The sequence below is a fragment of the Artemia sp. Qi Xiang Cuo genome, chromosome 6, assembly GCF_049724085.1.
Source record: "Artemia sp. Qi Xiang Cuo chromosome 6, ASM4972408v1, whole genome shotgun sequence".
Lineage (NCBI taxonomy): Eukaryota > Metazoa > Arthropoda > Branchiopoda > Anostraca > Artemiidae > Artemia > Artemia sp. Qi Xiang Cuo.
Window position 1 is genome coordinate 45,457,854 of NC_142799.1, and position 144,179 is coordinate 45,602,032.

Here is a 144,179-nt window from a genome sequence, read left to right on the forward strand (position 1 = left end):
CAATCGTTTCGATTGTCCTTTGTATAAATACTCAAAGCATTGGAAAATATTTTGTGCCTATTTTCTATTTTTCCATTAGCTTGGGGATGGTAGGGGGAGGTTAATAATTTTTCTATTTTAAGGAAACCGATCAGATCTTTTGTTACTTTAGAGACGAAGTTAGTTCCGTTGTCACTAATAACTTGGTGAGGAACACCAAATTTTAAAAATATTTTTGCTAACGCTTTACTTGTGGCATATGCGCCTTGATTTTTTAATGATTTGGTAAAAGTGAAGCCGGTAAAATGGTCTATTATTGAAAGAACGCAAGTATGACCTCTATTAGAAACAGGTAATCCTCCACTCGTTCCATATAAATCAAATGAAACGATATCGAAAGGGAACCTTGCTACTGGCACTCTTCCCATCGGGGGATTAGGGTACGTTTGGGGATTTTTCCTTAAATTACACGCTTCACATGTATTTATAAAATCCTTAAGTTTTGTTAACGCTGACGGTACATAAAAATATTGTTTTAACTTGTGAAATGTTTTAGCTATTCCTAAATGTCCGCCTGTATCAGAATGGAAGTACTCAAAGGCAGATATTATTAAGCTTTGGGGTAGTACAGGGATAATTAAAGTTTGATTTCTATTTGTTTTGCCTGGGACTATTCTGCAAAGGATTTCCTCGTCCAAATCGTAATAAAAATTGTCTATTTCCCGTCTCAGGGCTTTGTACTTATCAGGGAGATTATCAGAATTCACAAAATAACTAATGAGAGTCAAACACATTTCATCCTTAACTTGGTTTCTTTTAATGTTAGCTAGGGATAAGGGGCTACGAGTAATTTCGTTTTCTTCTGTTAGGATTTTAGGTTTATTCTTCTTGTGTTTTCGTTTACTGGGATTCATGGCATTTATTTGTTTAGTTTCATTTTCTGAGGAGTTATTCTCAGGGTATCTACTCAGGAAATCGCAAGGGGCATTTTATTTACCGGTCACATGTTCAAATTCGTAATCCAGATCTTAAATTTTCATTATCCATCTAGGTAAGATTCCGGTTGGAATTTTGAATGTTCTTAGGTACTGTAAGCTTTTATTGTCTGAGAACAACTTAAATTTTCAGTCTATTAAATCATGTGTGAACTTTTATAAATGGTAGATTATAGATAGTAATTCCAAGTTTGTTGCTGAATAACTTCTTTTACCTTTGGTTAAAGTTCTGCTTGAATAGCATATGACCTTCTCTATATACCGAGGGGGTTCATGTAGGGGTTCGGGGTTGTTTTCCACGGGGATTAATTGGGAAAGGATTGCACCGATGCCTAGACCTGAAGCATCGGTAGTAACCACAAATTGTCCCTTTTCAAAGTCTGGCAAAGACAAAATTGGTTCAGAAGTAAGAGCTTTCTTGAGAGTGTCCAAGGAAGTTTGAGCTTCCTGCGACCAGGTCATATTTTGGGAGGTCCCTTTAGTTAGATCTGTCAGGGGTTTTGCGATTTGTGCGTAGTGGCATATAAATTTCCTAAAGTAACTGGTTAAACCAATAATTGCTGGCAATTGCTTTTATAGTTTTCGGAGGTTTGAGATTTTCTACACATTTTATTTTCTCAGGGTTCGGCGATATTTGGCCTTGGGCCACTATCATTCCCAAGAATTTTAATTCGTATTGAAATAGATTTACCTTTTCAGGTCTACATTTTAGATTATCCTCTCTGAATTTTTCAAAAAATTTGGAAAATATGTTTATATGGTCCTCTGGGGTTTCTCCCACGCAGATTAAGTCATCCACAAAATGGATAATGTTTTGGATACCTCGTAGTAAGTGTAATAGAGGCCTACACAGTGCACTTGGGCTAGTTTTGAGTCCGAAGGGTACTCTTAAATATTCATAAGAACCACATTCCATCGGCGAAAAGGCCGTTTTATAGACGTAATTGTCTGCTATCTTAATCTGATGATAACCTTGCGTAAGGTAAAGAGATGTAAAAATTTTATTTTTGGTTGAAATGGAGTCTAGAATTTCATCAATTCGGGGCAGGGGAAATTTGTCACTAACTACCTGCTTATTTAAGGTTCTATAGTCTACTACAAGCCTTAGGTCCTTGTTCTTTTTTGGCACTAGTATAACGGGGGCTGAATATGGGCTTATACTTGGCCGTATAATATTGCTTCTTTCTAATTCGCGGATTTTATATTTTAACCAATCTTTGTAGGGATGAGGGATGCAATAGGAATGTTTAGCTACAGGCAACCCTGTGGTTTGGATAGAATGTTCATAGAACGGTATCAATCCAATATCTTCCTCACATGTGGAAAAAATATCTCTAAAATTCCAGAGCAATTCAAATAATTTCTCTTTTAATTGTGTATCTTGAATATGGTCTAATTTGAATTTTTCCAAAAATTGGGATCTTCTTAGTGGGTACGTATTCTTTGGATTACTGACACCAATACTATTAACTAATTTATTCTTGGAGTTTTTCCCCTTGTTTAGCTCGTGCTCAGAAATCACTTGTATTTCAATGAGATATGTTCCCTTTTTTAATGTAACCGTATCGTTTTCATGTGTGTTAGTCAACCAAATAAAACCTTCTCCTTTCTCATATGAAATGATCTGTTCTTCACAAAACAGATTTTCTGGGATTTCTTTACACGGGGATGCAAACCAAATTTCGGAATTGTCATTTACAGGGGTGACCATTTGTGAGATTTGAACTCTGCATCGTTTTTGGGGGGATTTTTGTCTTACGCACCGCGAATCCATAGTATTTTTCTTCCGGGTTATTTTCTATTAAGTTAAGATTGGCGCTTAGTTGCGTCAAGTCTTCCGCTTTTGGCGTTGATTGTAAGGGGGACAGTACTTGGATTTATTATTTCGTTCCATAGTTCAGCTATTTTCTTTATTTCTGTTTGTCTATACTCCTGCATTTTCCCTATCTTTTCTTTTATTGACTCAATCCATTTGCAGCTTGTTTTTCTCCCACAGGACGAGAGATGGTGCACAAAAGACTTTATTATATTGTCCTCTGTACCCCATCTCTCCACGCGCTGGAGAATAGGACTGTATGGATACACGAGTCTGTTATTTGCTATATCTAATAACACTTTATTAGATTTTAAAAAATTTGCACCGATTATAGCCTCATATGGGAAATTCTTGCATATTATGAAGTTCGTAGGGAAGATTCTATTATCTTTTGTCATATCTAGACGTATGGAGCCCATCGCTTCCAGTCAATGTCCCGTGACACTAGTTAAATTGGGAATATTAAAATTTTTCCGTCGCTTAATATATGCTGGTAGTCTATTAAATACATTCGAGTTTATTATGTTATCTGACGCACCGGAATCTATTAACGCTTTGAAACTAATACTCGCAACACTAAAATAATTTAGTATAGGTAATATGTCATTACCGTCACTCAAAGAAGGTACAATTACTGGGAGGAACTTATAAAAAATACTGGCCTTGAAGGTCCCAGTTAATTTTCTTGGGGGCCTGTTTTGTTTCCCTGTGCGCTTATCTGATAAGTTGGTATTTGACATTGGGGTTCGGTGGGAATTTCACTTGTTAGGGATGTTCCAAGTTGATTGACATTTGATTGTCTTGGTTGCCACGTATAGTTGCCTGGGTTAGGATTTCTTGTGCCGAAGGTTCGCGGCATTTGTTCATTTTGTATTGACGAAAAATTTCTTTCGTTTCCCGAAAAATTTCTTTCATTTCCTGTCGGGAAAAAATATCTTCTGTTGTCGCTTGTATTCCTGTTGAACCTAGTTGGATACACCGTCCGTGAACTAAATTGGTACATGTTTTGTCGCGTATTTGAGTTGGGGAACCGATAATTATTTTGTCGGTCGGGGGAAGGATTTGTATACGCAAATCCTTGTTGGTAGGGATTGCGGAACGATGGGAAACGCGGGGGGTTACTTCTATAACTTCCTGACCCATTGGCATTTGAGTTTGTTCTCCCGAACAAACGGTAATTAAAACTGGGGGTTGCTGGTGTATATTTGTTTCTAGTACGGCGTTCCCTGGCGATATGTCCTTGTTTATTACATGCATAGCATATAATTGGTGGGTTTTGTACGCATTTTGTCGTATGTGTGGGTACGAAACGTACAATTCTTTGTCTGGTAGGGATTGGAGATCTACTGCTGTTCGTTTTGGGTGAGTTATCTCTCGAGAGAAATGCCGGGAAACTTCCTCGTGATAATCCCGGAGTTGTACTTTCTACATTATGTATTCTTGACTTATTATGATTTGCCACAATCGAGTCAATTTAAATCATTCTCTCTACCTCCTGAATTTCTTGCTCTAATGTTTAGATATGTTTTGATATTATCATTCGATACAGTTTTGGGCTCAGTCCTTGCATGAAAGCATTTAGTACAATTTTATCGTATAAAGGACCTGATTCTTTTCCGTACTTAGCTTCAATAGATACCATTACTTTGTGCAGATATTTTCTAACATTTTGAGTTTCATCGAAACATACAGTTCCGTGCTTTAATTTGTGTGTTGAACTAGTTTCAACAAATCTTTCTTGGAACGCTTTTAGCAATTTTTCTATTCAGTTTATTGGGAGGTTGTTGTCTTCCCCTATTGTATTTTCTATTTGTTTTAAGAATGTTAGTGCTTGCCCCTTAAGTCTCATTAATAACATTCCTACTAATGATTTTAAGTCCGTTAGAGTTAATTCTACAAATTGGTTCAATTGGATAATAAATTCATCTATATCTGAATCACCATTATATGAAGGAAGGGATTTTGAAATTTCCACTGTTTTGGCAATGAGTTTTCGTTTTAACAATTGTTCGTTTTGATCTAAAGACATTTTGGTTGTTTTTCAAAATAAATTAAAATTCGGCACTGGTTTTTCTTTTTGATATAACACAAATTTGACACTTCCAAATTATATTTTTTTGTTACTATTTAAGGGGACTTAGGCGTAACAAAATATTGCACTTCAAAGCATGCACAAAATATTGCACTTCAAAGCATGCACAAAAATATTGCACTTTCTCTATGCCTAATATTTCTCAATAATCTTTTTTTGTAGAAGATTTTGTCCTTGTGTTTTGCTCCTTTAAACCGGCCGCGCCAATTCTAATGGGGGGGGGGGATTAATAAAAAAGTTGTTTGTTCTTATATTTTCTGGTGTTTCCTCATATGAGAAATTTCAAATAATTAATTCAATGGAGAAATTCAGTTAAACTCTTAGTTGACGGTTCTTAGTTGACGGTTCGCGAGTGGCATACCTGAGTGGTGGCGGAACTTCGTGTGCGGGGAGCTTAAATTAGCGGTTCAAATGGGGAGCTTGCATTAATGGCCATACTGAGTCGAAATCAGATTGAAAGGTTTCTGGTTCCCTTGAGAGCGAGTGGAGCCACAAGGACTAACTATTTTGAGAATTACTAACATAGAGAGAATAAAATAAGAAAGTAATGCATTTATTAGTACTCACATAATCGTTACAGAGTTTGGTGGTAATATCAAAGACACGTTGCAGTACAATACACTAATACAAAACTGATGTTTGTGGTGATACAACTCAAAAGTTAATTCACCGATAATAAGTTTTCTCAAAAGTTTATTCAAAATAGACTGCAAATAAATTCACTTAATACGCTTCACAAGAAATTCATAGTAGTCTCTCCTAGGCTAGACTCCTGTAAGACTTCTGCGAAAATTGCTAAGTTCTAGCTATCTACTCTTCCAATTTCGCCAGAGGTTACGTTCGGGCGTTACTAACAAGTATATCTTACAGATTCTATTGGTTCCACTATTTGTCCTATATTACTATTGGGTTGTGATATGCCAATGGGCTACTTGGGTTTAATTAAAGTTTATGACTTTTAAGATATCACTTTGGAATCTTTCTAACAAAACAAAGTTTTACATTGTAACTTTAATTACAATTTATAACTTTTAAGATATCACTTTGGAATTTTTCATAACAAAACAAAGTTTTACACTGTAGCTTTTTGCTAGCGAGGTGTCACTCAGTTTCCAGAAGGCTTATAATTTATTTCTGTGAAAGTTGTTAAAGGACAATACGATTTAATTACATTGAGATACATAGTTCTAAACTTAGCTTTCAGAACAATGCAATTAGATTATACAAAGATATTTTGTATCTCGAGTGACTATTTTTTTGTATAATAAATTCTACCATCTCTTGATGGTTTGGTATTTCAAGCTCTTAAGATTTAAATTACATTGTTAGTTACCTGTCATGTAAGATTTGGTCAAATTGATATTTATTGCATACATTGGTGACACAAAGGCGGATTTATTTATTAGATTTTCTGTGGGAAAGATCCTTACAATGTATGTTTGAATTAGCTACATTTGTTTCACTATGTCAAATTGAATGCTTAAGTCTTGCTCGATCTGTAGGTTACTTGAATTTTTCAGGTTCATATTTTGGGTACATATTTTGGGTGGTTTTATTTTTACTTGGGTAACTTTAATTGGAAAATTTTGAGGTTTTTGAAAACTGAGCCCATTACAGATGAGCCCATAGTCAATATGGGGTCTTATATGTGATTTATAAAACTGGAGTAAGGTTTTCTGCTTACAGTCCCAGGGTGAGGAAAGAAGTCTTTTTAGTATATTTGTTTTTCTATAGCATTTTTTTATTGTTCTTGAAATGTGGAGGTGGAAATTAAGTTTTTGGCCAAGCATGAGACCTAGGTAATTAATATGATTATCTTCTGAAATAGTTGTTTTATTTAGAGTTAGTTGGGCATTAACATGGTTTCGCTTCCGGTGAAATTAGATTATTTTGGACTTGGTGGGTGCAATGGGTAAATCTGAATGTTGAGAGAATTTTTCAAACTATAAAAGAGACTTTTGAAGATTTGACTGTGCTACCTGAAAGGTGTTGCCACATGACCATAGCACCAGATCATCAGCATATTGTAGATTCGTGTGGGGTAGGTTCATGTCCCAGAGATATAGGGCAAATAGGAGGCAACTGAGGACTGCTCCCTGAGGTAGGCCTTTGGTTATTGTCTTTTGGGGCTGAAGAGGCTGAACCAACACAAACGATGAAACTTCGCACTTCTATGAAGGATTTAATAAAAGATACTAGCTTAGGGTGTACTCAAGGGTTTGCAAGTTTGTTTAAAATGATTTGGTGGTTCACATTGTCATATGCCCCTTCAAAATCTAGGAAAGCTGCAACTAGGACATTATTTTTTTTAGAGAGATTCATTTATTGCATTTGTTAGCAAAATGAAAGCATCTGTTGAGGAGTGGTGTTTCCTGAATCCAGTTTGAGTGTGAGGGATCATATTATTTTTTCCAACAAACCAGAGGAGTCTGTGATAGATCATTTTCTCCATTATTTTCACCATCACAGGAGTAATCATTATGGGCCTATAATACTCAGGGTTATCTTTGGGTTTATTTTTCTTTAGGATTGGTAGGAGGGACGAACATTTCCATATATTGGGGAACATAGAAGATGCCCAAGCGTGATTATAACAATTTAGCAGTTCTTGTTTGTATGAACGTGTGAGATTCTTTATCCATGTAGGGAGTATAGTGTCATAGCTGCTGCTATTTTTGGTTCTAATATGATGTATTGCTTTATTCAATTCCTGGATTGAAAATGGATTAGTTATGTACTCGGATCCTGGGCGTGGTTGGTAACTTGGGTTCATAGGAAATGGGGACAGTTTGCTTTGATTATTTGATGTTAGCTTATTAACAAAAAGAGTTGCAAATAGGTTAGCTTTTTCATTATCATTGTCATAATGGGTTTTATTATGTATAAGCTCATACAGGAGTGGGTTGGGGGAAGTCTTTTTCCCACAGATGTGGCTTATGACTTTATGTATAATTGGCTCATGTGTTTCTCTGAAGAGATGATTTGCAAAATTATTCCAGTATTTATATTTTGCATCTATTATAGTCCTTTTTAGATTCGATTTTGCTTTTATTTTTTTTAAATATGTAGTAGGTGATGTTTTTTTTATGAATTATTTCCTAGCTGCCTTTTTCTATCATCCATTTCTTTAGGCACTCCTTTGTCCACCATGCTTTAGGAATTTGTTTAGGGAATGTTTTCTTAGGTGTTGTCCTAGGGATAGCATGATTAGCTGTATTTATTAGTAAAGATGTCAAGGCTTCAGCATGTTTGTCAACTGTTGTGTTAGAAATGCATGAAATTTGGGTGAAACTTGTAATTTCATCATTTAGCTTATTTTCGAACATAGACCAATTTGCTTTAGTGTTGATATATTTGGAGGTATGAGATAAAGTTTCAGCAGGTTCATTTAGGGAGCAAACTATAGCAAAGTGGTCAGTACATAGACTATCTGTTTTATTTATGTAAATTTTATTCAAAAAATTTAATGACACAATTTGTAGGTCAATTGTGGAGAATCTGCCACTTTTGGGGTTGAAATATGTATTCAGGTTTGGAGGGGTAGCAACAGCTAATTCATTATTATTTGAAGTCATGTGCTCAATGAATTTACCAGCTTTACTTGCTGGTTTGTTCCCCCACAAAAGGCTGTGGGCATTGAAATCTCTACAAATAATGATATTTTTTAACATATTAGAATTATTTATATAATTAAAGAAATCCTTGGCATCTGTAGTTTGGCCATTAGGGTTATAAAAACCTATTATGTAGTTTTTTAAATTATTCAGCCAAACGCGGATACCAATTGCATCAAAATCATTTGCAAAATATGTAAAGTTGATGCAATAAAATTTTATATTATTTTTAACTAATAAAGCTACCCCACCTCCTTTTCTCTCTGAAGATCTATCCTTTCTGAGGATAGTATATCCCAGAGACTTAATTTGTTGATTTTGGGTTAAATGAGTTTCCTGGAATCAAGCAATATTAATGGCATTGTTATTCATAAAAGATATTAGTTCATTTAGCTTATTTTCTGTGAGTGATCTTACAGTCCACTGGAGTATTGATATATGCTGTGTTGTTGATTTATTCTTCATATAGCTGTGTATTAATGTCCAGCTATATTAAAATTAAACCAAAATCTTTTTTTCCTTGAATGAGCTTATCATCAGGGATGTAGATTTTTGCCAATTCTGCAATGATTTTTGTTTTCTGTAGTTGATGTATGTTCATGGCCTGAACTGCATTACAGTTTAGAATGAATAATCATATATTTGGGGATTGCATTTTTGGTTGTGCATCCTGTTTGTCGGTTAAGGGATTAATTCCTGGTAGTGTTTCTGGTTTGTTTCTTCTTGGGAGGGGGGGCCAGGCTGAACTTATCTCATCGGACAAGCAGGCTTGTTGGTTTGGTGATTCCTTCTGATAGGGATTTGAGCTAGGGGGCTTCGAAGATGGTGTTTTATATGGGGTGCTTGATGCATTGGGGGCTTTTACTTGGGGGTTTTGGTTGGTTTCATTACAGGCTTTATTTGGTATTGTTGGGCAGCATTTGCTTCCATTGATGCAAAGGGGTATGGGATGGCCTTCTCTGTTGATATTTGGCGTGTTAGAGCTCTTTTCTTGTATGCAGGGCATAATGATTTATTTGTAGATTCATGTGGGCCTTTGCAATTGATGCATGTAGGCTGAGTGTTGTTGCAAGTTGTCAACTCTTTAGGATGGAAAGCTTTACAATTACTACACTCTCGGAGAATTTCATTGCATTTGTTTGTTGTGTGTCCCAGTTTGAGACACTTCTGACACTGGATAGGCTTAGGTTTGTATTCCTTGTGTGGTTTGATTTGCCCAAATAGGAATAATTTTTCTGGGATATTAATTTTTTCCTTCAGTGTGAATAAGAAGGATCTACTAGTTTTTAGGCCATTAGAGTTAGGTTTGCCAAGTTGGGTAACATCCTCAACTGGGATTGTGTTTCCAGCCCTATCTGAGAGCCCTTCTTTTAACTCCTGAGTGGATATCTCTGGGGGAACATTATAAACTACTATTTTTGTTGGTGATTATTTTGGGTTCCAATTAGATGCAATAATTGGGGTATTCAGAAGGGATTTTAGGTTAATTATTGTATCTGCTGATTTCTGATTTTCTACAGCTATTAGCAGAGATCCATCACGGTTAATATTAAGAGAGAACATTGATTTTAGCAATTTAAAAATTGGAACTCTTATTGCAGTGATCATTTTTATTTCAAAGGGGGTAGTAGGAGTAATTTTAAGGTAAATTCCTAAGTTTTTGGAGGGAGGATCTTGGGCAGGGAGAGGGGAACTGCTTTTGATTGGGGAGATTGTTTTCCTTTTTTTAGAGCTTCTAGAGTGGACCTCTTGAAACCCATTATCATCATTTATGGTTACATTAGCCCCTACACTTATCCTTGTCCTATTCTCCGAATCGGAGCTATCATTTGAACTTTGAGATAGTGTGATTGACCAGCCAAGATGGGTATCTTTCACTATGGCACTTTCACTGGGATTTGATTTGGGATCTGGTGGGACTTTTTTTGGAGGACTTCTAAACATTGCCTATTGGAAAAAGCTGTAAACAAAAAAACAACAAAAAAACAAAACTAAAACAAGAAGGGAAAATAGAATGATATCAAACCGTCTGCACTATACTATGGGGAGGAGAAACACCACAGCATAGCCCTGAGGATCAGTTGAGCAGGATTGGTTTGGTACAACTGCTGATTAGAAGCAATAATAATTCACAAGAAAATTTATTTTAATTTTCTTATAGAGTTGCTGCTGTTGTTTTGAGTTGCTGCTGTTGTTTACTACTAAAATATTTTTGGGAAGAATAGACCATTTGAATATCGTGGGAACATTGCCCCTTGCACAGCGTGGTTTATTCTCCTCTCCCCCTTTAGTTTTCACTCCAATTTAAACTGCAGCTTCTATTTAATTTGATTTTGCATCGAGTCTATACTTTGCTTGCTATTGTGATTTGTCTGTTTTGTGGAATTCTGAACTTTAGACATGGGTCAACGAGTCAGCCTCCTACTCAGATTTAGGCCGTTTTAAACCAACTCAAGTCTTAACTCATTTTTACTCCAAGTTTCCGCGATCTACAAATCACCCTTCAGTCAGATAGATTGAAAATCTTTGCAAAATTCCGGTGTGAACAATGTGTAAAATGCTTATCTTCATGCTAAAAGGTCATGGGTAGAAGGGCGGTGGGTCGATGGGGCCATTGGCTAGATTTTCAACTCGAATCATAGTGCCTTAAATCTCCTTCATGATTTTAGTCTTAGCAAGCTGCAGCACACTCACCTTTTTACAACTAAAATATTTTTGGGAAGAATAGACCATTTGAATATCGTGGGAAGATTGCCCCTTGCACAGCGTGGTTTATTCTCCTCTTCCCCTTGAAGACACATTTTTCTAATCTTTGGACCATTTTAGGTAAAATTGAAATTTCAAAGTTTTAATTCGTTCCCTTACGAGGCTACAGGGTTTCTCGGGACAAGTCGGACAGAGTTGAACCCTGAAATAAATAGTCCATTTTGTTTATTTAAAATTTATATGGGATTTTGATAGACTGGGCAGCAAATATTATTTGACGAACCACAGGGCACAGCGGACGAATTTCAAGAAAAAAAAAGGAAAAAAAAAAACGTTCAATCTCTTTTTAGCATCGAAAACTAATTGATTCTGATTATATAATGTATAAATACTCTGTTCAGGTACCCTTTGTACAGTGTCACTGGTATGCCTCCCACTGGTGACTGGCCGGAAGTTATGAACACTTACCAACTATATACGATGAGATTCACCTTAATAAGCTGCAGAGTGGTATCGTTTGTTTAGGCATATTAGTGTTTGACGTTTGAAACTATACAGAATCGAACGCTTGCTCATAATCTATAAAACTGAGGACCAAAGGTGTTTGAAAACTCAGGCACTTCTCAATTATTAGCTTAAGAGTGAAAATTGGGTCAACACATTCTCTACCTTTTCTAAAACCGCACTGTTCTTTTCTTAAAACTTTGTCTACGGCATCTCGCAGTCTAAAAAGTATCATATTACTAAGTAATTTACTACCTACAGAGACCAAACTAATGCTTCGATAATTACCACACTCACTTTTATCACCTTTCTTATAAAGTGGCTTAACTAAGGTTTTCCTAAAATCGTTAAGTACTTCCCCTTTTTCAAAAATCATATTCATAATATTCAGTAACTTATTTCTAACCTCAGAGCCACCATATCTAAGAAACTCATTTACCACCCTATCAGCACCTGGAGTCTTATTATTTTTTAATGCTTTTAGTACTGTCGCTAATTCCTTCTCACAAAACAAATCTTCCTTCACATCCATGGTATCACAAACTTTTTCATTTTCCTCTATATCTTTTGCTGCAACTCTATCTCGGTTAAGCAAATTCTCAAAATGTTCGGCCCATCTCTCTGTAATTTTTTCCTTATCGCTAATTGCGGCCCCATTCCTATCTTTAACTGGGCCAAGTCCGGATTGACTACTCCCTCTCAATTTGTTAACAAGCCAGTACAATATTTTACTATTATGCCGTCTAGCTGCATCTTCCAGATCCTCGGCAATTTTATCCATGGCCTCCACTTCACACTTCCTTAGTTCATATTTTAATGCTTTCTCCACTTTCTTTACATTCCTTTTGTTTTCATATGATCTATCACTCAGATAACTCTTGTACAAGTCCTTTCTCCTTTCTATTAAACATAAAGCTTTTTCACTAATATTCTTAGCTGCAGTTCTAGCTTTCTTCCCTAAGACACCTTCAGTAACTTCACAATTTTTTTCTAAAATTATTCCAACCATCTTCCACATTGTCAAATTTTAAACTCTCAAGTTTAGTATTTACCTGTCCCTGGGAAGATTATCTAGTATTCTTATCCTGGAGTCTACTAGAATCACAATTTTACAGAAGGTAGTTACCCCTCCGAAATTTCAGCTTTATATTAAACCTAGACACTACTAGATGGTGATCTTTACTTTTAACATCAATAACGGGACTCCTATATACCCTAGTACCTTGTATTGATCCTGCCAGTATTCGGTTTACTATAACATAATCAATAAGGTTTGCTGTCTTACCATCACGTGAATACCATGTTAAGCTATGAGCCATTTTATTGTAAATGTTTCATTAGATAGCCGAAAATTGTTAATTGTATGTAAAACAAAAGCCAATACTAGTATATATGTTGTATTTTGATTAAACTGGGAATAGTTTGTATGATTAATTTGGTTACGGATGGCAACGGTCATGGGACTAAACCTTTATTGAGCTATGTGAAAACAGACAAACGAATAACTTGGATTATATAGGTAAAATAATGGAATAAAATTAAAAAAAACTATTCTAGTCTTAATTTTCAAAAAAAAGATCAGTTGTCAATAAAATACATTTTCTTGATTACATACTCCTGCAGAAATTGAAATCAGCGCAAATTTTATCTATTTCTCTCCTCTGTTTTGCCCATGGAGGGCTAATTGTACTTGGGCCATCAATGCCCTCCAATTTACTAGTTCAAATGTTATAACCTTGGCAATCAAAGATTTGCCAATCTGAAAATTGCTGCTGAAAAATGGTCTTTGAAAAGTAACAAAGTTTTGTAATCTTTAGGATTGATGTTGTATCTACGCTTACAAACAATAATGCCACCAATCAACAAGGACAGGTCCCTGCCCTTGATTTTTTGTACAAAAAAAAATCAAAAATGTTTCATTAGATAGCCAAAAATTGTTAATTGTATGTAATTTTTCTCATTCCTGCTGAGGCAGGGGGTTATATTGTTAGTGGGGCTGTCTGTCTTTCTCTATTAGGATATTTTGCCCTTATTAATTGTTGTTTTGAAATTTTTTTTTTATGTTTTCCTTATTCATGTTTTATTTATTCACTTTGAATCATTTCCATTTATGTTGTTATTATTACTCCTGTATTTATTTTCTTTTGCCTGTTTTTAGATTGACGCCATAGAAGAAATAAGGAGTTCGTATACTTATCGTATCATGCCAAATGTTACACGAAAGTTCCTTTGGATTGACTTGCTTGACTTACTTGACTTATGTCCCATCCGTCCTTGAAAGTCGTTTTGGGGCCTCTTCTTTAACCAGTTCATTGATATGCCTCCTGTAGGTGCTTCTGTTGGCGGCCAGGCGGCAAAGCTGTGGCAGGTTGTAGGGTGAGAAGTTTTCTTTCCATCTCTTCGGAGGGCGACCTCTGGGGCGAGAACCGTGTACTCGTGTACTCGTCCATCGAAGGTTATCTTCGGGAGATGAGTGCTAGCCATGCGTTGGGTATGTCCAAGCCATTTGAGTTGTTGTAGTTTTATTTTGTCCAGTATTGTAAATTTGACTTTCAGATTATGGAGAAACTTGGAGTTGGACATTCTGTCGTGGTAAGTGATACCAGAGATGCTTCATAGGGATTTGAATTCAAAGGCAGCTAAGCAGCGTTGATCGTCTATTTTAAGCGTCTAGGATTCACATGCGTAGATGGCGATCGGGATAATGAGGGAGTAGAAGAGTCTCGTTTTGAGAGTTGTTGTTAGGCTCTTATTCCTCCAGATGGGCATCAGAGCTTTAAAACTGGAGTTCGCAAGTGTCAGGCGTCTCTTGATGTCTTTGAGTTGGTTGTTATCAGAAGTAAGTAAGCTCCCAAGGTAGGCGAAGCCTTCCACCCACTCAATGGTATCTCCACCAAGCTGAAGGCTGAAATTTACCCGTGAATCGAACTTGCGTGAGCAGCGCATGGCTTTCCTTTTTGAGGTGTTGATGGCCATCCCGAAGAGGTTGGTGGACGAGTGAACGCTGTTAGCCTGAAATTGTAGATCTTGAAGGGACTCGGCTATTAGGTCTGTGTCATCAGCATATGCTAGTTTATCTATCACCACTCATCCGACAAGGGCGCCGGGTGGGTTGTCTGTGAGTGAAAGGGCTGCAGTTAGGAGGAGATTGATCAGCTCCGGTGATATTAGGCAACCTTGAAGTGCTCCGGTAGAGGTTTTGAAGCTCTCGGTAAGTCCTTCTCCAGTCATGACGCGGCTACAGAACTTCTTATACATGTCTTTGATCAGCGAGATAAGGTTGGATGGGATGCCAAAGTGAAGAAGGATGTGCCATAGACCTTTTCTCCATATCCGATCGAAAGCTTGTTTAAAGTCTATGAAAAGGTGGTAGATGCTGCGGCTAAGATCGCTATACATTTCCATGATCTCTCGAACAGTTAATATCTGATCAATTGTTGATCTATTAGGTCGGAAGCCGGCTTGGTATTCCGGAATGACCATTGAGGAAATGGCTCGTATACGCCTGAGCATGACTCTTGTGAGGATTTTTTCGGCGTGAATGGTAAGACTTATTGGGCGGTAGCTGTCGCAGACAGCTTTAGAGCCTTTCTTTTGCAGGGGGATTATCGTAGCTTCGCACCAGGGTGAGGGGAAGTGACATTTTTCCTAAGCAGCTGTGGCAATTTTTTGGTAAAGGTCAAGGAGTGGTTTGCAGTTTACTTTCAGTAGTTCGGGCTGGATTCTCTTGGGGCCGGCAGCTTTGTTTGTTCTCAAGTCTCTGATAGCTGCTTCTATTTCAGAGTGAATAGGGGGAGGTATTGGATCTGTAGAGGTTATGGGGAAAGTGTCGAGAATTGTTGGGTCTGGGTGGATGTCCAGATTCAGTTTATTTTTAAAATGGTTTTTCCATCGAGAGCGGATTCCGTCTGTGGATTGTATTTGGTTTCCATGTTCGTCGAGAAGGGAAGACACTTTGATGTCCTTCTTTTTGGCCAATTCCCGCACTGTTCTATACATGTAGTGGGGGTCTCCTTTCTTGAACGCCGATTCACATTGATCACACATTTCTTTAATAAAAGCACGATGAGGACGTCTGATGGTTTTCTCAACAGCTCGTTTGAGTTGCTTGTATCGGTCCCTACTTTCTTTATCTTGTGTGTTCGTGAGTTGGCGCTTTTCGTCGCAGAGGGAAATGATCTCGTCTGTTATCCAAGGTTTTTGATTGTTTTTTTGGGTACCCAGTGTAGACAGAGTGACGTCATATATGATATTTGTGCTGCTAGTCACCAGTTTGTCGATATCTTCCTTAGACAGGATAGACGGAGATCCTGACGTGAGCTCTCAAGTTTTTCCAGATAGAGTGGTGATGTAGATCATATGTAGATTTTCGTCTTTCAGGAGTTCTACTCGAAATTTGGGGGTTTTCTTAGACAACTTTGATGCTGTTTTAAGTCTTGTTTTGAACCTAGACATGACAAGCGAGTGGTCGCTGTCAAAGTCGCCACCAGCTAGCGTAACCGTGTTTAGGACAGACGTTTTCCAACGTCTAGACACGAGAATGTAGTCTATTAAGTTCTTAGCTTTTCCATCCGGTGAGGTCCAGGATTTCTTACGGCGAGGTCTGTGCTTGAACAGTGTGTTTGTAATGACTAAATCGCTGTCTCTGCAGAATTTGATAAGGCGTTCTCCTCTTCTGTTCATTTTTCCATGTCCATATTTGCCCATTACATCTTCGTGTTCTTTGTGGTTTTTTCCTTAGAACGCTAATTTTCAGGTTGAATGATCTGTTTATTTATTAATTTTATTGGAGTTGCTGAGTGTCGTATGACAAAAATGCTATAGAATCAGTTAATTGGTATAAATATATAAGAATTTAAAAGGCAAATTTATTTGAAATGAATAATTTGAAACCAAAAATATATGAAATAGTTGCAATAGAATATTAAAATTAAATAAATGTATTTGTCATGCCGCTGGAAACTCGTTCAGCAAGACTTGAGTCAGTATGTAACCACTGTATTCATTGGGACGACTCATATTGTCTAGGCAGAATTATTCTAACCTCCCCATTACAGCCTGATACAGCTCGAAATTAGGGAAACTTTTTCAACCAGGGAACAAATGTGCGAAGAAAAAGCGAACATTTGGAAGAGGCTTCTGCTCTGCCATCTTTAGTGCGGGAAAAAAAACTTGAGCAAAATTAGAAAAAAGTAGAAAGAAAGACCAAACTATAAGAAAAAAGGGAAAAAATCTAAGACAGAAACGTAAAGCTCAAAATGTGTAAGGGCCAGTCCATATTAACAAAGCTGGACCCTCCTTGTTCGACCATCTCAGGTCCTTTTCAAATTTAGGGGGGTATAAGATGGATGAGATTGTAGCTATTCGTTCAAAATAATTTCAAAGGTCGAATAACAATGCCTGGGGGATAACAACACCCCTATAGCCCCGGGGGCAAGGGCTGTGAGCTATGCAAGTTGCCCGTTGTTAAAATACAAGGTTTTTTTTGGGAAAAGAAGTTATATTTGATCTTGGGTCTCAGAAGGATATTAAGGTGAAACTTTAAGAAAGGTTGAGAAGATGCCAAACGCAACCAAAACACTCTAGCCATTTAGATCAAAATAGTTGAAAAGTCAAACAACTATGTTTCTGGGTATGATGACCCCTCCTCTCCAACCCAGGGGGCAAGTGTTGCCAGTTATGTAAGTTACCAATTGTTCATATTTAATGCTGTTTTAGTGACTCAAACTCTTAATCTTAAACAGTCAGGCATAAAACGTGTTCAAAATAGGCATCAATTGAGATTTTTTTTTTTATTTGAAAGCTTTTAACTTCAGTTTTTATTGTTGAATAAATACGGCTAATTTTAATCTGAAATACGATATATCCAGCTCTTATATCGGCAAAAATATTTTGCACAACTTTTCTTTTAATAGTGTCAGTATCTCTTGTGTTTTTGATTTTAGTGTGTTGAGTATATAATTTTCTTTTTCTAAATTTGCAGTGCTAGGTATTGTTAGATATCTGATTTGTCACTAGTCTTTTATCAAGGTTTTAGGTGAACCATCTTTTGAAAGAGCCAACAGAAAAACTTTTAGGGATAAATTCCCCAGGAAGATCATTCTAGATCAAAGTGCAACGTCGAATAAACTAATTTTTTTTTTTTAAGAAATTATTTGTTTCTTCTTTTTCTTTATTTTTTTTTAAATTATCTAACTTAAACTTTCAGATAATGCAGCAAGTGAGCTCTTATGCCCCAATGCAGTCTCCAGGGCCTTCGCAACTAACTCCTGCCTCTGTTACTTTGAGCGTAGGAACTTCATAGCGAAGTCCAATTTCACAAACTCCCATTCATCCATCTCAGACTCAACGCTCCCAGCACAAATGCATGAGCAGATTTCACACAAATATCCTCCAATTGTGTATACAAGTAGTGCTGGCTCACTAGAGCAGGTTGTACAAAACAATGTGAAAATGCGAAATGCCAAATGTCAGAACGTAAATGTCAATAAAATGGGTGGTCATGTACCTCAGTCACAGACTTTGACAACAGTAAATGAACCTACTTTTGAGCAGGTGCTCCCTTAAGCTCCTTCAGCTGAATGTAGTTCTAAAATATCTGTAAGTGGTGAAGGGAATAAGGAAAACAAAGTTGAAGAAGTTCAAAAACCTGTTGTGAACAGTGCTAGGGAGCAAATCCCAATTTTAAATGACACAAAAACACGTGATAAAGGGCCTCAAGCTAAAGACCCAAAAAACAAACTTCAAAAGGACAAAGGAAAACCTCACAAAAATAATGTAGGCGGTGTTAGTGGGGCTTCTATTGTGATTGGAGAAAACCTGATAGAGTATATGTCCCGAATGATGCAACGTGAAACTAACTACATCAAGCAACAACATAACAGATTTTAGTTGTGTAACAAACTTAACTAAGAGATTAAAAAAGATTAACATGGATAGAAGATTTGCGCAAACGGGAAGTGATGGGGTTACTTTCGAGAGAGCTATGTTGCGTGAAATGGCAGCAAGAAAGAGAAGGGAAATTGTATACACTATGACGGAGGTCAAACCAGTGGTAACTAAAGAGTGGGAACAATTTTTTGGGGAAAATAAAAGGCCTTTATTAATTGAGGTTGAACTTGAAAAACGGAGCCAGGCCAGTTAATAGAAGAACACCAGTTGGAAAAACAGACAGAGTCTATGAGACACGCCCCAAAGCCAATCTCAGTGTGTACGAGACCAAGAATTGTAGCAAAGAAGCTACCAGTATTTATCAGACCAAAAATAGCTAGGATCAAAGACACCGAATCATGCAACGCATGTATTTGAAAAAAGATAAGACACATGAATTTACCAAAAGTATTTCAAAAGTTTGTTTTATTATGATTTTATATTAGTACATTTTTTTATATATATATTATATATTTTTTTTAGTTTTATGAGTAGTTTTTACTTTGTTTATTTATCTTTAGTTATTTTATCACTTTTTTATTTAATCTTTTATGTTAATTTATTATGTATACATATATTTATATATATATATATATATATATATATATATATATATATATATATATATATATATATAATACTGTAAATATTCTTTATATTATTTTCCTTGTTATTTTGCTATGCTACATATTACTTTATTTATTTATTTCCACCAAAAACAGTAAGTATCCGATGCTTAATCATTGCTTAAAACTTATACAATGTAGTAAACTATAGGCCTTGTCGCAAACAAACAAAGTCAAGGAAATTAGGTTTGTCTAGGTTAAACTGTAATACTTTAAAATTTGCTTTTATCAGGATATACCCAGACTTTTTATCCTTTCCCATTGGTCTTTGAACCTGGTTAATCTAAATAATCTTCCTCCCAAAATCAACACAGACGTTTTGAGACAAATTTATTTCTGAGATTCACTTACCAAGGAGCGGGAGTATTCTTTCAAATTTCCTCATACTTTTCAGAAAACTCAGGTTTTTTTTCCTTTTTTTGACAAATTGGATTCCCCTAAAATCAAATGGGAGTGCTATTCCTAAATTATTGAAAATCGCAATTCAAAGTATCTTGTTCGTGGTTTTATCTCAGATACACTCCCCCACCCCTCTCTGCACTCCTCAAGATGGATTTGTGTTAGACACATAAATTGGAAGGGGGGGGGGGAGAGTGGCAAGGACAATCGAAAAAACAACAAAATTACCCCCTAGATTTTGAGAAACATATCTAGTCCCCCCTCCTTATAGTTTCGTGAATGGACGTTCCTGGTTTGTGTTCACTTAGATAAGATTTAGTTCCAATAAAATGACTTATCCTAAGTCAAGATAGGCCAATTCAGAATTCAGTTAAAACAAACAGCAAAAAAAGAGAAATATGATAATACTGATCAAGAAAAAAAGACAGATTCATAAGTTGATATGTCAGAAACATAAGAAACATATGAAAAACTAGTAGAATTTAAAAAGAAATTAAACTATTTAATAATAACACAAAGAGGGGTTGGATTAGGTAAATGGTATAAATAACAAGGAAGTGGGTTTTTGGCAATGTAGGAGGCAAAAGCATTTGAAGAATTTAATCAGAAATAGACTGTACGAACTTATCTAGTGAAAGTCTATTAAATATAACTATGGATCTATGCAGTAAAATGGAGAGAGAGACTATCTTAATATACTGTCTTCCAAAATACTCTGTTCTAGCTTATTTAATCCCCCCTGCATGTTGGAAGCTAAAAGCTTACAATATAAGTAACAAAAATTGACTTTATTCTTTAACAAAATCTATAAGAGACCCAGTGATCATAACCAAAGATTTAGTGTTGTAATACAATTGTTGACCCAATCCAACAAGACTACAATTGGATTTAATGTTTAAAATAGTGATACCGTGATTAATGATCATTAGTTGTTTTAATTACTTAATTAATTGTTTTAGTTCCAATTCTAATTGCAGTGTCTCAATTCTCATTTAAGAGAAAGATGTGTATAACATTGTTTTATCATATTAGGATTTCTCTGGAATCAGCCGAGATGGTTTTCCCCCCTCCTCCGATAGGGGGTGCAGGGTAAATCATCAGTGTTGGCTTGCCCCTCTTTGTTTTTATTAACCTTTTTAATTTTCTCATATTTTTTTTAAATTGGGGGGGTGGGCATAAAACCTAAGGGGAGATGAACCATTTACTTCCTCTATGTTCTTTTACTAGCTTTCTAATTTCCTTATAAATTCTTTTTTTTACGACTGTGATTGAATCCAAGTATAAACTAATTGCATTGGAAATTATAAATTAAAATACAAGAGGAGACAGGTTCAATTCAACCCAAAACCTCAATTCTAATATGATTCCTGATTTCAAAAATATTTATATTTTTCATAACTTTTATAAAAATTATGAGACTTCTTTAAAGAAAGGAGCAACATTAAAACTCAAAACTAACATAAAATATTCCACATATGAAGGGGTTGCCCCCCTGCTCAATACCTTGATCTTTACGCTAAAGTTTTCAGCACAGAAGAAACTTGTTTTTTTTTTTTATTATAATGACTAAAATGGCACAAGTAAATTGGATATATATGCTAACAAACGACAAGTTGAAAGGCTGACAAGATAAATAAAAAAAATTTGGTTATCTTAACTTATATTATTGACAAAACAAGAAGCATTGCAACTTGTTCAGCTCCCGTGCTGTGAACATCTAACCGAATAAATAGTATTCGTTATCGGATTATATTTGAAGTGTCAAAAAGGATAATTTATTGCACAACCCAAGTATATTTCATAAGGAATGTAAGTGATTGTAATTCCTGACCTAGATTCAGTGTGAGATTATCTTTTTAGATTTTGAAATCTCATTAATTCAGTGACCTTGAAAACAATTCCTCGGACTACATAACTATAACTCCACTGTGACGTCACTGCCTGCTTGATTGGATTGAGTTTTCATTTGGATAATTAGAAGTTGTTTATTGGAAAGTGGGGGGACTTAAAAAAGCCCCCCTTGCGGGTAAGTCATTATTTTGTGACTTTACATTGAGATTTAATTACGCTTGGAACTACGATGGCTGAAAGTGAAAAAATTATTTTGAATCCGTTACTGAATTGGGTAACGAGAGCACTTACAGATGGAATAAAATTGGAGTGTATCGTAAAAGCATGTGTTGCTTTCTATACACATGAAGATTTTATAAAGGCAAAGCGAATCCTTTATACTGAGTTGAATATCACGAATCGTCTTGTGACCTACTCTAAAGATGAAGACAATATCATTGAAATATGCAAAATTCTAGTTTCAGCTGCAAAAAATAATGTGAGTATGCCAAAATTTGTCATCTTTAACCCCTGCTCGGTTCCGGTCATCGGAGATGCGGTAAATGCAACAGTTACTGCCAAAGTAAATGAACTCTCTCGGAAGCTTGATAATTTTTTGGCTACCCAGTCCGCTCCAGCCACCCGTATTTTCACAAGCAGTCGTAGTGCACCTGAAACGTCCAAGCCCAGAAACAATACCTATTCTGTTGTCTTGAAAAACCCCCCCAAGGAGCTCAATGGTCCAAATGACCGGAAAGCTTTCATAGACAGTTTTTGTGAAAATACAAATGACATTAGTGAACTTCGCAAATCTGCAAACGAATGGAAGCTTGTGGTCAGGTTGAAAGCTGCAGCAGCGAAAATCGTTGAGAAAGCGAAATCTTCCAAGCCCGATCTCCAAATTACTGTTCGAGGACCCCTGCACATAGCTGTGTTCTAAATGTCCCTGAGGATATAAACCGTGAAGGACTAAAAAATCTAATCCCGAATAGTACGAAGACTGAACAGTGCGGAAAATCCCGTTCTTTCAAAGTGTATTTTGACACTTTCAGAGAGCTCCAACAATTTCTGAGTGTTTCGGTGATTATCAGCTACGAGCGTCTACCTGCTGATCCGTTTAAGTTCTTGCCAAGACGATGCTATAACTGTCACAAAACCGGTCATCTCGCTTCCCAGTGTACGGCTCAACCTTTAAGCTCTAGATGCATAGTGAACGTCGTTCTACGCGAGATGAACCATGCAGAGTGCCGAAATTCTGCGTTGAATGCAAAATCGGCAGTCACACGTGTTACAGTGTAAAATGTCCCTCAAACAGTAATCCACAAAAGAAATGACATATGAAGCTTCTGCAATTAAATTTTTATCGTGGAACATTAATGGCTCTTTCGCGAATAAAATTCCGATCTTAGATCTTGTACGTAACTGAAATTAAGTTTTCTGTTTTCAAGAACAATTTGTCACAAGCCACAGTAAAAGCCTTTTTATCTTTAGTAGTGCTGTGTCGGACTATTCTGTTCTAACGAAACATCTATGTGGAAAAGGGTAATTGTCCAGGGCTCTTGCCACTTTTGTTCGTTCGACTCTAAGATCTAGTGCATTTGAAGTCAATGATAATTTTCTGGCGATTCATGTTGAGGGCTGTGTTTTTATTAATGTATATTTGCCTACAAATTACCATGATGAGCGTTCGGAACGTGCTTTTACTTATTCTAGTGATAAACTCGGCCAGTGTATTAACTGTATTAGATCCTTAAGCCTTCAATGCATATTAGTTGGTGACTTTAGTTGCGACTTGAATGAACCGCTCTTATCTAGGTCTTTACGTTCTACGTTGTTGCTTAGTATTTTTGGAGACCAGTTTGACCTCAAGTGCAAAGATTTAAATTTTACACATGTACACACCTCAATGTCAACATCAGATCTTGATCACGTCGTTGCGTCCGCAAATCTCGGGACTTCGCCTGTCAAGGTTGTGCTTGATTTTCAGCTGTCTTATCACTTACCAATACAGTTTTCAGTCGAGATTCCTTGCCACAGCTCGGATACACAAACGCAAACAACTTCGAAAACACCTCCTAGGTCTCGCCGTGATTGGCGTAAAATTAACCCTTTTTTATTTCAAGAAGAAGCCGCCAGAGTCCTTAGTAAGATCCGTGTCCCTTTCCATCTTCTCTCTGGATTAACTGCTCTTTCAAGGGAGGAAACACAACTATCAGTTGACTTTTATTGCGCAGAAATTGACCATGCCCCTCGCTGTTCTGAAAAAGCTGCCGTCCCTCTAAGTAGGCCCCGTCATCCTACCCTTCCTGGCTGGTCCGAAAATCCAGAGTTAGTGGATACCCATTCTAAGTCTAAATTCTGGCTTCAACTTTGGATTTCTTGTGGACGACCCCGTTCGGGGGTAGTCAATTCAATCCGCCTGCTCACAAAAAGAAAATTCGCAAAGGAGCTAAAAGCTCACAGAAAAAAGATGATTGATATCGAATCTACACGGGCCAAAATTAATCCTTCTCTCCTTTGGCGTTTTCTGTCCTCTAAAAGCGAGGAGTCTTTATCCGCATCTGCTATCCCTGATTCTGAATTGTACGCATATTATGGGTCAGAATTTTCGCCTCCTGACCCATCCCTCAACGAAAGATACGAAGCTGAGTTGGACGACTTCTTAGATAGTTGTCCTCGGAGTGATTATCTTGTAACGGAGGGAGCTGTATGCAAGGCCATCTCTCACTTAAAACCTAAACAATCTTTTGGGATTGACGAGATCAGTGCACTCCATCTAAAAAGTGGTGGGCCCGCTCTCATTAGTCATGTAACCCTCCTGATGCAGATTATCCTCATTCAGGGTATTGTCCCAACCACTTTCTCAATTGGGGATCTTACGCCAGTTCCTAAAAAAGGAAAAGTTACCATGCAATACTCCTCTTTCCGTCCAATCACGGTTGCTACCTCTCTCTGCAAGTTATTTGAACTTTTATTCGTAGATGAGTTTGAAAAACTGTGTTGCAGTCCACCAAGACAATTCGGTTTCCAACGCGGCATTGGTTGTGCGGAAGCGCTCTATGTCGTTGCATATGCACTCCTGGATGAACACAAATCAGGAGAAAGTCTAGCGATCGGGGGCTTAGACCTGCAGAGAGCGTTTGATTCATTGATTCATGCGCTTATGTTGCTAAACTCAGCTAAAAGAGGAGTGAACTCAAATATCATCCGGGCTTTCCGTGATCTTTATTAACGCCTTCGCGTGTGACTCAAGCTCCCTCCCGATAAAGGCCTTCCACCAGCCCCCCGGTCAGCTTTGATACCAGTCCGTAAAGGTGCCCGTCAGGGAGCAGTTTTATCCCCCAATTTCTTCAACAACTACATTATTGAACCTCAAGACAGCTGGCGTTCATCAAGCAGTCTCAGGTCAATTGATATCTCCCTATTATGCTATGCTGATGACGCGCTGAATCTCAGCCGGACGCTTAACCGCCTTTCAGAAACATTGTCATGTCTGCAGTCCAACTACGAGAAAGTCGGTCTGAGATTTAACTCCCAAAAGTCGGAAGTCTTGCTTTATAATTGGAAGAATGACCCTCCTACTATTATCACACTAGGTGATTGCTCAGTAAAACCAGTTGATAAAATAGTATATCTGGGGCTGCCAATAGGTTCCTCATTACAGCATACCCGTTCCCTCCTGATCTCACATCTTGAACGGCGAATATCCAGCTCCTATGCTTTGATCGTAAAATCCTCTCTGAGATTTAACCGTCCACTACTGGCAAGTATTTACAACGCTACCGCTCTGCCACATATATTATATGTAACCCCTTTCTGGAATTTATTGGCAAACCCTGAAAAGTCTAAAATCCGCTCTTTATTTTTCCGTTTTGCAAAGTACCTGCTAAAATTGCCACCTTGGACAAAAAATAGTTTTCTGATTTGGCGCTACAACCTAGCGGACCCAAATCTAGCTGTTGAGACACTTATTAGCCGGCAAAAAACAAAACCAGCAATTCTAAAGCAATTTCCCACGAGTGGGAAAGTTTGCTTGTTTAATTTTCCCTCTTGTTTCCCTTTTTATTTTATTTTTCTCCTTTCAAAAGTTGTTGTCTTTGTTGCTATTTTCGAAGAAGTTGTTTTTTCTGTTGTAATCTTTGAGTATGTTATCTTTCAGTTTCCAGTTTTTGTACTATTTTGTATACTATTTAAGAAGTTGTTGCTTTTGTTGTTATTATTTTTTTTCTTTAGTATATTATCGTTTTGTTTCCTCTTTTCGCATTTTTGTATACTCTGTCATTTTTACATTTATTGTATACGACGGGTTTTCAATATATATTATTATTATTATATATTATTATTAATGTATCTTTACTGAAAATAATTTGGGCTTTACTGAAAAAAACAAATAACCGTGGATTGAAAGTTTAATATACCTATACTGATATTTATTCCTTAAAGTTTTAAATTTGTTGTATTTCTTTAAGCAAAAAAAGAAAACATTTAAACGTGTTTTGTTTGCAGTAAAGCGCAAAATATATTCTGATCTTGAGAAGGCAGGGGGGTTGTCAGCCCTACCAATGTTATTTTTTGCTCGTTTCGAGTTCGACTCGGCTTTTTATTCTAATATATGTTCGTTTTGAGTTTCATTTATTTATTGATAGTGATTTGGGGTATTTTTACGCTTGGACGATTACTTTACTTCATTTCTGCCCATTTTGGCTTAATGGAGCTCTTTGCTTTTCTTTGAAAAACTTGTTTTGTGGATAATTTTTTTTTTAATTAATATCTGTTCGTTTTTTATTGACATAGTAATTTTCATGAAAAAAAATCCATATCTTTTCGGGTTTTCCTATAAGAATCCGTAGTTTGGCTTGCTATTTGTATGTTGGGAGAAACTTTTTCAACAATTTTTAATCCTGACACTAATATTATTTTTAATTTAATTTTATATATCCTCAAGTTAACCAGAAAAAATAAAACTTAATATCATTCCCAAAATATTCTATCTATGCTCTTTGACATCCTGGATACACTTGCACTCTATTTATTTATTTAAATTGTAAGAGCAGAAGTAGTAACAGAAGGAGCCCCGAAAGCTTCAACTTAATACCCCCAGTCGTGCTCGATATATTGCTGAAGTGTCTTATTTACAACCACAAACACAATACTTATTGATTTAGTTTTAAAGCAGCATTTAGTTATGGAGCATAATGGGCCAATGGCATAATTGTTGGGTGTCGACATGCCCAATATCCCTAAAGACATAGTTTCTGGACTGTTCTACTATGCTGAGCAAAATAGTTTCTCAAAATTTTGACTGAATGTGTTTGGAAAATAAATCGGCTTGAGAGACGGGCTGATTGCCCTCCAATCTCTTTTTACTCTTAGAAAGGACACTAGAACTTTTAACTTTGAATCGAATTAACTTCTTTAAATGTTTCAATGATATTTCTAGATACTATAGAGTGGTGCTGACTATGATATTGCTTATATGCCTTTTTGAAAACTTGCATGCATACAGTTTTTTTCGTTTAATTGGAACTCCCCCTAAACACTTTCTAAAAGTTTCACTCTTAATACTCTTAGTGTCATTAGTTACGGTAACTGTAGTGGTATTATTAAAAGTATACACATAGTGCCCTCTGGCTAGATCAAAATCCCCACAACTTACTCATAAAGGTCTAACTTAATAATATAAGTTGTTTATGAGATATTGCTTTGTCACCTTTTTGAAAGTCCACGTGCTCATAGTTTGTTTTGATTTAGTTCAAAGTCCGCCTAAATATTTCTTATATTTGGTTAATGAAGACATTGTTACATTCTCTTTGGACTATTGGTTACAAAATGGCTGTGTCACAATTTCGATCGACTTTGTTTGGGGAAAAGAGGATATCGGGGGGAGGGAGGCTATTTTCTCTCCGTCACGCTTGACTCTTAAAATGGAACTACATTCCCCCGGGGCATAACTTACAACCTTGACCCCCATACTAGGAGGGGTTGTGTCAACCCCAAAGGCCATGTTATGTGATCTTTAGACTATTTTTGAACATGGTTATCTCAAAATTTCTATCGGATGCATTTGGGGGAAATATGACGTGGGCGTTGGGGTTTTTAGCTGCCCTCCCATAAATTTGACTCTTAAAATGGGTACTTAAACTTCCGATTTCCAATCCAATGAGCCCCCTCCGAAGTTTATGTAACCATCTTTTCCATAAAAACTTATATCCCCTCGTCGCATAGCTTACAATCCTCTTCCTGAGGACTGTGGAGGGGGGGGTCTCATCCTCGAAGACAATAGCTGGACTTTTAAACTACGTCAAACAATATGACTATCTCAAAATTTTGATTTGAAGTGTTCGGGGAAGTGATTGACGTGGGGGAGGGGTGGGGTTGCCCTCCATGAGCTCTTTTTGAAGTTTCTTTGACATTACTTTCTATAAGAAGTGCCCTGGTCTAAAAAAAATAAAAGTAAATAATAAATTGTGCCCACATCGCTCTTTACTTAGGCAGCGCTGTCGCACTGCCTATGATATTTTGTCTTGAGATTTCTATTATACAGCATTAAAAGTGCCGACTAGACCAGGTAAGCCCCCTCCTAAAATTCAGCCTCTGGGCGCCCATGCAGAAAGGGACCTCGTTTCCGCCATATTCAATAGATAATACACTAAAATCAAGGAGCTGTTTGAAAAATAACAGAAAAAACAAGAGCTAATTCAAAAACCATCTACTTCGACTAATCAAACAGTTCGTGTAAGTAAGGAACGAACTGTAAGTAAGGAGCGACCCGGCTCAATAGTAACCGAAACTCTAAAAAACGGATACCAATAGATACATCAAAAGAATTAGATTTTTACGCTGATTTTAAATATATAAGTTTCATCAAGTTTAGTCTTACCCATCAAAAGTTACGCACCTGAGAAAATTTGCCTGATTTTTGAAGAAAGACAGAAACACCTCCTAAAAGTCCTATAACCTTGATGAAAATCACACCACCAGATTCAGCGTATCAGAGAACCCTACTGTAGAGGTTTCAAGCTCCTATCTACAAAAATCTGGAATTTTACATTTTTTTTCCAGAAGAAAGATCACGTATGTGTGTTCATTTGTTTTTTTGTTTGTTTATTTGTTTGTTTGTTTTTTTCTCCAGGGGTGATCGTATCGACCCAGTCGTCCTAGAATATCGTGGGAGGGCTCATTGGAACGGAAATTAAAAGTTCTAGGTCCCTTTTTAAGTGACCAAAAAAATGGAGGGCACCTAGGCCCCCTCCCACGCTTATTTTTTTCCCAAAGTCACCCGATCAAAATTTTGAAATAGCCATTTTGTTCAGCATGGTCGAAAATATGACAACTATGTCCTTTAGGATGACTTAATCCCCCAAAGTCCCTGGGATGAGGGTTGAAAGTTATGAACTTTACCCAATGTTAACATATAGTATTCGTTATTGGGAAGTATACAGACTTTTCAGGGGGATTTTTTCTGGTAGTGGGGGGGGATGGTCGGGGGTTATGTGGGAGGATCTTTACAGGGAGGAAGTTTTCATGTGGGAAGGGACATTACTATGAAGGAGGGGGCCAGATTTTCCAGCATTATTTAAAAAAAAGACCAGAAATTAAATATAAAAAAACAAGTTTTTCAACTGAAAGTAAGGAGCAACATCAAAAATTAAAACGAACAGAAAATATTACGTATATGATTGGGTTCGCCTATTATCTTTGGTTGTTTACAGGATAAAACACAGTAAAAATGCTCACATACCCTGAATTGAAATTTTAACTATATATACTTGTGCTTGTTCTTTACTTTTTGTTTATATTGCATCCTAGCTAATAGAGCACCTTTACACCAAAAATAAATAAGAGAATACATATTTTTGTTTTGTGACCATATGCTCTTAATATCTATTTCACTAATGATATCCAAGTTAAATAACTAACAACTTAAGAATAAAAAACAAAAAAGATGTCTAATCTATGAAATTTAAAGTAGCTCATGTGTTTTTCATACTTGCAGCATCATGCTTTATACCCCTTTCCAGATGCCTAAAACTTTAACCCATTCCCCATTAGTATTTTACCTTTCAGCAATTGCTACTTAATAAATATCTTTTTTTTATCCTTAAGTGTAAATATTCCTATTCCCCTTCCCCTGCAAAAAAAGAAACAAAACCAGATGCCAGGCTGCAAAACATTTAATTGTTTGTTTAAATCATAAGAAATTAACTAATTTCCTAATGTAAAAGCATAGAACAATGCCAAACTTTGATTCGGACAGGAACTAAAGTACTCACAATCCAAATTCAAAAGAAATCTAAAGACTAGAAAATTTGCTTGGTTAATAAATCTGACTTTTTGGCGTGTGTATGGTAAAACTGACTGCATACAAAATGATTTTCTCTTGAAAATCGAGAAAGCAATTCAAAGGAGAGTAAATAATTTAAGATTTAAATGTGTCGGACTGAACGTGTCAGACAGTTAGCCTTTAGCAATATCCTTTTTTTATCCAGGTTCAAATCTTGAAGTATGGAAATTTTCATCCGAAGGTCCCCTTGGCACTTATTTAGAACTTTACTGTTAAGAAATTAGCAGAATGAAATTATTATTCTGCATCTTAGCAAACTATTTCATTTTAAGCTAAATCCCAAGCCTTAACTTGCTACATTTCTTTGAAGTAAAATAAGACGGATTTCCAAATAGGCGAGACTTCAGCATTCTGGGTTTCTAAGGAACTTACTTTTGATAATAACAGGAGCTGGGATAGTCTTATAATGCTGGATAATACTCAATAAAGTGCTGTATATAGTAGCCTTCTTAAACCTCCATGTCCAGCCTTCTTATACCTTATTGTCTTCGTGAAAATGATCAGACTTTAATTAGAACAAAATGAGCAGGTAGCGGCGCGGTGGTATTGATCTCTTAATTAATCAGTTGATTGATAATCTATGCACAGTTAAAATAAACGTTTGCTTTAGCTTAGGTTTAATATTCCATATCTCTCTTTTTCAGTTTTGTTTCTTTTTTTTTTTTTTTGAGTGAACATGGAGGAAGAAACTTCAATTTCCCGTAAGTAATTTACAAATTATTTAAAGAAAAAACAATTGTGCTTTAGCTTATGACTAATATTTGCTGTTTCTCTTTCAGGTTCTCTTTAAAGTAAACACGAAGGAAGAAAATTTGATTCCAAGCAAGTAATTCCTTAGATATTTAAAGAAAAAAAAAAATAGTGCTTGAGTTTGCGACTAAGATTTGATATTTCTCTTTTTCAGGTTCTCTTTTGAGTCAATATCGAGGAAGAAAAATTAATTTCAAGTAAGTAATTTATAAAGTCAAAATTTCGTGTGATAGTGAAAATTAATTTGCTGGAAAAACTAATTGGAGTTTAAAATCAATTATCATGCAACATAATGATTCAAAAGATATTAGCGCAATGGCGCTGCCTAATTAAAGAACGATGCTGGTTTTTTTTTTTTTTTTTGGGGGGGGTATTGGTCTTAGACCAGGGCACTTCATGTCGAAGGAGTTGTCGTAGAAACTTTGAAAAGGGCTCATTCGATTGGAAATTGGAGTGGCTCATGCCCTTTTTAATAGCCGAAAGTGATTGGAAGGCAATTAACACCCTTTCGACGCCCTCATTTCCCTCATTTCATCATTTCCCCAAACACATCCAATCAAAATTTTAAGGTAGCCATTTTGTTCAGCGTAATTGATTTCCCGATAGAAATTATGTTTTTGAGGAGGACACTCCCCCACAGCCCTCAGGGCAAGGGTTGTAAGTTATGCCCTGGGGGCTATAAGGTTTTTATAGAAAGCGTTGTCCTAGAAACTTCAAAAAAGGCTTGTTCGATTGGAAATTCAAAGGGCTAGTGCCCTTTTTAATAGTCGAAAGTGATTGGAAGAAAACTAACCCCCCTCTCACGCCCTCTTCCCCCAAACACATCCAATCAAAATTTTGAGATAGCCATTTTGTTCAACGTATTTGAAAGTTCTAGAAGTTAGGTATTTAAGGATGACACCACCACCCCCCCCCCCCACGGCCCTCAGGGCAAAGGTTGTAAGTTATGCCCTGGGGGCATATAAGATTTTTTATAGAAAGTGTTGTCGTAGAAACTTCAAAAAGGGCTCATTTCATTGGAAGTTGAAATGGCTAGTGCCCTTTTTAATAGTCGAAAGTGATTGGAAGGGAACTAACAGCCCTTTCACGCCCACAATTTATCCAAACACATCCAATCAAAATTTTTGAGATAGCCATTTTTTTCAAAGTAGTTGAAAGGTCCGGAAATTATATCTAAGAGGATAACACTTCCCCCACAGCCCTCAGGGTAAGGGTTGTGAGTTATGCCCTGGGGGAATATAAGGTTTTTATTGAAAGTTTAGTCGTAGAAACTTGAAAAAGGGCTCCTTCGATTGGAAATTCAAAGGGCTAGTGCCCTTTTTAATAGTCGAAAGTGATTGGAAGGCAACTAACACCCCTCTCACGCCGATCTTTCCCCCAAACACATCCAATCAAAACTTTTAGATAGCCCTGTTGTTCAACGTAGTTAAAAGCTTGAGAAATTATGTCTTTTAGGATGATGACTCCCTCAGAGCCCTCAGGGCAAAGATCGTAAGTTATGCCCTGGGAGCATATACGGTTTTTTATAGATAGCCATGTTGTAGAAACTTCAAAAAGGGCTCATTCTATTGGAAATTAGAAGGGCTTGTGCCCTTTATAATAGTTGAAAGTGATTGGTGGATATCTAACACCCCTCTCACACCCACCATCTCCCCAAACACATCCAATCCAAGTTTTGAGATAGCCATATTGTTCGGCATAGTTGAAAAGTCTAGATAATAAGTTTTTGAGGATGCCGATACCTCCAGAGCTCTCAGGGAAATGTTTGTATTCTATGCAGTGGGGGCACCCAAGGTTTTTTTTATAGAAAGCGTTGACGTAGAAACTTCAAAAAGGAATCATTCGATTGGAAATTGAAAGGGCTAGTGCCCTTTTTAATAGTCGAAGGTGATTGGAGGGCAACTAACCCACCTCCCACGCCCACCACTTCCCAAAACACATCCAATCAAAATTTGGAGATAACTATTTTGTTCACCTAACTTAAAAGGTCTAGAAATTATGTCTTTGAGTATAGCAACCCCCTCACAGCCCTCAGGTTAAGGTTCGTAAGTTATGTTCTAAGGCATATAAGGTTTTTATTAAAAAAAAAAAAAAGGGCTAATTTGATTGGAAATTGAAAAGGCTAGTGCCTTTTTCAATAGTTGAAATTGATTGGAGACCAACTAACGCCCCTCTCACGCCCACCATTTCCACAAACACATCCAATCAAAATTTTGGGACAGCCCTTGTTCAACGTAGTTGAAAGTTCTGGAAATTATGTCTTTGAGGAAGACACCGCCTCCACAGCCCTCAGGGCAAGGGTTGCAATTTATGCCCTGGGGGCATATAAGGTGCTTATAGAAAGCATTGTCGCTTCCTACTTACAAATGAATAAGCATTGTCTGTTTAATATACATATGCTGATATTTAGTAATCAAAATGTTAATATTATTTGATTTATTAAAGTCATAAAAGTAAAAACATTTTATTTTTTCAGTAAAGTGCAAATTATGTTCTGGCCTTGAGAAGGCATAGGGGTTTTGAGCCCTAACTCATATTAATTTCTGCTCGTTTTTAGTTTGACTCGGTTATTTATTGTAATTTCTGTTCGTTTTGGGTTTCATTTATTTATTGATTCTGATTTGTGGTAGTTTCACGCTTGGTAGATTATTTGATTTTATTTTCGCACATTTTTGCTTTAACGGAATTCTTTACTTTTCTTTGAAAAACTTATTTTGTGGAAAAAGTTTTTTTTAATTAATAACTATGATAAACCTGTGTAATTCAAGCGTCTAGAGAAACAAGTGAGTTTTTTCAGTATATCCTTGCCCTTAAAGTATTATATGGCTCATTTTTGCTTTTTCACTGTCATTTTCACTTGATTTGGAAAATTGGCTCCAACTTTGTCCCCCTCCCCCAGCATTTTGATAAAATTAAGCCACTGATGTTTAAGATCTGATGAAAAACTGGGATTTCATTTATCGGCCTCCTCATATTCACTTATTTTATTCTTCATGTTTTTATTTCTTTTTCTAGAAATAGAAAAAAAGGATATTATATACATTGCCCAGAACAGCTTTTTCTTTTTGTCTTCGAATCAATCGGTTTTAATATTCTGCGGCCAGTGTCTAGCGGCATAGTGCAGTTTCGAAGAACCTATTTTGAATTGTAAATGTTAGTTTGATAATTTCATCATTTTGTAGGTATTTTTTCTACCGTTGGAAAAAGGTCAACGCTGACCTCAAGCCATATTTTCTATTCCTAATGGGATTTATTTCGATGTCTTGTTCCAGTGTCAGTAGTAAAAAAAAACTGACTTAAAAAAGAAAAAAAAGTTGTTTTCACATTACATGCGGTCATAATATTTCGTTATTTTTGTAATTAACGTGAAATTAAACCAGGCTACTTTTAGATACTAGATATTTGGGGGTTGTGAGAAACCAGTCTACTTTGTACCTTGAAGTTCATATCCATCCTGTTGATGTTAGCATACTCAACAGGTCTAATAAACCCAAGCATGCAAAAGCATAGTGTAGAACTAATTAGCTGTCGAACTTCCAGTTGCACAACGGATTGTCTTTGATAATTTACTTCGTCCAATTCACTCAACAGCCAATTGACAAGCATTAGATCTAAAATGATGATTAATATGAATCAAATTTTTAACAGTTTATGCATATTGCCAAATGATTAAAATTTTTCAATTTTTTTTGAATTTTTTCAAAGTTTTTTGTTTCAGAAAAACTGAATTGGATGATAGCATTTAAACTTGTAATTTTGAACAGGCTGTGCGTAGAGCGGGAGGCCAATAATTTGTAATTTCAGATCCTATTTAAATGAACAGCCAATTTTACGTTTTATTTTCTGAGCCCCATTTACTTAGCTATTACATACCACGTAAAATACACACAGGATAAGTTTTCTTGACTAATAAAACCCCGAAAAATAAAAGTATTTTGGGGTTTCCTACAATTTTATAGCGTACGAAAAAGGAAAAGTCGTTGGGAGGAGTACTGGACCAAGAATTATCACTTAGGTAGAAGCGTTCCTCCGCAATCCGCAGCAGTTTTCCGCAGATCCATGCTCTGTGTGAACAGTAGTGTACTTGGAATGTGCTTAAGTACATGTATTTAAGTACCGACCCAACACTGGTTATAGGGTCTTTCAGCTACTATGATGAATATGGCTATCACAAAATTCTGATCAGATGCCCTTAGGGGAGGGAAGATAAAAAGGACGTGGGAGGGACTGGATGCCCTCTTATCCCTTACCACTCTTTACAGGACACTAGAACTGTCAATTCTCTATCAAATGAGCATCCTCCGAAGTTTCTTCAATAATTCTTTCCATACGAAGTGGCCTTGTAAAAAAATGCTCTCCCAAAAGCTATAGCAGTGTAAACAGACCTTTTCCGCGCGAATTATTCAAATATCAGACATGGCAACTAATTTGGAACTTGAGAAGGTGGTTGTAGTAACAGGTGGAACTGGACTCATTGGATCAGCTTTAAGAGAAGTCGTTGTTGAAGAGGCATCTGATAGAGAAAAGTGGATATTCTTGGGCTCTCAGGATGGAGATCTTCGGTGAGTTAAAATGCATAACTTAAATTACTATGCTGGGCTAGGCTAATACTGTTACTAATTCAAATTACCAGTTGCCTTGAGCGTATATAGCCTAACAGTTACTGACACCTTCTTCTTCTTGGAATGCTAAGCATTCTGGAGTCTAATCTGGTTCCTTTTGGCTTCACATTGATTTGTAATCTGCAGCTGATGATGGGTTAGTAATAAGTCTTGCTACCATATGTCTTATCTACTTGTAGATATTATTGTGTCACAGGAAATCAAATATATTTTTGTATAGATGTTTTTCAGTGTTATCTGGTAGGCTTGGGAGCAGCAACACATTGATGTCAGGCTGGAGGTTTGCCTCACTGAAGATTTTTCTTACATTGATTAGGCTAGGCTACTTCCTGCTGGATGTATTGACATTCAAAAATGAAGTGGTTCAGAGATTCTGGAATAGAGTTGCAAACTTTGCAGTATAGATTGGCTTGTTTACACCAAGTTAATTCCTCTTTCCTTAGGATTAAAGAGTTGCTTTTAATTCTATAGTAGGCTAAAGAATAATATCTGCCCTTGATAGAAATAAGGATAGAAAGCCACTTTTATTTTTGAAGAAACTCTTCTTCTGAGTATGTCTCCAAAAGTCTTGGCCTTCAAATTATGATTGATTAGATTACACAAGGAGCTACTGGCTAGCTGGTCTGCTACCTCATTATATTTGATGCCTTGGTGGCTTGGGATGTTCTAGAACTTGATTTTAAATAGTTTTATTTTGGTAACTGATTAATTTATCTCTAATTATCCTCAGGTCTGTATTCATGGCACTTCAATAGATATTATCAATGAGCTAAAGGGTGCCTTTGGAGTCTGAGAGCAGTACTACTCTTTTAAAAGCTGGTAAATTGATATTGACAACCTTTAAAGCCTCTTTTATGGCTAACAGCTCTGCAGTGATGACAGAAGTATTATCAGGAAGTCTGTTTTTTATAGCCAGTGAATAACTAGGATAACAAATGCACAGCCACATTTGCTGCCTTTTACTAAGCCATCAGTGTAAATTTGGAGTGTCTGGATACAGAGTGGTCATTCTCTCATGTAAAAGTGGCTGAATTTGGATTAGCAGGTAATTTGTCTTTTGCATGGTATTAACTCTAGTAAAACACATAGAGATGACATTTGCCATCCTGGAGAGATATGAAAATAACTGAAACAGGGCAAGTCAAGTTTCCAATATGGGACAAGCTTGTTAAATGTTTTCCATGACCTTATAGATAGAAAACCATGCAAGATACAATCTTTGGCAAAAGTGAGCTTAAAAATATCATGCTCATGACCTTATTGCTTGTATCTTGCTGTTAGATGACCAGCATATTCATTTGTTCCAAAATAGAGCACAGACCAATTAAGTGCTTGACTTTATTAGAGGCACACTGATCATGAAGCCCTGGGGCAATTTTGCCTGCCATATTTTGAATTGTTTCTAATTTGGTAAGGTTAGCCTTACTACATTCTCCATATGATTCAATGGCATACTGAATCTTTGAATGAATAAATATATTGTAAAAATCAAAGAGCATTTCTTGGGAATTGGCCCACTTTGACCCTGCCAGGCACTTGAGGATAAGTAGTCTTCACATACCTGAATTTCTTACACAGTTGATTTGATTTTGCCAAGTTAGTCTTGGATCCAGGCATGCTTCTAGAAATTGAGGTGCTACAATGTATTCAATTTCCACATTGTTGAAGAATAATTTTGGTGGTATGATGGACTTCTTGTCCTGGAACATGATTACATTTGTCTTAGACTTGGAGATAGGTAGGGAAAATGCAGCAAAGAAGGTTGCTAAATCTTCTCATGCTAAGTTAATATTATTGGCAATAAAATTTACACCTAAAAATACAGTATTATTTTTTTTAATTTTATAGTTTTAGTCTCATAAAATACAATCATTTTCATTCTAAAGTGCATGTACTAGAGGCTTTGAAAACTCATAATCTCCATATGCCAAACCTATTAATATACAAAGTATTAATATTTTTTTGATTTCTCTAAATCAACTAGAATGGTTGCACTAGTGACTGACCATTTCCAAAGGAAACATTTTAATAAAATAAGAGTAGGCATAGCCTAGTAGGCCTATCATTAGATCTCTCATTTTATGCTCTATCCAAATTTTTAATGTCACTTGTGTAAAAATGCCCCCCCCCCCCCTTGATGGTCTTGGAATTTATAGAAAACACTAAGAATAAGGTTATTACTTTACAATACTGTATGTAGTAGCCTATATTTCTATTAATCAGTTAATCATGTTTCCCTCAATTGCTGTCCACATTTTAAAATCATTTCAGATGATATTGTTATCCTCAATTCTGTTGTAGTCACTCAGTCAAAACAAGATTTAGGCTTATTGGGTTAATATTGCAGCAATATTGAATCTCTCTACATCTGTTTACAGGAGAAATAGAGGGGATGTCATTTTAGTCTAGAAGTTATTGAGGGCTAATACTCTCCCAAGCATTATTCCCTACTGTTGGTACCAACTCAAGAACTAGAGGTCATCACCTGAAACTTGTCAATCAGTCTACAATATCTAGAGTCTGTAGTCAATTCTTTTCATCATGCATTGTCAATAGTTGGAAGAAACTATCTAATGAAACAGTTACTGCTGAATCTATTGATGTTTTCAAACAAAGGCTAAATGCTGAGTGGTCCTCCAGAGAGTGTAAACTCAAGTGGGATGCTACTGAACATGGAATAGCACCTGGTCAATAATGAACTGTGTATACAACTCATTCTGAAGTTCTCATCATTCTGAGAATCATCATTCTGGAGCTCTACAAGGACAAATCCTTAAATTGCTTGTAGTTGCAATTTAAGGTAAACTAGCTTTAACAAAGAAGAATGATGTATTTGCAAGATTTAAAGCAACTGAGAAACATACTGTAAAGGCTAGGCTATATATGGGATCACCAGGAGAGTATGGGTGCACTGTCAGAAAAACAACCACAATATTTAGGAAGAGCATAAAGAAGATATCTAATAGAAGGCTATTACATTTTTATTAATATATTTCCTTTAGAAGTGATCAACCACTAAAGGGATACTGCTACCATTATTTAATTACCTCAAAACTGCCAAGAATTTATTATTAACTAACAATAGAAATATAAATAACATAGCCCCAGTTAAATTGTAGTGTTCTGTTAAAAGCTATGGCCTATTTATTAATTAGATTTTTGAAAACCAACAAAGTACAAGCTTGACAGATTAGGTTTTTGAGTAGTAGTTAAGCATTGTCAAGTAAATATGTCAAATCAAACTGACAGTAGGTATACTGTTGTTATAGTTAGAGGTAGGCTAAGTTAAAAGACTAATTACCATAAATCACACTGTCTAGCAACTAAGGTAAATCCTGTGATGGCACTGGTGAGCAATGGCAATGACTCAAATTGGATGCATCTCACTTTTTCTTCCATAGTTTTATCTGCCAGTCACAATCAACTCTAGATTTCAATGCATTGGGGGTAGGGGCTGTTACTGTTTCATCAGTCACTGAATTCTACTAGGTCATAATTTTATTAGAGAAAAAGGGGTTGCTCTACATATCCAAACTCTCTTTCAAAACTGTTTCAATGAGTGGCCTATAGTCTTCTGTTGGGCATCAAGTTAGAGGTAAGATTGAGGGCTGTTGCTGTTTAATAACTTCTTGTTATGATCATGTCTTCCCTTTGTCTTCTATATAGTAGTGAAGGTAGCTTCAGTTTTCTTAATCTTGCAGGATAGTCAAGACTTTTGCACCCTTCTATACATTTTGTGGTCTTTCTTTGAATGGATTTAAGGGTAGTTACATCATCCATATTAATAGGGGAAGCAGCAGTCATTCCATACTCTTTGACAGGCTGGGCTAGGGCTTTGCACAGATTTAGCATGGTCTGTGGAGCTCTGGAGGAGATTGTCATTTTAATTAACCCTAGTCTTTGTGATGCTTTACCAACAATTGTTCTTGTATAGGGTCTGAATTTCAACTTGTTATCTATAATAACCTTACCTTAATCACCTTAATCCATTTGAGAGCTTTAAAGTCCTCCAGACCTATAGTGCTCTTGATTCAATGACTCCCAGTCAAACCTCCACTGCTTCTTATCCCACTCCTTGTCAAGTTGATGTTTGAAAGACTGGATGGAAGGATTACTGACAGTAGAATCCTTCAATTTATTCCACTGGTTAGTTACTCTTCTTGAAAAATAAATTTGATAGATTTGTGATCTGGAGCTTAATTTTGGTAGCCTCCTTGTATGTCCTGTGAGATGATGACTGGCACTGTGGTTGCCCTTGAAGATGGTGGAGTTTTGCTTTTGCAGTTTATAAGTCAGCATTATATCACTATGCATGTGCATCTTTAGACAAGGGTAGGTAGCTTTAGCTGCTTGAGATATTCCTCATATGAAGCCAACTTCCACACACTTTGTTGCTTGCCTCTGGACATTTTGGATGAGCCTAACATCTTGCTGGTAAGAAGAACCAGCCAGGCATATGCCAAAATCAATATGGGGTCTAACAAGAGCCTTAAAAAGTTTTATGAATGTTGTTTCCTCTTGGCTACTGATGGTTCTTTTTAGTAGGCCACAGATGGAGTTTGCTTGGGAGACAACATATTGGACGTGTATGTGGAACCTCAACCCCTCATCATCACACCAAGGTCCCTTTCTTCTTCTCTTTTCACTAGATGGTCCTTTATATTAGTGATTGGATTTAAAATTGAATAGACCCCAAGATATCTTTCTTCAGTTGTAGCAGAAACAGGCTAAGGTTGTGTGTTATTTGAATCTATATTTTATGCATGACCAGGGTTAGTTCTGCACTTTTTGTTTCCACTTCAAAGTGCCAATTCTCTGCCCATCTAGAAAAAGAGTTAATATCAGCCTGTAAGATAGTGTCTGCATTTATCTGGCCAATAATTTTAAAATTTTGAGTATAAATACTTAGTTTATTAATGATTTCGTGTGGGGCATCATTAATATAGAAGGTTGTCCCAAACACAGTACCTTGTGGAACTTCACTTATGACTGTTGCAATTTCAGAAAAGAAAAATTGGCCACCACTTGCTTCCTATTTTTCAAGAAGGCCATTATCCAGCAGGTTGCAACTGCATTAATACCAATAGCATATAGCTTTATTTTCAGTCTTCTGTGACACACCTTATGAAAGACCTTGGCAAAGTTGAGAATCGCAACATCTACATCAACTACTTTGTTGATAAGTTTGATTCCATATTCATAAGCATTTTGGAAGTTAGTTTCAGTTGATTTTCTTTGTCTAAAGCTATGCTGATCTGGGGTGAGGGACTCATTAGAATCAAGGTGCTTAATTGCACCTGAATTCTAAAGACTTTCCAATGCTTTACCCACAGCTGATGCTATACTAATTGGTATGTAGTTCTCAGCCACATCCTTATTACCCCCTTTTGGGAATAGGTGTATTATGGGGCAATCTCCTATCATCTGGTACTACTGTGGTGTCCAGTGAACTTTGGAATAGCTTAGTTAGTGACCTAGCTAACACTGGACATGCTTCCTTCAAAATTCTAGGGGTAATGGCATCAGGACCAGTTGACTTATCATGATCCAGCCTTTTCAACTGTTTATACACTAACTTAGAATCAAGACTAAGGGTTATCAATTTTGTTATCCAGTTGTAAAGTTTGGTTCTTCTGATAGAGTTGTATAATCTGGGGGTGTTAATACTGACTCAAAATGTTCACTTGATATTGTATGAGTGTCTACCTGCTTTTTTTTTTTTTTTTTTGCAATGCCCATTTCCCTTTCTTTTTTTTTTTTTTTTTGATTATATTTTGTCTCTGTTGCCAAAATTCTTCATATTCCATTTTTGATCTGAGGTGATTTTTAGCGTGTTTGAACTTTTTTTTTAATAGTTTTTTATACCTAGAGCAGGCATTCAGAGCTGGGTATCCAGAGCAGGCATCATCATAAACATCTTCTTGACTTTCTGTGAAGAACTTTTACCCTTTATAAACAGTTTTCTGGTTCAAAGTTGACTTGAAAAATGCCACAGCCAGCATTCAAAATACAGTACAGCCCTTGTTTCATTTTTAACACAAGATTTAGTTCAGATTCCTTAATCCATTTATTGAAAGCAAAAAATTTGCTAAGCACTTTAAAACAGGTCTGGATTTTATAACTCTCAAAGACAAACAGAAAATGTGAAATGGCTCATCATGCCAAAACATGTTGGGACCTGGAACAAAAAATTGACAGTTGATTCTTGCTGAGTCTGCAAAATTTAATAATACTGTATATCTTTTACTAAGAACATACCTTATAATTTTGCCACTGTATTAGGTCTTTTTACTTTTATTAATTAAAAACACTTTTTCCACAAAATAAGTTTTTCAGAGAAAAGTAACGAACTCCATTAAACCAAAAATGAGCAAAAATAAAATCAAATAATCTACCAAGCGTGAAACTGCCACAAATCAGCATCAATAAATAAATGAAACCCAAAACGAACAGAAATTATAATAAATCAAGTCAAACTCAAAACAAGCAGAAATTAACATGAGTAGGGCTCAAAACCTCTATACCTTCCCAAGGCCAGAACATAATTTGCACTTTACTGAGAAAATATAATTTTTTTTACTTTTATAACTTTAATAAATCAAATAACATTAACATTTTGATTACTAAATATCCGTATATGTATATTAAACTGACAATGTACATTCATTTGTATTTTTTTGGTGAAGTGCAAATTCTGTTCTGGCCTTGGGAAGGCATAGGGGTTTTGAGCCCTACTCATGTTAATGTCATGTAAATGTCAAGCCTTCCATTCACTTTCAAATATTAAAAAAGGGAATAGCCCTTTCAATTTCCAATTGAATGAGCCCTTTTTGAGTTTCTGTGACAATGTTTTCTATAAACACCTTATTTGCCCCCAGGGCATAAATTACAACCTTTTCCCTGAGGGCTGTGAGGGGGTTGTCATCCTCAAAGACCTAGTTTCCAGAACTTTCAACTACGTTGAACAAAACGGCTATCTCAAAATTTTGATTGGATGTGTTTCGGGAAATGGTGGGCGTGAGAGGGGTGTTAGTTGTTCTCCAATCAATTTCAACTATTACAAAAGGCACTAGCCCTTTAAATTTCTAATCGAATGAGCCCTTTTGAAGTTTGTATGACAACGCTTTTAATAAAAACCTTATATGCCCCCACGGCATAACTTACAACCCTTGCCCTGATGGCTGGGGGGTTCTCATCCTCAAAGACCTAATTTCCAGAACTTTCAACTACGTTGAAGAACATTGCTATCTCAAAATTTTGATTGGATGTGTTTGGGGAAATGGCGGCCGTGAGAGGAGGGTTAGTTGCCCTCTTAATCACTTCCGACTATTAAAAAGGGCACTCGCCCTTTCAATTTCCAATTGAATTAGCCCTTTTTGGAGTTTCTATGACAACGCTTTCTATAAAAACCTTATATGCCCCCAGGGCATAACTTAAATCCTTGCCCTGAGGGCTCTGGGGGAGTTGCCTCCTCAAAAACATAATGTCTATCTGGAAATCAACTACGCTGAACGAAATGGCTATCTCAAAATTTTGATGGGATGTGTTTGGGGAAATGGTGGGCGTGGAAGGGGTGTTAGTTGCCTTCCCATCACTTTCAACTATCAAAAAGGGCACAAGCCACTCCAATTTCCAATCGAATGCGCCCTTTTCGAAGTTTCTACGACAACTCCTTCGAAACGAAGTGCTCTGGTCTAAAGAAGAAAAAAATAATACATTGTGCCAACATCGTTCTTTACTTAGGCAGCGCTGCTACGCTGCCTATGATCTGACACTTTTCGTATTTAATATTAAACACTATTGCGCTTCTTAGTGCTTCATTTGTTTGTTTGAGTGGGTTGATAAGCTGCTACAAGTCACATTTAAACCTCAATCCTTTTGAGGAAACTAATAAAGACGTTGACAAGATTAATTTTTCTAAATGCTTTATGGTTTCCTATTTTCAGAGGTACTTCCAAGAGATTTGGTTTTGGAGGCTGCAAAAAAAAAAATATTGTCTGAATATATACTATTATTGGTTGTTATTTTCTCTCTCTCTCTCTCTCTCTCTCTCTCTCTCTCTCTCTCTCTCTCTCTCTCTCTCTCTCTCTCTCTCTCTCTCTCTCTCTCTCTCTCTCTCTCTCTCTCTCTCTCTCTCTCTCTCTCTCTCTCTCTCTCTCTCTCTCTCTCTCTCTCTCTCTCTCTCTCTCTCTCTCTCTCTCTCTCTCTCTCTCTCTCTCTCTCTCTCTCTCTCTCTCTCTCTCTCTCTCTCTCTCTCTCTCTCTCTCTCTCTCTCTCTCTCTCTCTCTCTCTCTCTCTCTCTCTCTCTCTCTCTCTCTCTCTCTCTCTCTCTCTCTCTCTCTCTCTCTCTCTCTCTCTCTCTCTCTCTCTCTCTCTCTCTCTCTCTCTCTCTCTCTCTCTCTCTCTCTCTCTCTCTCTCTCTCTCTCTCTCTCTCTCTCTCTCTCTCTCTCTCTCTCTCTCTCTCTCTCTCTCTCTCTCTCTCTCTCTCTCTCTCTCTCTCTCTCTCTCTCTCTCTCTCTCTCTCTCTCTCTCTCTCTCTCTCTCTCTCTAATGTTTGTGCTTAATTAGCATACAGTTGATTAAAGAGACAGCTGCATAGGCCATCAGGCTTACTGAGGGCTTATTTTGTGGTGTTTTTGTATTTCGAGTAGTGATTTCTCTCTCCCTTTACCTCACTCTCTCTTTCTTCCTATTCCCAACTCTCTCTTTCTCCCTTTTCCCCACTCTCTCTTTGTCTAACTAAACGTATGCCAGACAAATAAATGACACATATTTGTGGATCAAATTATAAAAAAGGTTAGCAATGCTGTCTAATCGCTAATATTCTTAGTTATCAGACAACAGACACACGCCTGTACACAGTTGGACATATACAAATATTCTCTTTTTGGGCTAAATGATTAGTATATCAGCATCCATAGTCTCAAAACAGTGAATATGTCATGGTTGCAGCAGGAGCTGCAACCTAGTAAAGAGCAAACCACAGCCAATAGTAACCAATAGTTAAAAACGTGTTTAGAAAAAAACTACCGAGTGAAAAACAATTGCCATCTGACACTGATTCGGGAATGGTAACTATTATTTTGGTTTCTCTTAAAAGTAAAAGTTTGCAAAAAAAATTATAGGAAGTACGTAGAAAGGAGCGTAACTTGTTGTGGGACAGGGGGGGGGGGCAACTGGCCCCTCCCGACCCAAGTTTTCCCCCTCAGACCTCATTCCCCCCCCCCCCAGCTGAAATTTAGTCTCTGCAAAAACGCTTGCCAAAACTAAGATAAGCCTGCATAATTCAAGTATCCAGAGAAACAGGTCAGTTTTCTTAAGTACATCTTTGTCTTTTTGGTAATATATGGCTCATTTTTCAGTTTTCACTATCATTTCACTGGATTTGGGAAAATGGGCTCCAACTTTGCAAGGGGTTTCAGACTATTCAAGGGGTTTCAGACTTTTCTTTGAAAACACCATACATTTTTTTTGCATCATTGTCAGTCAAAAAGCCAGAATATAGTTTGTACTTTACTGAAAAAAATTCAAATGAATTTACTAAAACAAACTTGCATTGTTAGTTTAATAGACATATGCTGATATTTATTCCTTGAAATCTTAATTAATTTTTGATTTCTTAAAGTTATAAAACTGAAAACATTTAAAATATTTTTTTTCAGTAAAGTGAAAATTATATTCTGGCTTTTAGAAAGCAGAGGGATTTAGAACTCTACTCATATTAATTTCTGCTCTTTTTGAGTTTGACTCTATTATTTATTTTATTTTCTGTTTTGTTTTGGGTTCCTTTATTCTGTTTGTTTTGGGTTTGTTTTAGGTTTCTTTATTGTTGGGGGGGGGGGGTTCTTCATTTATATATTGATACTGGTTTGTAGTAGTTGTATGCTTGGTAGATTATTTGTTTCTATTTTTGTTCATTTTTGGTTTAATAGAGTTCTTTACTTTTTTGAAAAGCTTATTTTGTGGAACAAAGTTTTATTTTAAATAATTTCTGTTCGTTTTATATTGACACAGTCTTTTTTAGGGAAAAAGACTGAGCCTCTTCTAAAGTTAAACCACCATTCCTTCTATAAAAACCATTCCTTCCATTCCTTAAATACCCCCTGAGAATAACTTACAACCCTTGCCCCTAATTTCTGGGATTTGTGTCAACCCCAAAAGCCTTGTTATATGATATTTAGACTATTTTCAATAGAATGGCTACCTCAATATTTCTGTTATATTCATTTCAGGACAATACGATGTGACTGTATGTTGAGGGGGGATAGCTGCCCTCCGATCAATTTGACTATTAAAAAGAGCACTAGAGCGTCTGATTACCAATCCAATGAGCCTCATCCAAAGTTTATATGACCATGCTTTCTATAAATACCTTATATGCCCCCAGGGCATAACTTACAACCCTTGCCCTGAGGGCTGGGGGATTTGGTATCCTCAAAGACATAATTTCCATACCTTTCAAATACGTTGAACAAAACAGATATATCAAATTTTGATTGGAAGTGACTGGGGAAATGATGGGTGGGGGGGGCAATTGCCCTCTGATCACTTTTGACTAATAAAAAAGGCACTAGTGCTCTCAATTTCCAATCGATCAGCCCTTTTTGAAGCTTCGACGACAATACTTCCTATAAGAACCTTATATGCCCCAAGGGCATAACTTACAGGGGAGGGTTGTCATCATCAAACACACAATTTTCAGACCTTTCAACTACGTTGAACAAAATGGCCATGTCAAACTGTTGATCGTTAATGTTTGGGGAAATGATGGGTGGGGGGGGGAGGGGTGATTCTCCCTCCGACTACTTTCGACTATTAAAAAGGGCAATATCCCTCTCAATTTCCAATCGAATGAGCCCTTTTTGAAGTTTTAACGATAACGCTTTCCATAGAAACCTTTTATGCCCCCATGGCATAACTTACCACCTTAGCCCTGAGGGCTGTAGGGGGGTTGTCATACTCAAAGACATACTTTCCAAACCCTTCAATTACTTTCAACAAAATGGCTATACTAAACTGTTGATCGGAAGTGTCTGGGTAAATGATGGGCTTGGGGGGGGGGATTCGCCCTCCGATTGCTTTTGACAAAATTTTCAAAATTTTGATTGAATGTGTTTGGGGAAATGGTGGGCGTGAGAGGGGGGTTAGTTGGCCTTCAATCACTGTCGACTATTAAAAAGAGCACCAGCCCTTTCAATTTCCAATCAAATGAGCCCTTTTGAAGTTCCTACGACAATACTTTCTATAAAAAACCTTATACAACCCTTGCTCTGAGGGCTGTGGGGGGGGGGGGTTGTCAATGACACTCTCATTGCCACTGGCTCTCGCACGACAGGGCTTAAGTTTGTCCACTCGGCGAAGTGCATCTTGAAGTAAAAGTAGTTTTTTATCATCTTCAATATTCTCATTGTCAAAGAATTTACGCAGATTGTCCTCAAAGTGTTCCTTTCTTTTTACAAGCCAAAGCACGTACAATGGAACGATGCTGCTTTGCCTGTTGCTTAACTGGTTCTGGCAGTTGAACATTGCCCTCGGTTAAATTTAAACCAAGTTCAGATATTAGATTAATGAAATCGTTGTCAATACCATGTTTGAGTATGGCTTTCCTAAGTGGGAGCTTGGAAGTACTTAAAACGGAAAAAAAAGATATTTTCTCATGTAGTTTCTTCAGTGTCATGCTGACCACTAATAGCCTTTTGTACTGTTCACTGGGAGATATATTGTAATTTCATTGTCAAAAATATCTGTGACTACACGTAAATCCTCGGGCGTATTTTGATTAATATCCAATAGGATGTAGCCGTAAGGTTAATTAGTTGCCTGATTGTACGCTGAAAATAGAAATTTGGGGGCGCCGGGGTATATTTGTTTTTTGAGAGTTATTAGCGAGAGTAGAGATGGGGGTACCAGCGCGGACAGGACATAATTTATGCATGTTTTATGGTTTTTGTCAGTGAGAATTTGAAAAACAGGAATTTTGTCACATTTATGGATGGTTTTATGGATTTTGTCAGTGAGAATTTGAAAAAACAGGAACATTGACACATTTGTGTCTGTTTTCATGGATGGTTATGTGTGTTGGTCGAGTTATTTGATGTTTTCATGGATTTTGTCAGTGGGAAATTGAAAAAAAAGGAAATTTGTCACATTTGTGTCTGTTTTTATGGATGGTTATGTGTGTTGGTCGATTTATTTGATTTTTTTATGGATTTTGTCATTGAGAATTTGAAAAAACAGGAACTTTGTCACATTTTTGTCTGTTTTTATTGTTTTTGTCATTGATAATGAAAAAAAAGGAAATTTGTCACATTTATGTCTGTTTTCATGGATTGTTATGTGTGTTGGTCAATTTATTTGATGGTTTTATGGTCTTTGTCAGTGAGAATGGAAAAACAGGAACTTTGTCACTCCCTTCTTGTTGTTATTCGAGCCAGATGTCATAGTCAATGTTATTGTTTGGCCACGTGTAATGACATGAGGGTGATTTACATAATCGCTCGGGGAATTATTGATTTATGACACGGGGGGTGATTTACATAATCACTAAATGGATGGATGGATGGATGGATGAATGGATGAATAGATGGATGAATGGATGGATGGATGGATGAATGGATGAATGGATGAATGGATGGATGGATGGATGGATGGATGAATGGATGGATGGATGGATGAATGGTTATGTGTGTTGGTCAATTTATTTGATGTTTTTATGGTCTTGGTCAGTGAGAATGGAAAAACAGGAACTTTGTCACTTTCATGGATTATTGAGTCATTAATCAAATTGTCTCCGGGGAATATCTGACAGATGACACTTAGTTAATTAATGTCTTTGGAGTTCGAACAGAAATGTCTCCGGGGCAAAATTTAGATTACACATGACAGATGATGTCATGATTGATTGATTGACATGAAAGGGGAATTAATTTGTTGTTCTAAAGAGAATATATTTGACGCGAAAGGGAATTAATTTGGAGTTCCACCAAGATAAAGTTTTCCGAGGCAAAGTTTAGATCACACATGACAGATGATGTCATGATTGATTGATTGGTATGAAAGGGGAATTAATTTGTTTTTTCTACGGGGAATTATTGATTTACGAAAGGGAATTAATTTGTTGCTTCTAAAGAGAACTGTCTCTGAGCGAATATTTAGATTTTAGCGCGGGAATCAGGTTTCCAAATAATTGAAATGCGCCAGCACAGAGATGCCAAACAAAGGGAACATGCTGAAATTCCGTTTAGGGATTATTTGGGTGAAACCGTTTTAGCTATTTTATGGAATTATTTCGGCGAAACAGTTAGAGACATTTTAAAATATGATTTTTGAAGAGATTTTAGAAGAGGATTTGAGGGTGAAAATCTATGCTCGTTATAATACACAAGTTCCATTTGAACAGTGTTGTGAGCTCCTCTACCACAACCCCAAAGGCTTCCGATCCCCCTACCCCAACCCCAAAGGGTTCCGATCCCCCTACCCCAACCCCAAAGGGTTCCAATCCCCCTACCTCAACCCCGAAGGAAGCCTCCAGTCCTCAAGGGCCCCCCAAGCTCCCAAAGAACTCCCAGACCCCAAAGACTCCCCGGGCTCCCAAAGGCCCACCCCCGGCTCCCAAAGGTCCACCGGGCCCCCCAACGACCAATCGGCGCTCAAGGGCCCCCCAGACTCCCAACGCCCCTACACCAGCCCCCCAAGGCCCTCCCCCGTCCTCCAGGGTCCTCCCAAGCTCCAACAGGGCCCGAGACCCCCACAAGCGCTCCCCAGGCCCCCCAAGGGCCACCCCCCGTCCCCAAAGGTCCACAGGGCTCCCAAAAGACCACCCAATCCACAAGGGCCCCGGATCCCCAAATGCGTTCTCTGGGCCCCAAAGGCCCTCCCCCGGTCCCCATACATGCATACAAAAACTTACACACACACAAAAACTTACACACATGCACAAAAACTTACACACACACACAGAAACTTACACACACACACGAAAACTCACACACACACACAAACTTACACACACACAAACAAAACTTACACCCACACACAAAAGCTTAGACACACAAAAACTTACACACACACACAAAAACTTACACCCACACGCAAAAACTTACATGCACACAAAAACTTACATTCACACAAAAACTTACACACACACAAAAACTTACACACACTCACAAAAACTTACACACACACAAAAAAACTTACACACACACACGAAAACTTACACACACACGCCAAAACTTACACACACACAAAAACTTACACACACACACACACACACACACACACAAAAACTAACACAAGCACACGAAAACTAACAAGCACACAAAAACTTACACACACACACACACAAAAAAACTAACACACACACTACAAAACTTACACACACAAAATCTTATACACACAAAAACTTACTCACACACACACACAAAAACTTACACACACACACACACAAAAACTTACACACACACGCAAAAACTTACATCCACACGCAAAAACTTACACACACGAAAACATACGCACACACAAAAACTTACACACACTCACAAAAACTTACACACACACACAAAAACTTACACACACACACAAAAACTTACTCACACACACGAAAACTTACACACACACACGCCAAAACATACACACACACACACACACACAAACACTTACACAGTCACACTAAAACTTACATTCACAAAAACACTAAAATTCAAAAACAAAATTACACACACGCACAAAAACTTACACACACACACAAAAACTAACACACACATACTAAAACAAACACACACACTCCAAAACTAACACACACACAAAAACTTACACACACACACACACACACACACACACACACACAGACACATACACACACACACACACACACACACACACAGACACACACACACACACACACATAAAAACACAAACTTACACATGTACATGAAAACTTACATGCAAACAAAAACTTACACGCACAATTAGACAAAAAATTACGATGTTTATGCACAGTTATATTTAAGCACTAAATCCTTCTGCCAATCAACCCATCACCCCCAAAACACTTTTCAGCCATTTCTTGTTAATATTTTTTATTTCAACTCATCCACACGGGTTTTTCACTAGCAACTCGGCCTCCACTATAACTATCCTAATAGATCCTTCTACCAATCAACCCATCTCCCCCCAAAACACTTTTCATTAATTTCTTTTTAAAAAAATATTTAGTCATTAATAAATTTCAACGACCATCATGCTGCAGAATTCCTATAAGTCAAACAATAAAGCAAAAACGAAAACACCTAAAAAAAACCCTAATTTAAACAGTTTTTGGGAAACAAGGTGAAAGTAAAGTGCAATTGCTCCGAAAGTAACCATAACTCTAAAAAACAGAATTTTAGTAATTATAGATACACGAAAATGATTGGCTTTATACGCTGATTCCAAATACATAAATTTCCTTAGGTTTAATGTTATCCGTCAAAAGCTAAAACCTTGAGAATGTTAAGCCTCGACATGTGATTGGTTGCAATTCCTTTTTTCTTGCCAAGCCTTGTCCTCCCTAATTAAAGGATATGAATTAGAACCATGGGAACGTAATTTCGTCGTATTTTGCTTATTTTCGTCGGAAAAAACACTGAAAAGCAATATTAAGAGCTATATTTGTGAGTTTTTCACTGAAAATTCCTTTTTTCTTGCCAAGCCTTGACCTCCCTAATTGAAGGATATGAATTAGAACCATGGGAACATAATTTCATCGTATTTTGCTTGTTTTCGTTGGAAAAAACACTGAAAAGCCATATTAAGCGCTATATTTGTGAGTTTATCACTGACTATACCATTTTTTTAGCCAAGCCTTGACCTCCCTAATTGAAGGATATGAATTAGAACCATGGGAATGTATTTTCATCGTATTTTGCGTAATTTCGTTGGAAAGAACACTGAAAAGCCATATTAAGAGCTATATTTTTGAGTTTTTCACTGACAATTCATTTTTTTTGCCAAGCCTTGACCTCCATAATTGAAGGATATGAATTAGAACCATGGGAACGTAATTTCATCGTATTTTGCGTATTTTCGTAGGAAAAAACACTGAAAAGCCATATTAAGAGCTATATCTTTGAGTTTTTCACTGAAAATTCCTTTTTTCTTGCCAAGCCTTGACCTCCCTAATTGAAGGAGATGAATTAGAACCATGGGAACGTAATTTCGTCGTATTTTGCGTATTGCCTTCGGAAAAAACACAGATAAGACGTCTTTAATGCGATTTGTGTGAATGTTTAACTGTCAATTCCATTTTTCTTGCCAAGACTTGACCTCCATAATCGTCAGATAGATAGTAGAACCATGGGACCATATTTTAATCGGAGTTTTCGTATTTTCGTTGGAAAAAACACAGAAAATACATATTAAGAGTTATATTTTTGAGTTTTTAACTGAAAATTCCTTTTTTTGCCAAGCCATGACCTCCCTAATTAAAGGATATGAATATTGTTGGTTCAAAAAAGATTTATGGAACCTTAATTTACTCGTCCGGCAATCTCGTAATGGCTATAAACTACTAAAAATCTCTATATTGTAATAGCTCCCTAAATTGAAATATCTGAACCTTGTTTGACAATTTACTTCATTTTAGGATTTTATTTAGTTTCAAAATGTTATTGATTTTTTGTTAACCTTTGGATAGTTATTAGTTATAATTAAAAAGGAAGTATATAAAAAGCATTAAGACCTTTAAAATACTTTTCTGTAAGAAGCAAATAAACGGAAAGCATAGAGACATCACTTACAGCGTGCAAATTGGCCGTTCCCCAGTGATCAAAAGGTCTCTTCCTAATTGAAGCATGACGGTTAGCATACCTGTCCCATGACCCATGTAAATTATAGGTCATGTACTAGCTACAATAGACCCAGAAGGGTTTTATTAAAATTTTAGACAAAAAGCACACACAAAAACCAAATACAATAGAACTTTAAAATCTCCCTTCCCCCCAACATCAAATTTCTGGGGGGGGGAGTGGGGGGGGGACATATTTTCATTGTGTTTTGAATATTTTCTTTTGAAAACACACCGAAAAGCCATATTAAGGGCTAAATTTGGGGGCTTTTTAACTGACAATTCCTTTTTAGCCAAACCTTTATAATCAATGGAGCATAGTTCATTGTATTTTACATATTTTTGGTTGGAAAACACACCGAAAGGTCATATTATTTGAACTTACATCAAACATTGGAGGACTTACATTTGAAGAACTATCCATTATTTGTATATATTGTCCCATATTTAAGACTATACTGACTTTTAAACATCTCAAAGCCCCCAAATATACTAACCTAACGGTTATTTATTTACGAAATCGTGCAAACTGATGATTTTTAGAACAATAATTACCTTTCTATCCATCACTTATTACTCGCGGGAATTACCACATCACTCACGAGGAACAGATTCAAAACAATACTTCTCATATCATATAGTCTATTTACAACAAACATGGCATGTTCAAGGCAAATTAAAACCAGAAAATCATACTAGGTCACGTTCTGAGAACAATAATTACCTTTCCAGCAACTAATACCCGAAACCTCGTTTACTCTTGTCATGCAACATTTGGAAAAATGCTTCCTAATTACTATAGTAAATTAACGTTGAATCAACTTAACCAATATTCCAAACAGCATTCGGATATTAAAATCTTGATATTAATGTTAGGATTTTAATGTTTGAATGCTAATGTTAATTTTAATATTTGTGCTAGTTTTAATTTTGAACTAAAATAATTTTTAATATTAAAGAAATTTTATGAAGGATTTTTTAAAGGGATGCAGCCATGTGTTATATTTGTTTAATTATGCTTGCGAAAATGAAAATTATATAGAAAACACAAAAAGACCTATATATTGAAACAACTATACATACAGGTGAATGGAGCAGGACGTCCCCTTCCATTTCATTGAAAAACCGAAAATATGTCATATGTTAAAATACAAAAATTAGCGATAAGTCTGATACTTTTCTGCTTAAAGGATCCTTTCTCACAAACATTCGCATCCCTCACCCAGAGGAACTTCTGTAAGTTCAACTTCCTGGAAAACCGTCCGTGACCACCTTTGGACTCACATTATGATCCCAATTTGCATACGACCGTTTTTTTATTTCACATGATTTATCACACCAAGTCCAACTGGGGGGGGGGGGGTAAACTATTTAAGAAATGAAGGATAATTTATTAGTTTGGGTGGCTCATTTTAGTTTCAACAAAAAGCAAATAATTGCTGGAAGTAAGTGCAAGGTCATTGACCATTCCTTATTTTATGAAGCATTACTGTCTCTATAGGATTGTTGCCTATCATATGGGCTCTCAATATTAGAGGACAATAATAAAGGTCAATTGGGTGTTCTTTAACGTGACATGATCTTTCCTCTTATGATAGTGGAGGATTTCAGTAATTGAAACTAGTCTAGTTTATAAATAGCCTAATAGTTTTATCAATTGCTAAGACTCTTTCGTTAATGATATATACTAATATACTTCTAGTCCTTCTGATAAGACAAAGCAAGCATCAACTAATATCTTAAATTCGTTAAAATTAATTTTATTGAAAATTATTCGGGTTCGGGACCAATTCACAGGAGGGGGGGGGGTTAAACATATGGTTTTTACACATACACGAAGAGAAACAAACTTCCATTGGAGTGGGATTGCCCATAACCTCAACCCCCGCTCGTTAAATCCCCCCCCTAAAGTTGAAGTCTAGTCTAAACTAGCATAACCAAAAAATTACATGATATTGCATAGAAATACCAAAACCATAGGTTAGGCTATGTCAGGTTAGGTTAGAAGTTAGGTTTCTCCACGTGTAAGTTAGGTTAGATTAGGTTAGCTTATCATGAGCACTCATGATAAGCTAACCTAATCTAACCTAACTTACACGTGGAGAAACACGCTGTAAGTGATGTCTCTATGCTTTCCGTTCATTTGCTTCTTACAGAAAAGTATTTTAAAGGGCTTAATGCTTTTTATATGCTTCCTTTTTAATTATAACTAATAACTATACAAAGGTTAACATACAATCAATAACATTTTTAAACTAAAGAAAATCTTAAAATGAAGTATATTGTCAAACAAGGTTCAGATATTTCAATATAAGAAGCTATTGCAATATAGAGATTTTTAGTAATTTATAGCCAATACGAGATTGCCGGAAGCGTAAATTAAGGTTCCATAAATCTTTTTTGAACCAACAATATTCATATCCTTTAATTAAGGAGGTCATGGCTTGGCAAAAAAAGGAATTTTCAGTGAAAAACTCAAAAATATAGATCTTAATATGGCTTTTCAGTGTTTTTTCTAACGAAAATAAGCAAAATATGATGAAATTACGTTCCCATGGTTCTAATTCCTATCTGTTAATTAGGGAGGTCAAGGCTTGGCAAGAAAAAGGTAATTGTCAGTGAAACAATCAAAAATATATCTATTAATCTTTCTTTTGAGTGTTTTTTTCTAACTAAAATAAGCAAAATAAGCTCAAAATCATTTCCCTTTGTTCTAATTAATTTTCTTTATTAAGTGAGATGAAGGCTTGGCAAGAAAAAAGGATATTACAGTGAAAATCTAACAGATTAAGCAATGATGAGGGATTTTAAGTGTTTTTTCCGACAGATACCAGCAATAGTTGCCTAAAATTAAGGCCTCGGGCTACACTTCATTTACTTTCATTCTAGACGTCGAAGCTGAGCTAGAAAAATGAATTTTTAGTTAAAAACTCAAATATATTGCTCTTAATATGGCTATTCGTTGTTCTTTACAACGAAAATACGCAAAATACGATGAAATTATATTTCCATGGTTCTAATTCATATACTTTAATTTTGGAGGTCCAGGCTTGGCAAAAAAAAAGGAATTGTAAGTGAAAAACTCACGAATATAGATATTAATATGGATTTTAGGTGTTCTTTTCGACAAAAATACGAAAAATACGACGAAAATACGTTCCCATGGTTCTTATTCATATCCTTTAATTAGTAAGGACAAGGCTTGGCAAGAAAAAAGTAATTTTCAGTGAAAAACTCACAAATATAGCTCTTAATATAGCTTTTCAGTGTTTTTTCCAACGAAAATAAGCAAAATACGATGAAATTACATTCCCATGGTTCTAATTCATATCCTTTAATTAGGGAGGTCAAGGCTTGGCAAGAAAAAAGGAATTTTCAGTGAAAAACTCACAAATATAGCTCTTAATATTGCTTTTCAATGTTTTTTCCGACGAAAATAAGCAAAATACGACGAAATTACGTTCCCATGGTTCTAATTCATATCCTTTAATTAGGGAGGACAAGGCTTGGCAAGAAAAAAGGAATTGCAACCAATCACATGTCGAGGCTTCACATTCTCAAGGTTTTAGCTTTTGACGGATAACATTAAACCTAAGGAAATTTATGTATTTGGAATCAGCGTATAAAAGCCAATCATTTTGGTGTATCTATAATTACTAAAATTCAGTTTTTTAGAGTTATGGTTACTTTCGGACCAATTGCACTTTACTTCCACCTTGTTTCCCAAAAACTGTTTAAAATTAGGGTTTTTTTAGGTGTTTTCGTTTTTGCTTTATTGTTTGACTTGATAGGAATTCTGCAATAGGATTGTCGTTGAAATTTCTTAATGACTAAAGATTTTTTAACAAGAAATGACTGAAAAGTGTTTTGGGGGGAGATGGGTTGATTGGTAGAAGGATCTATTAGGATAGTTATAGTGGAGGCCGAGGTGCTAGTGAAAAACCAATCTGGATGAGTTGAAATAAAAATATTAATATTAAATTGCTGAAAAGTGAGTTGGGGGTGATGGGTTGATTGACAGAAGGATTTATTGCTTAAACATAACTGTACATAAACATCGTAATTTTTTGTCTAACTGTGTGTGTAAGTTTTTGTTTGCATGTAAGTTTTCGTGTGCATGTGTAAGTTTGTGTGTGTATGTGTGTGTGAGTGTGTGAGAGTGTGTTTTAGTGAGTTGGGGAGTATTATATATTTTTAGATTTTTAGAGGGAGAGTTTTTTATATATATAGAGTGTGTTTTGTAGGGTGGGTGAGTGTGTGTGTGTGGGTGTGTGTGTGTGTGTGTGTGTGTGTGTGTGTGTGTGTGTGTGTGTGTGTGTGTGTGTGTGTGTGTGTGTGTGTGTGTGTGTGTGTGTGTGTGTGTGTGTGTGTGTGTGTGTGTGTGTGTGTGTGTGTGTGTGTGTGTGTGTGTGTGTGTGTGTGTGTGTGTGTGTGTGTGTGTGTGTGTGTGTGTGTGTGTGTGTGTGTGTGTGTGTGTGTGTGTGTGTGTGTGTGTGTGTGTGTGTGTGTGTGTGTGTGTGTGTGTGTGTGTGTGTGTGTGTGTGTGTGTGTGTGTGTGTGTGTGTGTGTGTGTGTGTGTGTGTGTGTGTGTGTGTGTGTGTGTGTGTGTGTGTGTGTGTGTGTGTGTGTGTGTGTGTGTGTGTGTGTGTGTGTGTGTGTGTGTGTGTGTGTGTGTGTGTGTGTGTGTGTGTGTATGTGTGTGTGTTTTTTTTTGTTTTGGTGTGGGGTTGTGGGTGTGAGTTTGTGGGCGTGTGGTTGTGTGGGATATAGCTTGTGTGTGGGTGTGTGTGTGTGTTTTTTTGGTTGTGTGTGTGTTTGTGTGTGTGTGTTTGGGTCTTTGTGAGGGTGTGTTTTTGTTTGTGTGTTTATGTATGTGTTTTTATGTGTCTGTGTGTGTGTGTGTGTGTGTGTGTGTGAGTCTGTCTCTGTGGGTGTGTGTTTCTGCGTTTGTCTGTTTGTGTGTTTCTGTGTGTGTGTGTGTGTGTTTGTGTGTGTCTGTGTGTCTGTGTGTCTGTGTGTCTGTGTGTCTGTGTGTCTGTGTGTCTTTGTGTCTGTGTGTCTGTGTGTCTGTGTGTCTGTGTGACTGTGTGTCTGTGTCTCTGTGTGTCTGTGTGTCTGTGTGTGTGTGTGTCTCTGTTTGTGTGTCTGTGTGTGGGGGGGTGTGGGTGTGTGTGTGTCTGTGTGTCTGTGTGTCTGTGTGTCTGTGTGTCTGTGTGTCTGTGTGTGTGTGTGTGTGTGTGTCTGTGTGTCTGAGTGTCTGTGTGTCTGTGTGTCTGTGTGTCTGTGGGTCTGTGTGTGTGTGAGTTTTTGTGTCTGTTTGTTTGTTTTTGTTTGTTTGTATGTGTGTGTGTTTGTTATTTTTTGAGTGTGTGTTAGTGTTGGAGTGTGTGTGTAAGTTTTCGTGTGTGTGTGTAAGTTTGTGTGTGTGTGTGTGTAAGTTTTTGTGCGTGTGTGTAAGTTTTTGTGTGCATGTAAGTTTTTGTGTGTGTGTGTAAGTTTTTGTGTCTAAGCTTTTGTGTGTGGGTGTAAGTTTTTTATGTGTGTGTGTAAGTTTGTGTGTGTGTGTGTGTGTGTAAGTTTTTGTGTGTGTGTGTAAGTTTGTGTGTGTGTGTGTAAGTTCTTGTGCATGTGTGTAAGTTTTTGTGTGTGTGTAAGTTTTTGTGTGCATGTATGGGGACCGGGGGAGGGCCTTTGGGGCCCAGGGAGGGCGTTTGGGGATCCGGGGCCCTTGAGGATTGGGTGGTCTTTTGGGAGCCCAGTTGACCTTTGGGGACCGGGTGAGGACCTTTGGGGGCCTGAGGAGAGCCTTTGGGGGTCTGTGGCCCTTTGGGAGCTTGGGGGGACCCTTGAGGACCGGGGAGGGCCTTTGGGGGCTCGGGTAGGGGCTTTTGGGTTCTGGGGGGCCCTTGAGCGCCGATTGGTCCTTTGGGAGCCCGGTGGACCTTTGGGAGCCTGGGGAGGGCCTTTGGGAGCCCGGGGAGTCTTTGGGGTCTGGGGGCTCTTTGGGAGCTTGGGGGGGACCCTTGAGGACTGGGGACTTCCTTCGGGGTTGAGGTAGGGGGATTGGAACCCTTTGGGGTTGGGGTAGGGGGATCGGAACCCTTTGGGGTTGGGGTAGGGGGATCGGAACCCTTTGGGGTTGGGGTAGAGGACCTCACAACATTGTTCAAATGGAACTTGTGTATTATAACGAGCACAGATTTTCACCCTCAAATCCTCTTCTAAAATCTCTTCAAAAATCATATTTTAAAATGTCTCTAACTGTTTCGCCGAAATAATTCCATAAAATAGCTAAAACGGTTTCACCCAAATAATCCCTAAACGGAATTTCAGCATGTTCCCTTTGTTTGGCATCTCTGTGCTGGCGCATTTCAATTATTTGGAAACCTGATTCCCGCGCTAAGATCTAAATATTCGCTCAGAGACAGTTCTCTTTAGAAGCAACAAATTAATTCCCTTTCGTAAATCAATAATTCCCCTTAGAAAAAACAAATTAATTCCCCTTTCATACCAATCAATCAATCATGACATCATCTGTCATGTGTGATCTAAACTTTGCCTCGGAAAACTTTATCTTGGTGGAACTCCAAATTAATTCCCTTTCGCGTCAAATATATTCTCTTTAGAACAACAAATTAATTCCCCTTTCATGTCAATCAATCAATCATGACATCATCTGTCATGTGTAATCTAAATTTTGCCCCGGAGACATTTCTGTTCGAACTCCAAAGACATTAATTAACTAAGTGTCATCTGTCATATATTCCCCGGAGACAATTTGATTAATGACTCAATAATCCATGAAAGTGACAAAGTTCCTGTTTTTCCATTCTCACTGACAAAGACCATAAAAACATCAAATAAATTGACCGACACACATAACCATTCATCCATCCATCCATCCATCCATCCATCCATCCATTCATCCATCCATCCATCCATCCATTCATCCATTCATCCATCCATCCATCCATCCATCCATTCATCCATCTATTCATCCATTCATCCATCCATCCATCCATCCATCCATTTAGTGATTATGTAAATCACCCCCCGTGTCATAAATCAATAATTCCCCGAGCGATTATGTAAATCACCCTCATGTCATTACACGTAGCCAAACAATAACATTGACTATGACATCTGGCTCGAACAACAACAAGAAGGGAGTGACAAAGTTCCTGTTTTTCCATTCTCACTGACAAAGTCCATAAAACCATCAAATAAATCGACCAACACACATAACCATCCATGAAAACATACATAAATGTGACAAAGTTCCTGTTTTTTCATTATCACTGACAAAATCCATAAAAACAGACATAAATGTGACAAAGTTCCTGTTTTTTCAAATTCCCACTGAAAAAATCCATAAAACAATCAAATAAATCGACCAACACACATAACCATCCATGAAAACAGACACAAATGTGACAATGTTCCTGTTTTTTCAAATTCTCACTGACAAAATCCATAAAACCATCAAATAAATCGACCAACACACATAACCATCCATGAAAACAGACATAAATGTGACAAAGTTCCTGTTTTTTCAAATTCTCACTGACAAAATCCATAAAACCATCCATAAATGTGACAAAATTCCTGTTTTTCAAATTCTCACTGACAAAAACCATAAAACATGCATAAATTATGTCCTGTCCGCGCTAGTACCCCCATCTCTACTAGCGAGCTAGAATCACGAACAACTCTGTAGATGATATAGTAGGTACAGTTCAAAGCAAGTGTTGGCATACATTTTCTCTGATGAAAGAGATTGTGTAGAACTAGAGTAACGGTAATCTGTTCATGATGAGAGCGAATAGTAAACAATTGTAGCATTTCCTGGGACCATTGTTCAATAGATTCAGATAAATTGTCAATAATCAGCCAAGAGTTTGGTTCAATATTGTCCAAAATATCAAGTCCCTATATGGATTGTATCTGCACCAACCCCGATATAGAAATAGGTTTTATTTTATCGTATGACTCCTGCCAAATACTGTAGCAATAGTAAATAATTTCTTAGACCACAGTGGCTAATCATGATAAACATAAAATTGCAAAGAAAGGAAGAAAACAAGGACAATTAACAGCCAGTGAAAAAATTGAAAAATTATGCAAATATTTCGGTCAAGAGCTCTGCTTGACCATCCTCAGTGCAGAATAAAACTGATAAAAATATAAAAACCAAACCTTAAAATAAAAACACAAAACTAAAATTGGACGACCTTTTCCTAGTAACGGTGAAAGGGTAACCCTTTCACCGTTACTAGGAAAGGGTCGTCCAATTTTAGTTTGGTGTTTTTATTTTAAGGTTTGGTTTTTATCTTTTTATCAGTTTATTCTGCACTGAGGACGGTCAAGCGGAGGTCTTGACCGAAATATTTGCATAGTTTTTCAATTTTTTCACTGGCTGTTAATCGTCCTCGTTTTCTTCCTTTCTTGGCGATTTCTTGTGTAACAATAGTAGATTTTTTTCGGCTTTTCCATTAACATTTTATCACAATTTTTGTTTATTTTAGTTAAGAGTGTCGTTTTGCCTGACATTGATGGACCACACAGAAACGATATGAATGGTGTTTTAAATTGACACATATTGTTGTTCCCTTCAACAGCTCACCTACAACTAACTGTAAACTATAGATGTCTAATGACTAAATAATTTCCGTATTGCTGCTCCGTTTAAGAATAATAAGAAGAACAAAATCAATAAAGAATCATATTTTCTTTTATTATTAACATAAAAGTAGCAGCAATTTACAAATTATGCAATTAGAAAAAGGCACTTTAAACAATTTTTTTTCAATTTATTTATTTATAAGAAAAATATAAACAACATTTATTAGAAATATGCACTAGGAAAATACACTTAAAATAATATCACACACTTTGTATTTAACAAATACATCTTTTTTTATTTATAATAAGAAATCACAACATTTATTAAGCAATACACATAAAATAATATCACATTTTTTATTTACAAAAACATTTTTAATTTGAAATAGGGTTCCCCCTGCCCCTCCGGGGGGGGGGTGGCTGCTGCGGCGGCCGCTGCGGCGGTCGGAAAGGGGGGGCGGGTCCGCTGCGGTGGACCGGGGGCTTGGCCGGGAACATTAAATAACTATATAGTGGAAATTATGATGAAATAACTGCTCTACTTTGCACACATATTGAAAATTTATTAATTTTTATAAGAAAAATTCCCAAAAACATCAACCACCCACCCACCTTGTACTAGGAGAAAATTGAAGGTTATTTTTCTAGTCAAAGGTGTTTTCTATACTCTAGACAATCGAGTCCGTCTGAAATTAAATAGTGACCGTTTGGTGGTACCTGCACACCATCCTCAAGTGCATAAAATTTGTCTTATATTGCCGACATGGCGTTTTTCTCAACTCTAACTGTATAGTTTTTAAAGTGTAAAGAGCGAATCTCCATGACTTTCCCTCTTGAGACTAAACTACGTTCCACACAATTTCTATAGACATTCATATCGTAATTATTTTTCAAAGTGTATAGACACCCCCTTGCAAACTTGTTTGATATTCTTGTTGTGCATTTCCACACAGAATACCTCCTGCCCAGGAAACACACCACTGGATATCAAATCGATTCCTGTTTCAGATTTTAACATTGACAATTGATTTGGGGCCTGGCGTTTCACTAGCTCTGGATAGAGGGATTCATTCCAGTTGGTGTAGTCCATTCCAGTTGGTTTAACTTTTAACAGGAGTGAATCAGTGTCCCCATAATATACTTAAACTTGTCCCTCAATCAGCCATTGTACCTTGAATACATAATAATAAAATGACAGCATGAGTTTTCTGATATTTTCGTTATTGCACTCCCGCCTGCAATATTTTATTTAAAATGATATTTCTTTTCTTACGACGTATTAGCACCATATCAGAGTCTATGATAGTGAACGATGTGAAGTTTGGATCCGCAATGATTCGAGCGCAATCTTTGGGATTGGTTACAATGTCTCATCGAGTTCTGTTTCGTAGGATTTCGTACACTCTACCAAAGGTTGAATTTAAAATGAGTTTACAGACTTCTTTTTCCACCTTTGTTTTCGCTTCTAAATGATTACTTACAGAATTGTCCATGAAATCCTTCGTAAGAGGTATTTGATCAAAATTGAGGGTTTTATATTTATTTATGACTTTGAAGCAATTGAACACCATCCATATCAATAGCACGTGATGTACAACGATCTTCTGTTTCGGATTGAGGTAAGCAATAAGTTTTCGCTTTGAAGGTACCCAGTGCATACTCCAATCCTCTACTAAAGGTAAATTGTAGGGGCTCAAAGAGAAAACAAAGTCCCTACCCACCGGCCTATTTATGACCGGGAAAACAGTATTTGACTGATTCTTGTATTTTCATGAGTCCTTCCCTGTCGATTAAAATGACCCATCCTCGCGTTTCTATTTCTTAGTAAACATAGCTGCGGGAGAAACTTGTAGCACAATAATCGTTCAACAATTCGTTTTTCCAACATTGTCAACAGTAGTGAGACATTACCGACGGGCAAAGGGAATTCATATCCAAAAAAACTGCGTCTGACTTCATCGGTGTGCTGTCCGGTCGGCTCAGTTTTCATGATACGGTCCCGATGAAAAATATACCCCCCCCTCATTGATCTCTCTACAAACAGGTGCTGATCCACGTCGGCGATCAGACCGCTTTCTTCTTTGCTGATTTTAAGAATCAAGTCCATCACCAGCTGAGGAGTGGAAAAATAATACCCTAAATCAATCCCGAATTCCCCATAGATTTTATCCGTATTTTTACACACTATGTCCAGAAGAGTCAGTACATCACTGGCCAAGTATAGTTTACAGTAATCCCACCCATTTTTACACCCACCCATTTCACAAACCCACTTTGCAAAATTATAGTAGTCAGTGGTGCAGAGATGGTCCGTAAGGGAATTGTAAAATGCTTCACTAGGCGGTAATGGCATAACATCTACCATCGAGGTAGAGGGGTAGCAATCATATGCATATATGCCCTTACACGTTCATAAATCATACATTTCATCATCGGAGAAGCGCTGTTTAAGGAGGGGGAGGCTTTCAAAATTGTTGCTTCTCTGTACCTGAGTCAATTGACTTAAGGACTTGGGGAAGAAACTGAAAGAGTCTAAAAAACGGATTTTATTCAGGCATGTGTTACCCTTGTCAACTTTTTGCCACATGAATTCTAGCAATACCAGCTGCTACGATGATTTTGGTATTATATTATAAGAAAAAGAACCATATATCAATGTTTGATCCACAACTCCTCCCTCGGGAATTTAGCCCCCAACTAGTAAAATAAATTTTAAATTATACTTGGTATTGTGCATAAAAACCAGCACGAAATATTGTTGTCTAGCGTTTAAGTTGCGCGACTGATGTGCAACCCCTCTAAAGTTACTTTCTCCCGACGTAATTTCCTGCCATAAATGATCATGGTCGATCACCTTCCTCTTTCCCTCATTCCCAATACCATCATCAAATTCTCCCTTGCAAACCCAACATATTTTACGATTTTTAATGACCAATTTGTCATCTGGTGATAGGAGCATAGGGTGGTTTGTTTAGCGTAGGTGAGAAATTGCACCATTCGCTGTTTTAATCAGACTGGTCAATGCTGTGCGCATGCAGTCTTCATCCCCCAACGACTCAACTACATCCAACACTTATATGGTATGTTGTTGTTGTTTAGTTGGCGTTTGAGCGAATCAACCGCTCGTATACGTGCGATCCTCTATTAAATCTTGGGTCCTAAATGGAGCCACGTCACATTGAATCACACAAATATATGTTTGGAACAGGCCACGTCAACACTTAACTATCATAGGGTTGTACTAAGACGTTGTACAGAGTGTTCTTATTTAAAACACTGACACCTTTTTTCACATCACATTCTGCTATGGTCAAATAACATATCTAATAAAAAAAAAAAATTGAAATACAAATATTATAGAACATTATGCAGATTACAATTTTTTATGTACTTAGTCAATAAGGATATAGCCTTTCTATGGGCCCACTTAGGGGACTTCGCATGACCAAGGATTGCTCTCATTGTAAATGCACTGAAATACTTTAAAATTAAACTTCTAAATACATTTCTTTGTACATCATATTTCCTACACTTCATTAGGATATGTGTAACATCATCATACTCATTACAGATATCACAATACGGAGAGTCAGCTCTGCCCCACTTATGCAAAACTGAACAGGTTTTGGCATGACCTGTCCTCAATCGGAAAATAGTAGCAGCAACAAATCTAATATCATGTACTAGTCCATCACGCAGTGGCCTATAATAATATAGCTCTAAAATTGGGTTTACACAATTTCTTATGTACTCATTTCTCTCCCTATCACATAATACATTATTAATACAGGTTATGTAATCACTTTGTGTAGGTTTTACAATTACACTCTGGCCATTTCAAATACCCCACATAGCCATATTATCAGCAGATTCATTTCCAGCAATTCCAACATGTGCTGGGACCCATACCAAAAGTATATTATTCCCCATAAAATCTAATGATCTAACAACTTGATGAATACTATAAACTCTCTCATGACTAGGGTCATGTTCATTCATCAGCTAGGCTACTTAAGGGCTGATGCAGATTCAGAACAAATCATCCAACTTTGCGCATGTCCATCTGACTTTATAAAATCTAATGCCTTATATAATGCTATCATCTCAGTTGAGAAAATAGATAGGCTACTTGGTAACTAGAAACTACATGAAATTGACATACTGGGAATAACTACTGCACAGCCGGCACCCTTATCTGACTTAGAACCATCAGTCTAAATTTGTATATGGTCTCTTAAATGGTCAGTCTGTCTAAACCAGTCCTGTTTTAAAGTCACATTATCCTCATTACCACGGTCAGACATAGGGAAATACACATTATCCTTTATTTCACATGGTTTATTTAATACACTATCCTCAAAGGCAATCTCATTTATTGGTGTTATATTTGGGCACTCACTAGAAAGTAAATTAATACATCTATAAAAAGCAGGAATATTCCTGGTCTTAAATCTAATATCTCTATTGTAATTTCTTATTATTTCTATGTTAATAAGATCATCATCTAGACTAGCCTTCTTAGCAAAATACTTCACAAGTAACTTATCACGTCGTAATGTAAGGGTATTCACCCCCCAACTCAATCATCATTGCAGGAACAGGGGTACTATTAAGGCAGCCTAAGAATCGCCTAAGAGCACTATGATAAGCTACATCTAACTTTTTAAAATTCTTCTTACTAGTATCACCATATATAAAGCTGCCATAATCAAACTTACTATCAATAACAGCCTTTATAATTTTACTAAGCCACTTATAAGAAGCGCCCCTTTTTCCTAGGCACATTACATTTATAAGGTTTAACCTACTCTTTATATTACCAAGTAAATACTCTATATGTCTCAACCAAGTCATTTTACTATCCAAAATTAGTCCTAGGTAACAAAAAGAATCATCCACCCTAATGACCTGATTTTGAAGATTCACCTGTGGTATTAGAGTATTATTACTTTTTGAGAAAAGCATAACAACTGTTTTCTCAGGTGATAATACCATATTATTCTCTCTACACCATTGTTGTACGTTATTCAATGCTTTTTGCATCACTGACTGTAGATGATGGGGTGTTTTTCCAGTTGCAACTAGTGCAATATCATCTGCATATATATATATGTTTTGCAGCCAAGGACAGTTGAGAGGTCCAAGTCACAGCAATAAATAATAAACAATATGGGGCTTAACACACCTCCCTGAGGTAATCCCATGTCAGTTTTAATCTGAAAATCTGTACTATATCCTCCAGCAGATACTCCAACCTCACGATTCCTCAAAAAGCTAAAGATCCGATTGATATACTCTATAGGAACACCAATCTCCACTACTTTTTTCAACAGCTTGTCCACATCTACTCGGTCAAATGCAGACTTTATGTCTAAGAAGACAGCAAATGTATTCTTCTTGCATCTGAAGCCCTGTTTTATTTGGTTCTCAAGTCTAACTAGGCAGTCAGTTGTGCTCCGGTTTGGAAGAAAACCAAACTGCTCTTTCTGAGCAGATTTTATTACAAGCTCAAGAATTCTATTTTTTATCAAGTGTTCTAGTAATTTAAAGAGGCAGGATGTTAGAGAAATGGGTCTATATGAATCTGGGCTAGAGGGTTCCTTTCCTGTTTTAGGTATTGGGATAATGGATGTCTTTCTCCACTCCTTGGGAGTATACCCCTCTTTAACAGACTTGTTAAAAAGAATCAGAAGTGTGTTTTTGGCTTCCTCTGGTAAATTTTTTAGCATTTAGTTATGTATTTGATCAGGACCAGTTGCTCCTGGTTTGATTTTCTTTAAAGCATTTTCAAGTTCTTCCAGGGGGCTCTTAAAAAGGTAACTAAAATGTTCAATTTCCAATCAAAGGAGTCCTTTGAATTTTATACGAGCATCCCTTTCATACAAACCATATACGCCCCCAGGACATAACTTACAACGCCTGTCCCCCGGGCCCTGGTGGCTTGTGTCGACACCGGAGTTTTTGTTATCTAATTTTTGAACAGTTTTTTTTAATGGCTATCTTAAAATTTGTATCTGATGGGTTTGGGGAAAAAAGTGTTCTGTGTGGGAGGGGGGGGGCAGTTTCCCTCCGATCTCTTTTGACTCTTAAAAAGTGAATAAGAACTTTCAATGTCCAATCAAATGAGCCCTCTATTAAGTTTATACAAAAATTCCATATATACCCCCAGGGCATAACCTAGAACGCCTGCCCAGGGACGTACGCAGGGGGGGGGGCGCCGGGCCCCCCCCCCCGAAATATCGTTGTTTTTCTCATTTTCCCATAATTTTCTGATTTTGCTCACAGAATAATGGGTTTAAAAGATTTGCCCCCCCCCCCGAAACAAATTCCTGCGTACGTGCCTGTGCCTGCCCCCGGGCCCTGGGGATTATATCGACACCGGAGTTTTTCTTATTTGACCTTTCAACTATTTTCACAAAATGGTTGTTTCAAAATTTTTATCGGATGGATTTGGGGGAAAAGGGCTTGGGGAGGAGGCTAGTTACCCTCGGATCTCTTTTGACTCTTAAAAAGTGAAGTAGGACTTTCAATTTCCAATCAAATGAGCCCTCTATGAAGTTTATGCGAGTATTCCTATCATAAGAACCATATATGCCCCCAGGTTATAACTTACAACGCCTGCCTCCGGGCCCCTGGGGGGTTGCGTCGACAACTAAGTTTTGGTAATCTGACCTTTGAATTATTTTTAACAAAATTGCTATCTCAAAATTTTTTGTCGAATGCATTTAGAGAAAAAGGGGCGTGGGGGAGGCTAGTTGCCTTCCAATCTCTTTTGACTCTCAAAAACTGAACTAAAACTTTCAATTTCCAATCAAATGAGTCCTCTCTGAAGTTTATACAAGCATCACTTCCATAAGAACCGTTTATGCCCCAAGGGCATGACTTACAACGCCTGTTCCTAGGTCCTGGGGGTTGTGCCGACCCCAGATTCGTTATATGATCTTTGAACTATCTAAAAAAAATGGTTATCTCAAAGTTCTTATCGGAAGGGTTTGAGGAAAAACGAGCGTTGCGGGGGGGGGGGCTATTTGCCCACTGATCCTTTTGACTCTTAAAAATAGAACTATAACTTTCAATTTCCAATGAAATGAGCCCTCTCTGAAGTTTACACGATCATCCCCTCCATAAGAACCATATATATCCCAAGGGCATAACTTACAACGCCTGCCCCCGTGTCCTGGGGGGGTTGTGTCGACCCCAGAGTTTTCGTTATATGATCTTTGAATTATTTTTAAAAAATGGCTATCTCAAAGTTCTTATCGGATGGGTTTGCGGAAAAAAGGGCGTGGAGGGGGGGGGAATCTCTTTTGACTCTTAAAAAATGAACTATAACGTTCAAGTTTCAATAAAATGAGCCCTCTCTGAAGTGTATACGAGCATCCCTTTCATAAGAACCATTTATTCCCCTAAGACATAACTTACAACGCCTGCCCCCGGGCCCTGGGGGGTTTTGTCGACACCCGAGTTTTTGTTATATGGTCTTTGAACTATTTTTAAAAAAAAATGGCTATCTTAAAATTTTTATTGGATACATTTGGGAAAAAAGGGCGTGGGGGGGCAGCTGCCCTCCGATCCCTTTTGACTCTTAAAAAGGGCACTAGAACTTTCGATTTCCAATCGAGTGAGCCCCCTTCCGAAACTTATGTGACGACTCCTTCCATATGAAGTGCCTCTGGAAAAAAAAAATTAATAATAATAAAACATTGGAGCTTTTCTAAAGACAACGCTATAGCGTTGCCTCTGAAATCAATCCATTGTTTTATATGCTGTGTAATGACTTTTAAACTTATTTTTTATGCCTAATTTTTTAAGATAATTCTAATTGTATACTGAAAGTTACTGATATCACAGCTCCTGTAGTTGACTCCTAAATCAATTTTCTTGTTTTTTATACTTGGCTTTTGTGTTTTCAGTAGCTAGTTTTCTGTAGTCCTACAAGCATAGGGAAATATCACCAGTTCTTTTATTTGCATTATCTTTACTGATATATGTTAGATAAGCTGTGAAGTAGCTTAATAATTTTTGTTGGTTTTAAGTTTCAATTTTGCTCTTTACTGCCCTCGGAAAAACTTTGTTTTTTGAATTATTCTAGTCATAAATTGTTTTTAGGCAATGTCTTATTGATACCTCCCAACAATTGGGGGATACGTAAAAATCTTCCCTACTCCACTCCCCCTCTTTTTTAAGTATATTTAAGTGGTTATAGTACAAACCATGAATTATTGTAGCCATAATATGCATATGCTTCAGAGAAATGGAACCGTTGACGACGAAATCAATATCCAGTGATTTTGGAATAGGAGCCTCAAGAAAACCAAATGAAACATAAATAAACAAAAATTTCCAGTCAATTGGCTTAGATTATACTTTGGTGTACTTACAGAAGCATTAGTAATGCTATATAATACATATGTTACATGAGTTTACGCAATTACTAATGTTACACATCATGTATATTAACATACTTGAATAGAGATAGGTGCATACAGGTCCGACCCTTAGGGAGGGGGGGGGTCAAACTTTTTCTCGTATGTGTCTTCATTTTCTCCAATTAGACGGTGATGATCCTGCGGTCCTCACAACTAGTCTATCTTGTGCCTGGTCATTCTACTTACTATCTTTGTAATTCTGGTCCCTCTACTTATTATCTTTGTAATTCTGGTAATACTCTACTTCCTTTCAGTCCATCAGTCATATCAGATTTTATTCCCTGACTGCTTGTCATGCTGCTGGGAATACTGTGGCTGAGTCGGCTAAAAAGTGTCACTCGTTTGGTGTCTTCAAAAGGATTTGAAATGATTTGATATGTAGAAAACAGTTTTTTCTCAAAATTTCCATGCGTTTGGTGGCTCTGGGCCAGGTTGGAATTATGTGTTTTGTTGTTTGTATTGTTCCGGCTTGGTTTTCAGTGGATAGCCAGTGGAGAGTGGCTGCCCGTCATTTTCGTTTTTAGGGTGTGGGTGTGAGTTTTTTTTCGTTTTGCTTAATTGTTTTTGTTTTTCTGTCCCCCTGCAACCCGGCCATAGAGAGCCCCATATTTTTAATGCACGTATCGTCAGTGCACTATCCAGGATTCAAGTGCCTGTTAAACATGTTTGTCTGGTGTATCATATTTAGGTTATACAGTAGATTTACTTCTCGTTATGAAGTTGTCCTGTCGCGTAATGTCCAGTTAGTGACCTCTTCTTTTCGAAGTATAAAGTTATTTCTCATTGTGTGGATAAATGTGAATATTTTGTAATTAATGGTGTTGTAGGATCTGGTCCCTTGGATTGCAATCTTTCTCCTATTCCACAAGTAGATTCTTTTTGTTGGCTACGTCTCACTCTGGTTTCAGGTTCTTATGGATGTTAAGATGAAAAGATTCGAAAATTGTTGGAAGCCGAAGTTGTTATAGAAGACGAAGTTTATCTAGAGCAGTGGTTCTCAACCTGTGGTCGGCGTACTTGCAGGGGTACGTAGAAGCCTGTGTGGGTTGTGGGGGGGGGCGGGGTATGCGAAAAAATATCTTAATGGTGGAATCAATATCTTGGCAGGTTTGCCACGGAGGCTACCTTCGCAATATTCTTGTTGCGTTTTAAACAAAAGGTTACTTCTTATGTCTCGGTCCTAAAAACGTTCCATTTATAGTACGTTTTTGGACAATCTACAGATTCCTAATTTTGTTTTTTAGCTATCTTTTTTTCCTTTTGTGACGCTATCGCAACCCACTTAGTGCAGTTTGTAACTAAAAAAAAAGATATTGCTGAAGTAGTATACTCAATTTATCTAAGAATGGGATGTGGGATTATGAATTCGAATTGGGATCGTATCAACATGAGAAATATGTTAGAATAGTCGCATAACTAGCAATTTGTTTACTCTCTGGTAGAAAGAGTCAACATTGTTTGTCTCTCTTGTTGAGCAATATGTCATAACCTTGATCCAAGTTCATTTCTATTTTACTTCTTTGTTTTAGAAAAATATAAATTAGAAAAAAAGAAAGGAAATTGTTAATGTAGAACAAATAGGCTACTTTAATTTTCGTTTTTTTGTATTGTTATTTTGTTTGTAATCTTTTTTATTTTCAGTGATGCGGAATCTACCCGGAAAATTTTCGAGAAGTATAAGCCAACTCATATTATACATTTGGCTGCTAAAGTTGGTGGACTGTTCAACAACATGAAACACAATGCAGACTTTTTAGTAGGTTTCAATTTCCTTTTAATGTTACTATGCTCGCTACAAAATCTTGAAATGTAAGTGCTCGGCTGGCTTTCGTGTTCGCTTGACATACCATCATAGTCTAGTATAATTATTCCGGATGACACCTATGCAGGTGGTTATACGTTCAAGTTCCACTCATGATGAATTCTCATTAGACCTTAGAAAATTATATTAGTGCTGTCTATAAAAGAAAAAAAAATCTAATGGCTATACAACACTATATTCTCAAAGTCACCAAAAAATTGGAACCCCTGCAAGCGCAGTACGTTTGGATTACCTATGAGGGAAGACACCCATTGGCGTAGGGAGGGGGGCAGCCGCCCCCCTAGACCTTCAAATTTACATTAGATATGACTGAAAAAGCAGATGGTTTGGAAAAAGCAGTTGATAAAACTAAATCACACTATCGACTGCCCCCCCCCCCTAGATAATATGCTGCCTAATGCTGCCTACGCCCATGAAGACACCCCGCACTGAGCACTTGCAGAACAGCTTTGTAATAGCGTGTTCTTTGGTTTGTAATGATTCGGTAAGAGAGGTTATCCCTAAAAACCCGTCTGTTGGTTCGTTCAAAATGAAGTTAAGTAAGCAGAGTTTTTGGGAGAACAGTTGGGTAAATGGTTGACTTTTGGAATATCAAGCCTACCATACGGCCTGGTGCGATAAAGATTGTCGAAAAAGAAAAGAAGCAAATACAGATGCTTGTTTTGTTGATGTGCGTAAAGTGTTTAACCGTGTAAATGTGACCGTGTAAATTAATTCGTTTGTTTTCAGTTTACAAGACATCGTTCTATAATTCGTTAAGGTTCTGAGTTGAGTACATTGTTTTCTCCATCAAGTGCTGTCTGCCAGTGTTGTGCAATGTCTACTGCTATTTTATTTTCTTTTTACTTTTGTACAACTAAAGAAAACTTTTTCAAAGATAAACAAAGAACAACATTAAAACTTAAATGAGTTGAAAAAATATCGCTTAATAAGTTAAACTTGAAGTGGAAAAAAATGTTATGAAGGAATAAGTGACCTAAAACGAACAAAAATTTAGTGAATGATCAAGTTAAACTTCAAAGTTACCAATAATACTAAGAATGAATAAATGAAACTTAAAACGAACAGAAATCAAAATTAATAGTAAAATCAAACTTCTAACTAACTGGAATTACCAAAAATAATTGTAGGGTAAATGTCTTTTTTTCTTTTCTTTTTTGTCGCTGTATTAAAAGAAATAATGCCAATAAAAATCAATTTTATAGGAAAGAAAAGACAATATTTTTTAGAATAAATACATTTTGTGACTTCCAGTTTACCGCTGTTATTATAAAAATATTTTTTTGTCAATAATTTTCCTTTGGGTTATATTCACTCGAAACTGTAGACAATTAATGCCTAAAAAAATGTCTAACATCAGTTGGCAATTTTTGCAGAAGTCTGTTTAGTTTGTAGAAATTTTAAAATATTTCGAATTCCTGGATCTATCAATGATTTGCCAAATGATTTTTTTATGCGTTTGAAGGTAGCGTTGTTATAAACAGGTGTACCCCTTCTCAGAATCAGAAATATAGACTCACTTGATATGCATTTTATTCAGGTGTCTTCGGTTTGATACAACAGCATAACAGGAATAAAAGAAAACCCCCAAAAATAACTACTCTCAACATTCCCCAACCCAATGCTACTCGTTCCCCCCTCATTAACATGTTATACATTTAACACCATTACTCAATATATTGCGAAAATTATACCTTTAAATGTGTCATATTTGCTTTCAAAATTAGTAATACTATTCCAATCTTTGGACACTTGATTTAGTAAAACACTACCGTACTCAACTTGAATAAAATTTCAGATCTGAAATTTTACTAAAAACTACTTCAGTATACCATGTTTCAGGTAAAAATTATTGTTCTGTTTTCGAGAAATATATATATATATATATATATATATATATATATATATATATATATATATATATATATATATATATATATATATATATATATATATATATGATATTGCTAAGCTGAAACGTAAAGCATAACAAAGCAAAACAGCTTTCCTTATGCACTTGAACTATCAGTACTTAATTTTTTTTCTGCCACTCTGTACCACCTATTATGATTTGTATGTTATTTACAGAGAGAAAATATATTGATGAACGACAATGTCATTCATGCAAGCTTTGAATTTGGAGTGAAGAAGGTTGTCTCTTGCCTTTCAACGTGCATTTTTCCCAATAACACGACTTATCCAATTGACGAAACTATGGTAGGATTTCTATTCTATTCTAAACTGTGCTTATTTTGATTAATTTTAAAAAGCGCTTCCTCCAAAAATGATCGTATGAGTAAAATGAATCTTCACAGCAAACAAAGATAACAGGTACTGCTATCAAATAGAAGAATGCTAAACGAACTAATAACTAATTCAAACACTAAAACGAAGAGAAATTAACCTAAACAAGAGCAGGTCTATCACCCCTTAAACCTTAAAAAGGTCTGAATGCGCTCTGAATACGATTTGTATTCTCAGCTGTTTGTTCTGTAATGTCGTAACATCAACAGCATCACAAAAAAATATCGCAAGGCAAAAGTGATTACAAATAAAAGTGGTGCTTCTTCCAAACCTCTTCCTCTCGAACTCTTTAAACAGTTCGAGCATTATTTGTGTTTTATTGAAAACAAAAAATATTTTGAACAGTAAGGTTTTTAATTTGTCGAAACTTTGACAAAAAGAAAGAAAAAAAGGAAACTACCATATTAATCAAGTTTTCAGGAAAGACCTAACGAAAGTAGACTGATTATTTAAAATATAATAACATTAGTTCCTGGAAGCCTTAGCAGTATTTTTTCTTTTTTGTCAGCGAAGTGCAAATGATGCTATGGCCTTTAGGCTTATTGGGCAGTAGCCCTACTCTTGTTAGCGGTACTTTCTCTTCGTTTTAGGTTCTTGATTAATTATTTTAAATTTTGTTCGTTTCAGGATTCGTCTATTCATCTGGAGCAACATCTGTTATCTTTTTTTTTTACGTCATTTTAATTTCTTTTCCTTTTGAGTTGAGGAACAAAATTCTTTTCTGGACAACGAATTTGAAATTAACACGTGTTTGCTATTAATTGACGAAGTCTTATTATAGGATAATATTGGGAATATTTTTAATTTTCTTTTGGTTTTCTCTTTTAAAATTAGAATGTTGGATTATGATTTAAGTTTTGGACAAAATTTGGATATTTACTCAAAATGTTTGATCAGCAATAGCTTTGTGCAATCGTTTTTTAATAAAATTCTTACTAAAGAGTTTAAAATGACTGGAAAGGGCTATTATTCATACCAATTGGAATTTTTTTCCCTAAAGAATTTTGGAATGGCTGGAAAGGGCTATTACCCATACGAATTGGAAATCTCCACTATTTTTCGTCTTCCATTGGACTGAAGCCATCCCGACCCTAATCCAGTAGTCACGCTTGAATATATACATATCTTAATTCCCATTTTATTGAAAGAATCTTTGTAATTAAAATTTTGTTTCAACTGAGTATTTGCTTGTTCTAATAAACGCATGTCAAGGTCATTTACAAGAAAAATTTTGGTCTGTTTTCTTAAAAAACAAAATTGATTTTTCCGAGCCAGTACAACAAGATTAGCCTCTATATTTTGTGTCTGAATTCAGGTGTTTTAGTCCCTGAAATTCTAGTTGATATGTGCATATGGTACGAAATTCTAAAGCAGATCAGCGTAAAAAATAAAAAAAACTCATATTTCCTGTGCTAAGAATCGACACAACTACATTTTTCGTTCCAAATGTATCCCTTAATCTCTCCTTGTTCCAGTCTAATTAGACAGAAAGGTTATATTCAATTGAAGGAAATCAATGTTTGATCCATTTTTGAATTTCATGACTCCATGCAACCCTTTTTTCCCCCGCTTGGGTTCATTTGGCCCAGTATATATGCCCAGTAAGTTGCAAGCTGGTGGTAGAACAAATAAATTTGAGCCTATTTTGGGTGTTAAGAATCAATACAGCAATCGTTTCCATAACTTTTTTTTTCATAACAGTTCGCTGTAACTTTAAGCAAATCTGAGAAAACAAAATTTGAAGACCCAGTCTTAGGCGTCACATATTGAGACTCCCAGACTTTATAACTTTGAGCCCTTTTACTGGAGACTGCACGAGTCGCACTGTCTTCGGAGACGTTCTTTTTTTGTGTTTTTGGATTAAAATTTCCACCTTGAAATTTTTACGCGACGCCATTTTTGGTTGCGATGGACTGCAGGAGTGACAATTAGCTTGGAAGGGTTATAGTAGTCCTCTGATTACTTTTATCTCTTAAAAAGAGTGCTGGAACTCGCAATTTCTATACAAATGAGCCTTCTTCGAAAATCTTACGGCTGCTGATTCGATACGATCACTTTTGGTAAAAGAAAAAGAAAGTAAACTCGCACCATAGAGATAAAAAATACCAAATCTCATATCTTCGTAGTTTTGAGCCAAAATATTTTGCTAGAAGTTCTTGAATATTAAGAATTAGTTTTCAAAATTTTTTTATTAAGATTAAATTAACTTTTACAAGTGCTTTCACTTGTTTTGTGAAATTATGCAAATTTATTGATGCTAGTACTTGGTATCTTTGGCTGGTACTTGTAGGCTCTACTTAATACATCTTACTTATTTAGGATTAGCGAAAAATGGAGAACTATTTCATAGTTTAGTTTTCAGAGTTTCTATTAGTATTGAGATGAGTTATTCTTAACTTTCAGTTCGTTAACACAGACTGTTTAATTTTTAGAGGTACTATACCCTCCCCCTTCCCATATTCCATGTGCAGCTTCAGCCTAAAGTTTATATTAAACTAAATATACATATATATATATATATATATATATATATATATATATATATATATATATATATATATATATATATATATATATATATATATATAATATATATATATATATATAGTAAATACGTGTATAAAAGCAAAGTCGTATTATTTTTGTTGTTTGTTTCTTTTGAAATGGCGTTTTATTTTTTGTTAAAGTGACTTGGCGTTTTACTAGGCATTTTTGCCTATCCTAAATTTTGTCAGTAATAATGGAATAAAGTGTAATACTTTTTTTATGTTAAGCAGATTTGAATTGTGTGTGAAACCTTTTTAATACAAGTTATTGTGGTTTTCAGGTGCATAATGGACCGCCTCACCCCTCTAATTTTGGATATAGTTATGCAAAGCGGCTGATTGATGTTCAGAATAGAGCTTATCATGAGCAATATGGTTGCATGTTTACTTCTGTGGTTCCGACCAACGTTTTCGGCTCACATGACAATTACAACTTGAATGATGGACACGTAATTCCTGGTACAATTAAAATAGGAATATCTTGCCATTTGCTGTTATTCCCCTTTATTTATACCATTTAATTTTCGTAGCTCAATCCTAATTTCTAATATTTAACTCTCCTTGTAAGACAGGGGTGTTAAAAAAAAGGTTCTGTTTCAATGCTCTTGTATTCTTTTTTTTCTCTTTCTCACTTTAAGAATTGTAGGCTATCCAACGGTGTCTATTTTCACTCATTTTGCTCTTTTGTTGAATGTCAGTTTCTTGCATTTGAAAAAATACCCCACCACCACCCCGCTCCTTACAAGAAATAAAGTGGAAGGGGCGACGTGGTGTATACTGATAAAGCATATGATTAAGTTTTCTTTTTTTGTTATTATTTTTTCTTTGTATCCTTAAGATCTTTAACACTAGGTCATCTGCTCCACCCCCTCCCCCTCTCTTGTTCCAATAAATATGGAAAGCTAATATAAAACTAAAACTCAGGTTGGAAACATACTGCTTTCGGTGCTGGTCCTATAGGCCGATTTTTTTTTTTTTTTTTTTTTGTTCAACTTATTTAGGGTATAGTGTATGTGGTGCTAGGAATTTGTTACCCCTGTAAGAACCAAGTTTAAGTGCCAAACGTTCGATTGTCCTTGGTTTCCTACTATTTTTGCCCTTCCTCCCTTTTCTTTTTCAGCTTAAATTGTTATTTTTATTCGTGAAACTGGCTTAAATATTAAGCTTGATCAGTTTTTGGCTGTTTTAATATTACCCGCGCCATTTTTCTGCTCCTTAGTTCTGTCACTGAATTTGCGATGATCCTTTAAGTCTTATCAATACTTATCATTGAAGTTTTAGTTTTTTCTTAGCTGAGAAAGAAAAGAAAAACCGGTGTTTAGATGAGGTGCTCGCTGGTGGGTAGACGACGATAATTAAACTTAACGGTGTGAAGGGTTAATCTTTCAGTAGCACCTGGGTCTCATTGAGCTAACTTTGTTCAGATACTAAGCGTTTCTGCGCATAGACAGTGTAGAACCAAAGGCCTTATATCATAGTAATAGTATATTTAAAGTACACAAGCTACTTTGGCCATGGCATACACTGTGTGCGTCATAGACATTAACAGTCGCACATAGAGCCTTCAAACAAAAGACAATACTCAAACAAAAATAAATTGAAAATCGTTTTGGCTGTTATAAAAAAAGATATAATAAAATACGTTATGAGACAAGAAAGATAAGTTTGCATATTAGTTAAGAAGTATTCTCTATGTTGCCTACCTATCTAGCTATACATACCAACAATACTCATGTTAAGTGACAGTTACTCTTTAGGATTTTTATCCATTCCTATCACCTATATCAATCCAAATAATTCCTTTCCTATGTACCACACAACGAATGGAAACATTCATACATGAATTTCATATCCTAAGAATATATCCAGGTATTTTTTTTTCCTTGCCTCAAGCGGCATGAAATTCCACAAGAATAGAGATGCGCCACCTTAAACTTCTTTACTTAGACTTTGCTTTAAGAGAATATTCCTCACCCGATGTCTCCTTTATTTCTGTGTAAATCTCAAGTGGTTCTGATTGCATCCATCCCTCTTGCTACTGATGCAGCTCCTGCTCATTTAAAATTGTCTCTTTTTTCCTCGCCAACCTGCTATTCTTATTGGCCTGGCCAACCAACTATTTCCAATCAACCAACGTTTCAGCATTTTTTTCTCTGTTATTCCGTATGTATGGATTACTAGACACAAATTGTGCTATTTTAAGCCATGTCAAAGCACCTTTTCTTCATGCTGAATTTGCTATGTTTTCTTTGTCGTACTCCTGTCCATGGCAAATATAACTCAGATTTTTTAGTATTGCCTTTATTTTACTCGCCATCCATGGGAAATCCATCTTATCTCAGTTTTCCTAATGTAATGTCATCGACATATGAAGCTTAGTATAACAGGGTCTACTGTAGACGACTTTCGAACATTCACTGGTGAGTAGTGGGGGGTCATCCATCCCAAACCTGTTCTTGGGGATTGGCTCTGGCCTCATAGCACTCCCACGTAGCTTGCCCCTAATATTAGGCTCTTCTCAGGGAATTATAAAGTTCCTTATTCTTAAGCACAGTGCATTTAATACGAACAAAAACAAATAATAATGTGTAGTTTAAGTCTTTCTCCAGAAACTTTCATTGGATTTAGGTTTGAGTGGCTCTTTCTTTATGGTAAGTGTAATTCGCAGAAGACTGTTGTGTATACTTGATTTTTGGTATGCTTCATGAGGCAAACTCTGGCGTTCGGCTGTTTGTTTGTCAATTTTGCTGTATGCTTTCCTGTTGTGTAAATGCAAGATTTTAAGTGTAATTTTCAAAATTTTTAGGGTTTTAGAACTAATAAATCAAAGATCTGGAATCCATAGACAAGAAGTGACACATTAAATCCACCGTAATTATGGAATTAAATTGAAAGCGAAAAATCGGTTAATGCAGACTCATTTTGCCATGTAAGATATCTACTGTTTGATTTTCAATGTTTCTCGCATTGAACAGAAATAATATGATTTTTTTTTCCTTCACCTGACCGTAATTTTAGACTCGAATGTATGTCTACGCGTCGGAAGTTTGGACTCTTTTATATTTTTTTGCAAGTAAACAAAGCTGATTGGATAAGATTGTGGTCCTCTTTTGTGGCTAAACCTTCATTTCTAGGGGTTTGAGGGGAGGATATAAATGCTTACAAAAGCCATATGTCGCTTAAAAATAATTTTGAAGGGATTCAAATTAAAAAACTGGTGAAGAACATAGGATTTATATGAGAATTACTACTGCTAATAACAACTCACCGCAGCACCAAACCTCCTTAGACCAATACAGCTACGCGCGCCCCTCCTTCATCCTAATCTATGAAAAACCTCCTTCTTTGCATCCTCTCAGGAAGTTCCCACTTCCTTTATATCTTTCTTTGCGACATCCTCCCACCCCAACCGCAGACAACCTACTTTCCGTTTAGCCCTAGACGGTTGGCCAAAAAAGGACAATCTTCGGCAATCTATTATCCTTTATCCGCAAAACGTGCCCTAGCCATCTAATTTTTTTTTCTCATTATAGTCCTAGAAAAGCGGGATTTAACCACAATTTTCGTACAGTCTATTGTTTGAAACGCGGTCAGTCAGTTGGGTACCCAAAACAATTCATAGGCAATTTCTCTGGAAAACATCTAGCAAATCTTCCTCTGTTTTTCGGAGCACCCATGCTTCAGAGTCATATTTGACTACTGTCATTATTGTAGCGTCCAATATTCTAGTATTAGTCCGCAGACTTATCTTCTTATTCTTCCCAACTTTCTTTAACTGTGATAAAACACCCGGGGCCTTGGCTATTCTACTTTTAACATCTTCATTGCTCCCCGGTTTTATTAATAATATTACCAAGGTAAGTAAAGCTGATCACTTAATCAATCTTTTCGTGTCCGAACGTCACCTTTTCGCAATCTATTATTACTAGCCTTAGGAACTTACTCTACTTAACATTAATTTTCAAACTACATTCTAGCACCATGAATTCGTAAAACCTCTAAAAGTTCATTCATTTTGCTGACACTTTCAACTAGGATGCTTAAATCAATAGGACAATCTAAGTCCAGGAAAGTTTTTCTTCTCCATTTGATTCCGTGTTCTCCCATTGTCTTTCCTGCGCTCCTTGAGACAAAGTCTATCAAAATGATCCATATAAAGGGGATAGAGTACAACCCTACATCACTCCTGACTTAATGCGAAACCAGCAACTAACTTCATTCCCTACCTTAATCACAGCAGTGTTATTCTTGTGCATAGCAAAATTTCGTACAAAGGAAACTTCAATACTTTTATAGCTGGGGTTCTCTAGCCCCTTTTCCTTCCATCGCTTTTTTTTACCGGTCTCAGGCTATTACTAAATGTTTTTTTGAGCACGGACAGTCAGAGAAAACTTTTCTTGTATTATCTTTGAACCAAAGAATATTTCCGCAGTTAACTTGTGAATAGTAATTCGCATTCATTTCCACCAGAACTCAAATAATAAAAATTAAGAACATCCTAAAAATTAGCTTCAATCTTGACATAATTGATACATATAAAGCTTACAAAGGAAGCACCCATAGCGAAATATACTGAAAATTAGTAGATTATCTCGTTTCAAATCGATTAGTTGGATACTAGATATGTCAAGGTGGCGCAAACGCAGACATCAGCCTTTGGGTTATAATACCCCTCCCCCAAAACCTCTCAGGATTTTTATGGGTTCCCCCACAGTTCCATGTATGTTTCTTATAATCCACCTGCTATTTCTATGTTCATAAGATTTTGCCTCTCCTTCGAAATAAACGGGGCCACTAGGCACCTTTTTCTATGTGGTGTTGTATGTTGCCCCATAGCCCATCTGGAGGCAGAGGGAGTGGGGCGTATGTCCCAGAAGCTAAAATTCTCAATATTCAGGACAATATAAAACTTTAGCCTGTTTTTCATAAGTCTGAAAAAGTTCCACTCCCTCATGAAAATGTTAACTAGGTCCATTAATTCATCTTGTTCAAAACCAGCCTTTTCCTTATAAAGGAATGATTGTTTGGGTGACCATGAAACCAGCATCGTCAATTTAAAGTATTATAACAAATCCAGGTTTACCGGGCAAGGCACGTACGCAGGAATCAATTCGGGAGCTGGAAGGGGGGGGGGCTAATTTAAAAAATAAAATAAATGATTGGAATAATTTTGATGTGCTAATAGCTTTTGATTAGCGACTTTAAAATTAGTACATTTTACGTATTTCGAACTAGCGTGAATAATAGATTTTGTCTTTCCAGTATGTTGGAATCAAAACTTTGTTTTTAAAGTTTTGGTTTCTGCTGGCAAGGGTTGCTCTTTACCTATAGTTTGTTGCTGCAAACTGTTTGACCCACGGCTCTCTTAAATGTGAGGGAGGCTATTAATCTCTCCTTCATTCCCAGTTTTATACGCTCAAGTTTAATGTTCTTATATCAATGCTTCGAAAATGATAATCATCTGTGAAAAAGTGTACCCCTCCAAATATTTATTAAAAGGGGTCATCAATTCCCTGGCTTTCAAGTTGAATTCCTCGAGCAAATATGTCCCCCACGGACTCGAGAGGATCAGGGGGCAGTGTCCTCCCTTCTGGGTACCAAGGAGACATGTTCCACTTCTAATCTTGGTGAAAAAAAAACTACTGGTAGCACTCCCCTTGCCCTTGCTAAATGTCCTGAGAAACTTGAATTATGAGAAACTTGAATGTCCTGAGAAACTTGAATTTTCTGTAAAAATTTAATTGATGTATGCCTGTACATTGTTTTCAAAATTACGTTTTCTATGGATTCGTTTGCTATTAGGACGAGTCCCTTCTTAATTACAGTTTGTTACCACAAACTGTATCATATTACACTTTTTCCAGAATCTGGATGATCCCAGGATTAATACACCAGTTGGTATCAAAGGGGTCCCAGCTTGGGGTTTCTTTGAAAGTGACCAGTATTTCGATTGGTCGGGCCCCAAAATCCCAGTAAATAGTCGGTCTTTGTATGAAGAAATCGTTCAAGAAAAGGTGCGCGATCCCTAATCTACCATTATATTATCTACCAATATAATCTACCATTAATCTACCTAAGCTACCATTATGAGTACTAATAAGACTAAAAGACAATGCATGAGCTTCACATTTGCTCTTCTCGTCTTTTTTGTAACTTTTTGGCACTTGATGCCAGATAAAGAATTCCGACTTTAATTTTTTACTTTAATGGGTTATCTGATTTTGTGTAATTTTGGATGTGCTTCGTATTTAACATGGTCTTAAATTAGGAAAAAAATTATAGATTGAACAATACATAATTATAAAATTGGGTGTATATTCCAAAAAGATTACTTGACAATTTTCTTTGAACGAACTATAATTTCTAGAAAATGAGGCTCTTTAACTTTTTCTTGACCTAATCAATTTTTTATTGATGTTTATTGTACATGTTGCTTCTTGTCCTAAAACTATCGTGATAGGTACACATTTTTGCTTTCAAATAAGCACTTTTAGTATTTTTGTCAGATCTATTGCGGAGGTGTTGGGGTTCTAACCTGACACCTTTTGTTCTTTCTTCTGTGGTGACTCTTACTGCAAGGATGGTGAATTACAGTTTCAGAAGTGAAACTGATCTTATGTTTGGTGTAGTATTTGAGTCTAATCTTTTCGGAGTAAATTTCTTATAAATTCCTTATACTAATGAATCCAATGCAAAAATTGCTGAATAAAGATTTGAAATTTAGTGTCAAAGTATTGCGGTACCAATGTACAATATACCTAAAAGGCAAGGATGAAATTGAAATATGAATGGAATGCGATGTATAATAGGATTTATTGTGCCACCAGTAGCGACAATAAGTCAAGAATTCTTAAAAAGATTTTAGAAAGGATTGAAAATTCTTTTGAAAGAACTTCATACTGCTCAACTGGGGATTACTTTCTCTGGGTGTTTATTCCAAGTATCAACAGATCGTCATATAAAGTTCTTTGTAGTACTCCTGCCTACAAGTCGCCTGATGTTGTTGGCAAGCAATGCTATTAATGTGAGTAACGGTACAGTAATTGCCTGATCTATTCCAGGTAGCCCATCGATTGTGCCATATTCAAATGCTGTAAATTTCAACTCCTAGAATTTCAAGAAAAAAAATGCACTTCGAAATTTACAAAAATACTATTGCTTGGAAAAGTCTTTTAAAACTGTTTTGACTGTTTATTCTCATTTATGCAGAACGACCGTTTTCTATCAAATTATGTAGCTTAACAGTTCGTCTCTTATTGAGAAAGAAAATTAAGACCTACAAGATTTTTTTTCAAGCTTAGGGTCTTTAAGTACGTATACAGGAAGTTCTTTTGCGGGTACACAACTTCGAAAAAGAAACTTATAAAAATAGGTAAATTGGGAATAAGCCAGCAGCAGAGCCTATTGAACGACATACATAGAAAAAACCGTATCGTATTCGTGTTTGTGAACATCAAAAACTTACTGTCTCTGATTGCATAATGAGGAATTATCGCTTTACTTGCAATTTGTATAACGTCATAAAATTGTTTCAGAGCTTAAGATTAGTGATTTACTGGGTGTTCTGGAAACTTACCAATTGCATGGGTATGTCGTAGGTAAAGCTGTATAAACTGTGATAGTCGGGGGGGGGGAGAGGGTTTAGGGGTACGGCCAAAGCTCCTTCCCCCCTCTAGTTTAAGTTACTATACAGTGCCTTCATTATTTGCGGAGTAGAGCACACGAACGGTAAGCTTAGGGTAGTTGCACGTTTGAAAATGGCAAGGTGCAGTAATAAATGTGTTATTATGACATACAGTTTTAGGCAACTAACCTTGAAAGTGTCCTATTAATTTGTTCTAGGATTGATACACAAAGCCTATCTTGCCAAGAAAGAAAAGAGACCCCTGTCAGTATTTGGTACTGGGAAGCCAAGGCGTCAGTTCATTTACTCTTGTGACCTAGCTCGACTTTTCATTTGGGTTCTCAGAAATTACAACAGCGTTGAACCCATAATTTTATCAGGTATTTTAAGCTTTTTATTGCTCGTTTCTTAGGTTTTATGTAGTCACGTAAGAAAAAAAAATTTCGATTTGAAACGTAATAGATATTATTCCTGGATCATCTTTGTAGTAACTTGGATAGTTTTTCCTATCTTTGTACCGAAATCACTCTGAAATCTGTACAAAATTTTGGTTGTAACTATTTTTTTTCTTGTTAAGTTAAAGCTAGGTGTATTGTTTTTTTTCATAGGCAGCGCGCCATTGCTGCCTAAGTAAAGAACGATGTGGGCACAATGTGTTTTTTCTCCACCCGGGCACTTCGTATCAAAGGAGTCGTCGTAAAAACTTCGAAAATGGCTCATACAATTGGAAATGTGAGTGATTACTGCCTTTTTAGTTGTAAAAATCGATTTTAGGGTGACTCGGATCACCACCGCCTCTCATGCTCCAACATGATACAACACCCAGTTTTTAGATAGTCAATTTGTTCAGCGTAGTTGATTTCTCGATAGAAAATATGTTTTTGAGGAGGACACTCCCCTACAACCATTGGGGAAAGGGTTTTAAGTTATGCCCTGGGGGTATATAAGGTTTTTATAGAAGGCGTTGTCGTAAAAACTTCAAGAAAGGCTCATTCGCTTGGAAATTCAAAGGGCTAGTGCTCTTTTTAATAGTCGAAAGTGATTGGAGGGCAACTAGCCCCCCCCCCCCCACGCTCATCATTCCCCCAAACACATCCAATTAAAATTTTGAGATAGCCATTTTGTTCAGCGTAGTTGATTTCCGGATAGAAAATATCTTTGAAAATATTTTTTTGTGGCGGACACTCCCCCACAACCCTCGGGACAAGGGTTTTAAGTTATGCCCTGGGGACATATAAGGTTTTTATAGAAGGCGTTGTAGTAGAAACTTCAAAAAAGGCTTATTCGATGGGAAATTAAAAGGGCTAGTGCCCTTTTTAATAGTCAAAATTTATTGAAGGGCAACTAGCCCCCCCCCCCCGCCCATCCTTTCCCCCAAAACCGCCAAGACAAATTTTGTGATTGACCTTTTGTTCAGCGTAGTTGATTTCCAGATAGAAAATATGTTTGAAAATATCTTTTTGAGGAGGACACTCCCCCACAACCCTCGGGGCAAGGGTTTTAAGTTATGCCCTGGGGGCATATAAGGTTTTGGTAGAAGGCGTTGTCGTAGAAACTTCAAAAAAGGCTCATTCGATTGGAAATTCAAAGGGCTAGTACTATTTTTAATAGTCGAAAATTATTGGAGGGCAAATAGCCCCCCCCCCACGCCCCTCCTTTACCCAAATACAGTCAATCAATATTTTGAGATAGCCATTTTGTTCAGTGTAGTTGATTTCTCGAGAGAAAATATCTTTTAGAGGAGGACACTCCCCCAGAACCCTCGGGGCAAGGGTTGTAAGGTATGCCCTGGGGGCATAAAAGGTTTTTATAGAAGGCGTTGTCGTAGAAACTTCAAGAAAGGCTCATTCGATGTGAAATTCAAAGGGCTAGTGCCCTTTTTAATAGTCGAAAGTGATTGGAGGGCAACTAGCCCTCCCCCCCACGCCCATCATTCCCCCAAACACATCCAATCAAAATTTTGAAATAGTCATTTTGTTCAGCGTTGTTGATTTCCGGATAGAAAATATCTTTTTGAGGTGGACACTCCCCCACAACCCTCGGGACAAGGGTTTTAAGTTATGCCCTGGGGGCATATAAGGTTTTTATAGAAGGCGTTGTCGTAGAAACTTCAAAAAAGGCTCAATCGATTGGAAATTAAAGGGCTAGTGCCCTTTTTAAAAGTCGAAAGTTATCGGAGGGCAACTAGCCCCCCCGCCCACGCCCATCATTCCCCCAAACACATCCAATAAAAATTTTGAGATAGCCATTTTGTTCAGCGTTGTTGATTTCCAGATAGAAAATATTTTTTTAGGAGGACACTCCCCCTCAGCTTTCAGGGCAACGGTTATAAGTTATGCCCTGGGGGCATATAAGGTTTTTATAGAAGGCATTGTCGTAGAAACTTCAAAAAAGGCTCATTAGATTGGAAACTCAAAGGGCTAGTGCCCGTTTTAATAGTCGAAAGTGATTGGAGGGCAACTAGCCCCCCCCCCCGCGCCCTTCATTCCCCCAAACACATCAAATCAAAATTTTGAGATAGCCATTTTGTTCAGCGTAGTTGATTTCTTGATAGATAATATGTTTTTGAGAAGGACACTCCCCTACAACCCTCGGAGCAAGGGTTTTAAGTTATGCCCTGGGGACATATAAGGTTTTTATAGAAGGCATTGTCGTAGAAACTTCAAGAAAGGCTCATTCGATGGGAAATTCAAAGTTCTAGTGCCCTTTTTAATAGTCGAAAGTGATTGGAGGGCAACTAGCCCCCCCCCCCACGCCCATCATTCCCCCAAACACATCCAATCAAAATTTTGAGATAGTCATTTTGTTCAGCGTTGTTGATTTCCGGATAGAAAATATCTTTGAAAATATCTTTTTGAGGCGGACACTCCCCCACAACCCTCGGGACAAGGGTTTTAAGTTATGCCCTGGGGGCATATAAGGTTTTTATAGAAGGGGTTGTCGTAGAAACTTCAGAAAAGGCTCATTCGATTGGAAATTAAAGGGCTAGTGCCCTTTTTAAAAGTCGAAATTTATTGGAGGGCAACTAGCCCCCCCTCCCAGGATAGATAGCCTCCCACATACGTCCAATCAAAATTTCGAGATGTCTATTTTTTTAAGCGTAGTTTAATTACAGATAGAAAATACTTTTTTTAGTTGGTCAATACACTTAAATCCAGAGAGAACCGGATTTAAGTTGTGCCGTCAGGGTACATAAGGTTTTTAGAGGCGTTGTCGTAGAAACTTCAAAAAAGGCTCATTCGATTGGAAACTCAAAGGGCTAGTGTCCGTTTTAATGGTCGAAAGTGATTGGAGGGCAACTAGCCCCCCCCCCCCCCGCACCCATCAGTCCTCCACAAACAACCACTCAAAAATTTGTTGAAAGCCATTTCTTTAAGCGAAGCTATTTTTCATTTAGAAACTATGTTTTTACTAAGGTTACTCGCCTGAAACCCGCAGGGGGAGAACTTTAAATTATTCCCTTGGGGCATAAAATGTTTTTACTGAAGGTGTTGTCGTAGACAATTCAAGAAAGGCTCATTCGATTGGAAATTCAAAGTTCTCGTGCCCTTTTTAATAGTCGAAAGTGATTTGAGGGCAACTAGCCCCCCCCCCCCCACGCCCATCATTCCCCCAAACACCTCCAATCAAAATTTTGAGATAGCCATTTTGTTCAGCGTTGTTGATTTCCGGATAGAAAATATCTTTGGAAATATCTTTTTGAGGCGGACACTCCCCCACAACCCTCGGGACAAGGGTTTTAAGTTATGCCCTGGGGGCATATAAGGTTTTTATAGAAGGCGTTGTCGTAGAAACTTCAGAAAAGGCTCATTCGATTGGAAATTATAGGGCTAGTGCCCTTTCCAATAGTCGAAAGTTATCGGAGGGCAACTAGCCCCCCCCCACGCCCCTCAGTACCCCCACCACATCCAATCAAAATCTTGAGATAGCCATTTTGTTCAGCTTGGTTGATTTACATAGAGAAAATATCTTTATGAGGAGGACACTCCCCAACGACCCTCTGGGCAATGGTTTCAAGTTATGCCCTGGGGGCATATAAGGTTTTTATAGAGGCATTGTCGTAGAAACTTCAAAAAAAGCTCATTCGAATGGAAATTCAAACGGCGAGTACCCTTTTAAATATTCGATAGTGATTGGAGGGCATCTAACTCCTCAGCACATCATACCCACACCCATATCCAATCAAAATTGGGAGATAGCCATTTTGTTCAGCGTGGTTGATTTCTAGATAGAAACTATGTTTTTGAGGAGGACACTCCCCCACAACCCTCAGGGCAAGGGTTTTAAGTTATGCCCTGGGGACATATAAGGTTTTTATAGAAGGCATTGTCGTAGAAACTTCAAGAAAGGCTCATTCGATGGGAAATTCAAAGGGCTAGTAGCCTTTTTAATAGTCGAAAGTGATTTGAGGGCAACTAGCCCCCCCCCCCCCCGCCCATCATTCCCCCAAATACATCCAATCAAAATTTTGAGATAGTCATTTTGTTCAGCGTTGTTGATTTCCGGATAGAAAATATCTTTGGAAATATCTTTTTGAGGCGGACACTCCCCACAACCCTCGGGACAAGGGTTTTAAGTTATGCCCTGGGGGCATATAAGGTTTTTATAGAAGGCGTTGTCGTAGAAACTTCAGAAAAGGCTCATTCGATTGGAAATTACAGGGCTAGTGCCCTTTCCAATAGTCGAAAGTTATCGGAGGGCAACTAGCCCCCCCCCCCGCCCCTCCTTCCCCCAAACCCCTCCAATCAAAATTTTGAGATAGCCATTTTGTTCGGCGTAGTTGATTTCCAGATAGAAAATATCTTTTTGAGGAGGACACTCCCCCATAACTCTCAGGGCAAGGGTTTTAAGTTATGCACTGGGGGCATATAAGGTTTTTATAGAGGCATTGTCGTAGAAACTTCAAAAAAGGCTAATTCGAGTGGAAATTCAAACGGCTAGTACCCGTTTTAATAGTCGAAAGTGATTGGAGGGCAACTATCTCCGCAGCCCATCATTCCCCCAAACATATCAACTCAAAATTTTGAGATAGCCATTTTGTTCAGCGTGGTTGATTTCTAGATAGAAACTATGTTTTTGAGGAGGACACTCCCCCACAACCCTCAGGGCAAGGGTTTTAAGTTATGCCCTGGGGACATATAAGGTTTTTATAGAAGGCATTGTCGTAGAAACTTCAAGAAAGGCTCATTCGATGGGAAATTCAAAGGGCTAGTAGCCTTTTTAATAGTCGAAAGTGATTTGAGGGCAACTGGCCCCCCCCCCCCACGGCCCTTAGTTCCCCAAACCCATCCAATCAAACTTTTGAGATAGCCGTTTTGTCCAGCATAGTTGATTTCCAGATGAAAAATCTGTTTTTGTGGAGGACACTCCCCCACAACCCTCGGGGCAAGGGTTTTAAGTTTTGGCCTGGGGGCATATAAGGTTTTTATAGAAGGTGTTGTCATACAAATTTCCAGAAAGGCTTATTTGATTGGAAATTCAAAGGGCTAGTACCCTTTTTAATAGTTGAAAGGGATTGGACTGTAAATAACCAACCTCACGCCCACCTTTTCATAGGCAGCGCGCTAGCGCTGCCTAAGTAAAGAACGATGTGGGCACAATGTGTTGTTTTTTTGTTTTTTTCTCCATACCCGGGCACTTCGTATCGAAGGAGTCGTCGTAGAAGTCGTCGAAGGAGTCGTCGGGGGCCAACTAGCCCCCCCCCCCCCACGCCCATCATTCCCCCAAACACATCCAATCAAAATTTTGAGATAACCATTTTGTTCAGCATAGTTGTTTTCCAGATGGAAAATTGGTTTTTGAGGAGGACACTCCCCCACAACCCTTGGGAAAGGGTTGTGAGATATGCCCTGGGGGCATATAAGGTTTTTATAGAAGGCGTTGTCATAGAAACTTCAAAAAAGGCTCATTTGATTGGAAATTCAAAGGGCTAGTACCCTTTTTAATAGTTGAAAGTGATTGGACGGTAAATAACCAACCTCACGCCCACCTTTTCATAGGCATGTGGGGGACACCCCCCCCCCCCACAACCCTCTGGGCAAGGGTTTTAAGTTATACCCAGGGGTCATTTAATGTTTTAATAGAAGGTGCTGTCTTAGAAACTTCAAAAAAGCTCATTCGACTGGAAATTCAACGGGCTAGGGCCCTTTTTAATAGCCGAAAGTGATTGGAGGGCAACTAGCCCCCCCCCCACGTCCATCATTCCCCCAAACACATCCAATAAAATTTTGAGATAGCCATTTGTTAAGCGTAGTTGATTTCCAGATAGAAAAAATGTTGTTGAGGAGGTAACTCCCCCACAACCCTCAGGGCAAGGGTTTTAAGTTATGCCCTGGGGGCATAGAAGGTTTTATAGAAGGCGTTGTCGTAGAAACATCAAAACAGGCTCATTCGATTGGAAATTCAAAGGGCTAGTACCCTTTTTAATAGTCAAAAGTGATTGGAGGGCAAATAGTCCCCCCCCCGCCCATAAGTTCCCCAAATACACCGAATCAAAATTTTGAGATAGCCATTTTGTTCTGCGTAGTTGATTTCCAGATTGAAAATATGTTTTTGAGGAGGACACTCCCCGACAACCCTCGGGCAAGGGTTGTGAGTTATGCCCTGGGAGCATATAAGGTTTTTATAGAACGCGTTGTCGTAGAGACTTCAAAAAGGGCTCATTCGATTGGAAATTCAAAGGGCTAGTACCCTTTTTAATAGTTGAAAGTGATTGGACGGTAAATAACCAACCTCACGCCCACCTTTTCATAGGCAGCGCGCTAGCGCTGCCTAAGTAAAGAACGATGTGGGCACAATGTGTTGTTTTTTTGGGTTTTTTTTTTCCATACCCGGGCACTTCGTATCGAAGGAGTCGTCGTAGAAACTTCAAAACAGGCTCATTCGATTGGAAATTCAAAGGGCTAGTACCCTTTTTAATAGTCGAAAGGGATTGGAGGGCAACTGGCCCCCCTCCCACGCCCATCATTCCCTCAGATACATCCAATCAAAATTTTGAGATAGCCATTTTGTTCAGCGTAGTTGATTCTCAGATAGAAAATATGTTTTTGAGGAGGACACTCCCCCACAACCCTCAGGGCAAGGGTTTTAAGTTATACCCAGGGGTCATTTAATGTTTTAATAGAAGGTGCTGTCGTAGAAACTTCAAAAAAGCTCATTCGACTGGAAATTCAACGGGCTAGGGCCCTTTTTAATAGTCGAAAGTGATTGGAGGGCAACTAGCCCCCCCCCCCCCCAGGCCCATCAGCCCTTCAAATACATTAAATCAAAATTTGAGATAGCTATTATGTTTATCGTAATGAATTCTTTGGTATAAAATATGTTTTTGAGTAAGACAATCCCCCTCAACCCGCGAGGCATGTGTCTTCGGTTATGCTGTGAGGTTATGAAAGGTTTTTATAGTCGACGTTTTCATAGATCTTTGAAAGAAGACTCATTGGATTGCAAATTCAAAGGGCTAGTGCCTTTTTTAATAGTCGAAAGTGATTGGAGGGCAAATAGTCCCCCCCCAAGCCCATCTTTCCCCTAAATACATCCGATCAAAATTTCTATATGGCTTTGGGGTTCATCGTAGTTGTTTTTAACATATGAATTTGGTTTTTGAGAAAGACAATTCCCCACAACCGTCAAGGCCATGGTTGTAGGTTACGCTTTTGTTGTTTGAAAGGTTTTTATACAAAGTGTTGTCGTTGAAACTTTCTGAAAGGCTCATTCGATTTGAAATTCAAAGGGCTAGTACTCTTTTTAATAGTCGAAAGTGATTGGACGGTAAATAACCAACCTCACGCCCACCTTTTCATAGGCAGCGCGCTAGCGCTGCCTAAGTAAAGAACGATTTGGGCACAATGTGTTGTTTTTTGGGGTTTTTTTTTCTCCATACCCGGGCACTTCGTATCGAAGGAGTCGTCGTAGAAACTTCAAAACAGGCTCATTCGATTGGAAATTCAAAGGGCTAGTACCCTTTTTAATAGTCGAAAGGGATTGGAGGGCAACTGGCCCCCCTCCCACCCCCATCATTCCCCCAAATACATCCAATCAAAATTTTGAGATAGCCATTTTGTTCAGCGTAGTTGATTCTCAGATAGAAAATGTGTTTTTGAGGAGGAAACTCCCCCACAACCCTCTGGGCAAGGGTTTTAAGTTATACCCAGGGGGCGTTTAATGTTTTAATAGAAGGCGTTGTCTTAGAAACTTCAAAAAATTCATTCGATTGGAAATTCAACGGGCTAGTGCCCTTTTTAATAGTAGAAAGTGATTGGAGGGCACCTAGCCCCCCCCCCCCCGCCCCATCATTCCCCCAAACACATCCAATAAAAATTTTGAGATAGCCATTTTGTTCAGCGTAGTTGATTTCCAGATAGAAAATATGTTTTTGAGGAGGACGCTCCCCCACAACCCTCAGGGCAAGGGTTTTAAGTTGTGCCCTGGGGGTATATAAGGTTTTATAGAAGGCGATGTCGTAGAAACTTCAAAACAGGCTCATTCGATTGGAAATTCAAAGGGCTAGTACCCTATTTAATAGTCAAAAGTGATTGGAGGGCAACTAGCCCCCCCCCACGCCCATCATTCCTCCAAACACATCCAATCAAAATTTTGAGATAGCCATTTTGTTCAGCGTAGTTGATTTCCAGATAGAAAATATGTTTTTGAGGAGGACACTCCCCCACATCCCTCAGGGCAAGGGTTTTAAGTTATGCCCAGGGGGAATATAAGGTTTTTATAGAAGGTCGTAGAAACTTCAAAATAGGCTCATTCGATTGGAAATTCAAAGGGCTAGTTCCATTCTTAATAGTCGAAAGTTATTGGAGGGGAACTAGCCCCATCCCCACGCCCATCAATCTCCCAAACACATCCAATTAAAATTTTGAGATAGCCATTTGGTTCAGCGTAGTTGATTTCCAGATAGAAAATATGTTTTTATCGAGGAGACTCCCCAACAACCCTCAGGGCAAGCGTTTTAAGTTATATCCTGGGGTATATAAGGTTTTTATAGAAGGCGTTGTCATAGAAACTTCAAAAGGGGCTCATTTGATTGGAAATTCAAAGGGCTAGTGCCCTTTTTAATAGTTGAAAGTGATTAGAGGGCAACTAGCCCCCCCCCGTCACGTCCATCATTCACCCAAACACATCCAATCAAAATTTTGAGATAATCATTTTATTCAGCGTGGTTGATTTCCAGATAGAAAATATGTTTTTGAGGAGGACACTCCCCCAAGAACCAAATTTCTGGCCAGCTGTGTGAGGCTGGAGTGCATAAGAAGACGGACGGTAGAAAGTGACCCTCAATCGGTTAAAATCTACCGAAAAAATGAAACTAGACACTACTACCTTCCGCAGAAAGATAACACTGTGGTAGTGAGGAGGTTTGCAAGAAAAAGATGAAAACTGGGCTAGTTGGCGAGCGCATAATGGATTTCAGGGGTAGGCAGAGTCCTCACAACAAGCTACCACCAGAAGTAGTTGATAATGTGAACAATCATGTCGTTTCTTTTAGACCATCTACGCCACATAATCGTTGCATAAATGCACCAAACCTCAGATATCTGCCATCTTCTTTGACGGTTGATCTGATTCATCAGGACTTTGTTACTAAGAATCCAGTACCAGTTGTGTCGCACGAGACTTACAGACGTCAGTGGAAAGAAAAGAACATTTCGCTAAAGATGCCAGCATGTGATGTTTGTCCTGAGTGTGTACAATCTCATAGAGAACGATGATAGTAGCAAAGAAAACAGCTGCGATGAAGGTGTTAATGGAGAATTTGAACTTTTTTCTGCTGCTGCAAATAAGACTCACGATGTTGATGTTTCCAGGTGACACTGGCAAGAACACATTGAACAGGCAAGGAAGGCTACATATGCCTATCAACGTGTCGCAACGAAAAGTGGATAAACTGGAGTATGTGTATTCGCAGTTGACTTGCAAAAAAGTGATTCTGGTACCCGACTTGCCACGGAAGAAAGAAGCAATATTCCTTATTCGTCTTGTTGTCTTCAATGAAAATTTACTCATGTCGACCAGAGCGACGCGGAGTCTGTAGGAGATGGGCCTTTATTGTGTGTGATGTGGAACGAAGCCTTGAGGGGCAGGAGTGCCAAAAACAGAACGGATTGTGTGCACACTGTAGTTACAGCAGAGAAGGTTGCCCAGGAATTCATATTCTGGATGGACAATTTTTCCCGTCAGAATAAGAAATGGGTACTTTATACTTATCTAGTGATGATGGTCAACAGAGAAGAAGGGCTCAAGAGGATTACCTTAAAGTATCTGACAAAAGGGCACACGCACAATGCAGCAGATGGCATACACGGCAACATTGAAACGAAAATGAGAAAAAAGGGGAAATGCTATGACTTTCCTGACTTTGTTGAGTGTGTTGCAAACTGCAGGAAGGGAGTTTCTGCAATAGAATTGAAGAATTTCAGGGATTAGAAATCCAAGAAAAGAAGCCCCGGTAAAAAGGATTCACGCCTACCACGGGTACATTCAATTTTAGAAATTTCCTTTTAAAGAGGGTTCTAGGTTATGAAAGTTCTCCAATATTTTAACAGAGAGGAAAAGCAATGCATCCTTCTTCAGAAGAAATTCAATATCGCGGCGCTTCCCGAGCCCAACTATTTTCCGAGGGATGTTCAAGGCCAGAAAAAGTTTCAAGTGTTAACAAACTGTGCCTAATGATGCCGGCAAATCGAAGGAAATTTTGGAAGGATCTTCTGGTTTCTGATGAAAGCCTAGATCTCATCGAGGATGAAGACGACCCATATGAAGAAAAAACCTCTCTGATAAGCTATGGGTTCAGTTCTCCTTTCTTTTTAGTTGAAGAAGTAGTTTATCTTTATCGTTACTTGAAGATCTTTTTTTAAATTGAAGTTGGTGTAAACACTAGGTCTTGGAGGTGGGATTTTAAGTTTATTAGCAAAGAAAACGAATAGCAAAACCTAGCCTCTACATTAACTGAAGTTTAAAAAAAAATAATGCGAAAAAAAATGCTTCTCCCTACTAGGCTGACTCTGGAATACTTATTGACGAAATTATGTACCGTCATCAGCTATTCCAGCTTCGAAAATGAAAAAAATCACTATTTTACGATTTTCTCGGAAACTTGACAAATGTAGATACTTGGTTTTGGCAGAGGACAGCCGAATTATGAAAAATTAGCACACACTATTGACTGAAAACTGTGTTCCATCTCAGATACTTCTCACCGAGATTTAACGTAGCTTTTGCCTCTGCAGTCCCCACCAAGCCAAGGTACATATCAACCTACTTTTCTTACAGAAAAACGAAACGGTTTAGTGCTTTGCACCTTAATCACATCTAAAAACTTCCAAGGAATATAGGCTCTGCTGGAAATTCCCCGAGTGTCGGTATAATCTTCAACCAAGCCCTACAGGGTCAATTGGGTTGTCCAGCTAACCCTGCATCTCAGCTTAAAGGAAGACTCGTGTGGAAAACGGGCCTTGTATCAATCCCAAGCCGACAATATCGATTTCGATCCTACAAATATAGAAGATGTGGTAGCTTTTTTTAACAAACTTTAGATGTTTCAGCTGTAAATATTTGATTCAAGGTCAAACGGCTTGGGAAAACTAATCAGTGCTGCTTCTCCAGTTTTTTTTTAACTCTTGAGAGCAAATTAATGACCTTCCCAGTTGTCTCGGCTTTCATGGATCTTTTTCTTGGGTGGTCGTGAATTGTATCTAGAGTTTTACGATATGAGCTTTCTGGCTGAGGTTATTTTTTAATATCATGGTCTTCTCTGCTAAATCGCTAATAGTTTCTTCTATCTCTATGTAACTAATTTCTACACAGCCACTCCAGAGATATGAAAAGCAGGTCGCAACTGAAGGAGCTTAAGACTAACTTCCGTGATAATGTCAGTCACAGTTCTTTCAAGGTTCAACCCCATCAGTTCAGCAAACCATAATTTTCTGAAAACCTATCTTATGAGGAAGTCTCCTCTAGTTACGCAAGAATAAGTTATGACATATATGTGAAAAACAGATGAACATCCAGGTATTGTTTGACATGTCAAATCACGGGCGATATTCACTATCGCCTGTGATCACTGCGGCTGCCACCTTGATGGACTCTTATTTTTGTCCATTGGTCGCTGTTTCCTGTGCTTGAATAATACTTGTTGGGATTCATCTTCTGATGTACTTTGAAGGGTTTTCACATTTGCCTTCCTGTTGACTTCACTTAGAACAATTGCCTGTCCTAAGTCATTTTTTCTCGTTAATCAGCCACTATCTGGATTTTCATCCGAGCCTCCAGACGTTCAATCGAATGATGCCCACAACTGTTATCATAATGGGGATGATCATTGAATTATAGTCATTCGATTATATCGTATAACAGAAAATTAACAAGTGACAGAACATATGCTAGTTCTATTGCATGGACTTTAGCTGTCATCTAGTCTGTTATTGAAACCGAGTGGGCGGTGCCAGGCTAAAGCATTTAGTTGTGAAAAAGTTCTTATTATTAAATTGTTGTAGCCAAGTAAGTGCCTTCAGCGTGTATTAATTCACCGAATAAATTTAACAGCTTTTCCAAAAAATCAACAAAGAGAAAAATCTCTAACAAAAAAAAAAAAACAAACAAACGAGACTGTGGCCAGTGGGTAGAAAAGAAAACAACAGAAACAAAACAACGCGGATTTTTCGCCTTTATAAAAAAAAGGCTTATTCAGAACGAAAGACACACAAGAAGAACAAGATAAAAAAAAAAAAAAAAAAAAAACAAGAAAAAACTAAAAACCAACAAAACCCCCACAAAAAAAAACAACAAAAAAAAAAAAATGTCCAATCGGCGCAAACTAATCCACGTAGGGAAAAGATGAGAATATAGAGTTACTTCAGTGAGGACACCAGAGTAACTCACAGTTACTCTGGTGTCCTCACTTCGGCTTAAGATCTTTCAACAGCTTTTCCTCCTTATTGATTTTGGTCTAATTAGTTTCAAAAGCTTATCAAGTCACTTTTGTTCTATTTTAGCATTACAAGATAAAATATTTTATATTTGACTTGATTATTCGTTTTAATTTCTGTCCGTTGTAGATTTGACTGATCATATGACTATTTTTGCTTGCTTTAGTTTTTAAATAATTTTTTTCAAAATGTTGTCAAAAAATACTACAAAGTACTTAGTTGGCTGATTACTCTAATCTAGTTTTAAATTTCTTGCCATTTTCTTTTTTTAACTTGGAAATTCCCAAATTGTTAATAATAGTAACAATGATTGTCTAAAGGAATCAATGCTAGATGCCAATGCTAGATTCTATTCCGAGAACCTGCATTGTTATTTAGCAATCATCAAAAAACGAGTCTGTGATGCCAGGCCAAAGTATTGCGTTTTGGCAAAGTTTACGCTATTAAGTTTTTTTGGCCAAATCAATTGTCTTCAGTACATAATAATTTTCAGATTAAAAACTTCTTTTTGCAGCTTGTTATCCGCAAGAACTGGTCAAGTCAGTAAGCATTATAGCGTTACGTAATGAGAAGTCTTCGATGTTCATATTGCTCATGTTTGCTGAGCACAACTACCACATACAACTACCACAAATCAGTATCAACAAATAAATGAAATCCACATCAATCAGAAATTAAAACAAGTCAAAATCAAAACCAGTAGCAATTAACATGAGTAGGGTTCTAAGCTCAATGCTTTTTAAAACTCAGAATATAATTTGTACTTTACTGAAAAAAATTCAAATGAATTTACTGAAAAAAATATGCATTGTCAGTTTAATATACATATGCTGATATTTATTCCTTAAAATCTTAATTAATTTATGACTTCTTAAAGGTATAAAAGTTAAAACATTTAAAAGAATGTTCATTCAATGCACCCGGAGTAGTAACATCCCTGTGCGAGCGCTGTGTAAACTTTGCTGTGAAATATCTTTGGCGTTCGTTTATCGATCTATTTGAAAATTATAAACATTATTGGACAGAGAACAATACAAAAAATTATTTGATAAGTTGACAAGTGAAGTGCCTAGTGAATTATCTTGGGCGTTCGTTTTTTGAGCTATTTGAAAATTATAAACATTATTGGATACCAATATGGTTAAGAAAAGTGGAAAGCGATCAAGACAAAGCGATTTGGACGAGTCTAGAGGGTCCACGGAATCGACTGATAATATTTCAAAGTTGGATAAAATCCTTGCAATCATCGAATAAACTAAGAATGATATTTCAGAAATAAAAAGGGAAATCAGTGACATTAAGTCTGGTTTAGCGTCCCTAACGTCTCGTGTTGAAGATTTGGAATTAGCAAAAGTGACCCACGAAAATGAGTTATCCAGTATTAAGCAGGAAATATAGGCACTACGTAAACAAATTGCAAAGGAACCCGGTTTTGGTGAGTTAGCTACGAGAGTCCTTGTGGTAGAAAATATGGATAGAAGAAGGAATATTATTCTATGGAACATTAAAGGTGAATCTAAGTCAACAGCTAAGGAGCATGTTAACGCCTTACTTTCCCAACATCTTGGGATTAATACCCAATTTGAACTACTGGAGTTTACGGATCGATTTATCAAAATCCAGCTCCAGGATGATAAGGACAAATTCTATATCCTTCAGGGAAACAAAAAATTGCGTGAAAACCCGTTCAGAAGAGTAGCCGGAAGTCAATCTCCCTATGTCTATATAACAGATGATGTGACAAAAGGTGTTCGTGACATTCGTAACTACCTGAAAATCAAACAGAAAGAATTCAGAGAAAAGGGAGTCAGTGCTTGGATCCCCCCAGTCGTCCCACCTGTATTATGCTTCATTGAGAATGAGCAAAAAGTGAAGCTTAAATGGTATAATGTCGTATTAGTCAAATGCATAAAAAATGTATCGGAAGTGGATTAAAGTGGTTTTTAGTATGTTTGAGTGGATTTATGATTGTAGTTAGTTGTGATTTAGCTCAGGTATCCGTGATTAAATTGCGCTCGCCTTAGGGTGATGATAAGGATAATGGTTAGAGTGAGTATGATGTCAAATATTGTTTATGTATTACTTTTTTGTTCTTATTTTTTTTTCCGAAATTTTTGCTGCCTTTTAATTATTTATTTTTTTTTTTTTTTATTTATATCGGCTCACGGAGATTGGATGCGAAATTTTTGTTGAGTTTGGATTATGGTTGAGTTAAGTTTTGTAGAAATTCCTGCTGGTAGGCTGGAGGAACTGGAAAAAAATCCTCTTGATATTAATAAATTTTTTCATAGGTTTTCGTCACAAGATCAAGATTTGCCCAGATTATTATAATGCACCTAAAAATAAATATTTATTTATTCATGATCTTCCACCTTTAAATAATCAATTTAAACGACTGTCATTTTGGAATTGTAGAGGATTAAATAGCAGCTTAAATTTTTTGCATGATTTTCTTAAAGGGTCGTCAACAGATGTGTTAGGAATTTGTGAAACATTTCTTGATAAAAATAATACATTCCAACATTATGAAAATTATAAGTTTTTTCATGCTAGTCGAAAACAGAATAAGAGAGAAGGAGTTGGTATTTTTATACGAAATGTTTTTGCATCTTCTTTACGTAATGAATTTATGGTTTGGAATGTTGAGATGCTATTTGAGAGTTGTGTAGTAGAAGTGAATGATGGAAAAAATACTTGTTTAGTAATTGTAGTATATCGGCCACCATCGTCTAGTATTCAAGAGTTTTTAAGTCAATACGAGTCGTTGTTAGATGCCCTCACCCAGCAACACCATCCATTTCATGTAATTGGGGATTTTAATATTGATTTAATGCGACATAATGTTTCGGCATCGAATAAGGGATTAGAATTTTTTAATATTTCATTTTTACATGGTTTGTCACCAACTTGTTTACTACCATCAAGAATCTGTGATAACCATGCAACTCTTATTGATAACATTTTTACATCTGAAAATTGCCTTGATACCCATATTATTTTGAATGATAATAAATATTTTATAAAAATATTTTATATTTGACTTGATTATTCGTTTTAATTTCTGTCCGTTGTAGATTTGACTGATCATATGACTATTTTTGCTTGCTTTAGTTTTTAATTAATTTTTTTCAAAATGTTGTCAAAAAAGACTACAAAGTACTTAGTTGGCTGATTACTCTAATCTAGTTTTAAATTTCTTGCCATTTTCTTTTTTTAACTTGGAAATTCCCAAATTGTTAATAATAGTAACAATGATTGTCTAAAGGAATCAATGCTAGATGCCAATGCTAGATTCTATTCCGAGAACCTGCATTGTCATTTAGCAATCATCAAAAAACGAGTCTGTGATGCCAGGCCGAAGTATTACGTTTTGGCGAAGTTTACGCTATTAAGTTTTTTTTGGCCAAATCAATTGTCTTCAGTACATAATAATTTTCAGATTAAAAACTTCTTTTTGCAGCTTGTTATCCGCAAGAACTGGTCAAGTCAGTGAGCATTATAGCGTTACGTAATGAGAAGTCTTCGATGTTCATATTGCTCATGTTCGCTGAGTTCTATTCATTGGTTAATACTTTCGGGTTAATTTTCCAGAGATGGGGGTATCCAGAGATGGAGGTATTACAGTAGATAACATATTAACTGTCTTATTCTTACCCCTCTTAACTTTTAGATTACCTGTTTTTTAACGTAACCGTCTCTTTCAGTTGGAGAAGAAGACGAGGTTTCGATCGCTGAAGTCGCTGACATGATAGCTAAGGCAGCAGGAATTGATTCTGTAATTTACGATACAACTAAGTCGGACGGTCAGTTTAGGAAAACTGCATCCAATGCTAAGCTTAAAAGTTTTCTGCCAGATTTCAAATTTACCCCTTTAGAAGTTTCAATTACGGAATCGGTGAAATGGTTTTTTAGTAATTATGAAAATGCTAGAAAGTAATATTTCTTTGTTTTATTTTTGTACTGGGAGAATTAAAGTTGTTCTATTGTTGGCACGCGTGTGAATATTTTTTTGTTAAAGGACCTTATCTTATAGTTAAAATAAATAGTAAATCATTTATATTTGTTCTACATAAGATACATCCAAAACATTGTTCAGAAGAAGAAATACACTTTTACTTTTGGATTTATCAACATAAACCTCCTATCCCTATTTTTATTGATTATTTTGATGGACTCTGTCCTAAAGAACACGGCAAAGGCACTGAAATCGTAAGAAATCAAATGGGAAAGTAAAACTCGCTTAGACTTAGATTGCTGATGATTTGAGCATCTTAAATAAAATGTTTGCAAAATGAATGATTTTTTGGAGATTTCGAGAGCTCAGGACTCAAAAATAGGTTTGAAAATTAATGTTGAGAAGACTCAGTTGTTTTTTTTGGGAATAAGTGAAGGTGAAGTGGTGATGTGGGGTAACGAGAAGATCGACCAAGTGGATAGTTTCAATTGCCTAGGTAGTATTATTAGTAGGGAAAGTGGATGCAGTCAAGATGTTACAAATAGAATAGCCAAGACCCAGGGTGTTTTTGTTTTTTTTTATACAGTTGAAAAAGTTTGTAAGAAAGGGAAGATAAATTCGCGAGCCAATATTAAAATAATAAAAGAAACAGTGATGACAATGGTCAAGCTTGATTCTGAAACATGGACGCTCAGAAAGACAGAGGAGGATTTGATGGATTTTTTTCAGAGGTAACTGTCTATAGATTGTTTTTGGTTCCCGTCAGACTGATCCTATTTCAAAGAGTAAGCTGTACGAAAAATGTGGTTCTATTCCACTTTCTAGGGCTGTAATGAGAGAAAGGTTGAGAAAGTTGGTACAGGTTCTACGGACGAAAGATGGCAGATTGCCAAAGATCGCCTTTTCGGCCAACCATCTTGGGCCAAGCAAAAATCATGTCCTCCCCGAATTGGGTTGGAGGATGCCGTAAGGAAGGTTTAAGGGAGATTGAAACTTCTTGTGAGGGTGTAAAGAGGGAAACTTTAAACAGATGAGGATGGGGGAGTAGCGTGCGTAACTGTGTGGGTCTAAGGCTGCTTGGTGCTGCAGTGAGTTGTTAGTAGTAGTAGCAGTACTTAGTATATCTACCGTCTGTTAAACGTTAATGGATCAAAAGATTCATTCTCGTCTATTCTTTTTTCTTATTTTGTAAGAGAAAGATCTGGAATCTGAGAATATTGCACTTGAAAAAATTACTGTCGATTATGCAAGAATCGTGGCGTATTCCCTTTTTTATGCTCAATTCAAATAGGATTTTTTGTTCTTTGAACAAGAAACATTTCCAGAAAAAAAAAGATTTTTTTGTGCAAAAGCTGTAATTAGAAAGAAACATGAACGTATTTTTGAATTCATCGTGAAAGTTACATTAATAGAACAATTAAAATATCGAGGCCGAAACCATCCGAATTCCATGGACACTAAAGCGATTGTTCAAAGATGCTAAACCAACAAGTTTAAATTATAAAAACTTAGAAAATGCTATAAAAACGTTTATTTTTTCAACCTTAACTCATTTTTGGGTGAAAAAAAATAATCAGGGATTAACTTTATGTCTAAATGTAATATTTTATATAGTACAGAGACACCAAGCCCCGATATTTCATATTGTCTACTTGATCTTTCTCTTCTTTTTTTTGCCGTCCAACTGAAGAAATTGCCTCATGTAAGGCATGTCTTATAAACATGCCCATCTTATAAAGAAATTGCCTTATAATTTTTTTTTTCAGAAAATCATATTTAGCATTTTTTCTATAGGCTTAAGCATAATAAACTTGTAATATTCCTGTCTTGAAAAACTTGAAAAACGTTTTTGAACTTCCGGTTAAAATGGCCCGTGGCTCGCTCGTGATTTGATTGCTGGGTTCATTCTTTACTTTACTTTTGCTGCAATTGAGCTATTGCTACAATTACAATTTGGATTGCTCCATGTCAGTAGAACTCTTTAATCAAGTCCATGTAAGAAATTTAGGGGGGAGGGGCAAGGATTTGTGTTTACTTTTTTTTAATGAAGATACAAAAAAATATGAATCTATTGGAGGCAACTGTTCCCTCTTTATCCCCCATTGACGCAACATGAAGCCTTGGTAGAGCTTTGTAAGCAATGACACGTACATTGCTTCAAAGGTCAGGAGGCTCTGAAATCTTTGGATAACATTGCGACTGGATAAATTCTTTAGTTTACGCCAGTTATATAGTACTAGGATGACAGTAAGCGCAGGTCCCACCTGACTTAAAAATATTTTTTAAGGAATCACTAAAAATATTAACAAGACGGCCTACCGGTTAGCTTCTAGTTTTGTTCTTGGAAGATGGCACTGCTGTTTGGTTTGTGTTGTTAATAGTTCTAGTTAGCTGGCACAAGAAGCCTTATTAACTGAAAGTAAAGAAACTTGGCTCTTGATTATGGACTTTTTAGGATTGTAACAAAATAGAGCAAGTGAAATGTAATAAAAGAGCAAGAACAAGTACCTGAAAATCAATTTAAGAACTCTATTTGAACTTACTAAAGGGATTTCTATAAAATTAAATAAAGCCGCTCTGACAAAGATTTCCGATTTAGATTTCCGATAATAGTATCCAGTAAGAATTATGTATCTGGGAAAGCACAACTGTAACAGTTGTGCTATGTAGTATTCTATTTAGTTAGTAGATGTGCTTATGCTTATGCTTGCTTATTTTGTAGGTGCTTGGGTCTAAATAAATTGATTGTCTGAACATCTTGCCTCCAATTACTGCATTATGTCAGAATGAACGGAGTCACGCCGCCATCAATAAACTGGGAGAAGGGAAATCTTGAAGTTGAAAGGACAAAGTTTGAAGAGCATGCAAGACTGGTGCTTATCGGCCCAGTAGCTGAAAAAAAAACGAGAAAATACAGTGGGCTGACATCCGAATATGGATTGGTGAAAAGGGTAGAGACCCTAGAATTTCGAGAAAACGAGAAAGACAAAGTAGAGCCATGTCTGAAAAAAATAAGAGACCATTGGGCACCGAAAAAGAACAAAGTGTTTGCAAGATATATATTCCAAAACAGAAATCAGCAAGAGGGAGAGACATTAGATAGCTATATTACAGATCTAAAACTATTAGCAAAGCCATGTGAATACGGAGAAAACGAAGAATGATCTGAAACAAAATTGTGTGTGGTATTTTGAACCACAAAATACGTGAAAAACTCCTTGCTGAAGGAAATACGTTAACACTAGAAAAGACTGTAAATATGTGTAGGATATATGAAACGACCCAAGCCCAACTGAAAACATTTTAAGAAAAATCTGACTAAAACCAACTACAAATTAAACAAGAAATAAATGCAATCACAAGAAGAAATTTAAAAAAAAGTGATGCCAGCTCATCAGGAAACCGATTCTATGAACAAAGGAATAGGAATAGTAACTGCTTCAACTGTGGACAAAATTCTACAAAAGGTCATATGAATATATACCCAGAAAAAGGTCAAACATGAGCAAAGTGCAAAAATTTCAATCACTTTGCTAAAGTTTATCGTAGTAAAACAATGATGCAATTACTACAGCAGAAACGACCACAAGCAATGAAGAAAATTTAATTTATGAAATAACCAAAGAAGTAAACATAGATGACATTTTTGCTCCACTTCTACTAAATGCACAGATAAGCCTTGATTTTAAAATCGAATCGGGAGCGCAAGTTAACGTCATTCCCGCCATGCCTCGCTAAAAATGAATCCAGTACCCAGGGGCGGATCCAGAGCAAAATCTTGGGAGAGGACCAATGTGACAAGGGCGCCAATGAGGAAAATCTTGGGGGGGGAGCAGTGTGACAAAGGTGCCAATAATTGACCAAATTGACAATTTTTTTTTAAACAGGGTAGAGGGCACCAGAAAAAATCTTTGGAGGGCCGGGATCTCCCCCCCCCCTGGGTCAGCCAGTGCCATAGATTCAACCAGCTACACAAAACCTCACAAGTTACAACGGATCAAGAGTTCTAACCGTTGGTACCTGCTCCCTATTATGAGAATACAAGTCTGAAGTCCAAATGCAAAAATTTTATGTAATAGAAGATGATTCCGTACTCATTCTAGAGTTGCGGACCTCGAAAGAAATGAACCTAATCTAAATGATCCTGAACATAGAATAAAACACAGTTGAAAAGCTACTAAACAAATACCAAGATTTACAATGAGATTGGACAGATGGAAGGTACCTGTGAAATATTCCTTAAAGATAGGGCTATACCAACAGTACGCCCACCAAGAAAAGCCCCAATTGCTGTTAGATATAAACTAAAAGAAGAACTAGTAGGACTAGAACAGCATGGTATCACACAGAAGGTTGACCAACCAACAGAATGGGCAAATTCAATGGTAATGGTTGAAAAAAAGACGGAAAAATAAGACAGTATATAGATCCAGTTGACTTAAATAAAGCAATACAAAGACCTCACTATCCCATACCTACTTTTAATGATGTGATAACCGATCTCTCAGATGCCAGCATCTTTTCTAAGCTCGATGCCACTTCTGGATATCGGTCAATGGTTTTATCAGAAAAAGCTTCGTATCTTAGAATATTTAGTACCATCTATCGACGATATAGATAGAAAAGATATCCTTCTGGCCTCATATCCTCTCAGGATGAATTCCAGAAAAAAAGGAAGAGATTTTGAGGGTTTAGAAGGAGTAAACATATTAGTAGACGACATCCTGATTTACGCCATTACACCTGAAGATCACTGTAAAAGACTAGAACTACTATTAGAAAGAGCTAGACAAAAAGGAACACGTTTTAACAAAATAATGTGAATTCGCAGTTAATTCTGTGTGCTATTTTGGACATATAATCAGTAACACTGGAATACAACCTAACTCCCCAAAAATACGACCTATTACTGAAATGACATCACCCTCAACCAAAGAAGAATTGCAAACCCTGCTCGGAATTCTATACTTCCTTTCAAGATATATACCCAATCTTGCAACAAAAAATTGCCCTTTGAGAGACCTACTAAAAGATGAAATATTCATTTGGGAATAACACCATGAAACAAGCTTGAAATAAATTAAACAATCTATCGTATCAAACCCTGCGTGCTTCTATAAAACCAGTGATATGATCCAGACGGAAATTGATGCCTCTCAACATGGACCAGGGGTAGGAATCTCATCTGGTGGAAATATATTTGGGTATGCTTCGAGGTCTCTAAACAAATTAGAACAAAATTATTCACAGCTCGAGAAAGAACTGTTTGTAATAGTGTTTGGAGTCAAACATTTTTATCATTACATGTATGGCCGGAGGGTAGATGTTATCACTTATCACCGGCCACTTGAAAATTCATAATTCCTCGCTCTCCAGAAGAAGTAAATGGGTAATTTCTAGTTATAATAATTTCAGGAGTGAGGATGCAAGTGGATTGTGTAGCTTTGTTGTGAAACAAGCTGCTTCGACAATATCTCTTTCATTGTCACATATTTTCAATGTGTCATTCTCTTCTGGTTGTGTTTCAGAAGCTTATAAAATTGCAAGAGTCGTGCCTCTCCACAAGAAGGATGACCCCCCTCAGATATCAATTATAGGTCTATTTCCTACTGCCTGTCTTCTCAAAAATTCTTGAAAAGTTGATGTATAGCATTATTGTACGTTTTTCAGGCAGTTAAGTGTGAAGATGGCAGCCCTGTGTTATTCGACTCTCAATTTGGCTTTAAAGCTGGATTCTCAACGGAGGACGCTCTAATTGATGCAACTGTGTTTATAAGACGGAATCTTGATATTGGACTTAAGGTAATCGGTATTTCGCTGTATTTTTCCAAAGTTTTCGACATGGTCAACCATCCGTTATTGTTGCAGAAATTAGAAAGGTATGGGATAAGAGGAGTTTCACTCTGGTGGTTTGAATCATATTTTTCAGGTCGTTATCAGTATGTAGAGATTGATAGCATCAAATTGCACTGTCTGCCTGCAAAAAGTGGAAGTCCCCAGGGGTGATTCTGAGTCTACTACTGTTTCTTCTCTTCATCAACAACCTCGTAGAAACTTGCTTGCCAGAGAGAGTGCGACTTGTGATTTTTGTCGATGACACAAACATTCTTGTTTGTGCTGAAAAGGAGAGAAGCGTAACATCATTAGCACAGAGCGTTATCCACAATGTTAGCTTATGGTGCCTCGCCAACAAATTGGTTGTTAATGCGTCTAAAAGTGGTACAGTAATGTTTATGGCGGGTCATCGCTCCCTGGTTGTTTTTCCTTGTATATTGAATTTGTGTTTTGATAGTATTCTTGATAAGATTTGTATTTTGAAAAATGTGATTCCCTGGTAAAAAAGAAATGTCTCCTCCTAGCTTACAAATTTTTACATCGTTTCCTTGCTAAAATCCTGTGTAGTTTTTTTTCAAAAAAGCTCCGTCTTGAAATTTTCCCTTTCTCTTAGTAAGTCCTATCTGTTGATTGAACTTCCACTGTTTCGAATTTCTTTTTCCCAGCGTTCCCCAGTTTATCTAGCTACTAAGCTATGTATTTTTCTTCCCTCCGATATTTCGTGTGAGACGTCTTTTCCGATATTGTTTAATTCTGCTTGTGGGTTTCTTAGACTGTAGTGAGATTTCTGTATTTTAGTCTTTTCCCGCACTTTTTTTTTATAGTTTTGCCACTTTTTTGTGACATATTGATGTAAAGCTTTGTTTCATGTTAGTTTTTTTCCGCATTTGAAATTATTGCCGTATTTATTGGGCCCCCTACAAGCTCAGCTTTTAGGGCTACAATATCTGATGTATTTGTTTTTCTTTATATTTTACTCTTTCAGCTTTTGTTCTTTATTATTGTATTTGTTTTTTATAGTACTAATAAAAATGAAATGAACGAAGCCTCTACACAAAGCAGCTCCAAGAATCCAATGCTTGATGATATACATTCAGCCATACGATCTAAGAATCCATTATAGACCGGGCAAAGACATTCCTATTGCCGATACGCTATCAAGACTACACCGAGCAGATACGAACCAAAAACTACACGAAGATATAGAAGTATAAGTACACTCAATTATTCAAACCATCTCAGCAACCTCGGAAAGACTAAAACAAATGAAATATGAAACCTCAATAGATCCTACACTCCAAAAGCTAAAAGCGACCATCTCTGAAGGATGGCCACTGGGAAGGAAACAATGCCATACATCAATCTTACCATTTTGGAATGTTAGAAGTCAACTTTCGATCAATGAAGGAATTATTTTCAAAAATGAACGAACTATTATCCCTGAAAAACTCGAACCAAACACCTTGCATAAACTTAATCTGTCTCACTTTTGTCTAAATACAACAAGACATAGAAACATTGGTACAAAACTGTAAAGTTTGCACAAAAACAATGAATTGCAATCTAAAAGAGCCCATGATTTCCTCAGAAATCCAATCACTAGCTTGGGAACACGTAGCATCTGACTTGTTTCAATGTGAAGGACGTGAATTCATCGTGACGGTAGATCACTATAGCAGATATTTCGAGGTAGATAACATTCCACGACATCTGCGGCCATAATCACTAAGCTCAAGGGACAGTTCGCAAGACATGGAGTCCCCTCAGTACTAACCACCAACAAAGGCCACCAATTCAGTGCCTCCAAATTAAAAATTTTTACAGAGCAGTGGGCAATCCAGCACAAAACCTTTAGTCCATATTGTCCCAAATCCTATGGATTTGTCGAAAAATGTGTACAAACCTGCAAACGGATTATGACAAAAGCAAAACTAGGAAAACAAAACCCTTACATTGGAATACAGAAATATTCCCATTGATGGGTTCGCTGCACCTGCATAATTATTAATGAGCTGGCAATTACGTTCGATACTCCCTGTAGCCTCAAATCAGTTACAAAAGAAAATCATCAACCATACAGATTTTGAACAAACACTAGCAATTGAACAAGACCGACAAATATCGTATTGCGATCGTACAGCAAAACCCCTACCTCAATTACATATAGGTGCAAAAGTAAGCATTCAAGAGACTCCTGATGCCAGGTGGACTAATGGGAGAGTTGTTGATGTTAGCTATTCACCTAGATCATATCTTGTAAAGAATGAAGACGGTTCAATTATCCGACGTAACAGAATCAATCTCTCGAAACGTGTGGAAAATTCCCTTCAATCAAATACAGACGAGCTAAGTGACGACTCGGATAATACAACTACAGATGTGCTGCATACAATAAACACGAAGAACATAGCGTCCCAACAGCTTCCACCCCCACCACTACAAACATCATTCTCGCTCGGGACAACCAGCCATCAAACCCCAAAAATTTGATTTGTAAAATCAAAACAGATCTACAAATTTTCCAACAGATGGAAGATGTAGCAGTTGTGCTATGTAGCATTCTATTTAGTTACTAGATGTGCCTATGCTTATATCGTAATATCCTATTGCTAATCAATAGGACGGAAGCTAAAGTACTACTTCAGAAGTACTTCCCTTACAATTATGCTATTAAAATTATTTAGTATGATTAACTGTATTTTATTGAATAGGGTTGTCATCAGCAAAGCATGCATATTCATCATGGAACTTTTGTTTTAAAGTTATGAATGCTAGAAAATCCCGTTACTTTGACATCATGCCACCCAAACTGTTCCAAATGGGTTATAGAATGCAGAGTGCAAAAAGAAATCAGGTGCAAAATTCAATATTCAAGCCAAAGAACCAGAATCAGTCTTACAAATATCTCTTACAAAAGAATTCATGTTTTAAAGTGCATATAGAATTTTGAGTCTTCCCACGCGCTGCAAGTTATTATTAGTTGCCTAGAAATATAAGCTTCTTTTATACTTTTGGCAAATAAAAACAACAAGTATTAGAAGCTGTTAGGCAAAGGTTCTCTCTCCATGGGCAGCGCTCTTCTAAAGTGACCTTACTCTCTGATATAATAGCATAAGCAAAAGAATATATGATTTGAAACTATTAATAGTTCCAAGTGATAAAACGTAATATTTAAAACCTAGTGAACAAGCTTAATTCTTATTCTAAAGTTCTATATATGCTTTTACTCCATAATAATTCTTTCCAATCTATCTCCTTCATATAAATACATTCATATTCAACATAGTGAGCAGTAGCAGAGTACACGTTAATAAGCCGCTAGTGACCCTATAGAAATTGCTATATTTAGAATTTCTTAGGGATCTTATAAGTGTAAATTTGAACTGCTTGTCAGAAAAAGACCTTTATTACTTATATTTTCTCACTATAGAGAGACCAAAAGGGCCGTCGGAGAACTATATAGACTCTCCAAATTCAAGATTATGTCATGATAAACTATATGAATTAAGGAGATTCCGACGTTAATTAAAATTTGCGAACTTATTTTCTTACTCAGCTTGCTACATTATTATTCCCCCCCCCAAATCAACAAAAAAGAGCCGTTGTTTGTGCATGCCCAGAATTGAAGAATCTCTCCAAGGGATTCAAAACATGCAAGATTCACGAGTAATCTTTGAAATTTTCCACGTGTACTTTCTCTAAGAAAATTTCAGAGCAAAAATAAAAGACCTGTTCTAAATTCAGGACATTTCTTATGAAAAATATATGTCCCTTTTGAGTTTTCTGAGGAATTTGCTCGGAGAATTCTGTTGACTTGCTTAGACAAAATAGACCTTAGTCTAGAGAAGTGATTCCCAGCCGATATTGGTTCATGCCCCTTCTAGACATTTCTAAAATCATGATGCCCCCCCCCCCTCGTGATATTTAAATTTTGTTATTCAAAATTTTATGTGTATTCACCTGAAGGAAGTTTAAAAGGTCATTAACTAATGTTTTTACTACGGAATATTTTTACGGGTCATCCTCTAGGCAATTTTATGCTAATGAAAATTATTGTCTGAATATAACACATTTTATACACACTGTAACGTCATTGCAATACTATCATGTATCTTTTTGGTCTTAAAATGTACATCAATGTGATGCCATTCACATGAAAATTCGTCGTTGTTTTTTTTTTCAAATTAATCACAAAAACTTTTTGCACAAAAGATGTTTTTCAAAAAAAAGTAAAGAACTCCATTAAACCAAAAATGAGCACAAATAGAATAAAATAATCTACCAAGCATACAAAAACCACGAATCAGTATCAATTAATAAATAAAACCCAAAACAAACAGAAATTAAAATATGTCAAACTCAAAACGAGCAGAAATTAATCTGAGTAGGGTTCTAAACCCTATGTTTTCTAAAAGTCAGAATATGATTTGTACTTTAATGAAAAAAATTCAAATGAATTTACTGAAAAAAATGTGCATTGTCAGTTTAATATACATATGCTGATATTTATTCCTTAAAATCTTATTTAATTTTTGATTTCTTAAAGTTATAAAAATGAAAACATTTAAAAGAATGTTCATTCAATGCACCCGGAGTAGTAACATCCCTGTGCGAGCGCTGTGTAAAATTTGCTGTGAAATATCTTGGGCGTTCGTTTATCGATCTATTTGAAAATTATAAACATTACTGGACAGAGATCAATACAAAAAATTATTTGATAAGTTGACAAGTGAAGTGCCTAGTGAATTATCTTGGGCGTTCGTTTTTCGAGTTATTTGAAAATTATAAACATTATTGGATACCAATATGGTTAAGAAAAGTGGAAAGCGATCAAGACAAAGCGATTTGGACGAGTCTAGAGGGTCCACGGAATCGACTGATAATGTTTCAAAGTTGGATAAAATCCTTGCAATCGTCGAAGAAACTAAGAATGATATTTCAGAAATAAAAAGGGAAATCAGTGACATTAAGTCTGGTTTAGCGTCCCTAACGTCTCGTGTTGAAGATTTGGAATTAGCAAAAGTGACCCACGAAAATGAGTTATCCAGTATTAAGCAGGAAATATAGGCACTACGTAAACAAATTGCAAAGGAACCCGGTTTTGGTGAGTTAGCTACGAGAGTCCTTGTGGTAGAAAATATGGATAGAAGAAGGAATATTATTCTATGGAACATTAAAGGTGAATCTAAGTCAACAGCTAAGGAGCATGTTAACGCCTTACTTTCCCAACATCTTGGGATTAATACCCAATTTGAACTACTTGAGTTTACGGATCGATTTATCAAAATCCAGCTCCAGGATGATAAGGACAAATTCTGTATCTTTCAGGGAAACAAGAAATTGCGTGAAAACCCGTTCAGAAGAGTAGCCGGAAGTGAATCTCCCTATGTCTATATAACAGATGATGTGAAAAAAGGTGTTCGTGACATTCGTAACTCCCTGAAAATCAAACAAAAAGAATTGAGAGAAAAGGGAGTCAGTGCTTGGATCCCCCCAGTCGTCCCACCTGTATTATGCTTGATTGAGAATGAGCAAAAAGTGAAGCTTAAATGGTATAATGTCGTATTAGTCAAATGCATAAAAAATGTATCGGAAGTGGATTAAAGTGGTTTTTAGTATGTTTGAGTGGATTTATGATTGTAGTTAGTTGTGATTTAGCTCAGGTATCCGTGATTAAATTGCGCTCGCCTTCGGGTGATGATAAGGATAATGGTTAAAGTGAGTATGATGTCAAATATTGTTTATGTATTACTTTTTTGTTCTTTTTTTTTATTTTCGAAATTTTTGTTGCCTTTTATTTATTTTTTTTATTTATTTTTTTTTTTTATTTATATCGGCTCACGGAGATGGGATGCGAAATTTTTGTTGAGTTTGGATTATGGTTGAGTTAAGTTTTGTAGAAATTCCTGCTGGTAGGCTGGAGGAACTTGAAAAAAATCCTCTTGATATTAATAAATTTTTTAATTGGTTTTCGTAAAAATATAAATATTTGCAATATTATTATAATGAACATAAAAATAAATATTTTTTTTTTCTTTATCTTCCACCTTTAAATAATAAATTTAAACGACTGTCATTTTGGAATTGTAGAGGATTAAATAGCAGCTTAAATTTTTTGCATGATTTTCTTAAAGGGTCGTCAACAGATGTGTTAGGAATTTGTGAAACATTTCTTGATAAAAATAATACATTCCAACATTATGAAAATTATAAGTTTTTTTCATGCTAGTCGAAATCAGAATAAGAGAGGAGGAGTTGGTATTTTTATACGAGATGTTTTTGCATCTTCTTTACGTAATGAATTCATGGTTTGGAATGTTGAGATGCTATTTGAGAGTTGTGCAGTAGAAGTGAATGATGGAAGAAATACTTTTTTGGTAATTGTAGTATATCGGCCACGATAGTATTCAAGAGTTTTTAAGTCAATATGAGTCGTTGTTAGATGCCCTCACCCAGCAACACCATCCCTTTTATGTAATTGGGGATTTTAATATTGATTTAATGCGACATAATGTTTCGACATCGAATAAGGGATTAGAATTTTTGAATATTTCATTTTTACATGGTTTTTGACCTACTTGTTTACCACCATCGAAAATCTGTGAAAAGCAAACAACTCTTATTGGTAACATTTTTACTTCTGAAAATTGCCTTGATACCAATATTGTTTTGAATGCCACATATGATGATGGTGTTGTTGTTTCTAACTTCTCCGGATCAGGAGTGGAACGTGACAAGAGACCAAATAAAAGTTATAAAAGGATAATTAACCAAAAACAGATAGATGAGATGAAAGTTTAAAATAGGAGATATAGATTGGAATGATGTCCTAAATGTTGAAAACCCGAATCAGTCAATTGTTTTATTTTATTGTAAATTTAAACAAATATTTCAGCAAGTATGTCCTATGATATCAAGAAAGAGTGAAGATTTACCTTGTAAACCATGGGTTACTGAAAGCCTGTTAAAGAATATAAAAGAAAAAAAAATAGATTGTGTAAGGTGAAGATGAAGTACCCAAATGAAATTAATATTGAAAATTTTAAAAAATATAAAAATTGTTTAACTCTTATTCTCAGAGAAGCGGAAGCAAAATATTATCAAAATGAATTTCGCAAATGTGATTCACCTCGGGAAACATGGAAATTAATAAATGAAAAAATGAATAATGTCAAAAAAAGAAATATTCCATCTCATATTACAAGTCAGGAAGAAGTTAAGATAAGTAATGAGAGACGGATGGTGGAAGCATTTGCTGACCATTTTATAAAAGTTGGACATGGTCTGGTGGATCAAATCTTTGCTGAAACACATAATCATAGAAAATATTTACCAAATAAAGTAGATGAGACTATATTTATGTACCCTATCCGGTTCTCGGAATACTAAAAAGTCGTTACTAGTTTGAAAAATGGATTTTCGGCAGGATGTGATGGTATATCGACTTCTCTGTTTAAAGAATTAGCTGGTGTACTTTTTCAGCCGCTTTTATATATTTTCAATTCTTGTATACAAAATTGATATTTCTCAATTTGTCTTAAAGTAGCTAAAATTTTAACTTTTTTTAAAAAATGTGATAAAGATAACCCAAACAATTATAGGCCTATTACTATTTTATAACCTGTTTCTAAAGTTTTTGAAAAGATAATAAATAGTAGATTTATTTCATTTCTGGTAAAGAATAAGTTTTTGTTTCCTAATCAGTTTTGGTTTTTTGTGTGGTAGATCAACAGAGCAAGCAGTAGCTGCTTTACGTCATTTCTTATCAGAGGCTATGGATGATAGTTATTTGCCGGCAACTATTTTTTTTTTTGACATAAAAAAGCTTTTGATATAATATATAATGCAATTCTTTTTTACAAGTTGGAAAATATAGGAATCCGTGGAATAGCTCTGGATTTAATGAGATCGTGTTTATCTGAAAGAAGTTTGAAAGTCCAAGTTTGTGAAGAATCATCTCATATTTTTCCATTAAAAAATATCGGGGTACCGCAGGGATCCGTATTGGGGCCGATACTTTTTTTTTATATATGTAAATTATGTTCCAAATTTCATGCCTTCAGATGATGAGTTACCAATACTGTTTGCGGATGACACAGCAAATAATTTGAAGGGGGTCAATGAGGACGACTTACGATTGTCCTTGGAGACTGTTGCTTTGAATGTAAATTCTTGGTTTCATGATAACCGATTAATACCTAATTTAGAGAAGTTGGAATTTACGGTTTTTGGGAGAAGTTCGAGGTCAGTGAAGCGTGCGTCATTTCAAATTATTAATATTGGAGCTTCCTCCATAAAAAGAGTGGATGTATTTAGATATTAAGGTATTTATATTGATTCAACTCTGTCGTTTAAGGCGCATATTAGTAAACTTAAAGCAGCAGTGTCCAGGAATCTCGGTTGTTTGCATAGATTAAAGTTTCTGTTTCCATACCAAATCATTAGAACTTTATATTTTTCATTAATTGATTGTTATTTCCAGTAGTGTCCGAGCGTTTGGATGCTGACTTTCCCTTCACATTTAGGAGGACTCTAAATTGTTCAAAATAAATCAATAAGAATTCTGGACCATTTTTTAGTACACCCTAGAAAGACAGGAGAATTATCTGAAATTAAAACATCTTTCCTATTTCTTGATATTCTGGATTTACAACAAATTTTTCACCTTAATTTGGGCATATGGTTTTTGAAAATCCAACATAAAGATCATTTTTTCAATAATATGAAACTTTTGGTTGAAAATAAAAATAGCTATTTATCAAGAGCTAGGATTAAGTTTCTTTTCCCGTTTGTTAAAATTGAGAGATCAAGACTAAGTTTAAGATATCAACTTCCTCATATTGCGAATAAATATAAGTTATTTGAATTAGTAAGTGAATCACCATCACTATACATATATAAAAAGAAATTGAAAAAGATGGTCCTTTCAGCCTACAGTAGCAGGGATTGATTGTATTATTGATTTATTTATAAATTGTTAAGTAAATCCCATCCCTATCTCCGTGAGTCGATAGTTAAGTTATGTATGTTTTTTTTTTCTCATTTCTTCTTTAAATTTATTTTAAATTTTGTTATGTTCTTATCAAATTTTCTTTACTTTCTGAAGCTATGTTACCGGAAAGTGTAATTTTTTTTTCCCCTATTGTTCGATAAAGGAGACATTACGAGATTCCTCTCTTCTCCTTTGTACAAAATTTATGTATATGTTTTGTTAAATAAAGTCAAGTCAAGTCATTCATTTATTGATACTGATTTGTGGTAGTTGTATGCTTGGTAGATTATTTGATTCGATTTTTGTTCATTTTTGGTTTAATGGAGTTGTTTACTTTTTTTGAAAAACTTATTTTTTGCAAAAAGTTTTTTTGATTAATTTCTGTTCGTTTTATATTGGCGAAGTTTTTTCAGGGAGAAAGACTGAGACTCTTCTGAAGTTAAACAACCATCCATTCCATAAAAACCTCAAACACCCCCTGGGCATAGCTTGCAACCCTTGCCCCTAATCCCTGGGGTTTGTTTCAACCCCCAAAGCCTTGTTATATGATATTTAGACTATTTAGAATAGAATGGCTATCTTAAAGTTTCTATTAGACTCATTTTGGGACAATACGACGTGACTGTAGGGGGTAGGGATAGTTGCCCTCCGATCACTTTGACGTTTAAAAAGAGCACTAGAGCGTCTGATTACCAATCCAATGAGCCCCTTTTGAAGTTTGTATGACCACACTTTCTACAAAAACCTTATGTATCCCAGGGCATAACTTACAATCCTTGCTTTGAGGGCTGGGGGGATTTTTTATTCTCAAAGACATAATTTCCAGACCTTTCTGATAGGCTGAACAAAATGGCTATATCAAAATTTTTATTGGAAGTGTTTGGGGAACGGAGAGGCGAGGAGGGGGGCATTTGCCCTCTGATCACTTTCGAATAATAAAAAAAGGTACTAGTCCTCTCAGTTTCCAATCGAATGAGCTCTTTTTGAAGCTTCTACGACAAACTTTTTAAAAAAATTTGTATGCCCCAAGGACATCACTTACGACCCTTGTCCTGAGGCTTATAGGGGGAGGTTGTCATCCTCAAAGAAATAATTTCCTAACCTTTCAACTACATTAAACAAAATGGCCACATCAAAATATTGATAGGACACATTTTGGAAGATGATGGGCGCGGGGAGGGAGCGATTCTCCCTCTGATTACTTTCGATTATTAAAAAGGGCAATAGCCGTCTCAATTTCCAATCGAAAGAGCCCTGTCTGAAGTTTTTATGCGACAACACTTTCTATAAGAAATTATATGCCCCCGGGGCACAACTTACAAACTTAGCTCTGAGGGTGGTGGGGGGGTTGTCATACTCAAAAACATAATTTCCGGACCCTTCAAACTACGTTCAACAAAATGGCTCTATCAAAATCTTGATCAGAAGTGTTTGGGGAAACAATGGGCCTGGGGGGGGGGGAGGGGCAAGCGCCCTCCGATTTCTTTTGACTATTAATAAGGACACTAGCCCTCTCACATCCCAATTGAATGAGTCCTTTTTGAAGTTTCTACTACAACGCTGGCAAAGACCTAATTTCCAGAACTTTCAACTACATTGAACAAAATGTCTATCTCAAAATTTTGATTGGATGTGTTTGGGCAAATGGTGGGCGTGAGAGGGGCATTAGTTGCCCTTCAATCACTTTCGACTATTAATTAGGGTACTGGCCCTTTAAATTTCCAATCGAATGAGCCTTTTTGAAGTTTCTACGACAACGCTTTCTATAAAAACCTTAAATGCCCCCTGGGCATACCTTACAACCCTTGCGCTAAGGGCTGAGGGGGAATGTCATCCTCAAAGACATAATTTCTGGATTTTTCAACTACGTCGAACAAAATTTCTATCTCAAAACTTTTATTGGATGTGTTTGGGAAAATTGTGGGTGTGGGAGGCGTGTTAGTTTTCCTCCAATCGCTTTTGACTATTAAAAAGGGCACTAGCCTTTCGAAGTTTCTGTGACAACACTCTCTAAAAAAAACTTTATATGCCCCAAAGGGCATAACTTGCAACTCTTGCCCGGAGGGGTGTGGTGTGGGGGGGGAGTTATCATCTTCAAAGACATAATATTCAGAACTTTCAACTACGTTGAAAAAAATGGCTATCTCAGAATTGGCCCTCCAATCAGTTTCGACTAGCCTATTAAAAAGGGCACTATCCCTTTCAATTTCCAATTCAATAAGCTTTTTTGAAGTTTTTACGACAACATTTTCTAAAAAAAAACTTATATGCCCCCAGGGCATAACTTACAACCATTGCCTTGAAGGCTGGGGGGGGGGGGGGGGGGGGTGTTGTCTTCCTCAAAGACCTAATTTTCAGAACTTTCATGTACGTTGAACACAATGGCTATCTCAAAATTTTGATTAGATGTGTTAGGGGAAATGGTTGGCGTGAGAGGGGGGTTAATTGCCCTCCAAATACTTTCGACTATTAAAAAGGGCATTAGCCCTTTTGATTTCCAATCGAATGAGCACTTTTTGAATTTTCTACGAAAACACTTTCTTTGAAAACCTTATATGCCCCCACGACATACCTTACAAACATTGCCCTGAGGGCTATGGTGGGAGTTTCCTCCTCAAAAACATAATTTCACTCTGGAAATCAACTACGTTGAACATAATGGCTATTTCAAAATTTTGAGAGCATGTGTTTGGGGAAATGGTGGGCGTGGAGTTGCCTTCGAATCACTTTAGTCTATTAAAAAGGCCACTAGCCATTCCAATTTCCAATTGACTGAGCCCTTTTCGAAGTTTATACGACGACTCCTTCGACACGAACAGCCCTGGTCTAAGGAAAAAAAATACATAGTGCCAACATCGTTCTTTACTTAGGCAGCGTGATTGCGCTGCCGATGATTAAGAATCTAAAGTATAGGCAGCCAAAGGGTGCATGTCCTACCCATGATCCCCCAAATTATTGGCATACCTGACCGGTGGAACATGCACCCCATGTTGGGAATCATAGGTCTAGAGCTTAGGAGAAAAGGGAAACCGTACTATCTATGAAACAGATACAAAAAAAAAACCTTGAATAGTACACTCCATTTGGGCATGTGTTTTTATATTTCAAATATACTTCCCAGAGCCATATATCCAGTCAATCGAAATTTCGCTAGATCAACACTTAAAAAACTTCTAAAAGGAAGTTTTAATTTGCCCTGATAGACAAATACAACGTAATGATAGATGGCGGTTCGTAACACCAGCTACAACAGCAATCTGGTTTGTTCTCAGTAGTATAAAAACAGTGATATATCAATATGATACCAACTATTGGTACCATAAAAGCTGAGTTAGCCAGTGCTCAAGAAAGACTCAAGTTTGTTGATGATAGCATTGGAAGGAGCAAAAGATTGTAGGCCTTTGCTAATTATATAATAGGCCTATCTAGCCAGGCTTAGGGATTAAAGCCTAAACAATGGTTTGGTAAATAGGCTATGCTTGTTTACAACATAATTTGGTAAAATCCTACATTAGTTACTTTTGTGTTATCTTGGAAAGGGGTTGGGTTAGGAAAATGAAACTTTCAGGGATGGGTCTACATGCTAAGGTATGTCCCAGGAAGGTACTTTGAACTACCTCCACTCCTCCCCCCTCTATACAATGGTAAATTATTGGGCAAAGTTCTACAAAATCATATTATTGAGTTAGGACTAAAGTGAATACACCATTTGATGCCTTTTTTTATGCTGATTACAAATATAATAGCCTAAGCATTTCTATTGGAAATGAATTTCAGCCCCCCCGGTCAATATTTACCAAATCATATTATTGAGTTACAAATAGAGTGGATGTACCACTCGATGCTTTTTTGGTCAATATACATCACCTCATACTAGTGTTTTGTGAATCTAGCGAATGCACTAGTTAATGCCTTTTTTATTGTGATTAAAAACATAGTCTTCATTTCTATCGAACACTAATTTATGCCCCCCCCATATAGGCCAATTCAGGGATAGGTTGGGTTAGGTTAGGTTATGTATAGCCTATATAGGGGGGGGGGGCAGAAGTTAATTTCTGATATAAATGATTATTATATTCGTAATCAGCATAAAAAAGCCACAGAATGGTTCATTAAATTTATCCCTAACTCAATACTATTATTTAGTAGATATTGACGGCCTTTTTTAATCTGTTAAAGAAAATAAAAAGCATTTCTATCATAAATTAATTTCAGCCCCCCCCCCCCCCCCTATGTAGGATACACCTAACCCAGTAGGGACCCTATTAGGGGGGGGTTGAAATTCATTTCAGATAGAAATGCTGATTATATTTGTAATCAGCATAAAAAAAGGCATCAAATGGTGTATTCACTTTAGTCCTAACTCAATAATATTATTTGGTATATATTGACCCCCCCCCTATATATACCAAACCCTGAATTGGCATATATAGGGGGGGGGGCTGAAATTCATTTCTGATAGAAATGCTTATTATATTTGTAATCAGCATAAAAAAAGGCATAAAAAAATTCATTAAAATATATTCCAAAATCCCATTTTTGTTTAATAGTCATCCCTTTAACATATTTACTATCTTGCTGACATTGCTGATGGAACCCTGTTTGTGATGTCACAACGTTGCTTACCATAACCCCTTTAAGGGCAGCATGCAAGTGCCAGGGGGTAGGAGACAACAGTGTGTTGATAAGCCATTTAAACTTTATTAATTAGGGAAAGGATTTGACAAGAAATTGACCAGTAAAAAAATCCAAATTGTTTTTAGAGGACAAATTATTTTATGAGAAGATGTTTTTATTTTTACAGGTCCATGTGCTCATAAAGTTTTTGTTGAGTTTATTGAAATACTAGCACGGACTTCCTGTAGTTACAGACTCTCCATAAAACATTTAAAAGTGCAAAGATACACCTCAGCCAGGGGGGAAGTTGTGCTTGGAGTGGATTTCTAAGGGGAGAATCTTCTTCCTTCCCCCCAAACTCAAAATGTTCTAAAATTCTACTTTAGAAGCTTTTTAAATATTTCTAAAGCAATAATTGATAGAGCGCTACAAACATCAGAATTGACTTTAGAAGACAAGTTATGTCATGAGAAAATGTTTTTGAAATCCCCCCTTCCCCCAAACTCAAAAATTTCTAAAATTCTACTTAAGAAGCTTTTTAAATATTTCTAAAGCACTAAAAGATAAAGCACTACAAATATCAGAATTGACGTCAGACGACAAAATATTTTATGAGAAGATGTTTTGAAATTTCCCTTCCCCCCAAACTCAAAATTTTCCAAAGTTCTACTTTAGAAGCTTTTTTAAGTATTTCTAAAGCGCTAAGACATAGAGCACTACAAACATCAGAATTGACTTTAGGAGGACAAGTTATGTCATGGGAAGATGTTTTTGAAACCCCCCTTCCCCCCAAACTCAAAATTTTCTCAAATTCTACTCTAGAAGCTTTTTAAATATTTCTAAAGCACTAATAGATAGCACGCTACAAACATCAGAATCAACTTTAGAGGCCAAATTAATTCTACAATAATTCCCCCTTCCCCCCAAACTCAAAATTTTACTTCAGAAGCTTTTTTAAATATTTCTAAAGCACCAAGACATAGAGCGCTACAAACATCAGAATCCACTTTAGAGGACAAATTATGTTATGAGAAGATGCTTTTAAAATCTTCCTTCCCCCTAAACTAAAAATTTTCCAAAGTTCTACTTAAGATGATTTTTTAAATATTTCTAAAGCACTAAGAGATAGAGCGTTACAAATATCAGAATCGACTTCAGAGAACAAGTTATGTTATGGGACGATGTTTCTGAAAACCCTCGTCCCCCCAAACTCAAAATTTACCAAAATTCTACTTTAGAAGCTTTTTTAAATATTCCTAAAGCGCTATGACATAGAGCACTACAAACATCAGAATCGACTTTAGAGGATAATTTGTGTCGTGGGAAGATGTTTTTGAAATCCCCCTTCCCCCCAAACTCAAAATTTTCCAAAATTCTACTTTAGAGGATTTTTTAAATATTTCTAAAGCGCTAAGACATAGAGCGCTACAAACATCAGAATCAACTTTAGAGGACAAATTATGTTATGGAAAGATGTTCTTGAAGCCCCCTTCCCCCCAAACTCAAAATTTTCCAAAATTCTACTCTAGAAGCTTTAAATATTTCTGTGATGGATCTCTGCTAATAGCTTTCCAAGATCAGAAATCAGCAGACACAATAATTAATCTAAAATCCCTTCTGAATACCCCAATTAATGCATCTAAATGGAACCCAAAACAATCCTCAACAAAAATAGTAGTTTATAATGTTCCCCAAGAAATACCCATTCAGGAGTTAAAAGAAGGGCTCTCAGATAGGGCTGGAAGCACAATCCCTGTTGAGGATGTTACCCAACTTGGTAAACCTAACTCTAATGGCCTTAAAACAAGTAGATCTTTCTCATTTACACTGAAGGAAAAAATTAACATCCCAGAAAAATTATTCCTATTTGGGCAAATCAAACCACACAAGGAATACAAACCAAAGCCTATCCAGTGTCAGAAGTGTCTCAAACTGGGACACACAACAAACAAATGCAATGAAATTCTCCTAGCATGTAGTAATTGTAAAGCATTCCATCCTAAAGAGTTGACAACTTACAACAGCACTTAGCCTACTTGTATCAATTGCAAACGACAACTTGAATCAACAAATAAATTCCTATGCCCTGCATGTAAGAAAAAAGCACTAACACTCCAAATAGCAACAGAGAAGGCCATTCCATACCCATTTGCAGCAATGGAAGCAATGCTGCCCACAAATACCAAATAAAGCCCATAATGAAACCAACCAAAACCCCCAAGTCAAATGCCCCCAATGCATCAAGTACCCCTTATAAAACACCATCCTCCAAGCCCCCTAGCCCACATCCCTATCAGAAAGAATCACCAAGTCAACAAGCCTCCATGTTCAGTGAGATAAGGTCAGCTTGGCCCCCCTCCCAAGAAGAAACAAACCAGAAACACTACCTGGAATTAATCCCTTAACTGACAAACAGGACGCATAACTAAACATGCAATCCCCAAATATATGCTTATTCATTCTAAACTGTAATGCAGTCGAGGCCATGAATATACATCAACTACAGAAAACAAAAATCATTGCAGAATTGGCAAAAATCTATATCCCTGATGATATGCTCATTCAAGCAAATAAAGATCTTGCTTTACTTTTAACAAAACTGAACATTGATACACAGTCATATGAAAAATAAATCAACAACACAACACATATCAATACTCCAGTGGAACATCCGATCACTCACAGAAAATAAGCTAAATGAACTAATATCTTTTATGAATAATAAATCCATCAATATTGCTTGCCTCCAGGAAACTCATTTAACTTAAAATCAACAAATTAAGTCTCTGGGACATACTATCCTGAGAAAGGATAGATCATCAGAGAGAAAAGGAGGTAGAGTAGCTTTAATAGTCAATAATAATATAAAATTCTGTGGCATCAACTTTCCAGATTTTGCAAATGATGTTGATGCAATTGGTATCAGTGTCTGGCTGAATAATACAAAAACCTACATAATAAGCTTTTATAACCCTAATGGCCAAACTACAGATGCCATGGATTTCTTTAATCATATAAATAATTCTAATATGTTAAAAAATATCATTATTTGCGGAGATTTCAATGCTCACAGCCTTTTGTGAGGGAATAAACCAGCAAATAAAGCTGGTAAATTGATTGAGAATATGACTTCAATTAATATTGATTTAGCTGTTGTTACCCCTCCAAACCTGAATACATATTTCAACCCCAAAAGTGGCATTTCAACCCCAAAAGATTTTGCAGATGAGTATGCCAATATTCAGAAGAAGTTCCCCTTTACCAGCAAAGTCTATTGCACCTACTTTCCACCAATCCCCCATAATAAATACTGATTTCTCAAAGTGGAATGAAGATTTAACCCCCATTGCCTTTGACCAGAAAAAAATTGCTGAACTTAATACAATTACTTATAAAAACCACTTCCAAATATTTGTTGATGGGTCAAAACTGAATGAGAAGGTAGCAGGTGGTGCCTTCCTTCCTCACCTGAAAATTGTAATGGGCGAGAGATTATAATAATGTACCTATAATGTCTGCTTAGTTAAATGCCATAATCATGGTATTAAAACACCTTATGGAAAACCAACTTTTGATTGCTAATTCAGATAATATCATAGTATATTCCAACTCTTTATCAAGCTTTGAGTTGCTGGCCTCAGCTCCTCAGTATAAGTTGGACATTGACACTTACCATTGTATCAGTATTATGGATAATCTTGCTTCAAGTGGCATAAGAACTTATTTTCAGTATATTCCTAGCCACTCTGGTATAATTGGTAATCATCAAGTTGATGAAATAGCAAAAAAATGTTATAAATATTGACCAGCCAAGTGGGAGACCAATCCCCATTAGAGATGTTTACCAATGGAGACTATCAGATATTAATTTTAATAAGAATAATCCTATCCTTTCCCCCTTTCCCAATAAGTATTTTTCTAAAATTTATCATAGAATTCGTTCTGGAACAAATGGACTAAATTTTCTTGCATTTGCCATTCCATTTTCGGCCATTCCATACCCCTTTGCAGCAATGGAAGCAAATGCTGCCCAACAATACCACATAAAGCCCGTAATGAAACCAACCAAACCCCCCAAGTCAAACGCCCCCAATGCATCAAGTACCCCGTATAAAACACCATCCTCTAAGCCACCTAGCTCACATCCCTATCAGAAGGAATCACCAAGTCAACAAGCCTCCTTGCCCGGTGAGATGAGGTCAGCCTGGCCCCCCCTCTCAAGAAGAAACAAACCAGAAACACTACCAGGAATTAATCCCTTAACTGACAAACAGGATGCACAACCGAACTTGCAATCCCCAAATATATGCTTATTCATTCTAAACTGTAATGCAGTTCAGGCCATGAACATACATCAACTACAGAAAACAAAAATCATTGCAGAATTGGCAAAAATCTACATCCCTGATAATATGCTCATTCAAGCAAAAAAAGATCTTGCTTTACTTTTATCAAAGCTGAACATTGATACACAGTCATATAAAAATAAATCAACAACACAACACATATCAATACTCCAGTGGAATGTAAGATCACTCACAGAAAAAAAGCTAAATGAACTAATATCTTTTATGAATAATAATTCCATTTTTATTGCTTGCCTCCAGGAAACTCATTTAACCCAAAATCAACAAATTAAGTCTCTTGGATATACTATCCTGAGAAAGGATAGATCATCAGAGAGAAAAGGAGGTGGAGTAGCTTGAATAGTTAAAAATAATATAAAATTCTGTGGCATCAACTTTCCAGATTTTGCAAATGATGTTGATGCAATTGGTATCAGTGTCTGGCTGAATAATACAAAAACCTACATAATAAGCTTTTATAACCTTAATGGGCAAACTACAGATGCCATGGATTTCTTTAATCATATAAATAATTCTAATATGTTAAAAAATATCATTATTTGCGGAGATTTCAATGCTCACAGCCTTTTGTGAGGGAATAAACCAGCAAACAAAGCTGGTAAATAGATTGAGAATATGACTTCAATTAATATTGAATTAGCTGTTGCTACCCCTCCAAACCTGAATATATATTTCAACCCCAAAAGTGGCAGATTCTCTACAATTGACCTACAAAGTGTGTCTTTAAATATTTTGAATAAAATTTGTATAAATAAAATTGATAGTCTATGTACTGACCACTTTGCTATAGTTTGCTCCCTAAGTGAACCTGCTGAAACCCAATCACACACCTCAAAATATATCAACACTAAACCAAATTTGTCTATGTTCCAAAATAAGCTAAATGATGAAACTACAAGTTTCACCCAAAATTAATGCATTTCAAACTCAAAAGTTGACACACATGCTGATGTCTTGGCATCTTTACTAATAAATACAGCTAATCATGCTATCCCCAGGACAACACCCAAAAAAACCTTCCCTAAACACATTCCCAAAGCATGGTGGACAAATGAGTGCCAAAATAAATGGAGAATAAAAAAGGCAGGTAGGAAAGCATTCATAAAAAAAAACATCACCTACTACATATTAAAAAAAATTACAAGAAGAATCTCATCTAAAAAGGACTACTATAGATGCTTAATATAACTACTGAAATAATTTTGCAAATAATCTCTGCAGGGAAACACATCAACAAATCATGCATAAATTAATAAGCCACATGTGTGGGTAAAAGACTTCCCCCAACCCACTCCTGTATGAGCTTATACATAATAATACCCATTATGACAATGCTAATGAAAAAGCTGAGCTATTTGCAACTCTATTTGTTAATAAACTAACCTCAAATAATCGCAGCAAAATATCCCCACTTCCTATGAACCCAAGTTACCAACCACGCCCAGGATCCGAGTATATAACTAGTCCATTTTAATCCAGGAAATGAATAATGCAATACATCATATTAGGACCAAAACTAGCGGCAGCTATGACAATATACACCCTACATGCATAAAGAATACCACCCCTTCATACAAACAGGAACTGCTAAACTGTTATAATCATGCTTGGGCATCTTCCATGTTCCCCAATATATGGAAGTGTTCGTCCCTCCTACCAATCCTAAAGAAAAATAAACCCAGAGATAACCCTGAATCCTGTAGGCCTATAATGATTACTCTTGAGAGGGGGAAAATAATGGAGAAAATGATCTATTACAGACTCCTCTGGTTTGTTGAAAAAAATAATATGATACCTCACACTCAAACTGGATTCAGGAAATACCACTCCTCAACAGATGCTTTTATTTTGTTAAAAAATTCAATAAACGAATCATTCTAAAAAAATAAAGTCCTAGTTGCAGCTTTCCTAGATTTTGAAGGGGCTTATGAAAATGTGAACCACCAAATCTTTTCAAACAAACTTGCAAATCTTGGACTATCCCCCAAGCTAGTATCTTTTATAAAATATTTCATAGAAGTGCGAAGTTTCATTGTTTGTGTTGGTTCAGCCTCTTCACCCCAAAAGACAATAACAAAAGGCCTACCTCAGGGAGCAGTCCTCAGTTGCCTCCTTTTTGCCCTATATCTCTGGGACATGAACCTCCCCCACACGAATCTACAATATGCTGACGATCTGGTGCTATGGTCATCTGGCAAAACCTTTGAGATAGCACAGTCAAATATGCAAAAGTCACTTCCAATTTGAAAAATTCCTTCAACCTTCAGATTTACCCATTGCACCTACCAAGTCAAAAATAATCCAATTTCACCGAAAGCGGAACCATGTTAATGCAAAACTAACTAAATGGAACAACTATTCCAGAAGAGAATCATATTAATTACCTAGGTCTCATGCTTGACCAAAAACTTAATTTCCACCACCACATCACAAACACAATAAAAAATGTTATAGAAAAACAAATATACTAAAAAGACTTCTTTCCACACCCTGGGGATGTAAGGAGAAAACCTTACTCCAGATTTACAAGTCACATATAAGATCCCATATAGACTATGTGATTATTGTTTATGGTGCATGTGCAAATATCGAGGTGCAGAAAAATGAAATAACACAAAATGACATAAAACGTCTGATATTTGGTCTTAGGAAACCCGCAAGCACCAAGTTTCTGCTTGTCGGAGAGTGAATTAACAACAAGAAGGGAGAGACGTAGCTTTTTCTTGACAAAACATCTTAAAAAATTGAATCAAATAGCTCACACACATTACATAATTGGTTAAGAAATCCATCCATGTATAGAGGCATTGTAGAGGAGTATACCAATATTCAGAAGAAGTTCCCTGTACCCGCAAAGTCTATTGCACCTACTTTCCCCCATTCCCCTCCATGGAATTGGCCAATTCCCATAATAAATACTGATTTCTCAAAGTGGAACAAAGATCTAACCCCCCATTACTTTTGTCCAGAAAAAATTTGCTGAACTTAATACAATTACTTATAAAAACCAGTTCCAAATATTTGTTGATGGGTCAAAAATGAATGAGAAGGTAGCAAGTGGTGTATTCCTTCCTCACCTGAAAATTGCAATGGGCGAGAGATTATATAATAATGTATCTATAATGTCTGCTGAGTTAAATGCCATAATCATGGCATTAGAACACCTTAAGGAAAACCAACGTTTGATTGCAAATTCAAATAATATTATAGTATACTCTGACTCTTTATCAAGCCTTGAGTTGCTGGCCTCAGCTGCTCAGTATAAGTTGGACATTGACACTTATCATTGTCTCAGTATTATAGATAATCTTGCTTCAAGTGACATAAGAACTTATTTTCAGTTTATTCCTAGCCACTCGGGCATAAGTGGTAATCATCAGGTTGATGAAATAGCAAAAAATGCTATAAATATTGACCAGCCAAGTGGGAGACCAATCCCGATTAGAGATATTTACCAATGGAGGCTATCAGATATTAATTTTAATAAGAATAATCCTATCCTTTCCCCCTTTCCCAATAAGTATTTTTCTAATATTTACTATAGAATTCACTCTGGAACAAAAGGACTAAATTTTATTGCATTTTCGCATAAGCTTTCTTATTCAAATGGTTCAATTCCCCTGTCCCCTAGTTGCAGGCATTCTGATATGAATAATGAAACAATTGACCATTGCCTATTTGAATGTAATATGCTGACGTTTGCACAACATACCTTGCTTTGTAAAGTGTTAAAATGCTTCAAACACCACAAAACTTCAATATCAGGCAAGAGTCTGGCCAACTATACCTGCACACAGAGCATAGAAATCGACATATACCATATAATATTTGAACTCCTAGAGTCAAAATATCTACTGAAAGATATCTGAAAATATCCATTTAATATGAGGCAATCAAGCCAGTAGCTCTGTAGCCCACAGAGCAAAGGAAAGGGGCTAAATAGTACTACTGAAAAGCCCGCCTGCTGTTAAATAGAAGAAGAAGAATCAACTTTAGAGGACAACCCTTGCTTTTTAACCCCCATTGCTTTTGTCCAGAAAAAAATTGCAGAACTTAATACAATTACCTATAAAAATCACTTCCAAATATTTGTTGATGGGTCAAAAATGAATGAGTAGGTTGCAAGTGGTGTTTTCCTTCCTCACCTGAAAATTGAAATGGGCGAGAGATTATTTAATAATTTATCTATAATGTCTGCTGAGTTAAATGCCATAATCATGGCATTAGAACACCTTAAGCAAAACCAATCTTTGATTGAAAATTCGAATAATATTATCATCTATTCCGACTCTTAATCAAGCCTTGAGTTGCTGGCCTCAGCTCCTCAATATAAGTTGGACATTGACACTTATCATTGTCACAGTATTATTGATAATCTTGCTTCAAGTGGCATAAAAACTTACTTTCAGTACATTCCTAGCCACTCTGGCATAAGTGGTAATCATCAGGCTGATGAAATAGCAAAAAATGCTATAAATATTGACCAGCCAAGTGGGAGACCAATCCCAATTAGAGATATTTACCGATGGAGGCTATCAGATATTAATTTTAATAAGATTAATCCTATCCTTTCCCCCTTTCCCAATAAGTATCTTTCTAAAATTTATCATAGAATTCGTTCTGGAACAAATGGACTAAATTTCCTTGCATTCTCATATAAGCTTTCTAATTCCAGTGGTTCAATACCCCTGTCCCCTCTTTGCAGGCATTGTAATATGAATAATGAATCAATTGACCATTGCCTATTTGAATGTAATATACTGACGTCTGCACAACATATCTTGCTTTCTAAACTGTTAAAATACTTTAAACACAACAAAATCCCACTATCAGCCAAGAGCCTAGCCAACTATACTTGCACACAGAGCATAGAAATCGACATCTATCATCTTATATTTGAACTCCTTTAGTTGAAAGATCTGCTGAAAGATATCTGAATATATATAATAAATATGAGGCAATCAAGCCAGTAGCTCTGTAGCCCACAGAGTGAAGCAAAAGGAAAAGGGCTAAATAGTTTTACTGAAAAGCCCGCTTGCTGTTAAATAGAAGAAGTCATGTGAAAATGTTTTAAAATCCTCCTTTGCCCCAAACTCAAAATTTTGTAAAATTCTAGCCTTCTTTTCGATGGGGGGGGGGGGTATTTTCCCCAGGGGGTAAAGTATTTGGACAGTTTGAAGTCAGAAAATAATTATTTCTAGGTAATAGGGCGACTAAAAAATTACAGAAGAATAGTGGGGTAATTCATTCATGGTTTTTGTGCCAGATAGAAGTAGTGCCACGTTGTTGGGAATTATTCAAAACCGAATCCTGACAACAATTATCAGTGACTGTTGGAGGGCCTACAATTGCCTGGCTAGCCAGGGTTATCAGCATTTATGCGTCAACCACAGCTTAGATTTCGTTGACCCTGCAACAGGTGCTCACACACAAAACATCAAAAAACACTGGCGTGACGTTCAAGACAATATACCCAAATATGGCAGAAGATAAGAACATATGGAAGGATATCTGGCAAAGCACTATTTCAAAAAAAAATATTCAATCTCCTCAAAAATACACCATTTCATGAAACATATATTGGAGCTTTATAACCCCAACTAATTTCTTTTTTAAGGGTATTATTTAGTAATTAATTTTTAAAACATTGTAACAGAAAATTTGGCAATTTACAGCATCTAACCCCATTTGTTCTTAAATCAATTCAAATGGTTTTTTTTTCAAATAGTTTAGTGTAGTAATCTTCATTCTTGAAGCTACGAGACGTTATTGAAGTGTAAATAGGGAGGGGGAGAGAGGGGGTGGAAGTATATATTTAACTATAGAATAATTGGTACTTGTGCATTATAAATAACCCACCGCTATACACAAAAGAAGTTAAGTTTGGTTACTGCTAATAAAGTAAAATAAAATTGGATGAAAATATAATAGTTTAGAAACAAATTTGGGCTATATCTTTGCACCTTAGGGGGTGGGGGGGGGTAAATCATAGCATATATTAAATACGTAACCTAACCTAGGTACCTTTTTCCCTCCATAAACCCAAAAAAAAACAACAGTTTAAATATTGTAAACACAATAAGAAATCACGCTTTGCGATCCATTTGTCTAACAAATACCCGTTTGTCTGGTTTCCTTGTACAGTCTATAGCGGCGGGTTGTTTATAATGTACGAGTACCAAATAATCTATATTTGTTTTGATTATTTTTTTTTTTGGAAACCCCCTAACATTTTGAGTTGGGTAACCACATAAAACATATTCAAATAGCTTAATCCTATAATGTTAAAAATTTTGCTTTTCTTTTTTACATCTGTGATTTAAAATATGTAAAAAATGCTGAAACTTATATAAAAATTTTCTTTCGAGGGTGGAAAGGTTAGCTGCAAGGGGGAAGGGGAGGGGGGGGGCGGTGGTCAGCAACCTGATCGCGGTGCCCCTGCTTGTACTAATCTAAGCTGACCATTTCGTTGCAACGTGTTGCACCAGAATCATACTCTAAAATCTGGTTGGTAATTTGCCTGTCTAAAAAATTTTTGAGTTTTTTAAAAGGGGGAAACAACCCCTAAAAGTCAAAGATGTTAATAAAACTCATACCGTCAAATTTGTGGTTCTTGGCGAATACCCGCCAGAAAATCCTCTCCCCCCCCCCCCGGAAAATACCCCCCCCCCCAAAAAAAAAAGAAAAAGAAAAATTACCCCCGTGGAAAATAAGGCTTTCCAAATTTCAAATTATCAACCAGATTTTAGAGTATAAAGGGGGAATGGGATGAATGGTAAGGGGGATTTCAAAAACTTTGAATGACCTTTAAAAATCTGTGGGTTATAGCAATGAAACAATGCAAAATAGATCTTCTGTTTAAATGAAGTACAACAAAATTGTTTTCAGCTTCAAAACTTTGCTCAATCCCAACTTATAAGGTTTTAAATATATGCAAATACATTTCCTAAATTTTGGAAATAAAACATTGATATGGCTTAAAATTCTGCTCAAATAACTGAAATTGCATTTTCAGAACTAAAGCCAGAGAAAAAGAAACTGATAATTGAAAATTAAGGTAAAATGTTGTTTTGTCAAAATTTCAGTGGGTAATGGGTATCCCAAAAACATTTTCCCATGACATAACTTGTAACATTGATATGGCTTAAAATTCTGCTCAAATAACTGAAATTGCATTTTCAGAACTAATCAGAATCGACTTTAGAGGCCAAATTAATTCTACAATAATTCGCCAAAATTTTCAGAAATTCTACTTTAGAAGCTTTTTAAATATTTCTAAATTAAAGACATAGAGCACTACAAACATCAGAATCGACTTTAGAGGACAAGTTATGTCATGGAAAGATGTTTTTGAAATACCATTTACCCATTTCAATGGGTAAATCAGAATCGACTTTAGAGGACAAGTTATGTCATGGAAAGATGTTTTTGAAATACCATTTACCCATTTCAATGGGTAAATGGTATTTCAAAAACATCTTTCCATGACATAACTTGTCCTCTAAAGTCGATTCTGATGTTTGTAGTGCTCTATGTCTTTAATTTAGAAATATTTAAAAAGCTTCTAAAGTAGAATTTCGGAAAATTTTGGCGAATTATTGTTGAATTAATTTGGCCTCTAAAGTCGATTCTGATGTTTGTAGCGCGCTATCTATTAGCCTAGTGCATAGAAATATTTAAAAAGTTTCTACAGTAGAATTTTGGAAAATTTTTAGTTTAGGGGGAGCGGGTAGACCAAACACCTTGTTCCGTGGCTTAGCTGTTCTTCCAAAGTTGGTTCTACTGTGTGTAGCTCTGGATCGTTTTCAACATTGGAAATATTTAAAAAAGCTTCTCAATTAGAATTTTTGAAGAGTGTGTGTGTGAGTGAACGGGGGATTTAAAAAAAAATCTGAGTTTGGGGGGAAGGGGGAATTATTTTAGAATTAATTTGGCCTCTAAAGTCGATTCTGATGTTTGTAGCGCGCTATCTATTAGTGTTTTAGAAATATTTAAAAAGCTTCTGTAGTAGAATTTTAGAAAATTTTGAGTTTGGGGAGAAGGGGGATTTCAAAAACATCTTCCCATGACATAACTTTTCCTCTAAAGTCGATTCTGATGTTTGTAGCGCTCTATGTCTTGCAATCTATGATAGATTGCGCTTTAGAAATATTTAAAAAAGCCTCTAAAGTAGAATTTTGGAAAATTTTGAGTTTGGGCCAAAGGGGGATTTCAAAAACATCTTCCCATGACATAACTTGTCCTCTATAGTCGATTCTGATGTTTGTAGCGCTCTATGTCTTAGTGCCTTAGAAATACTTAAAAAAGCTTCTAAAGTAGAATTTTGGAAAATTTTGAATTTTGGGGGAAGGGGGATTTCAAGTACATCTTCCCATAACATAATTTGTCCTCTAAAGTCAATTCTGATATTTGTAGCGCTCTATCTTTTAGTGCTTTAGAAATATTTGAAAAGCATCTAAAGTAGAATTTTTGAAATTTTTGAGTTTGGGGGGAGGGAGATTTCAAAAAAACATCTTCCCATGACATAACTTGTCTTCTAAAGTCAATTCTGATGTTTGTAGCCCTCTATCAATTAGTGCTTTAGAAATATTTAAAATGCTTCTAAAGTAGAATTTTAGAAAATTTTGAGTTTGGGGGAGGGGGGATTTCAAAAACATATTCCCGTGACATAACTTGTCCTCTGAAGTCGATTCTGATGTTTTTAGCACTCTATCTATTAGTGCTTTAGAAATATTTTAAAAGATTCTAAAGTAGAATTTTAGAAAATTTTGAGTTTGAGTGGAAGGGGGATTTCAAGAACATCTTCCCATAACATAATTTGTGCTCTAAAGTTGATTTTGATGTTTTTAGCGCTCTATGTCTTAGCGCTTTATAAATATTTAAAAAAGCTTCTAAAGTAAAATTTTGGAAATTTTTGAGTTTGGGGGGGAAGGGGGATTTCAAAAAGATCTTCCCATAATATAATTTATCCTCTGAAGGCGATTCTGATGTTTGTAGCGCTCTATCTATTAGTGCTTTAGAAATATCTAAAAAGCTTCTTAAGTAGAATTTTAGAAATTTTTGAGTTTGGGGGGAGGGGGATTTCAAAAAGATCTTCCCATGACATAACTTGTCTTCTAAAGTCAATTATAATATTTGTAGCGCTCTATCTATTAGTGCTTTAGAAATATTTAAAAATCTTCTAAAGTAGAATTTTAGAAATTTTTGAGTTTGGGGGGAGGGGGATTTCAAAAACATCTTCCCATGACATAACTTGTCCTCTAAAGTCGATTCTGATGTTTGTAGCGCTCTGTGTCTTACCTAGACCCCAGCACCATGCCGGTGCATCCACCGAACGCCGCCAACGAGAGGCTTGGTTGACCGCCGCTGAAGTGTCACAACGTCGCTAGCGGTGAGAGGCGGCGTTGTTTTGTTGACTTTGAATTAATTTTGCGGCAATTCTTTATTGCGTCAACCACAAAGTCAAAGCTTTTCTTTTCTTGTGTGGTTAAGTATTTCGATTTTCCTGATAAGAAATCAAGCAGGGCTTGCACGATTCCCAAACTTTCGGGGATTTCTCCAAAAATCTATGTGCCACCCCCAAAAAAATTTGGTTCCCCAAATCCCCGAAAATCATCCAATCATGTTGCCACCCTTAGTGATTTTTCCCTAGTGACTATCCCTGCCAAATGTTATTTTGTATACCATAATTCTTCACTACTCTCTTGTACGTTAATTTTTGTCTCTTGTGTTACTGTGCATATAAACCAGGCAGATATAATTGCAATATACACGGTTCTTCATATGTTGACAAAAGTATCATCTGGAAAATTCTCCTTAGAATTCTCCTTAACCCTGAAAAATTCTCCTTAGCATTTTTTCATTGGAATAAGACTTTTATCTTACATCGGTTTCTCGGTCACTCCAGAATTGCCCCCTTCCGTGGAAATTATTTCCCAGAAAACAAAACGCACGGAAAAAAGCCCATGGAACATCTCCATATATAAAATTTGGCCAAGAGATTGTAAAACAATTAAAATGAGTTTCGTATAGTAATTCTGCCAATACCCCCAGTGTAACATTTCCCCCAGAATATTCACTCATCTGAAATTTCCCTCCCAAAGGAAGATTCTCCCTTTAGAAATCCACTCCAAACAGAACTTCCCCCCTGACTACGGTGCATCTTTGCAGTTTCAAATGTTTTATGGAGAGTCTGTGACTGAAGGAAGTCCATACTTGTGTTTCTATAAACTCAACAGAAACTTTGTGGGCACATGGACCAATAAAAACAAAAACATCTTCTCCGAGCATAATTTGTCCTCTAAAAACGATTCGGATTTTTTTACTGGTCTATCTCTTGTCAAATCCTTTTCCTAATTAATAAAGTTTAAATGGCTTATCAACAAACTGTTGTCTCCTACCCCCTGGCACCTGCATGCTACCGTTAAAGGGGTTATGGTAAGCAAAGTTGTGACATCACAAACAGGGTTCCATAATCAATGTCAGCTAGGTAGTAAATAAGTTAAAAGGATGACTATTAAATGAAATTAGAATTTTGTAATATATTTTAATGAACAAGGTTAAAAGCTGAAGTTGTGTAAGGTAAGCAGTGATTTATAAATATGATAGTAATATAGGATGAAATGTGAGCTAAAACAACTAGTAATGTGCAATAATTTACCATTATATAGAGGAGGGGAGGAGCGGAGGTAGGTACTTCAAAGTACCTTCCCGGGACATACCTTAGCATGTTGACCCATCCCTGAAAGTTTCATTTTCCTAACCCAACCCCTTTCTAAGATAGCCAAAAGTAACTAAAGTAGAATTTCTGAAAAAAAAAAATTGCTACAAAAAAGTAGCAAACAAAGGCAAATCATTTGGAGACTTCAGCCTCCATGGTCAAACTGTATAGCCACCTCCACAGTTTACAACAACAAGTTGGTTGAGTTGCTTTGCTTTTTTACGATGTCACTTGCTCTCTAACGAGTTCCAGAAACAAATTAAAGAAAAATACAATAGTTATGTTAATGCATAAAAAATAATCTAGATAGGTTCCAACTTTAATGAAGATTTCGTTTTTTTGTTGTTGTTTTTTCCCAGGGTGGTTGTTTCAAACTTATGATGATGCCATAAAACATGCAGAATTTCACATTAATCTATGGTTAGAAGACAAGCTACAGTGAGAATCAAATATATACAAGCCTGCTGAGTGCCAGGGCCTAAGCAAAGCCCAGGCTCTTGTTTTACCATTCTGGTCACAGACAAAATTTGATATATTTGTATCTTTTTTTTTTGGGTGCATCAGCTTTTCTTTTACTGAAAGTTACGTCTGCTTTGATTTTCCTGCTGACCAGAAAGTCTTCATGATGTAAACAAAATGCAAGTCTTACATACCCTGGTTGACTTAGTAAAAACCTTTTTGTTGAATAAAACAGACCTTAGTAACAAACAAAACAGTTACTAGTTAATACTAACCAAAACTCTACAAACGTGAATTTTGATAACAATTATGGATAAAAACAAATTAATGTTTTATGTGCGTTCCAAATATGCAAATTTCTTAAGTTTAAAGTTACTCTTCAAAAGCTATGGTTCTGAGAAAATTTGCCTGATTTTTGGAAAACGAGGAAAACTAAAAATCACAACATTAGATTCAGTACATCAAGAGAACCCTACTGTAGAGGTTTCAAGTACATGTATACAAAAAGGTGGGATTTTGTACTTTTTTTTTCTCAAGAGAAAGATCAAGGTTGTGTCTTTGTTTCTTTTTTTCCAGGGGTGATCATATCCAACTAATGATCCTAGAAGATTGGAATAGGGCTCATTTGAACAGAAATTAAAACTTCTCCTAACCTTTAACTTTTGTTGCAACTTCTTAAGAGCAACTGCTAAACACAAGGCCCATTGAACTGGAAGAAGAAGCTTTATTAAAGCACTAAAAACTCAAGTCTAGCAAGCTTGGGGTTAAGCATGGGGTAGCTCCCTTATGTGCGGAATAGTTTTTGTCCATTTTAAGCATTAATGCTGCCCCTTACTCTCAGTTGATAGAACTAGCTTTTTATTTAATTCTCCTAGAAAAATGGAATTGAAGTTCATTTAGTTTTTTGAATAGCTAACAAAATATACCAGTTAAATGAGTAAAAAAGAAATAAAAGTATGAGCTTCTACCAATGAAACCTGTCAGGTGTTAGTGGCATCAATTTATTAAATTGTTGGGCTGGGAGGGGGTAAGTCTATTTTTTTTTATCTTTTTTTAAGGAAGACACAAAGGAAAAGGCATTTTTTAAACTACTGAGGCCACTTGTCCCCCTCCAATTGGTATCCCTGATAAGTGTACAGGCTGAAACATCTTGTTCCCAAGTTGGGGGGCTGATAAAAAGTACTACAGGGTTTAACAAACGACAAAATAAGAATATCTTTTTTTTAAGGAAGACAAAGGAAAAGGCATTTTTCAAACTACTGAGGCCACTTGTCCCCCTCCAATTGGTATCCCTGATAAGTGCACATGCTGAAACATCTTGTTCCCAAGTTGGGGGGCTGATAAAAAATACTACAGGGTTTAACAAATGACAAAATAATACTAAACAGAAAATTTAAATTTCCAGGTCTACAAAAAAATGCATATGAAAATAAGGAGTTTCAAAATGTATCACAGAAATTTTTTTTTTATAAAAATTAGAATTTTGGCAATAATTACTTACTCTCTTCTCTGGCAGGAATGTTAAAGAAACTCATCAGTCGTTAATAAGGTACACACAAAGGAATAAAAGCTCTGGCTTGTAGCCTCAAGACTAAAATCACACGTGTCTGCCTCAGGGCCGTATCCAGGAGGGGAGGGAAGTTATCGTTTTTTTTGCCCCCCCCCCAAAATAAAATGTCCGATTTGTAAAAAAGCCACAGAAATGCATGTAAACGAATTTGTGATGTTTTCTGTAAAGTTTTTTGTACCCTCCCCCCCCCTACCGCAAACAAAAATCCTGGATATGCCCTTGGCATACCTTGTAGTAATTCTCGATTTTTCTATTTATATTTAAACTATTTTAAGGCTTCATGAAGATACACACTAGGAAATCAATTAGTAAATAGGTATTGGGCCTATTGCCAAACTGAAAAATATATCACCCTAACTTCATTGATGGATTGAGGACAGAGATTTCTTAAGGCAGGGGGACCAATAGGGACGGTGCCCCTGCCTTAAGAATTGCCCCTTCGAATTTCAGAAATACATATTTTAGTTCAAATGAAGCCTTTTTTTAGTATTTTCACTGTAAAAAATAAGATAAAATCCCCCCCCCCCTAGATTGGGGAAGTAGCTTTTTTTATCTTCATAAAAAAAAAGTTCTTTGGGGAGACAAGAGCCAAAAAACATTAAAAATGAGGTTTTATTTGAGGGTTACTTAGCTGAAAAATCAGATGAATAATTTTGTGGACATTTTACTGTAAAAATCAAGATAAAACTTCTTTATTGTTTTAGCTAAAATTTAAAATTCTTCATTTGGGGAAGTTAACATAAATTCCTCTTGTTTTCAATTTTACGAGTTTCTTGTTTTCAGGGGTTATCAAGACTCCAGTAAAAATGGTTCATTTCAACAGCACAAGCGAATAAAGGCAGAAGAAGGTGAAATAAATGGCTCGGAAACTGAGAAATCTTATCCTCAACATAACTCTTCAAATGAATCAGACCTCCGTAAAAGACTAGGTGGAAAGCGAGTTGTGCCATCTTATACTGATTTTCCTGGTAAAAGACAGAAAAGATACAGTGATATGGCTGATGAATTACCTTCTGGAATAGAATCCAGGTTAGTTTTAGTTTTCATTTATTCTTTAAGCCCAGTAGCGATTTTAGACCTCATAATCTGGGGTGCAAGGTATATCACAGGTATACCTTTTATATAAAATAAAGGAATTTAATATCAGGCCTCAGAAAAACTGGTGGGGGAGGGGCAGTTACCCCCCTGCCCAGGCCTAGAACCACCACTGTTTAAGCCCCTACCAAAAAGCAGTAATTATGTTGTAAAAATGTTGTCAAAACCTAATTTAGTTACACGGAAATATTTTTTTCTTTTGCTATATTCCTTGGTCCTACATATTTTACTATGCTATTTGTGTATATGTGTCAGTATTTAACTCTAAAATTATAATTGCTTGAAGTATTAGACCCCCTTCCCTCCCTTAAGTGAAAAATCTTATGGTTTTTGGCAAGACCTTACCCCCCCCCCCCACTGTCTTATTTACTATCACAAAATTCAATTATGCTTTATGTATAAAAGACACAAAGAAATGAATATAAAGACGGCAAACGGGTCTATGGCCAGTAAATGAAAACGAAGAAAAACAACAAAAATCAAACCAACGTTTCGCCCTTATCTAACAAGGCGTCTTCAGCGTAAAACTAAAACTAAAAAATACATTTATAATACTAAAATAGACTAACCTAAAATATATAATATACAATTACTTAACATATACAATTTTTAGCTACCTTCATCAAACCCGAAAAGTAACTGGATTAAAATTTTTAAAATAACAAATGAAATAGGAATATATTATTGCAACATAATTTTATGCAAAGCTTTTGATGCTGCTATTCCCTTACGTTAGTTACTTATACTAACCCTTTGGACATTTTGCAATACTTTATTTTTGAATATGGATTCCTTTTTTAAAATAATATCATAAATAGGATCAATATTTATATTACCAGTATCTCTATTAATTTTTAAGTTTACGAAAATGTGTTTTTTTTTTCTAATGCTTCAAGAACCCATTGTGTGAAATAGTGACCATGTGAAATGAGCGTTGCTTTTTCGAACTGTACAAAATGGTCTGGATTAAGAAATATATGTTCTGCTAAAGCTGAAGTGAAACTTTCTGGAGGTTTTGTAAATTTTAGAGCATTAGCTATTGAATTCTGGTGCCCAATAAAACGTTCCACAAATTGCTGTGTATTCGACCGACGTAAAATTTTCCTTAAAAGCAAGGAATGCTATACACTCCACTTGCCAAACTGTTACGTGTTATATCTTTTCCAGAATTTAGACAGTTGCTCAATGGTCTGATTGTTTTAAAACAAATTGAAAAATATTATGTTTCAATAAAGTCCGTTTAATTTTCTCCCCGAGAATTGGTAAGTAAAGTATTGAAACGTATCTATTGGAAATTGTAGGGTTCAAAAGTTGAGAACCTTCTTTTTTATTACCTTTTTCATGCTGTAGTTTTTAGTTCCTTTTTCATGCAAAACGAACGTTCTCAATTTTTGGACCCTACAATTTCCAATAGATACGTTTCACTACCTTACATACCAATTCTAGGGGAGGAAATTAAACAGACTTTATTGAAACATAATATTTTTCAATTTGTTAATATATTATGAAAGACGACATAGACCCGTTTGTCGTCTTTATATTCTTTTCTTTATGTTTTTTGTCAGGGCGGGCCAGTTCGACTTTAGATCTTTTATTTCCTGGATACTCTCTGGCAGGATTGTTAAAGAAACTCATCAGTCGTTAATAAGGTACACACAAAGGAATAAAAGCTCTGGCTTGAAGCCTCAAGATATATATATATATATATATATATATATATATATATATATATATATATATATATATATATATATATATATATATATTATGTATACTACAGCCGTTGAGAGGGGGAGGTGGAGCAAAAAAAAAAAAAAAAAAAAAAAACAGGGACCTGGGCCTGATAAAGAAACTCATCAGTCGTTAATAAGGTACACACAAAGGAATAAAAGCTCTTGCTTGAAGCCTCAAGATATTTATATATATATATATATATATATATATATATATATATATATATATATATATATATATATATATATATATATATATATATATATATATATATAAGTAGAGGGGGAGGTGCTACTCCCATTGCTCACCCCTGCTGCCACCTACAACTTTTTTTTACATAATTTATTCAAGGATTATCGATCGAGTCTAATGTGGGTGTGTCAAGGTCAATCGATCTGTTGTTGTTTGGCCACGTGTAATGACATGAGGGTGATTTACATAATCGGCGGGGGAATTATTGATTCACGAAGGGGACATTAAGAAACAAACATGGCTTCTTTGTTGTTTGGTTAGCTTAACCTGAGAAATTGATTTACATAATCGCTAGGGGAAATTATTGATTCACGAAGAGGAGAATTAAGAAACATTAAGGCTTCTTTAATCTGTGATTTACATAATTGCTAGGGGAAATTATTGATTCACGAAGGGGAGAATTAAGAAACATTAAGGCTTCTTTAATCTTAGGTCTGAGGGATAAACGTTCTTTAGGTCAGAGAGAAAAATTAATATTCTATTTTCAAATAGGGCTTCATTGATCTTTAGGGTCAGGAATTATAATTGACATCACTTGTAATCTTGGAATTATGCGGGAGTCTAAAGAGATAGAAATTCTATTTTTAAATACGGCTTCACGGAGCTTTAAGTCGGAGAGGTAAATTGATATTCTAACGAAACCCTAATAGTTTAGCTATGAAAATTTATGAGATGAAGAGATTAACGTAGGAAAGGGTTTCCTAGAAATTTGAAATGCGTTAGCGCAGAGATGCCATTCAAAAGGAACACGCTGAAATTACGTTTAGGGATTATTTGGGCGAAACGGTTTTATCCATTTTATGGGATTATTTCGGCGAAACCGTTAGAGACATTTTTAAAGAAGATTTTAGAAATGGTTTTAGAAGAGGTTTTGAGTGTGGTCGTTATAATACACAAGTTCCATTTGAACAGTGTTGTGAGGTCCTCTACCCCAACCCCAAAGGGTTCCGATCCCCCACCACAACCCCGAAGGAAGCCCCCGGTACTCAAAGGCCCCCCAAGCTCCCATAGAGCCCCAACCCCCCAAACGCCCTCCTCAGACCCTCAAAGACCCTCCTCTGGTCCTCAAAGGGCCCCCGGACCCCCAAAGGGTACCCCCGACCCCCAAAGGCCCACCCCAGACCCTCAACGGCCATCCCCGGGCCCCCCAAAGGCCCATCGAGCTCCCAAAGGACCAACGGGGTCCCAAAGGCCGTCCACCGGTCCCCAAATGTCACCCAGACACCCAAAGGCCCTCCCTGTGCCCCAAAGGCCCTCCCTGTGCCCCAAAGGCCCTCCCGGTGCCCCAAAGGCCCTCCCCCGACCCCCCTCCTCCTCCTCCCACCTCCTCCCACCTCCTCCTCCTCCTCCCACCTCCTCCTCCTCCCTCCTCCTCCCTCCTCCCACCTCCTTCCTCCTCCTCCTCCCTCCTCCTTCTACCTCCTCCTCCCACCTCCTTCCTCCTCCTCCTCCCCTCCCCTTCCCCCCCCCATTCCCTCATCATTTTTTATACTTTTTTGTGCATTGAGACACAGAACGACCCCCTGCCCCCGGCCCCTCCCCCTCCAAAGGTCTGATTTTTTCAAAGTTCATTTTGAATTTCTTTCATTGAAATGCAAGAGTTGGAATATTTCAGTAGTGTTTGGTTGTGGTTTACCTTGTCACAGTTACATTTTCTTGATTTTTCAAAGTTCATTTTGAATTTCTTTCGTTGAAATGCAAGAGTTGGAATATTTCAGTAGTGTGAGGGTGGAGTTTACCATCTCACAGATACATTAACTTAATTTTTGATAGTTCATTTTGAATTTCTTTCGTTGAAATGCAGGAGTTGGAATATTTCACTAGTGTGATGTTGTAGTTTACCCTGTCACAGTTACATTCCCTTAATTTTTGATAGTCCATTTTGAATTTCTTTCGTTGAAATGCAAGAGTTGGAATATTTCAGTAGTGTTTGGTTGCGGTTTACCATGTCACAGTTACATTTTCTTGATTTTTCAAAGTTCATTTTGAATTTCTTTCGTTGAAATGCAAGAGTTGGAATATTTCAGTAGTGTGATGTTGTAGTTTACCATGTCACAGTTACATTCCCTTAATTTTTCAAAGTTCATTTGAATTTCTTTCGTTGAAATGCAAGAGTTGGAATATTTCACTAGTGTGATGTTGTAGTTTAACCTGTCACAGTTACATTACCTTAATTTTTGATAGTCCATTTTGAATTTCTTTCGTTGAAATGCAAGAGTTGGAATATTTCAGTAGTGTTTGGTTGCGGTTTACCATGTCACAGTTACATTTTCTTGATTTTTCAAAGTTCATTTTGAATTTCTTTCTTTGAAATGCAAGAGTTGGAATATTTCAGTAGTGTGATGTTGTAGTTTACCATGTCACAGTTACATTCACTTAATTTTTCAAAGTTCATTTTGAATTTCTTTCGTTGAAATGCAAGAGTTGGAATATTTCACTAGTGTGATGTTGTAGTTTACCCTGTCACAGTTACATTCCCTTAATTTTTGATAGTCCATTTTGAATTTCTTTCGTTGAAATGCAAGAGTTGGAATATTTCAGTAGTGTTTGGTTGCGGTTTACCTTGTCACAGTTACATTTTCTTGATTTTTCAAATTTCATTTTGAATTTCTGTCATTGAAATTCAAGAGTTGGAATATTTCAGTAGTGTTTGGTCGTGGTTTACCTTGTCACAGTTACATTTTCTTGATTTTTCAAAGTTCATTTTGAATTTCTTTCATTGAAATGCAAGAGTTGGAATATTTCAGTAGTGTTTGGTTGCGGTTTACCTTGTCACAGTTACATTAACTTGATTATTCAAAGTTAATTTTTAATTTATTTAGATGAAATTCAAGAGTTGGAATATTTCAGTAGTGTTTGTTTGTGGTTTACCATGTCACAGTTACATTCCCTTAATTTTTCAAAGTTCATTTTGAATTTCTTTCGTTGAAATGCAAGAGTTCGAATATTTCACTATTGTTTGGTTGCGGTTCACCTTGTCACAGTTACATTTTATTGATTTTTCATATTTCATTTGAATTTATTTCTTTTATATTAAATTGTTTGAATTTTTCTGTTTAGTTGTTTCGTTTTTTTCCTTTTAAATTTTCATTTCCCTTAATTTTTAAAAGTTAATTTGAATTTCTTTCGTTGAAATGCAAGAGTTGGAATATTTTAGTAGTGTTTGGTTGCGGTTTACCTTGTCACAGTTACATTCCCTTAATTTTTCACAGTTCATATTGTATTTCTTTCTTTGAAATTCAAGAGTTGGAATATTTCACTAGTGTTTGGTTGCGGTTCACCTTGTCACAGTTACATTTTCTTGATTTTTCAAAGTTCATTTTGAATTTCTTACATTGAAATGCAAGAGTTGGAATATTTCAGTAGTGTTTGGTCGTGGTTTACCTTGTCACAGTTACATTCCCTTAATTTTTCAAAGTTCATTTGAATTTATTTCGTTGAAATGCAAGAGTTGGAATATTTCAGTAGAGTTTGGTTGCGGTTTACCTTGTCACAGTTACATTACCTTAATTTTTCAAAGTTCATTTTGAATTTCTTTCGTTGAAATGCAAGAGTTGGAATATTTCACTAGTGGTTGGTTGTGGTTTACCATGTCACAGTTACATTTTCCTGATTTTTCAAATTTTATTTTGAATTTCTTTCATTGAAATGCAAGAGTTGGAATATTTCACTAGTGTTTGGTTGTGGTTTACCATGTCACAGTTACATTTTCCTGATTTTTCAAAGTTTATTTTGAATTTCTTTCATTGAAATGCAAGAGTTGGAATATTTCAGTAGTGTTTGGTTGTGGTTTACCTTGTCACAGTTACATTTTCTTGATTTTTCAAAGTTCATTTTGAATTTCTTTCATTGAAATGCAAGAGTTGGAATATTTCAGTAGTTTGATGTTGTGGTTTACCTTGTCACAGTTACATTTTCTTGATTTTTCAAAGTTCATTTTGAATTTCTTTCGTTGAAATTCAAGATTTTGTATATTTCATTAGTGTGATGTTTTGTTTTAACTTGTCACAGTGAAATTTTCCTGATTTGGTTAACTTCATTTTGAATTTCTTTCGTTGAAATGCAAGAGTTGGAATATTTCAGTAGTGTTTGGTTGTGGTTTACCTTGTCATAGCTACATTTTCTTGGTTTTTCTAAGTTCATTTGAATTTATTTCGTTGAAATGCAAGAGTTGGAATATTTCAGTAGTGTTTGCTTGTGGGTTACCTTGTCACAGTTACATTTTCTTGATTTTTCAAAGTTCATTTGAATTTATTTCGTTGAAATGCAAGAGT

At 36.5% G+C, this 144,179-nt stretch overlaps 2 protein-coding genes across 2 annotated transcripts in view; both read left to right on the forward strand.

Annotated features, from left to right (window-relative positions):
• The first annotated feature begins 34,998 nt into the window (after window positions 1-34,998).
• On the forward strand, window positions 34,999-100,329 carry Gmer (GDP-L-fucose synthase-like protein). The gene is made up of 6 exons (XM_089090215.1): window positions 34,999-35,147; window positions 70,723-70,837; window positions 72,992-73,120; window positions 76,035-76,212; window positions 83,596-83,757; window positions 100,014-100,329. Exons 1-6 carry the CDS (start codon window positions 35,002-35,004, stop codon window positions 100,244-100,246), a joined length of 963 nt encoding a protein of 320 aa, XP_088946341.1. The 5' UTR covers window positions 34,999-35,001; the 3' UTR covers window positions 100,247-100,329.
• An 18,018-nt stretch (window positions 100,330-118,347) lies between these two features.
• Window positions 118,348-144,179, forward strand: part of Pnn (desmosome associated protein-like protein pinnin) — a 68,744-nt gene continuing 42,912 nt past the window's right edge. The window contains exons 1-2 of the mRNA XM_089090216.1: window positions 118,348-118,484; window positions 137,608-137,853. Of these exons, the coding sequence (XP_088946342.1) occupies window positions 118,390-118,484; window positions 137,608-137,853 (341 nt within the window). The 5' untranslated portion in view covers window positions 118,348-118,389. The remainder of the gene's footprint in view (window positions 118,485-137,607; window positions 137,854-144,179) is intronic.

Excerpts from the sequence above, each read along its gene's own strand:
- Gmer (XM_089090215.1), top strand. The coding sequence starts at position 35,002 with ATGGCAACTAATTTGGAACTTGAGAAGGTGGTTGTAGTAACAGGTGGA. Across the intron at positions 70,838-72,991 it reads AACACAATGCAGACTTTTTA|AGAGAAAATATATTGATGAA; the intron begins GTAGGTTTCAAT and ends TGTTATTTACAG. Across the intron at positions 76,213-83,595 it reads TGATGGACACGTAATTCCTG|GATTGATACACAAAGCCTAT; the intron begins GTACAATTAAAA and ends AATTTGTTCTAG.